Source organism: Podarcis raffonei, chromosome 7 (assembly GCF_027172205.1).
Source record: "Podarcis raffonei isolate rPodRaf1 chromosome 7, rPodRaf1.pri, whole genome shotgun sequence".
NCBI lineage: Eukaryota > Metazoa > Chordata > Lepidosauria > Squamata > Lacertidae > Podarcis > Podarcis raffonei.
This window is the reverse complement of record NC_070608.1, coordinates 11,280,746-11,424,924: the sequence shown is the minus strand read 5'-3', so window position 1 is coordinate 11,424,924 and position 144,179 is coordinate 11,280,746. Positions and strand designations below refer to the sequence as shown.

The 144,179-nt window shown below is 45.0% G+C and overlaps 1 protein-coding gene across 5 annotated transcripts; it reads left to right on the top strand.

Moving 5' to 3' along the window:
• The first annotated feature begins 56,038 nt into the window (after positions 1 to 56,038).
• EFR3A (EFR3 homolog A) lies at positions 56,039 to 143,778 on the top strand. 5 transcript variants are annotated; one of them, XM_053395295.1, is made up of 25 exons: positions 56,039 to 56,159; positions 72,213 to 72,302; positions 77,847 to 77,923; positions 81,187 to 81,314; positions 83,598 to 83,748; positions 85,820 to 85,941; positions 94,367 to 94,516; positions 97,137 to 97,274; positions 99,072 to 99,150; positions 101,670 to 101,805; positions 108,279 to 108,443; positions 109,329 to 109,443; positions 117,559 to 117,610; positions 118,328 to 118,500; positions 122,444 to 122,519; positions 124,417 to 124,578; positions 125,351 to 125,482; positions 130,370 to 130,437; positions 131,951 to 132,078; positions 135,237 to 135,325; positions 135,612 to 135,660; positions 135,970 to 136,073; positions 138,034 to 138,083; positions 139,230 to 139,324; positions 142,580 to 143,778. In XM_053395295.1, coding segments are annotated over exons 2-25 (2,454 nt in total). In that variant the 5' UTR covers positions 56,039 to 56,159; positions 72,213 to 72,289; the 3' UTR covers positions 142,582 to 143,778. The 5 variants fall into 5 exon arrangements, with proteins under 5 accessions (XP_053251270.1, XP_053251269.1, XP_053251266.1 ...); XM_053395294.1 differs by having other exon boundaries at positions 139,230 to 139,363; XM_053395291.1 differs by lacking the exon at positions 142,580 to 143,778 and adding an exon at positions 139,465 to 139,722.
• The last annotated feature ends 401 nt before the right edge of the window (positions 143,779 to 144,179 follow it).

Sequence of the window (144,179 nt, the reverse complement as noted above, 5' to 3'; positions counted from 1 at the left end):
TCTGAAGGGAGGCTTTGACCGTACGCTGAAAGGTCGTCATTTCTCTCCCCTGTGGCGGCGGCGTAACGGGGGCAGCTATCTCTGCTTGAACATATGTTCTCCAGAGCCGGCTCATCCCCCCCCACACACACACTGGATAACCCTGAAGCTCCCTAGGTCCCCGGCTGGGGACTGGGGAGGGAGAACGCCCAATGCCTGAGCCAAGGTCTACCCACATTTGAAATTTAATAAAGTTGTGGCCAATTTAATCCCATAGCACGTTGTCATGAGTTGTTATTCCACATGACGGGGGGCGCCCGGGATCTGGGGACTCCGCCTGTCCACACAATAGGTTTGGCACCTCTTCCATGCACTAGCAAATTGGTTCTAGGTTCTAGTCAGTTTATGGTCACTTTCGCCAAGTTGTTCTGGCTGTGCCTAGAAGACAATTAAAAACCTAGGTCAATCTTTGAACCACAGCACCTCTCATCAGTCTCAAAACAACATGGTCAATGGTCAGAGATGATAGCAGTTACAGTGGTACCTCGGGTTACATACGCTTCAGGTTACAGTCTCCGCTAACCCAGAAATACAGTGGTACCTCAGGTTAAGTACTTAATTCATTCCGAGGTCCGTTCTTAACCTGAAACTGTTCTTAACCTGAAGCACCACTTTAGCTAATGGGGCCTCCTGCTGCCGCCACGCTGCCGGAGCCCGATTTCTGTTCTTATCCTGAAGCAAAGTTCTTAACCTGAAGTACTATTTCTGGGTCAGCAGAGTGTGTAACCTGAAGTGCATGTAACCTGAAGTGTATGTAACCCAAGGTACCACTGTAGTACCTCGGGTTAAGAACTTTGCTTCAGAATGAGAACAGAAATCATGCAGCAGCTGCACATAAGTGGTGCTAAAGTGGTGCTTCAGGTTAAGAACAGTTTCAGGTTAAGAACAGACCTCCAGAATGAATTAAGTACTTAACCCGAGGTACCACTGTATACTTGAGCAACATCTGGAGGGCAAAGACAGGAAAGCTAGGTTATTGATCTTAAGCTGGTGAATCAGGACCAACAAGAGAGGCACACAGCACTAAATCCCAGAGAAACTCACACACCAGTGGCTCATTTTCTTTCTGGGAGTTGTAGTATACAATGTGTTTTATGGAAAGGAGCAAGATAGGGGGAGTGGAAGGAGAAGAAAAGAGAAAGAGGGACATCAAAATATATTGTAAAACTTCAAAACAATTTGGCAAGCTTTCTAGATCCATGGACTTATTTGGATTTTTGAGCAAGTTCTGTGGGTGCCCCCTGCCTCCGGTCACTTCTCTTCCCTTCGGAAAATGTGCAAGCACAGACATCATATTTCCAAGTGACCTGAGTAAAAGTCAGATCCGGTATAAGTAACTAGAGCCTTGAAAGTGGGAAAGCATGTCACTTTTCCAACTTCCAATATGGGATCTTAGGGGAGAGGTGTGGCTGCTGCTGTCACCTGCTGCCAGCTTCTAGAAGCCACAGCTGAGAACTGAGTGCAGGATGGGGACCAAACCAGCCCAAAAGAAGTGTGGCGTGTCTCCCACCAGAGGTCCTACCCAGAGGCCTAGCAAGGTCAGGTGGTACCTGGTGTAGAAAATTTCTTGTCAACCCCCCCCCCGACACACATCTGACCCCCTCCTTTTGAAGGAGTTCCTCACAGAACTCTAGCCCAACGGTTGCCATTAATTTGATTTGAATTGATTTTAGAATTAATTGATTTAAAATGCTGTGTTACTTTTATTGTTGTTAGCCGCTCTGAGCCTGGCCTCGGCTGGGGAGGGTGGGATATACATAATTTTTTTTATTATTATTATTAGAAAACATAATATACTTACAGTCGCAAGTGTTATTTTCTGGTTTATTTACTGAACATTGTAAGCATAAGTATCTTTGGCTTAGTGGTCCAGGAGGTCATCCGCAGTGCCCGTGCGCCACGGAGCCCAACTGCTGTTGGCAGCGGTCTCGGCCTCCGTAGGCCAGACGGCCTCTGCATGCCACCACAGCGGCCCAAAAAACCCAACTTCTACTAGCAGCAGGGCTAAGGAATTCAGCCTCGACAGCATCAGCCCTTGCCTTGCCTTCACCCCACCCCTAGCCCACAGCCGATTGGCTAGCTGGGTTGGGGGTGGGACGAAGGTCCCAAGGCAAGGAGGGTGGCATCCGGGACCCAGGAAGCCCTGCCCACCTCTCGGAGAGGAGTGTCAGGAGTGCGTGCAGGAGCCAGGCCCTGTGACCGGTAGGACTTTGCAGGACTGGGGCCTTCCGAAGTTTGTTCTGAAGAGGCAAGGCACGGCCGCACAGGTGAGGCCAGTTGGGAACTCACAGCACCTGGTGGCAAGAGTTGGGAAGGGATATAAGGTCAGCTTTTCCCTTCGGCTCTTGGCCACAGCAACACGTTTCCTGCCTTGCTGCGTTTGGCTCCTTGACTCCTTGCTCCTTGGGCCCTTTGTTGGGATACTGCCAGGGAGACAAAGTCCATCTGAGCCCCCAAGCTCCTGCCGGACGATCCATCGATCTCCCGTAGACACACAGTATCAGCAATTAGCGACACGAAGCCTCAAGAGTAGATTGCCACATTCTTAGGCTGGTGCACACTCTATCAGCAGAATTCACACAGCAAAAGAATGCACAGCAGGAGAGCATATTTACAGTTTATTCAGCGTTGGTCAGAACAAAGAAACCATGACCGCCTGCATCGGTATGTTCAGGCAAGAAGAAAGAAACGAAAGCAACTGAAAACATAAACATCCTGTGAACAGGAAATACGCAGACTCTGTGACTCACAAAGCCTGCTCCCTTTTAAGGTGGAACGGAAATATCCTAACACCCTTGACTTCATGACTCCTTGCTTCTTGATCCTCGGACCCTTGACTTCGTGGCTCCTTGCTTCCTGACCCTTGGACACTTGGCTTCTTGACTCCTGGCCCTCTGACCCTCAGACTCTTGGCTTCCTGACTCCTGGCTTCTGGACTCCCGTTCCTGCTCCCACCCCACCATCTTGCCCCCGGTCCCGACATCCCCAACAGGGACTTCGACTGCCTGTGAACCAGACTGTGACAAGGAGCTTCAATAAGTTAATTTTTTTAATACTTATTTTTTCCCCCAGTTTGTCACCCCCCCCAGTGGTGACTCCCGGGGCGAACCGCCCCCACTGCACCCCCCTTGCTACACCCCTGGTCCTAACCTCCCCTAACACCCCATAAACCTCAGCAATGCATTACTGAATAAAGTTTGACCAAGTGGGGACTTGGTGTGAGCCTCTGTACTTGAACCGCAAAGGGGACTTTCCCCCACGCATGCCCCAAGTCCCCTTCTGGAGATGAGAAAGACCATAATGTCATATGGAAAGCATGATTATTTTCTTCTAAAAACTGATGTAATTGACATGGGGGAGGCGGCAGAAATGAGCAGGTCCTCTGTGCCCAGGAAATTGTATCTGGCTTGCTCTTCTGTTGCAAAGGAACAATACAATGAATTACTTTCTTTGTGGACGAGGGATGATTAATTAAACTTGTCTGAGAGAGTTTAATTCCTCTTGAGCCTTGCTTCTATTTTTAGCACATGTAATTTTGGAACTGCCACTTACTCGGATTCAGCAAACAGCTTCTGGTGGGGCTTCTTAGCTCCAGAACAAGAAGACGGATTTGCAGCAGGCGAGGTACACAAGAGTCGGCAACCAATTTATTTATTTTATTTCCGAGCAAACTAAATTAATGGGCGTGCATAACTCTCCCACAGGTGGAAAGGTGGATTGGTAGATTTGTACTTCCCAGGCTGCAATCCTAAAACCTCAAATCTCGATTATTGAAATGTTTTTTATATGGCTCCAAGTGGTACAGAACACTGTGTTAGGCTATCGATGGGGACAGACTATCACCAGCCCTTAACTCCTGTGCCCCAAAGTCTGCACTGGCTGACCATGTGCTAAGGGACCACTGTGACCTTCAGAAACCAGCAAACGAAGCTTTCAATGGCATGCTGATAAGCCAACATAACCTGTCAATTTCTGCTGGCTAGGTAAAAAAAAAAAGGTAAAGGACCCCTGGATGTTGAAGTCCAGTCAAAGGTGACTATGGGGTTGCAGCGCTCATCTCGCTTCAGGCTGAGGGAGCCAGCGTTTCTCCACAGACAGCTTTCCAGGTCATGTGGCCACCATGACTAAACCGCTTCTGGCACAACGGAACACTGTGATGGAAGCCAGAACGCATGGAAACACTGTTTACCTTCCCGCCACAGTGGTAACTATTTATCTACTTGCTCTGGCGTGCTTTCAAACTGCTAGGTTGGCAGGAGCTGGGGCAGAGCAACAGGAGCTCACCCTGTCATGTGGATTTGAACCGCCGACCTTCTGATCGGCAAGCCCAAGAGGCTCAGTGGTTTAGACCACAGCGCCACCTGTGTCCCTTTCTGCTGGCTATGTTTCTGGGAGCCCTGTGTGAAAAGTATAAACACTGATGTTTACGGATTCGACTTTGTAGCACACCTTTCCCTAGAATAAATTGTATACATACCCCCTCACACACACACACCAAAGCCCACTCCTTCTCATCCTCTCTTCACATTAAATAGACCTGATCACTTTAAGAGATGAGTTATGATATTGTGTTCAGAGCAAAAAGCTAGCCTGTGGCGTCTGTGGTAAATTAAGTCAGTGTCATCCTCCTGATTTTCTAATTCACCCCTTAGGAAAAGCAACCAGGCATTTTAGTTACTGAATTGTAACAGCAGCTGCAGACTGAACCGAAACCTTCAGGGATTTGTCTGTAATGATTTGAAAACCTTTGTTCTAGCACATCTGCTCTATGGGAGGTTTCTCAACATTGGCAAATTTTCATCCCCTGCCCCCAATTTAATCCAGTGCTTCTTCAGCCCATTATTCTGTGTTCATCTGCACTGAAGTCTTTCTGACATCTATTAGCACTATTCCACAGCAGAGGTTTAAATCCTGCTGGGAGAGATACCATTGGTCGTAGTCATCATTTAGCACCTACTAAATCAGAAGTCCAGGAGCTGTTTGCAACATCTGAGCATTCAAGTCTGAGATCAACAGGAGCAGGGGATGTCTCAGATCCTCTTGTTGCCTTGGAGAAAGAGTTATTTATTTTTGCCCACATTGTCACCTTCTTTTTTAACAAAGACGGGAGGCACTAAAGTTTCCTCCAGGGTTTTCCTGATTGCACTTCCTGTTCCTCGATCCCATAAGAAATGAATGGTAAACAAAAGATGAACAGGTTAAATCTGCAATGATGCACTGGGTGAGGGATTTAGGGCACAATATTCAACTTTTAGATTGGGAAAGATTATGGAAAACTGATTTGAAAGTTTGGGATAGGGGCCCAGTCTCTCCCTGTATATATTCCCTCATCTAAGGCTGTCTGACTCCCAGCCAAGTTGGAGTTATGTAAAGAATGAAGTTCTGACTCAGCAGCTCATGCTTTTTGCCCAGAAGGTATGAGTCAGCAAAATTTCCCTCCTCTTTGTATGTGAATGAGAAGTTCCAAAGTTCTTCCAAGTAGCTTCAGCTCGACATCCTTAATCATTTCTCTCTAAGTGATGAACCATGACTATTTCTCTGACCCAGAGGAAAACTGGGAAGAAGATTGGCTTAAAATGCTTCTCAGTCTCCCTGCTGTGGTGTAATCGTTCGACAAATTTCGCTACAGCTCTAGCAACAGTGTAATAAACTGAAGAGATTTTTTTTTTAAAAAAAAGGTTTGTTTATTCCAAAGAAAAGATGAATTTGTGCTGAAATGAATGTTATGCAACTAAAACTGGGTGATGGGGTAAGAAGTCAATGCCTGGCGAGGTGGAAAATCCACAAGACCATTGCTCCTTGAAATAAATTAATGTGCTGCTGTCTGCAGCAAAATGGTCGATGGCATAAACCTGGTAATGCAAAGCTATTTGTGTGACTATCTGGATAAATCAGCACGAGATCTTGCTTCCCATGGATCAGCTGCGAAGTGCTGAACATTATTCCATATTATTAGAATTAGAAGTTGAAAGAAGACTCAAAACTTTGACCCCTCCATAGCCACAGTGGATCTACAGTTTCTCTCTTGGGATTATGGAATTCCCTGGGCCCAAAATAATTTCACTGGTCCTTCTCAGTGCTTTCCTCACCCCTTTCACATCCTGCCCTATTCTGACTCTGCATCAGTTCCACTGAGCACCTGATGCTCCACAGAGTTTTGGGTGCTTCCATAAGCATTCCTAATGTGAAAACCCTGGCAAATTCCAGGAGCTTCTGCACTAAAGATTGGACTCTGGTAAGTGGCCTAGTTTGGGACCCAGTGAATGTGATAAAGTTGTTTTTCTTTAAAATTCAAATGTAAAATGTTTAGGTAGAGTGTCAAATTTCAGATAACAGGCATCCCTCCTCTCATTATGAAGAATGCCTACTCAATTTTTCTTATATTGTTTAATCTTTTCTTATTGATCTTGGGATTCCTGATTATCATGTGCCCCCAAAACCAATTAATTGTGAACCAAACAGGTACATTCTGATTGGAGTTGAACAAGCAGTTGGTCTCTTAGGGTGATTGGGTAGTTCCTGACCAACCATATTCTACCCTCTGTCAACTCCCCACATACCTGCCTTCTGACTTACAAACAGTCCAAGGGGTGACACAGCCTGCCAGTTTTCTCTTCCTTAGTCTCAGTGTTGCCCCTGTAGAACTCAGCAGGGAAGAGAATAAAGAGAAAACTAGAATGAGCAGGCTGTTCCTGTTATTGGCTCTTGTTCCACCTACAGTTTGAGATCCTACGAGTCCCTATGAGCACCAGCCACCTCTGGCCACAAGTTCCCCAACTGTGTTCTACAACCATTCAAAGCTGCCTTGTACGGAGGCATGCTATTGGTCTATCCAGACCAGTGATGTCTACACTGGCTGGCACTAGGTCTCTGTGGTCTTTAGTAGAAGCCACCTAGGTGTTCCAAAATACTAGAGATATCACGGTTTCAACTTGCGGGCTTCTAAACACAACACATATGCCAGGGGTAGGAAGAAGAAGAAGAAGAAGAAGAAGAAGAAGAAGAAGAAGAAGAAGAAGAAGAAGAAGTGGAGGAGGAGGAGTTTGGATTTGAGGAGTCTCAATGCGCCTAACAATCTCCTTTCCCTTCCTCTCCCACAACAAACACTCTGTGAGGTGAGTGAGGCTGAGAGACTTCAGAGAAGTGTGCCTAGCCCAAGGTCACCCAGCAGCTGCATGTGGAGGAGCGGGGAAGCGAACCCGGTTCACCAGATTACGAGTCCACTGCTCTTAATGACTACACCACGCTGGTGCCCTACATATGTTGTTGGATTACATCTCCCATCTTCCTTGGCTGGAGCTGATGGGAGTTGCAGCCCGAACAAGCTCACTGTCCATGGTATGTGCAAAATACTGAGCTAAGATTCTGCCTTAAGGGAGTCCTTATCAGCATTCCTGAACATTGTTCATTCTGGCTGATGGGACCTGGAATTTGACAATATTTGGTGGCTGGGGAAGACTGCTTTATAACTTGAGTGAAAGGTTTGCAAGTGTCACATGCTCCTTTATATACTTCACAGATATCAGGAACACTAACTGCAAGAACCTCACAACAACCCAATTATCTCAGCCCCTGGGGATGGTTGCAACTTTTCTTCATAAAACAGGATTCTTGAGAACTTTTCAACTCTGGCAGTCCCTCACTTAAGGTTATAATGGCTACAAACCATGATGTGTTTTATGGCTGTGTAGCATTTTTAAAGTTTACAACACATCAGTTAGGTGTAATGAAATAACAGCAAGTCTTCCTGGCATCTTTTTGATGGGAACAAGAAGAGGAATATGGCGCTATCTTGATGGATAATAATAATAATTTATAATTTATACCCTGTCCATCTGGCTGGGTTTCCCTAGCCATTCTTTGATTATTCTCTTTGCTTCCAAATGGGCCTTAAAAACCATGGTGAAATTCTTCATGATGTTCAGATGGTCCTTCTCTTCCTCATCTCACACCCCCTTCCTTTACAGCAGCTTGCAGGGCAGCTAAATTTAGTTCTAAGGAATTATTCCACCATCAAGATGCTTAACAGCTGAGAAAGTCTATTTGTGCAAGAGAGAGAGAGAGAGAGATTTCTCTTTGATTAGGAGTGACGGGAAGGAAAAGGAAGAGATAAGTATAGAGGATGTCTCAGCTGAGCTTATTCAATCATTGTTAGTTAATGAATGAACATTGGTAGAAGAAAGGAGCAATCAGAAAGCCATAGGGAGAGGGTGCGGGGAGAGTAACTGGTGGTGTAGCTCAATGAAAGAGATAAACAGAGAAGTTGTGAGTAGAAAAAAGGAGATAAAAGTCTAGCAAATCAGTTTGATTGAAGCTGTAATCTGATACACCAACATTCCCCCCACCTGATGCCCTCCAGATGTTTTGGACTACAACTGTGGCTGATGGGAATTGTAGTCAAAAACCGCTTTATCACATACACAGCCCAACAAGACAACGACAAGAATCCACCAACAGCATATGAATCAATATGGCTGTGTTTTGTTGTTTAGTCATTTAGTCGTGTCCGACTCTTCGTGACCCCATGGACCAGAGCACGCCAGGCACTCCTGTCTTCCACTGCCTCCTGAAGTTTGGTCAGTAGCTTTGGTTAGTAGCTTTGAGAACACTGTCCAGCCATCTTTGAGAACACTGTCCAGCCATCTGGTCCTCTGTCATCCCCTTCTCCTTGTGCCAACATCAGGGTTTTTTCCAGGGAGTCTTCTCTTCTCATGAGGTGGCCAAAGTACTGAAGCCTCAGCTTCACGATCTGTCCTTCCAGTGAGCACTCAGGGCTGATTTCCTTAACAATGGATAGGTTTGATCTTCTTGCAGTCCATGGGACTCTCAAGAGTCTCCTCCAGCACCATAATTCAAAAGCATCAATTCTTCAGCAATCAGCCTTCTTCAATATGGCTAACCTGATTCAAAAACACCCACGCACACACAAAAACAAAGTTCAACACAGCCAATCGCAAACAAGCAACCGCACCCTAGGCCAACCACAATTTCTCTCACCACCAAAGGAACACAACCGAATAGCAAAGAGAACCTGCACAAACGACGCTGGCACAAAAACCCACACATACATTAAGCAAAATATAAATATCGCCTCCTGACCCCACCCACCATGGCCCCCTCCACCTCTTCTCCCCTTTTTTCTTCCTAATGTTAACCCTAATGTCTCAACAAATGAAACTGACCTATGGAAAATGTAACTTGAAAAAAGAGACATTGTGCATATCTTTGTAAGCCAAGAAAACTTTAATAAAATATTTTTTAAAAAACAGCTTGAGGGCATCAGATTGGGGAAGGCTGCTATACACACTTACCCAGGAGTAAACACCATAGAAAACTCATGCTTCTCAGTAAGCATAAGCAAGATTGCATTGCTAGTTGTTGAATCAAACCATACATTTAATGCAACGGCAGCAGAACTGAAACATATAATCAGGGACACATCATTGCCATCTTCAGCTCATTAGTGGAAAGGTGGGATGCAAATGCAATAATGGATAAAATTAAGGACCAAGAATGCAAGTTTGGATTAGAAGCATAAACACCAGGAAGAAGTGATTGAGGGGCCATTACATTGCATGCATTCATTGATTTATTTATTCATAAATGTATTTATAACCCAATGTTTATCTCCAAGACAGAGCCTTCCACTCACACCCCAATGTGTCTAACAGTTTAAGGTAAAGGTAAAGGTACCCCTGCCCGTACGGGCCAGTCTTGACAGACTCTAGGGTTGTGAGCCCATCTCACTCAAGAGGCCGGGGGCCAGCGCTGTCTGGAGACATTTCCGGGTCACGTGGCCAGCGTGACATCGCTGCTCTGGCGAGCCAGAGCCACACACGGAAACGCCGTTTACCTTCCCGCTAGTAAGCGGTCCCTATTTATCTACTTGCACCCGGGGGTGCTTTCGAACTGCTAGGTTGGCAGGCGCTGGGACCGAACAACGGGAGCGCACCCCGCCGCGGGGATTCGAACCGCCGACCTTTCGATCGGTGAGCCCTAGGCGCTGAGGCTTTTATCCGCAGCGCCACCCACGTCCCGTCTAACAGTTTACATTCAGTCTAAAGCCACAATTTAAAACAATAAACAAAAGGGGTGGAAAATGCAATCGTAATTTAGAAGGGAAGGGGGGTATTCATTTGTTCGTTTTTAATGCACCGTTAAAATAACTGTAGCTGCTAATTAGAAAAGAGCCTCTGCTCCCGAAACGGATGAATGCTGATTAGAATACGAATATGGCAAAAATGGTGAACATTGCTAATTATATTTGAGGAAGAGGTGTCAAATATAACAGAGCTGGGCCTTTTCTGCGCATTATTGGAATGGTGTTAGATGATGATACAATAGCTTGTTCCTCTAATATAATGTGATCTGACATTTTCTGGCATTTCTTTTTTCTTACATTTCCCCTCACCCCCCAGCTTGGAGAAGTGATGGCTGTTTTTGAACTTGATATGCTGGACAATTTTATATTCCAACTTTTGTGGCATTGCTCCACTTGTGATGACCTATTGCATATTCATTCATGGGTGGGTGGATAGATAGATGGATAGTGTCGCAGGAAACCCCCCTCCCCAATCATTCAGTTTGTACAAACTTCACACACACACACACACACACACACACACACACACACACACTACATATGCTACGCTTCTGTTATAAATCCATAGAAAATCAACCATACATCGGATCTGCACTGTTCCACTTTTATTTTACTCCATGAAGGAAGGACTACAAAATGGGGAAGGTTTGATACAGGCCAGCCATAATCCCTTGAGCATACCAGCACATACACAGGAGCCCTGCCCAGTTGCTATGCCAACCTAGACAGAAGACCATCAAGATCACAAAGAACTTGCATATGGGAGTGGATTCAGCACAACTGGAACAAAGGACAATGATCAGCTCTTCCCTCTGGGGGCAGGAAACTGCAATCACCCCTTTGTCACCTGGAAAGTACTCATGGGGAGGGGGAAAGGGGGAACCAGCCAGGTGACAGGACACTCAGGTTACCACCACAACTCCTCCCTCAACCCCTCCTTTATGTGATGTAGTTGTGATGTAGTCTTAGGGGTGTAGTTTGGGGGATTAATAACTAATTAAAGTTGGGGGTCTTCTTTTGTTCTGGGCTTCCATTTTGCTTCATCTTGTTGCGGGTGGGAGTCCTGTCACGACAGTATTCAATAAAGGCCAAGCCTATAGATGATCTTCTCCCTAACAGATGATCTTCGTAGACAGCTGGATCGAGGCGGGTCGGGGCTGCTGATTCTTCTAGATCTGTCAGCAGCTTTCGACATGGTCGATCATGAACTTCTGGACCACCGCCTTGCCGACGTGGGGATCCAGGGCACAGTCCTTCAATGGCTGCGCTCGTTTCTCTCTGGTCGGGGACAGAGGGTGGCGCTTGGGGGGGAATTGTCATCGCGCCACTCCTTGGTGTGTGGAGTACCTCAGGGTGCGATACTCTCCCCAATGCTTTTCAACATCTTTATGCGCCCCCTCGCCCAGCTTGTCCGGAGTTTTGGGCTGGGTTGCCATCAGTATGCCGATGACACCCAACTCTATCTGTTGATGGATGGCCATCCTGACTCGGCCCCAGACACACTGACCAGATGTCTGGAAGCTGTGGCTGGATGGTTACGTGGGAGCCGGTTGAAGCTAAATCCTTCGAAGACAGAGGTCCTGTGGCTGGGACGGGACGATATGGGATTGGGGGGGCAACTCCCATCTCTTGCGGGGGCGCAGTTAGTGCCAGCACCGTCCGTTAAGAGTTTGGGTGTAATCTTCGACACCTCCCTTTCCATGGAGGCGCAGATTGCAGCTATAACAAAGGCGGCATTTTTCCATCTCCGCCAAGCTAAGCAGTTGGCTCCTTACCTCTCTCGCCCTGACCTAGCCACTGTGATCCACGCGACGGTCACCTCCAGACTGGATTATTGTAACTCGCTCTACGTGGGGCTGCCCTTAAGACTGACCCAGAAACTCCAGCGGGTGCAGAATGCTGCAGCGAGACTCCTTACGGGGTCTTCGCTGCGAGATCACATTCATCCGGTGCTATATCAACTGCACTGGCTCCCGGTGGAGTACAGGATCAGGTTTAAGGTGCTGGTTTTAACCTTTAAAGCCCTATACGGCCTTGGACCCTCGTACCTACGGGACCGCCTCTCCTGGTATGCCCCACAGAGAAACTTACGGTCTTCAAATAAAAATATCTTGAAGGTCCCAGGCCACAGAGAAGTTAGGCTGGCCTCAACTAGAGCCAGGGCTTTTTCGGCTGTGGCTCCGACCTGGTGGAACACTCTGTCACAAGAGACTAGGGCCCTGCGGGACTTGACATCTTTCCGCAGGGCCTGCAAGACAGAGCTGTTCCGCCAGGCCTTTGGCCAGGGCACAGCCTGACTCCCTCCCTCGGCAATCTTCGCGGAGCTCTGGCCCAATAGTGGCCAGTGGCTTGAATTTAATTAATTTTATAATGAATGATTTTAGAGTGTTGTTTGTGTTGTACTTTTGTATTGTTTTATTGTTGTTAGCCGCCCTGAGCCCAGCTTCGGCTGGGGAGGGCGGGATATAAATAAAATTTATTATTATTATTATTATTATTATTTATTATAGACTGCTGTTTTGCTCCAGGTTATCCTGGTTGGTGTTTGTTTATGTCCAAGGGAGCCCTCGGATTTTTCCATTAACAGTAGACAGACGGATAGATAGATGGATGATAGATAGATAGATAGATAGATAGATAGATAGATAGATAGATAGATGATAGATATGTATGAAGGAATGTCAGGAAATGTGGACAAATATCACTGACATATAAATGGAGTGCCAAGCTACACATTGGGCGGTGAGTCAGCTTCAGAAGACTATATAAACTAAGAGGAATGAGGAACCAAAAATAGCTCCCTGACAGACAAAACAGCTGAAAACCTGAAATGTAGTCACCTTCCAAATGAGAGGGGACCTGTCAAACCTGAGAGTGCTCCTGGATCAAATTATGTCAGCTCTTGAGGCATAGAAACACCAGGAATGAAAAGTTTGCATATAAATATTATTTTCAGTTTTGACCATATTGCTTGTTTAATGTGTTCATCGAGCTGTACTCATGCTGTTAGAGGGATGTGACGAAGGTGACTACAGGGCCCTAGTATCAGTCGAGTGCCCAGGAAATCACACAGTGCACGTTGGGGTTTACTCTTTATTAGCCATAACATGATTGACACAGGAGTGTCAGGTCTAATGAGCATAGCAACCCATCTCCGGCAGAGAGCCAGTGTGGTGTAGTGGTTAAGAGCGGTAGTCTCGTAATCTGGGGAACCGGGTTCACGTCTCCGCTCCTCCACATGCAGCTGCTGGGTGACCTTGAGCTAGTCACACTTCTCTAAAGTCTCTCAGCCCCACTCACCTCACAGAGTGTTTGTTGTGGGAGAAGAAGGGAAAGGAGAATGTTAGCCGCTTTGAGACTCCTTAAAGGGAGTGAAAGGCGGGATATCAAATCCAAACTCTTCTTCTTCTTCTTGCCCCCAATGAATCAGTTGCTGAGACTGAAGGTTCCCCACCTCCTCACAGCTGCCAAAGTTCCCCCCTTTCCAGCATTTTTTCCAAACAATCAGAAACTGCATCTGTGTTGCCAAATTCTCCTCCACTCTTTTCAAGCCTCTTCTGGTTCTGGGAGACAGGAGCAGAAGGAGGAGGAGGAGGAGGCATTTGGATTTGATATCCCACTTTATCACTACCCTAAGGATTCTCAAAGCGGCTAACATTCTCCTTTCCCTTCCTCCCTCACAACAAACAGCCTGTGAGGTGAGTGAGGCTGAGAGACTTCAGAGAAGTATGACTAGCCCAAGGTCACCCAGCAGCTGCATGTGGAGAAGCGGAGACGCGAACCTGGTTCACCAGATTACGAGTCTACCGCTCTTAACCACTACACCACACTGGCTCTCCAGTGGGGAGGCGAGCATGTCACAGCAGGAGGGGGAGACGCCTGTACCTCTTCACCAGCCTGACTCATCTCTGCCTCTTGGCCTCCCTCTTCCCACTCCCCTGCTTTCGCTTCTGATTCTGATTCTGGTCTGCTCTCTGCCACAGGCTCTCTCAGCTCACTAAGCCCTGTGGCCTCCTTAGCTTCTGCCACCTCCTCCCAGGCTTCTCCTTCTTTGTTGTCCTACCACCAGTCCCAGGCCTTTGAGCTTCTTCCCTTAGAGCAGTGGTGGCCAAGCCCTCTAGATGTTTTGGGACTACAACTCCCATCATCCCTGGCCACTGGTTCTGTTAGCTAGGGATGATGGGAGTTACAGCCCCAAAACATCTGGAGGGCCGAGTTTGGACACCACTGCCTTAGGGGTTCCGCAGCTGGTTCCTTCCACCATTCCTTTGCATCCAAGCAGTTCATGATATTCAAGGGCTGCTGACACACAGGTCCATAGGGATGCAAGAAATTGTCTTATACTGTCTCAGAGTGTTGGTTCATCATTATTGTGTACGTGGATTGGCAGCAGCTCTTTGAGATTTCAAGCAAGGGACATTCTCAGTCTTACCTGGAGGTGCCAGGGATTGAATTTTATTATTTCAGTCACAGACCAGTTCCAGCCCACAGCCCAAGGAAGTCATAAAACACAATAGGGATGCATTTGAATTTGCAATTAGGTATAACAGAGACAATACAGATATTGTTGTTGTTTAGTCATTTAGTCATGTCCGACTCTTCATGACCCCATGGACCAGAGCACGCCAGGCACTCCTGTCTTCCACTGCCTCCCACAGTTTGGTCAAACTCATGCTGGTAGCTTCGGGAACACTGTCCAACCATCTCGTCCTCTGTCGTCCCCTCCTCCTTGTGCCCTCCATCTTTCCCAGCATCAGGGTCTTTTCCAGGGAGTCTTCTCTTCTCATGAGGTGGCCAAAGTATTGGAGCCTCAGCTTCAGTATCTGTCCTTCCAGTGAGTGCTCAGGGCTGATTTCCTTCAGAATGGATAGGTTGGATCTTCCTCAAGTCCATGGGACTCTCAAGAGTCTTCTCCAGCACCAACAACAGTTAAAATATATATAAATTAAAACATAGCCAGGGATTGAATCTGGGATCTTCTGTATGTAACACAGATGGGGGGAAAATGTCTTGGGTAAGATGCTCCATTTAAAAGTATGACTTCAACCTAGTGTAATATCCATAAATTGTGAAATAGGTTGCTTAGTTTTTATCAGACAATATAGATTAGTGGTTTTCAAACTTTGTTCCAGGAAGAGCTGGGGTTTGTCAGGAGTTGATCGGAGGTGTCTTGATGGAAATATGAACCATGTCAGGCAAGCTTCTCTCACATAGAGATGGCCCACCTGTACCAATCTTCCCTGCTTGAACAGATTTAGAGATTGGTCTGTGTGTTCTAGATAGGGATGTTGGGGAATATTCTCATTGCAGACTTGGATAGGAACTGAATTCAAACAAGCAGCTACCAGACTAACATGCAGCTCAGAAGACAGCTGTCCATCAAATCTCACTGCTCCAAATGTTGCTGGGCAGTTTTCAGCTAAAAATAGAAACAAGGGGGGGGGGAAGAATCAAACTGTTTCTTAAAATGTGTATTTTGAGATGAAATATATTTTAAAATGTGTCTTTCAAGGCAAAACAATGTTTAGAAATATGTATTTAAATGTGGTATTGAATACAAATTTTCCATAGTTATTTTTTAAAAAATAAAAAATTGAAGGTTAATGGAGAAATGGAATGAAAGGAATGCAAAAAAGTGGTTCCTTTGGTACTCAGTCCCTATGTTTATCCAAGGACCACATGCCACAGATACATGAGGTGCACTGCCTTGCCAGTGGTACCTTCCCAACCCTTCCCTTAATTCAGCCTGCTTGCTGTAGATTGAACTGTCTGCTATGCATCATAGACCAAAACACATCTATAAATAGGCACTGGGAGTATTTTGCTGGGGGAAATTGAGATGTGAGAATAACAACAAGGCAGGGCAGAACACAACAAGCCAGAGCCAGTATCAAGCAATCCAGCTGAGTCTTTAACTCTGGAAAACATACATCTCACCTGAGAACACCTGCAGAGGAGTATTTTTGCCAGTGCTTCCAAGACGGGCAGCGGATAGGGAGCAGAACATCACAGCAGGAACAGTAATACATGTGAGCAGTTATAGATTGGAGCAGTGCTGAGAAAAAGCAGAAAAAAGGAAAGACCACTTCTTAGTTGCAGGTATTGCCAGCTATCTGACACATATTGTCGTATCTCCTCATAGGGTTTTATTCTTAGTTTTCCTTAATCTTCCTCCAGTAGTTGTCTATATGATACCCAGTTTTTTCTCATATTAAGTTTATTCACGGCATGCGCCTCCAGCAGTGAAAGCCACCAGGGGGTCCAGTTGTAATTTATATTTGTTCCAGACTTTATATAATGCGTTCCTGAGTAAATGATTTGTAAAATCTTTACAGATTTTTGCCTTCTCGTAAACGAGATAGGCATGCCATCCGTATCTGTTGTTAAAACTTTCAAGATCTAAGATGTTAGCTTTCTCCAGTATAATCCAATCTTTTACCCATAGTAAACATTCTGCCTCGTAGTATAATTTTAAATTTGGCAGTGCTAGCCCTCCCCTCTCTATTTTATCTGTCAAAGGTTTATATTTTATCCGAGGTTTCTTGCCTTGCCAAATGAATCTCGTTATATCTAATTGGAGTTCTAATTGGAGCAGAATTGGATAAAACCAGCGGGCAGGGGATGAGACTGGTACTAGGTTTGAAAGAAAAGGTTAAGAGAAGGGGCTTAGAAAGATGAGCATTTGCTGGCTGCTGGCTCCTGCATTGAATGGGCTGTGACTAAGCTAATTTCAGTACAGTGGTACCTCGCAAGACGAATGCCTCAGAAGACGAAAAACTCGCAAGACGAAAGAGTTTTTCGTTTTTTGAGTTGCTTCGCAAGACGATTTTCCCTATGGGCTTGCTTCTCAAAATGAAAACGTCTTGCGAGTTTGTTTCCTTTTTTCTTAAAACCGCTTGAAGAGGTGCAGTTGCGACTGACCGAGCTTCGCAAGACGAAAAACTGCGCAAGACGAAAAGACTCGCGGAACGAATTAATTTCGTCTTGCGAGGCACCACTGTATCTTAATCACTGTCTCTCAGCTGGTATACTCAGTGTGTAGAGCATCTGCTTTGCATGCAAACTGTCCCAGCCTCAATCCTCAACATCTCCAGGTGAGGTTGGCTGTGTGCATGTCTGAAACTCAAAGCTGATGCCAGTCACTGTGGAGAACACAGAGGTAGCCTAACGTTGTATATGGCAGCACCTTATGTTCTTACACTTGAAAATCAACTGATTTTTTACAAAGATATATTTAGATCTGAATAGTCCCTGCTCCAAGGGAAAGGGCATCTTCAAAAGATGTCCTCCTGACCTGTCCATCACTCAGGCAACTGAGTAAAACAAACAAGCAAAAAATGCTCCTTCCAATATCTCAATCAATCCATGCTTTGGTTCTTGAAAGAAAAGTGCTCCAGATTTATTATTTGGCTATAGATATAACTACCATTTTCAGGTCCCTAAACTGTGCTTTTATACTAAATTTCCCTTCTTCTGTGTATATTGTAATGTTTTATTGTTGCTATGGCCATCGGCTAATGTGAATAAACTTTCTATCTATCATCTATCATCTATCTATCTATCTATCTATCATCTATCTATCTATCTATTTATCTATCTATCATCTATCTATCTATCATCTATCTATCTATCCATCTATCCATCTATCATCTATCATCTATCATCTATCATCTATCATCTATCTATCATCTATCTACCATTTTCATCACTAAGAAATTAATCCAAGGTAGATAGTAGCATTGTCTACGTTGGTGGAGACTGTCACAGAAGACTGTCACTGCTTTGATGAAGATGATGCACAGACCTGCAAAATTTATGTTGTGTTGTCAAGTCTCTTTCTACTTTCCCTCAAAGTCCTACAGATGTTTACCTGAAGAAAGACCTCCAATTTTGCTTTGAGTGAAATCCAGTAACAACTTTTTACTATCTTCCAGTGAAACATCTTATTTAAATGTTCTGGGTTTGCCTTGAAGTTCCTTAGAACTTTTGCCTGAGGTGGGCAATGTTTAGCTTCGGGCAATTTTTTTTAATGGAAACTCAGTAGATGGTGCTTCAAAACCAAGAGAGCCAGATCCCCTTCTAAAGCCTTTACAGCCTATTCAAAGAAATGCGTGCAGGTTAATGTGAAAGGGAGAAGCAAAAACAAGCCGGGAAGAAAGGAGAAAAAAGAAGCAAGTGAGAGGAGAGAGAGATGTATCTGTCACAAGTGTATCTGTTTGATTATACCCAGTGTAAGAGAAACTCAAACTTAGTTCCAGCAAATCAAAGTGATGTAGGAATGCAAATATCCCGAGTGTGGGGATCAGATGGGATTACTATGAGGAATTATAAAATATGCATCAAGCCGTTGTGTCCGCTGTGAAAGCATGGCGTTGACTGGGTTCGATTCATTGACAATAATTTCTGATCAAATCCCACAAGACTTTGCATTTCTGGCCATTTTCTCTACTGCCCACTTCTCTCTGTCTGGCAAGCACGTATAAGCATTCTAAATACACAGGCCAGTTGCTTCATCAGGCATCCTCAGTACATAAAGATACAGTGGTACCTCGGGTTACATATGCTTCAGGTTACAGACTCCGCTAACCCAGAAATAGTACCTCGGGTTAAGAACTTTGCTTCAGGATGAGAACAGAAATTGTGCTCCAGCGGCGCGGCGGCAGCGCAAGGCCCCATTAGCTAAAGTGGTGCTTCAGGTTAAGAACTGTTTCAGGTTAAGAACGGACCTCCGGAACGAATTAAGTACTTAACCCGATGTACCACTATAGTAGGTAGTTTCTTTGATGTAGCCTTCCTTGGTTTTGTTAATCTTAGGGCCTGGAAATAGTTTCACAGGAAGGTGATAAAGATACCTATCTCCTTGCCATCCTTCCATCCTCTCCTGTTTACTCCTGTTTATGACCTCCGGAGTTTCCTAAAAGCATTCCTCTTCGCTTCCTCTTTTATTTACTTTGAACTGCATATGCATGCTCAAGTAGGAAATTAGCTTTTATAGTGTAACTTTGTCCCCACGTGGGGTTTTTTTGAAATGCTCAGAGGAAATCTGATTGGTTCTTATGAACACTGTGTAAAAGGTTCTTTTGTGAATAAAGTGACCTGGACCGGAGGGTGGACAGGAATTATTATTATATGCACTCCTCCCAGAGTCTTGCTGGTCAAGCCTGTGTGTGCATTCTATTAATCAGAGTCTAATCCTTCCTGGCTCAGGGGAACGCCACAAAGCACCCTGTTCAATGCAGATGACTGAAAGATGCCCCTGTCTTCCATTGCAAGGTGCAGCCACAGAGAAGTATTTTGCAAAGGTGGCGCCAGGAAGAAAGGAAGGCCGGATGACCTTGAGTTCCCTTCCATCATCTATGATTCTATGCCCCTATGGTCATCTGCATCACACCAAATTTCCACAGCAGATGTCTAGGGGAGGAGTTGTTGTTGTTTAGTTGTTTAGTCATGTCCAACTCTTTGTGACCCCATGGACCAGAGCACGCCAGGCACTCCTGTCTTCCACTGCCTCCCGCAATTTGGTCAAACTCATGCTGGTAGCTTCGAGAACACTGTCCAACCATCTTGTCCTCTGTTGTCCCCTTCTCCTTGTGCCCTCCATCTGCTTCAGGATCTGTCCTTCCAGTGAGCACTCAGGGCTGATTTCCTTAAGAATGGATAGGTTTGATCTTCTTGCAGTCCATGGGACTCTCAAGAGTCTCCTCCAGCACCATAATTCAAAAGCATCCATTCTTTGGCGATCAGCCTTCTTTATGGTCCAGTTCTCACTTCCATACATCACTACTGGGAAACCCATAGCTTTAACTATACAGACCTTTGCTGGCAAGGTGATGTCTCTGTTTTTTAAGATCGTGTCTAGGTTTGTCATTGCTTGAGGACCACAGATCTGAGTACTGAATATGGCCCTCTGAGCTTCTCTGTCGGGCTCTCAGGGACACCCCAAGCCACACCCCTCACCAGACCTGCTTCACTCTCCTTGAGTGTCTTTGTCCTGGCTCGAATACATTCTTGAACTCTGATAATGCCTCTCGCTCACCTGGATGGAGGACTGAGAGGTATGTTTGAGTATGTGTAGAAACCTAAGAGCAAAATAGACAATAGTTGTTCCACCCCTTTTGCTTGTGGCCCTCCCCACCACTGGAACGTGGGCCATTCTCCAGAAGGGAATGCATCTCTCAGGCTGAAAAATGGTTCTGCACTCCTGGTTTAGGGGCTCTTTGGCAGATGAATCCATATGGAGCATGTTCTCTTAAGATAGATTCTTCAAAGGAAGAAACAGCGGATTATGCAGTTCGTGCCCACAACAAGATTTGCATTCAGGAACAACAGGACAGAAGCAATTATGTAGTCTGGAAGGTTTCCTGGTCCTTTAAGAAACCGGGAATTTAAATCAGTCTCATTTGCTACTGATCCCGGAAAGTAGGTTAGAGTCCTCATGGAAGTAAATTTCCTGGGTTTTGCTACAAAACAATGCATAGCCGGGCTCTCTGACAAATATGGAAGATCGGGGAAGAGAAGGGCTTCTTTGTGTTGATGAGGAGGAGAGAGATTGTTTGTATCAGATTGGACCTAATATAAATGAGATTAACCAGCAAAAGCAAGCTCACACATTGCGTTTGTATACATCCTTAAGGGACATATGTAAGATGCTCATTTATAATTATATTTTGGGGATGATTCCTGCTCCTATGTAGCTGTATTGTTCTATGTTTTCTGGATATCCCGTGATCATATTATAAAGCAGTTGTGTTCCATTTTATAAACCAAGCAGTTCTAGGAGTTGTTTTTTCTTGTTTTCCAAGGCATTGCTTATCAATACAAAATTCAATGTGGTGCGGGCAAATTTGTATTCTGAAAGTGCAGCCCAGAGAAAAAAGTTTGAGAACCACTGCACTAGAGGCAAGCTGTTTAGGGCTAACCATACTGTTATGTAGGATGATATGGCTAGCCCTCGTCAGTTTTTATTTACAGGAGAGAGTTCCCCCCTGTCTTCCAAAATATCCAGTTTGACACACACCCCTTCCTTGGTTACTAACTTACAGTGTTAAACAAAATGCTAAGCAATGTAAGCAATAATATTTGCATGATTTTCTCTTAACTTGCATAATAGGCCTCATTAGCATCACATATGATTTGAAGTTCCTTGGCAGAGCATTAAGGCTTTCATTTTTACAAAGCTACACAAAGCATCAGATGCAGCTCTTAAAAACCAGATGTGGTTGTTTTTACATATACTGGGCAGGAGGCCCAGACTTGTGTGCAATTTCCCATTGAAATTCGATACACCCCTTTTTTACAAAATGAACAAGAACTTTTTTTTTAATATATAAAAAATTGCTGGTTGCTTGACTTCAACAGGAGACAACAGGTAATAGGTTGCCAGAGCATTTTACAAAAGATGGCCGGGGAACAATCAGAGTGGACAATTTTACTTGCCAAGGCATACAGAGAGTATGTTTAACAGGTAAAAAAAGATTAGGCACAAAATAACTCTCAAAAGTGCAGTAATCTGAAGCTGGCATTGGCCACAGAGTTGTTCTGCCAGCACTCTTGTTCCATAAATGGAAGTTTCTGCCATAGCAACTTGCACATCAATTGTGCTTGTTCACACCAGGCTTAGGCCCTGAGCTCTAAGTTTCTAGCTTTGTGAAATCTCAGGCAACTTCCATCACACATAAAGGCTGTCTCACTCCCTCCCTCCCTCTCGTGAGAATAGAAAGGGGCTGCGTTACCAGAAGAGGGGATCCAGTTCAGCTCCAGATTTGGGGTGATGCAGACATTTCTCTCACACAGGGCACCAAGTCAAGGGGGCACAACATTGAGACGATCCATAACTAAGAAGATCACTTGGGGGGTGCCAAATTTGGGGCTCACACAGAGGTCCATATTATAAAAGGTTGCCCAAGTGAGGAGATGAAAGCTTTTCATGCCCCATTTCTTCCTTCAAGGGTTAATGTGCCAGGCACTGCATGCTGCGTGCGGGTGGCTCCCGAGACAGTGATTGGCAGGGTCAGCAGCAAATCATTCATTCATTCTGTGGGGGGGGGGGGAGGAGGGAGACTGCCCTCCTCCCAATTCAGAAAGTGTGTTGGACACTCCAGACTACTTTCCAAAGCAAACAAAGCATACATTTGCCATTGTTCTAGGTTGCTGCATGATTTCCGAATCTATTACAAAAGAGAGACAAAACAGCGGCTTATTGCACAAGATGCTTCGCAATTAAGTCAGAATGGAGTCCAATAGCTTGTTAATTTGAGCAATAATAGCCTTGCACATCAAAGTCTGGCAGACTTTTGATGAAGGAAAATGTAACTGACCATCAATTGTGCAACAGCACATTGAAAGGGGAGAGGTGTGCATTCAGCTTAGGATGCTACTTGTATGTAAACCAATCATTCAGAAAACCTTTTCATGTAGAGCACAACATATCCATCCTGCAAATGAATCACCTGTACATGAAGAATTGCTTTTTAGTGGAAGCCAATGTATCCACTGAAGTAATATGGAAGGCTTCGCTCATCCCTAATGTCATTTTTGTTCATAGAATCAAAGAAGTGTAGAGTTGGAAGGGACCCAAAGGTTACCCAACCTCTGGCCATCCAACCTTTGCTTAAAAGCCTCCAAGGAAGAAGAGCCCACTGCATCTCATGAGAGTCTGTTCCACTGTTAAACTGCTCTTACTGTCAGAAAGTTCTTCCTGGGACAACATTTGCCTGAGACCAGCCAGCAAGGACCTCACCTGTTCTCCAAGAATTATCCAAGATTATAGACAGAGGCTCTGAGATTACATCCACAAGCTCTCTCAATACCCTTGGGTGCAGCTCATCAGGACCTGGAGATCTGAATTCATTTAAAGTAGCTAGGTGTTCCCTTACCACCTCTTTTCCTATATTGGGCTGCAGCTCCCTCCTTGCATCAGTTATTGACACGGTCCGGTCTATGGGCGATCGAAGTCCCGGTTGAGGACTTAGGGACCGGGGGCAAGATGGCGTGGTGGGAGCAGGAACAAGAGTCCAGAAGCCAGGGGTCCAAGGGTCAGGAAGCAGGGAGACACGAAGTCAAGGGTCCGAGGGTCAAGAAGCAAGGAGTCAAGAAGCCGAGGTCTGAGGAGCAGGAAGCTAGAAGCCAAACACAACAAGGCAGGAAACATGTTGCTGTGGCAAAGAGCCAAAGGGAAATGCTGACTTTATATCCCTTCCGGCTCTAGCCACCAGGTGCAGTGAGTTACCAATCAGCCTCACCTGTGCGGCCATGCCTTGCCACTCCAGAACAAACTGAGGAAGGCCCCAGTCCTGCAAATCCTACTGGTCACAGGGCCTGGCTCCTGCACGCACTCCTGACAGCTATGCTGTTATCACCAGGTTGGGCACTGCTTTCTTCTTGGGTGAAAAGAGGCAAAGCAGGTGTTGAGCAGTTCTGCCTTCTCTCTGTCACCCAATAGCATTTCTCCATCTTCTCCGCACAGAGGACTTACCATGTACTTGTTCCTCCTCTAGCTTTGAACATAGCCAAAGAAACCTTTATTGTTATTTCTAATGTTTCTTGCAACCCTGAGATCATGTTGAACTTTGGCCTGCCTGACCTTCTCCCTGCAACTCTTGGCTACTCAAATATACCCTTCCTTCATGATTTCTCCTTTCTTCCATTTCTTATGCACCTCCTTCCTACATCTCAGCTCATCTGTGAGCTCCCTGGAGACGGACTCCTGTTTTGCATCTCACATGCATCTCAAAAGCAACATTTTCTTCCATTCACTTTGTTGAGGAATCAGAGCAAAGGAATAATGAATCATCCAATGTGTCCTGTTCTGGGTGGGGTGTCTGTGTGTGATAGCAACACTGTCACCATCATTCACATGTGTCAAGGCGCTAAGCAACATTTCTTGCACATCCCACTATTTATAGTCCTTCGTTCACACCCTCCAAGAGACCAAGGTGGTGGCAGCTACATTTTTTTAAAGCTGCTAATAAATGAACTTCATCTTCTTGTGACTTTTATTTATTAAGGACATAGACAAATGCCTTTTTACCCTACAGAAGGGCTATTTGAAATGCCAGAGATGGTCACCATCCTGTATAAATATAACAGCTTGAGTTGGGCCAGCCTGTTTTTTGTGAGCGGTCCTAGACAAAAGCAGAATGTTTTTAATAAGGTAAAATGTAGGGTAAAGGACCCCTGGATGGTTTGTTGTTGTTGTTTAGTTGTTTAGTCATGTCCAACTCTTCGTGACCCCATGGACCAGAGCATGCCAGGTACTCCTGTCTTCCACTGCCTCCCACAGTTTGGTCAAACTCATGCTGGTAGCTTCGAGAACACTGTCCAACCATCTCGTCCTCTGTCATCCCCTTCTCCTTGTGCCCTCAATCTTTCCCAGCATCAGGGTCTTTTCCAGGGAGTCTTCTCTTCTCATGAGGTGGCCAAAGTATTGGAGCCTCAGCTTCAGGATCTATCCTTCCAGTGAGCACTCAGGGCTGATTTCCTTCAGAATGGGTCGGTTTGATCTTCTTGCAGTCCATGGGACTCTCAAGAGTCTCCCCCAGCACCATAATTCAAAAGCATCAGTTCTTTGGCGATCAGCCTTCTTTATGGTCCAGCTCTCACTTCCATACATCACTACTGGGAAAACCATAGCTTTAACTATACAGACCTTTGGTGGCAAGATGATATCTCTGCTTTTTAAGAAGCTGTCTTGGTTTGTCATCACTTTTCTGCCAAGAAGCAGGCGTCTTTCAATTTCGTGACTGCTGCCACCATCTGCAGTGATCATAGAGCACAAGAAAGTAAAATCTCTCACTGCTTCCATTTCTTCCCCTTCTCTTTGCCATTCCGTAGCTACTCAGCATGTTCATTCTTTATTAGGCTGCTTCTTTGGGGCTGTTGCCCTCTGGAGTTCTCTGAGGTCATGGATCCTGAGCTGAAGAACAGATCTTGATGCAGGCATGGCCACAAACAGCTGGGCAGTAAGCCTGGCCTGGACCAAAGCTAGAATCGCATTTGCTGGAGCAGATGAGGGAGGAGCCAACAGCAGGAAGTGATGTTGGATTGGGATGAACATGAGAACATAACACAAGCCCTACTGGATCCGGCCAATGGCCCATCTAATGCAGCATCCAGCCAGGTACCTATGGGAAGGTCACATGCTGGACCTGAGAACAAGAGCACTTTCTCTTCCTGTGGTTTTCAGAAGCTGATATACAGAAGAATTACTGCCTCCAGCTGTGGAGTCAGTGAATGGCCATTGGAGATGCATGAGTTTAGGGCAATGGGGTTTAATGGCACAGGCATCATCTCAGGCTGAGGACCTTGAGCTAAGGTCCTTATATCAGCTAAGACTTGCCAGGACTTCCAAGCGAAGACTTCAGCACCACAAACAACTCCTCTGCTAAATTTTGCATTCTCTAGATGTTTTTGAGAAAAGGTAATTAGTAGTTAAGATGAACAACCAGCAGATGTTTTAATAAAAGTCTAATTACCTTTTATGAATGATTACAGAGTCCGGCATGCAAATGAGTTTTGCTAATCTCTTTTTATTATCACCGCCATGGATTTTCATCTATAACACCTGTGAGTAATTTACAGGGAACTATCTCTAACCTCAAGGTTTCATTTCAGAGGTATCTATGTATTCTTAACAAATCCTTTAGGAGGTGCACGTAAAACAAAAACAGCAGCAACAACTCTAAAGTGTGACTAATATTTGTTTGAAATCAAAGTAAGCTAGCAGAATAACTGGGGTGTTAGATTATCAGTATGGGGTAATCTACACCCCAGTTATAAAGGCCACCCCAGGTTTTGCTCCCTGGCGGCTCTCTGGAACAAACTATTGGAGTTCCTAGTTCATATGTAAATGTAATCAGAGACCCTTCTCTGTGAGCTTCATCCAAGGAAGGAGCAAAGACAAGAGCAGCTTTTTTCAGTGATGGCTCTCCACTTGTGAAATCCTTTCCTTGGGAGAACACACCTAGTGCCATCAATGCCAACTTTTAGGCAGCAGGCTAAGACATACTGCTTTCTCAACCTTCTGGTTGTTAATTTGGAACATAGTCTGGTATGATTCTGGCATCTTTGAGGTGCTCTTCCTTTTATGTGGGATAGGAATTGTCCTTTTTATTGTATTGTCGAATGGGGATTTTAGGAATTCTATTTATTGTATTCTGTTTTCTCTTTGCATTTGTTGGCTAACTGGTTCTTTTTACACTCTTTTGCATTTTACAGATTTCTAGGCTGTTCTGAGACATATTTCTGTAGAAAGTGGTGTGGTGATCACACAGGGTCCCCAGATGTTTCACCGTTTATTGATCCTGTCCAACCACTTGATTTCTTGCTGCCACCACCCAGGCCCTACCTGGTACAATACTGAGTCCAGTCAGGGTTAAATTGGAACATAAACTTCTGTTTATTTATTGCAGTTTAACAAACGTGTGGTTTCATTAACGGTATCGGTCAATTACAGTCATGGGGTGCCTATCCAGACCTATAACTTCCGCTACCTGCTCTCACTCACTAAACCACCTCTCAGATATTTACTTGTCTTCCTAGCTCCTAATTGTTCCTGACTCAGCTTATTTCACTACACTAACTCAACCTCCCCACAGACTCTATCCCAATTCACTCCAGCTCCAACCAACCACCCCACTCCCAACGAACTCCCCTTTCGCCCCTCCCAGAGCTGGTTTTTTAGTCCCTCTGACTCCACCCCCTGGTTCTGATTGGGTAACTTGTTTAACTATTTCACCTCCAGAACTCTCATATGTTAACGTCACAAGTGGTGAATAAATATTACCCTTAAATATATAATATGGCTACAGTATGTAGCATCTCTGAGCCCTCCAGCCCCTCCACTCTCAGGCAGCCTCAAGGGTTTAAACTGGGACCACTGGGAATCAGTCACTGTGCTCTTACTTGTGCCTGGAAAGAGAGGATTGCATAGCCCAGGGCTAGCACTGGCACTTGACACCCTTGGTTGCCAGTTACCGCAGGCATCTTGCAGATGTCCCCCAAAACCTGCAGATGGACCTGGCGCAGTCTCTACTGCCAGTAAGGGATAATCCTGCAGGACAACCTTCTCAAATAACAATGCAATAATCCTCCCATTCAAAGTGCAGCTTCTCACTTCAGCCCATTCCATTATTTCAACCTTCAGAAGTCTTGGTGTCTAGCAGAACGCGACTGCTACACTGGTAAGTGGGGCAGCCCAATGGGAATGTTCGCCATCAGTCCTAAAAGCACTGCACTGGCTGACAGTAAGTTACCAGGACCAATTCAAGCTGCTAGTACTACCATATGAAACCATAAGTAGCTTGGGATTCAAGTACCTAGAAGAGCACCTTCCCCAATAGCAACCAGCATTGTGTAGTGGTTAAGAGCAGTGGACTCGTAATCTGGTGAACCAGGTTCGATTCCCCGCTCCTCCACATGCAGCTGCTGGGTGACCTTGGGCCAGTCACACTTCTCTGAAGTCTCTCAGCCTCACTCACCTCACAGAGTGTTTGTTGTGGGGGAGGAAGGGAAAGGAGATTGTTAGTTGCTTTGAGACTCCTGAAGGGGAGTGAAAGGTGGGATATCAAGTCCAAACTCCTCCTCCTCTTCTTCTTCTTCTTCAACCACCTTGGACTCAACAATCAGCAGGTGAGGTCCCGTTGGTGGTGTCACCATTGGGGGGTTGCCCAATTGGTGTTGGTCCCAACAGGGCCTTTTCTGTGGCAGTTCTTTATTTGAAGAATGCTCACCTTGGTGAGGTGTGTTTGCATCCCCCAGTGTTGCCTTCCAGGAGAAATTTTTAAAAACAACCCCATTTACCTAGGTATGAAAGACCCTGTTCCTGAGAACCCCGAGATTACTGGTCTAGACAACGTTTTCAAACTGTTGTATCATTGCCATGTTTGCCACCCTGGGCTCCTTTGCGAGCAACAGTGGGATACAAAAAAACCAAATAATAAGGCGAGGAAATTTTTGGTTCCATGCTGACTGGCAAAAGCACACCAGCATGGTGCCTCCTTCTCTGTTGAATATGAATCCGCACAGATGCATCCCTGAGTAATGGAAATATTTGTAGATGCAATCATTAAAATTACTTTCAGCAGTGAAAATATAGATTTCTACACAGTGAAGATGAAAATGAGCTCCAGATTATCCTATTCAGTTAATTGTACTCAGATCAAAGCACTGGGGCTTATTCCATTATGAAAACGCATGAAGAAGCAACACTTAAAGAAATCAGCTAATTGCAGAAAGCAAATGTCAGGTACAGCAAGTGCCATGAAACAGGGCATTGATGGATGGAAAAGATGTCTGTTTTCTCTGCAGTATCTGTGTAAAATTAGTAACCTTCCTCCAAGGAGCTGGGGGAGGGGTGCCAACCATAAGGAACATGGACCCGTAGTAGCTGTCTTATTACAAAAGAATTTCAGAAATAGAGTGGAAAGAGAAGTTGCTGAATTGGTGATTGACTCAATGGGTGATTGACTCAATGGGTATGGGTATTACCAAACATAAAACCATAGAGAGACCTGGTCTGAATAGAGACATTGGATTCTTATCTCATTAAACATGATATAGCTATTTTTGGCCATCTCACCCCTTGCTTTTTCCAGTAAGACCAATTGCAGTCGTCAACAGTCATCAACAGGTTTACCACACCTATCAGCCAATCACTCATTCCCACCACCCTTCTGAGTAATACCCCTCCCCACCCTCTCACTATATATAAGGGCCTGGTGACTTCTGTTTCAGTGTATCTGAAGAAGGGTGTATGCACCAAGAACAAACTTAGTTGGTCTCTAAGGTGCTACTGGAAGGATATATATATATATATATATATATATATATATATATATATATATTGTATAGTGGTGCTGGAGGAGACTCTTGAGAGTCCCATGGATTGCAAGAAGAACAAACCTATCCATTCTGAAGGAAATCAGCCATGAGTGCTCACTGGAAGGACAGATCGTGAAGCTGAGGCTCCAATACTTTGGCCACCTCATGAGAAGAGAAGACTCCCTGGAAAAGACCCTGATGTTGGGAAAGATGGAGGGCACAAGGAGAAGGGGATGACAGAGGACAAGATGGTTCGACAGTGTTCTTGAAGCTACCAGCATGAGTTTGACCAAACTGCGGGAGCAGTGGAAGACAGGAGTGCCTGGTGTGCTCTGGTCCATGGGGTCATGAAGAGTCGGACACGACTAAACGACTAAACAACAACAACATTTTGTATAGACCCGTAGGTACATGAAAATGGCTTTGGCTTGCAGCATTCCAACCACGTACCACAGAATTGAGTGGGAGATTGGTCCACCGAAGCGTTTCAAGCTAGATTGCTCCTTCTGGAGGAAACTAGACGTCCACCCATATGGCACCGTATGAGCACTGTAAATCCTTTGTATTTCTCTCCTGGTGGCTGTACTGCTGCTGATTTTGTCAGCAGGAGGTCCTCTTGTGGATCAAAAGTCCACAGCGGGAATTCTCTATTCCCACCCACCCAGAAACAGCATGCTTTAAAGGCACACAAATCTGCTTCTTGGCCTCTGGACTAAGATCAAGTGTAGAGTCAAAATCCATTTGTGCAGGACAACCTTAGCTGGAAGGCAAAACGGGGTCCTTCTTCCCATCCATATGCAAAAACTGACCAGAGAGGTAACTGAATCTTGCTTCAACCCTGGCAATGGGACCTTGTCCTCTGCTGCATTGGAAGCTATCAGGAACATAGGAACATAGAAAGGTGCCTTATGCTGAACCAGACCGTTTTGGTCCAAGTAGCTCAAATGTCCCTCTGGATGACAATAGCTTGGAACTGCAAGGTAAGAGAGCACTGGTCCATTTAGGTCAGTATTATCCACACTGACTGGCAGCATCTCTCTGGGGTTTCAGGCAGGAGTCTCTTTCAGGATGACCTGGAGATGCTGGGGGCTGAAATTGGAACTTTCTCCATGCAAGCTTGATGCTCCACCACTGAGCTAAAGACCCTCCCCTAAAGCCTAGAGGGCACAAGGCTTCTGCTCTGTCCTCCAGCACCTTGCTGCTTCTCAATAGCTTGTGGTAGTGTTGAATCTGTTTCTTTGTTTGTTTCCAAGTTGTTTGAATGAGCTTCTCTGTCTCTCCAGCTACCATCTTGCCATGACCTTGTAGACCCAAGGATGGGATGCTGAAACAAGAAGCATTGCACTGAGAAAACATTGCCACAGTAGAAGGTTAAAGGCTCTCTCCCCCCACCATTCCAGGAACTGCAATTTGATGTCTCTATTTGAATTTCAGCTCATTTCTTTCCCTCTCTCTTTCCCAATGTATAAGCTTCTCAGCAAATATTTGATTTGGCTGTAATTTAGAAAGGAGCGCGAGCCGTTGGCTCCATTGGGAGAGGGGAAAGAAATATCAGCTGGTGAAGAGAGAAAGAAATCACTGAGAGTGCAAAACCAGAGCAATCCAGTTCTGAAGATCAGGTGCCCTTCAGGGCTTGCGGTACCTAGATCCAGAACAACACAGGAAGCTGAGCAGCAGTTCGAATCCCCACGACGGAGTGAGCTCTCATTGCTCTGTCCCAGCTCCTGCCAACCTAGCAGTTCGAAAGCACACCAGTGCAAGTAGATAAATAGGTACTGCTGCAGCAGGAAGGTAAACGACGTTTCCGTGCACTCTGGTTTCTGTCACGGTGTCCTGTTGCACCAGAAGTGGTTTAGACATGCTGGCCACATGACCCGGAAAGCTGTCTGTGGACAAACGCCGGCTCCCTCGGCCTGAAGTCGAGATGAGCACCGCAACCCCATAGTCACCTTTGACTGGACTTAATCATCCAGGGGTCCTTTATCTTTTAAACCTTTTACCTAGATCCAAAACAGCACAGTAAGCCGAGCAGGAAAATAGGAAGCTGAGTTCACAACTGATGGCAGGCAGCTCCATAAACATTTATTTGAATATCCAGGGTGTTCTTGGGGGGGGGGGTATTGGCCATTGATGATGATGATGATCTCATTATTTATCCAATTTATATCCCACACTTCATTACAAAGGAGCCCAGAACAGCTGGGAGCCAGAGCCTAGCCTAATAGCCATTTATAGCCTTACCTTACAGGAATTTGTCCAATCCTCAAATTCCCACTCTGCCCTCCAACATCTCAAGTGCTATAAATTACTTGGATGAAGAAACTTCATCAAATTTGCTGGTGACTTGAAACTGGGAGAGATAGCTAATTCTGCAGAAGACAGACTCTGGATTCAAGATGGCTTTAACAGATTGGAGAACTGGGCCCAAACTAACAAAATGAATTGGGGACAAATGTCAAGTTCTGCACATAGGCTGGATTAACCAACTGCAGAAATATAAGGTGTTGGACACCTGACTTGCCAGTAGTACATATGAAAAGGTTCTAGAGGGGCTTAAAAGACTGCAAGTGTAACATGAGTCAACAGTGTGATGCAGCAGCAGGAAAAAAATAGTGAATGCTGTTCTGTGCTGCATCAGTAATAGTGTCCAGATTAAGGAAAGTAATAGTCTCACTCTATTCTTCCTTGTTCAGACCACACCTGGAGTACAGTGTCCAGTTCTGAGTGCCACAATTTAAGAAGGAGATTGACAAGCTGGAACGTGTTCAGAGGAGGGTGGCCAAGATGATCAAGGGACTGGAAACCAAGCCTTATGAGGAATGGTTGAGGCAGCTAGGTATGTTCAGCCTGGAAAATAGGAAACCTAAAGGAGATATGACAGCCATCTTCAAATATCTAAAGGGCTGTCACATTGAAGATGGAGCAAGCTTGTTTTCTCCTGCTTCAGAGGCTGGGAACCAAAGCAGTGGATTCAATATACAAGAAAGGAGATTCTGACTAAACATCAGGAAGACATCCTAAGTGCTGCTCTTCCCCTCCCAGAATCTGCTGCCTGAGGCAACTACCTCCCTCTGTCTAATGGTAGGGGCAGTTTTGCTTGCATTCGTTTCACAATTCACCAAATTCAGCTGAGTTTTTAATTTCCTCCAAAATCAATGCACACTCCTGAACCCAAGGAACCTTCTCTCCCAACCCCAGCCACCCACCCAAGACTGGTCCTGATAAGAGACAGAGACTGGCAGCAGTTATCTCTTGGCACTGAAGCCTAGGGGCAGATAATAATACTACTAATAATCCTAACATTGCCCAGATCTCTTGCCCCTGACTTCCTGTTTCCCTTCATTATGCATGGAACACTAGTTCTGTCCTGGCTGCATCATAATGACCTTGAAAGAGCATTGCGTGGGAAGGCCTTAACTTTGCAATACCCAGTAAAGTAGTAAACCGTCGGAAGAGAGAACACCATTAGCCTGATAAAATATTTAGCCTCCAATAAAAGTGTTCCATTAGCAGATCCCAGCTTCCTTTGTGAGGCGTGTGTACGATTTATTTTGTGGGTCTGAGAGACAGAAAGAGACGGGGGCGGGGGGCTCTTTCTAGCACGCTGTCTAGAAAGGCCAGGTTTGTGCCAAATTAGGAACAGCTGAGAATCACCAGCTTGTTTGTGGACAGAGGAGAGTCTGGGAAGCCAACACAGTCACTCAATGATGTGTTACTCCACAGAGGGAAGCTTTGGCAGGAGCACCATGCAGGGCTCCCAGCCAAAGACCACTGTGGCTTATAGAACAGAAGAGTTGGAAGGGACCAGAAGGGTCATGTAGTCCAACCCGCTGCAATGCAGGAATCTTTTGTCCAAGGTGGGGCTTGAACCCATGACCTAGAGATTAAGAATCTCATGCTGTAGCTACAGAGCTATCCCAGCTCTGTAGTGCCACTGGTCTCTGTGGGACTTGCTGTAAAGTGCTGGTCAACTGATCCATAGTAACAGCAAGTCCACTCTGGGCAGGGACTGGCTCCACTACAGAGTCCCTAATTGAGAACTCTGTAGTACAGCTGATCCCTGCAGGGCTTGCTGTCAGCTGCTCAGTGCTGGCAGCAAACCTTGCTTCCTACGGAACAACTGGGAGCGCACTCTAGAATAGAATCATAGAATCATAGAATCATAGAATTATAGAATCATAGAATCATAGAGTTGGAAGAGACCACAAGGGCCATCGAATCCAACCCCCTGCCAAGCAGGAAACACCATCAGAGCACTCCTGACATATGGTTGTCAAGCCTCTGCTTAAAGACCTCCAAAGAAGGAGACTCCACCACACTCCTTGGCAGCAAATTCCACTGTCAAACAGCTCTTACTGTCAGGAAGTTCTTCCTAATGTTTAGGTGGAATCTTCTTTCTTGTAGTTTGGAACCATTGCTCCGTGTCCGCTTCTCTGGAGCAGCAGAAAACAACCTTTCTCCCTCCTCTATGTGACATCCTTTTATATATTTGAACATGGCTATCATATCACCCCTTAACCTCCTCTTCTCCAGGCTAAACATGCCCAGCTCCCTTAGCCGTTCCTCATAAGGCATCGTTTCCAGGCCTTTGACCATTTTGGTTGCCCTCCTCTGGACACGTTCCAGTTTCTCAGTGTCCTTCTTGAACTGTGGTGCCCAGAACTGGACACAGTACTCCAGGTGAGGTCTGACCAGAGCAGAATACAGTGGCACTATTACTTCCCTTGATCTAGATGCTATACTCCTATTGATGCAGCCCAGAATTGCATTGGCTTTTTCAGCTGCCGCGTCACACTGTTGGCTCATGTCAAGTTTGTGGTCAACCAAGACTCCTAGATCCTTTTCACATGTACTGCTCTCAAGCCAGGTGTCTCCCATCTTGTATTTGTGCCTCTCATTTTTTTTGCCCAAGTGCAATACTTTACATTTCTCCCTGTTAAAATTCATCTTGTTTGTTTTGGCCCAGTTCTCTAATCTGTCAAGGTCGTTTTGAAGTGTGAGCCTGTCCTCTGGGGTGTTAGCCACCCCTCCCAGTTTGGTGTCATCTGCAAATTTGATCAGGATGCCCTTGAGTCCATCATCCAAGTCGTTGATAAAGATGTTGAATAAGACCGGGCCCAAGACAGAACCCTGTGGCACCCCACTAGTCACTCTTCTCCAGGATGAAGAGGAACCATTGATGAGCACCCTTTGGGCTCTAGGGCTTTGGGCTCTAGGGCTCCTGATAGTTCCTTTGCACATGCATCTTTATCATAGTTGTCAACTTTTCCCTTTTCTTGTGAGGAATCCTATTCGGAATAAGCGAATTTCCCTTTAAAAAGGGGGAAAGTTGACAGCTATGATCTTTGTCTGCCTCAGACCCGTCATTACATATAATGAGCACTACTGTTCAAGTCCTCATGAGCTCTTGATATGTATATTTCAAATATTTCCTTTAAAATCAGTAAAATAATTACTGGCCAAGATCAAATGAAAGTTAGCAGGGAAACCAGTTCCATATTTCTTGGCTGCGGCAAAACATCAGTACCCTTAAGATCCCCAACACAGCTAACAAAAACATTTAAAACCATGGCACACATGACAAATGAAATCACTACAACTACTAATAAAGCACAGTTTTCATTTTTGATTTTTTAAAAACAGCAACACATGCTGCAGAATCAGTAAACACATTGGCAGTGGAAATTTGTTGAAGTCAACCAGCAGCATATCCCCAAAGCTGGCAAGGAGTGGCAGGATGCTGATGAGAGAGCACTGGGGGAAGCTGGGCTAGAATCTGACTCGGGAGAGAGGGGCAGTGATTTGCGGGTGACTGTTCTGGCCAGGCGGAAGGAATCAGAGGCAAGGGAAACGTTAGACCTAGAGGAAGAGGAGGAAGAGGCAGGCCAGGGAAATGAAAGGCCAGGTGCTTCCCCACCTTATTCTGCACCACTGTCTAGATCAGAACCAATAAGGGACTGAAAAGTGGTGGGCAGAGGAAGTTTTCATGCAGGCATAGTCTCCAGCTGCATGCGTGTAGCCTGTTGGTGGAAGGTACATACAGTGGAGGGAGAGGAAGGCCCTGTTGCTGCAACTGCTCCATAGGGCACAGACCATAGGGAATAGCTGCCTGGACATTGGATTGGTGTGCCTAGATATTCAGAGCTGTGGAAGAGACTGTAAGCGTTATGTTTGGCAATAATGAGTTAACTATATGCCGCATGCATTCCTTTGGCCTGGAAGTGCCCTTGACAAAAGCTGTCCAAAAGACAGTCGCCACTTCCAGTTTCCCCAAGGCCAATCCCAATGGAAGAAGGTGAGCTCCCTGGCAACATTGGCCCCACTTTTGAAAAGGCTTTGCTCCACGTGACGTCCGCCATTTTCCAGGAGCTGGGAGCACATGGTCTGGGGCCATTGAGGACACTTCTTTCTGACCCGTTATCTGATATTCTTCAGCAGAACGGTGTCCAGCTGACAGCTTCATTCATAAAAGGGTTCCTCCGCAGTGTGAAGATTTAATAAGGCTAAAGTGAAAATTGTCCAACAATGCTAACAGCTTCTAAGAACGTTAAAGAATAGGCATACTGATGAATAAAAGGGAGTAGAGGAGAAAGAGAAGGATCCAATTTGAAATGGAAACCTACAGAGCTCCCTCTGTGTACAAGGCAAGCAATCTCTGAGATTATATAATGGTTGTAAATTTAGCACGAACCCTATTCATGGCTGAGAGTCTATTGACGGGGGCAGCGCCTTTCACAATCCATCAGCTCTCGAGGCCAGAGTGGTGTTGTTTATCTTCCGACTGCAGACGCCAGGCCCCAGGCATGATTGCCGCTGTTAGCATTGTGATACAAACCATGGCAAAACGGAACTTGGCATTGTGCTAAGTTAAAGGTGCAACTTTAACCTTTATTCACTGTCGCTTTGCATGCTCCATTTAGTTTTCCAGGGGCTTCAATTGGCACAAACATGCCATGGAGGTAATACACGCAGCGCTTTCAGTTTGGATTTTGAGTGGGTTTCTCAGCTGTCAGGACTGGCTTTTACATTTTCCATAGCCCTCTGTCCTAGCCTTGGGTTTTGCTACAGGGGATCACCCTGAATTATCAGGCACTGGGGGGCTTTGACCTGCAACCCTGAGGTTCTCCGTTGCTCCCAGTGAGCAATACTCAGCGGAAGGCACTCTGGTTCAAACGACAATGCAAACTACAGCAGAAGGCTGGTGTGGGGGGCTCCCTGGTCCTGAATGGGGAAACTGTGCCCCTGAAGGACCAGGTGCGCAGCCTGGGGGTCATTTTGGACTCACAGCTGTCCATGGAGGCGCAGGGCAATTCTGTGTCCAGGGCAGCTGTTTACCAGCTCCACCTGGTACGCAGGCTAAGACCCTACCTGCCCACGGACTGTCTCGCCAGAGTGGTGCATGCTCTAGTTATCTCCTTCTTGGACTACTGCAATGCGCTCTACGTGGGGCTACCTTAGAAGGTGACCCGGAAACTACAACTAATCCAGAATGTGGCAGCTAGACTGGTGACTGGGAGAGGCTGCCGAGACCACATAACACCGGTCTTGAAAGACCTACATTGGCTCCCAGTACGTTTCCGAGCGCAATTCAAAGTGTTGGTGTTGACCTTTAAAGCCCTAAAGAGCCTTGGTCCAGTATACCTGAAGGAGCGTCTCCACCCCCATCATTCTGCCCAGACACTGAGGTCCAGCTCTGAGGGCCTTCTGGCGGTTCCCTCATTGCGAGAAGCAAAGCTACAGGGAACCAGGCAGAGGGCCTTCTTGGTGGTGGCGCCCGCCCTGTGGAACGCCCTCCCATCAGATGTCAAAGCGATAAACAACTACCTGACATTCAGAAGACATCTTAAGGCAGCCCTGTTCAGGAAGTTTTTAATCTGTGACATTTTAGTGTATTTTTGGTCTCTGCGGAAGCCGCCCAGAGTGGCTGGGGCAACCCAGCCAGATGGGCAGGGTACAAATAATAAATTATTATTATTATAAGGAAGAAGCAGCTACTGTTTCACAGCCGGGGCAGAGATCCAAGGGCCAAAAAGATGCATTGGGGCCCCCATTCAGGTCTCCTGCTGGTATAAACAAATACCTCCAAAATAAGAACCACACATCTGCGTGTAGTATGGGGAGAATGAACCCTGTGGTGTGGAACAGATTGTGTCTTAATGGCAGCTGAAGATGTACCTCTTATCCCAGGTCTTCGGGGAACAGGGATGAGTGTTGGGCAGTTGCATCTTTCAACCACTGCTGATGTGTTTTCCTTTTCCTTTTCATTTGAATCTTGTATTTTGATTGTTTCGTGCTGTTTTCTTTACCTTCAAGGTTAAGCTTGATTGTGAAGTTTCCCCCCCAGGACTTTCAGATGAAGGGCAGAGTACAAATAAAGTTATTGCCATTATTTGCCATTGTTCAAAAGACAGTATTTTCCCCCACAGTTGCTTACAGCGCTGGAAACAATGCAAAAGACAATATGCACAACACAATCACAGCCATGGCAACAGCAGTTCCATACATTTCAAGCCAATGTATCTCAGCAAGCTTTACCACTATAAGGGCTTACCACACCTCCTATTCGAAATAAATTCAAAAATTGTCCAGTAGCACCTTAGAGACCAACTAAGTTTGTTCTGGGTGCATTCGTGTGCATGCACGCTTCTTCTTCAGTGTGCATGCACACAAAAGCTTATACCCAGAACAAACTTCGTTGGTCTCTAAGCTGCTACTGGACAATTTTTTAATTTTTTAATTTATTTCGACTGTGTCAGACCAACATGGCTACCTACCTGAATCTAGAGTCACACCTTCTATTGTTCTTCTGTTTTCCCCCGGGGGAAACTGCTCTTTAGCCCTCAATTGGAGCAAACAGCAATCAGTGTTTTCTGTGGATTGTCATTTGTTCCGATTTAGATCTAAAGAGCAGGTTTTCCCAGGAAAGGAGTGGGGTGGGGGAGTACAACTGCTCAAACTCATGCCTAGAAAGTGTGGGTTAAGTGGAAAATGTCTCGGATCCATGCTTTCTGAGCATGGGACAAACGGATATATGGGCGAACTCTCTGAATAAAAACAGATGGTTCTGCCTACTACAATACAGACATACATTAAAAGCAATCCTTAAGAGTTAGAATAATAGAATTGTAAAGTTGGAAGGGACCCCAGGGGTCATCTAGTCCATCCCCCTGCAATGCAGGAATCTCAACTAAAGCATCCTGGACAGATGGCCATTCAACCTCTGCTTAAAGACCTCCAAGGAAGGAGAGTCCACAAGCTCCAGAGGGAGTCCATTCCACTGATGAACAGCTCTTACTGTCAGAAAGTTCTTCCTGATGTTTAGCCAGAATCTCCTTTCTTGTAACTTTAGGCCACTAGTTCGAGTCCTACCCTCCAGAGCAGGAAAAAACAAGCTTGTTGGCTATCATATTTCCTCTCAGTCTCCTCTTTTCCAGCCTAAACGTACCCAGCTCCTTCAACTGTTCCTCATCAGGCTTAGTTTCCAGACCCTTGATCGTCTTGGCTGCCCTCCTCTGCACACATTCTAGCTTGTCAACATCCTTCTTAAATTGTGATGCCCAGAACTGGACACATTATTCCAGGTGTGGTTTGACCAAGGCAGAACTTTTACTTCAATTGATTTGGACAGTAGACTTCTGTGGATGTAGCCTAGAAAAGCATTAGGTTTTCTCCCTGCTACAGCATACTGTGGACTCATGCTAAGCTCGTGGTTCACAAAACACTACTAAGGAGAGGACTGATCATTCATCTTAGGGGAGGGAGATTCAAAGCTGCGGAGCCAATGCAAGGAAGGTCTTGCACCTGCCAGCCTGACCACCCTTCTTGACAGGTCCAGGAAATTAATATGTTTGTTTGCTTGCTTGCTTGCTTGCTTGCTTGTGTGTTTATTGTCCAAAGTATACCCTGACCTTCCTCTCAAAGGAGCCCAGGATATTTTCACTGAAGACAAGTAGTGCTAATAGAGGATGAGTGAGAGGCCATATTCATGCCCTACCTCTAGAGCACTATGATACCACTTTAAACAATTATGGCTTACCCCTCAAAGAATGCTGGGAACTGTAGTTTGTTAAGCATGCTGTGAGTTGTTAGGAGGCCACTGTTCCCCTCACAGAGCTACAGTTCCCAGAGTTCACTGGGAAGAGGGGTCAGCTGTTAAACCACTCAGAAATGTAGCACTACGAGGGGAATGGAGGGTGTCCAAAGGACTCTCAGCAAACTACAGCTCCCAAGATTCTTTGGGGGTCGCCATGAGTATTTAAAGTGGTACCATAGTGGTTTAAATGTATGCTGTGAACTGTCAGCATCTCTGTTCGACCGAGCTGATAAGGCTCATCTTCGGAATCGCCTCCCGACGATTAATTGACAACCTGATCCTTTGATAAGGCCTCAGGCACGTCATCCCAGCAGAGCATCAAAACAGCACGTGGAAGTGATAAGATTTATGGCTACATTGCTATGCTTTATTTTCTAGCTATGCAGAGAGCAAAGTAAAATACATCCTCTCCCTGTGAGAGCAGAGAGCAACCAAACAAAGGAACAAAGGAAACAGGAAACCACACTAACGTCACATCCCGTCTCCTTTCCCGTGAGACTGCAAGGTATCTGGTGTGATGGCCTGGGAATCTGATTCAGAAGCTGAACCTGAGGAGTCCCAGCCTGCACAGGAGTCCCCGCCTCCAGGGCCGGCTGAGCCGGGGCAGGGGCTTGAATCTGAAGGGCCTGCACCTGTGCCGGATCCTCAGGAGCAGACACCAGATGAATCCACTCTGGCTCCGGAGGTGATGGAGGACCCATTGCCTGCAGGTGCGCCTCTCCCAGCCCTGTCTGGGGAAGGTGAAGCTGCCCCTGGGTCCAGTAACCCTCCAGCCTCTCCTGAGCTGCAGAAGCTCATGGCAGAGAGGTGGAGGGAACTATGTTCTATCAGGAGGAGTGCTCGCCTTAAGGCCAGGAGAGGTGGGTCACCTGTGGGCCAGGACCGCCCCTGGCCTCAGAGGAGATAAAGGCCAGTCAGCCCAGTCCCAGGTTGAGGGAGCAACGTCGTTGGAAACCTGTTTCTGCCAGCACCCAGACCTGTTCTTCCAGAGTTCCCGCCCATGCCCGGCTTCTTGCTTTGGACCCTGCTTTGCCCTTGGTGGACAGTCTCCAGACCCTCGACTCAGGACTGGACTCTGACCATACCTCTCGGTAACCACCACCCCCCGGGTCCAGGACATCTGGAATGTAAACAGAGTCCTGTGACTCCACACAGCTGCTCAGTGATAAGAACAGAAACTAACATGAACATGGCTTACGTGTGTGCAATGAGCACAAAGAGGTGAACATGTTCACAAGGAGCCCCAAGCACAGGTGTTCTTTTGGACACTGGTTAAAAAAAAATGTCGCCCAAATATTGTCCATGGTTTTGGCTCATACGTAGCTGATCTTCTGTCAACATGTCACTGCCAGATCCGAGTAGACACAGCTGGTTGTGTGCTTTGCGCACAGAGGAGTGGGTACAGATCAGACAATTGCCAGTTGGCACCTCTGTTCTGGATTCTTATGGAGATCCAATCCAATTGTGCATATTGAGGCTTCTTTTCAGCATCTTTTGACTGAGTCTATTTTTAGATTGTGGTGTGATCTCAGATCAGATGTTTCATGCTTAATTCATCACCAGTTATCCATGGAAAGAGCATATTCTGGATCATTTGGAAACTATAACAGAGTGACTTGGGACAAAGAAATGCCCTGTTTTTTGCCCTCACACTTTACTGAGACAAACATAATGCTTCCCCCCCCTCTGCAATGATTTCTGATCTCTGCTTCCTGTTTGACGATCAGTTACCAATCCATAAGAAGAACCATCTTCTTCTCATCTCATGGTGCCTTAAATTTTTATTCAGGGGCAAACAAAGCTCTCGCATCCATATCCATGTGCCTGTTTTGCTCTGAAAATTTACTCCCAAGAGAGGTTAGATTGGCTCCTATTCAGACAAGCATTTGAAAACTACGGTGCAGATGATGCCGTCACAGCAAACTGCAACTTAATTGCTGGTTATAAATTTGTTTTAATGTATTTCAGCTATTGTTTTTTTACCAAAAAAATAAAAATAAAATAATGAGTAGCACCTTAGAGACCAACTAAGTTTGTTCTATGTTATGTACTGAGTTGAATAGGATTCAAAATGGAGCAGTTTGGTTGGTCTGCAGGAGCCACCCAATCCAGCTCTAGATGGAAGTGAATCCACAACCTGATTGGCCTACAGGAGGAACCCGGAATTAGTCAATCACGTGCAGCCCATTGTGTAAATAATGTATATAAAGCAGATACTTTGGGGGAACATTCATTCCTCCTCACCACAATGAGCTGAATAAAGAGCATGAAATCCACTCTTGACTCCGCATATATTTCACTCTAGGTATAAGCTTTTGTGTGCATGCACACTAGTGCAAACTTAGTTGGTCTCTAAAGTGCTACTAGACTATTTTTTATTTTTTTATTTTGACTGCGTCAGACCAACATGGCTACCTACCTGTTTTTTACTAGTTTGTTTTTATTACTTTACAGTGGTACCTCGGGTTACTGACGCTTCAGGTTACAGACACTTCAGGTTACAGACTCCGCTAACCCAGAAATAGTACCTCGGGTTAAGAACTTTCCTTCAGGATGAGAACAGAAATTGTGCGGTGGCAGTGGGAGTCCCCATTAGCTAAAGTGGTACCTCAGGTTAAGAACAGTTTCATCTTAAGAACGGACCTCCAGAACAAATTAAGTTCTTCACTCAAGGTACCACTGTATATCTTTTGATGATGTTCCTAAATTTTGAAAGCCCCATTGAATACAGCTTGGGAGGAATTTGGGTATATAAACATTAAATAAACATAATCAGGCTAGGGAGCCTACTCTATAGACCCGGGATCTGTAACTTATGACTCTCCAGATGTTGTTGGAGTAGAACTCCCATAATCACAGGCCATTTGCCATGGTGGCTGGGGGTGATGGGAGTTCAACAAGTCAAACAACACTTGGAGGGCACAACATTGGCTGTCCCTGAATTATAGCCCCTTGACTGGCAGCAGCGTCCCAGCAGCTCTTAAATCACTTGCTTCCTGACTGTTTTTTTAACGGGAAACATTGGGAACATCTCCTGGGACCTTCTATGTACAATGCATGAGTTCTGCCACTGAGTTCTGGTCCTTCTCAGATCTCCACAGACTAGCATGACCAAATAATCCATGGGAAATGCAGTGGAGTGCCCTGAAAACATAGAGACCAGTGCACTCCTAACTGCGCCTATCCAGAAGTCCTACTGATTTCAGTGGAGCTTGCTCCCAGGGTAACGGGCTCAGGACTGCAGCCGGAGTTTAGAAGAGGAGAACGGGTTCAAAAACCTTTGAGGAATGGGACTTCCGGGTTAGCGCCAACGACGAATGGTGGAGTTCCTCCGACTGGAGGAATGGGCTCCGTGGAAATTGGGTCTTCCTGCCGCGGCGAAGGTGGGGGCCCGCTAGAAATCCCAGGCGGAGAAGCCTGGGAACGTGGGGTTCGGCGGAGCACCAAGAGCGCCTCCCCTACTCATGAGGAACCCCCTTTTTAGGGCTCCGGAGTGAAGTGGGGTGAGCAGCGCGGTGCTGCGAACCGATCACTATTTCCATGGAGGGAAGCCGTGCAGCCATCGCCGGAGAGCGCTGACTTTTTCCTGATGACATTTGGACTCTAAATCAAGTACCCGTGAGTAAAAATGGAGAATTGGATCAAGAAAATTGCAAAATTTATGAATTAGGCACGAAGCGGGAAGGTTTAAACAGGAAGTCCGCCTCCCGTTCGTTTGTATACAGATTGAAGCAAAGACCCTGCAACCTAATAGCCTGGGAAACTGCTTTAAAATTGGAAATTTCCTGCATTTATAACTAATAAAACCCTCTTGGAAGCAGGAGAAAAGGGGGGAAATATTAGACTGTTCAATCCTGCAGGAGGAGAGTAAAGGAATTTAAGTTTCCACTGTCCCTAACCTGGGAACGGGGTGTCGGGACAGAAATTGTTTGAGACGTCCATTGATTGAAAGCGGAGTATTTTTGACAGATAGCTAAAGAGAAACAAATTAACTTCAACGCTACTTTCTGCATTTTTGTTTTTTTAAAGAAACAAAGTATCTGAAAATTGAAAGGACTTGAAATCAAAAGTAATCTTCTTTGGTGGATACATTTTAAAATTGGATACAAATAGAAATTGTGTCCCCTAGAGGGAGCCTGTCAGTTTGTTGTCGCAGTTTATTTGTAGACAGCTGCGAGATTTGGATTGTGGGACCAGCCGCTTGACCTCCAGAAATGTGTGGGAAGGAAGATTTGGTGTCTCCCCTTGGCAGGACAAATGTTTTGCTGGAGCAGCTGTGTGATAAAATGAACTTGATGCATGAGAAATTGGATTTGATGAGTGCAGTGGCCAGTGAATATGATTTAACAGAGAATAAGGATAAAGAAGCTATACAGAGATCAATTCAGGAAACTGGCTTAACAAGGCAAGTCGAAGGGCAGATGAAGAAGGAAGAGGTAGTGATTACTCCTCAAACAACACAAATGGAGAGATCCAAAGTCCTGCAGGAACAAAAGCCACTGCGTTGGAAGATGGAACTTGGAGAGTGTTGGGAAGTGTTTGAAATCAAGGAAGCTTTTAACTCTAGTGGGACCATGAAACAGGTGAAGAACTATTTTTTGGATAAGGTTCCTTTGGATTACAAAGATGTCGACGGGGAGTGGGACTGGTTGGAAGGGGCCAGTCTGACCAAGGAAAATGGAAATTATTACCGGGTAGAACCCTCCGGAGACCCACTCCCCAAGAATCTAATAATAGACAAAGAAGTGCGTAAGCACAAACAAGAACAAGAAAATCTGCAGAAGGGGCCTAGAAGAGACTTAAGGGCCTCGGACATTAGAACACCAGATTGATGGACTGGATGTATTGGACAGAAAGGACTGACACAACCCGAAACCAGGAAGAAGGGACCGCTGGATAAAAATTAGAGATACAAAGGGAAATTCTTTTGTTAATTTTGGAATCAGTGTAATATAAATATTAGGGAATATGCTGGAAAGGAACTAAATTGGCTTTAGTAGAAATGATTTAAGGAATATGTATGAATATGATGTAAACTTTGAAATTTTAAGATTTTTAAGATACGATAAGGTTAAAGAGATTAAGGTAAATTGAATAACAGATAATATTAAAAGATAGCAAGTTTATGTTGAATCAACAAATAAGATAGATTGTTAAGATTAATTATCTAAATTAAAATTGGGAAACATGGGAAGAATTTGCTGGAATAACAATTTAAATTAGAATACAAAAAGGGAGGTGTGAGGAGGTTGAAGAAATAAGCAGATGAAAAGTTGTAATTTGAGATTTGTATTTTTCTTTTTCTTTTTTGGTTTTTTCTTTTTGATTTATTTTTTTGGCTGTATTTTTCTGGGGGTTTTTTGTTTTTGTATTGATGAAACTTTGAATAAATATCATTCAAAAAACAAAACAAAAACAAAAACCTTTGAGGAATGGCCATAACTCAGGGCTCAGCCGCACTTTCACTTGTGCCGTGCCTAGAAAGATTTCCCACTTGATCTGCGCTTTCTAGGCACAGAAAGCCTGAACTGTTTTCTCCTTGCTCTGCCCCTTTTCAAGGGAAAACCTGTTGGGAAACTGTGTACGTGCAGCTACTAACACAGAGTCAATTAAGGTTTGGCAGACAGCCAGAAGGCAATCTGAAGGAGTAAGTCTGCCTGGTGATAACAGAGACATGGAGACCACTCCCTGATTGGTCAAGCTCTCTCAAGGGAGTGATAATTAATGGCCTGCTAACTGGAATGTGTTAGTTCATAGGTTCGTGAGTTCAGAGTTCTGTGTCAGTGTAGGAGTTGTGAGTCGTGTCAGAGAGAGCTAGCAAAAGATCCATGTTCTGTTCCTGTAAATAGTACCCTGTATATAATAAACACCTAACTTCAAGTTCCTGGTTCCTGCTTCATCTATCCTGTCTGCAGCCAAGTTGCCAATTGCTTCCGTGGATTCTGTGTTTACTCTGCTAAGTCTGGCTAAGGTCCTGCAAATAGTCAGAAAGTTGCGAAACACCAAATAGGTTTTGCCAATAAAACCTGCTCTTTAGTGATAGTTTGCAACAAATGGCAATCTGGGGGGAACCTGAATGGCCTTTGGCTCTGATTGAGCACAAAAGAACAGCGGTTTCCGCAGCAGGACAAGAGGAAGTGCGGAGATGCCCAAAGTGTTAGAGCACCAGCTTTACATAAGAACATAACAAGAGACCTGCTGGATTAGGCCAATGAGTAAACAAACCAACCCCTATGTTGCAAAATATGAGCCAGCAATATCAAAAGCAAAATAATAATAATAATAATAATAATAATAATAATAATAATAATAATAATTTTTTATTTATATCCCGCCCTCCCCAGCCGAAGCTGGGCTCAGGGCGGCTAACAACAATAAAATAATGCAACATTCTAAAAACATTTCATTATAAAAATTAATTAAAATCAAATTGATGGCAACCATTAAGCAAAAATTCTGTGCAGATTGCCAAAGGAGGGAGTCAGGCTGCGCCCTGACCAAAGGCCTGGTGGAACAGCTCTGTCTTGCAGGCCCTGCGGAAAGATGTCATGTCCCGCAGAGCCCTAGTCTCTTGTGACAGAGCGTTCCACCAGATTGGAGCTACAGCCGAGAAAGCCCTGGCTCTAGTTGAGGCCAGCCTAACCTCTCTATGGCCTGGGACCTTCAGGATGTTTTTATTTGAAGACCGTAAGTTCCTCTGTAGGACATACCAGGAGAGGCGGTCCCGTAGGTACAAGGGTCCTAAGACGTATAGGGCTTTAAAGGTTAAAACCAGCACCTTAAACCTGATCCTGTACTCCACCGGGAGCCAGTGCAGCTGGTATAGTACTGGGTGAATGTGATCTCACAGCAAAGACCCCGTAAGGAGTCTCGCCGCGGCATTCTGCACCCGCTGGAGTTTCTGGGTCAGTCTCAAGGGCAGCCCCACGTAGAGCGAGTGATTGCCATGAAACAATTACAATATGAAAAACTTTATAGTTCAACACTTAACGAATTGGCTGATGAAGAATTCAACTGATGAATTAACGAATTGGCTGATGAAGAATTGGCTGATGAAGAATTCAACGAAACAGTAGTTGTTATCTGGAAACACTGTTCAGCAGAGTTCAGAGTTGGACATCAGAATTGGACATTTGCTGATTATACAAAGCTTCACAGCTTGCTCTCTGCCAGGTAAAGTCTGGCACCATGACTCATTTCAGAGACTTTCAGAGACTTCAGTTTGATAGTTTTGATGTTTTGAATTATTCCATAAAGTTTTTCACATTGTAATTGTTTCTGGCCATCATGTTGCTTTTGATATTGCTTTTGATATTGCTGGATTAGGCCAATGGCCTATCTAGTCCAGCATCCTATTCTTACAGTAGTCAACCAGATGCTTGCAGATGCATAGAGAAGGTCACAACTTCGTTCTCAAGGAACGTCTCCTCTCTGAAATCCTGGAAAGCTGATGCCAAACAGTGTGGACTAGGTGGAGGGAATGTTTGGGCCTTCATATGTTGTTGGACTCTCAGCACCCATCATCCCAGTCTATCGGCCATGCTTGCTGGGGCTGATGGGAGCTGTAGTTGCAGCTGGAGGCCCAAGACTTTCCCACACCTGGTGTAGACCATTCTGTGATGGCCTTGGCCTTGGACTCGGAGCCAGAGGAGTCTCAGTTCACACCGGATCCTTTGCCTCAGGCAGCAGCTGAACCTAGTCTGGGGCCTGATTCTGAAGAGCCCCAGTCTGCACAGGTTCCCCTGCAACAAGCACCAGCTGGGCTGAGTCAGGGGCCTGAGCCTGCTCTGGCTCCAGATGCGGGGATTATCTCATTGCCTTCAGCTGGGCAATCACTTACAGCTGCTCCACTACCGGTTGGGTCAGGAGATGCTGAGGTGGCCTCTGGGTCTAGTAACCCACCGCAATCTCCCGAGCTGCAGAGACTGAGGTCTGAGAGAAGGAGAGACCTGAGTACTCGCAGGAGGAGTGCTCGTCTTTGGGTGAGACAGGGAGGTGAGTCACTGGGGGGTCAGGACCGGTGTTACCCCAACAAAGATAAAAGGCTGCTGGACCCCACCCCAGGTTGCTGGAGCAATGTTGATGTTTGCCTAGAACCTGCCTGAGACCCTGTGCCTGACCTTGCCTGGTTTCCTGCCTTGGCCCTGTCAGACTGACTCCTCACGGAACCCCTGGATTCGGGACCGGACTTGGACCGCATTTCACGGGTTACCTCCGGGCCCAGCACACATTCTGAACTAGATTAACCAAGAGGCTGAGTCAGTATAAGGATTCTTCCTTTGCAAATACTGTTCTACATCCTGCAAAACACGTAGTTCATCAACCTAGGCTTTGCTGTTTCCTGCCAACCTTGGGTATATTTCAAACCTTTTATTTTTGCTTTTAAAACTACACCTGAAGAAGATGTTCCTAGTATTCCCCCTCCCCATTAAACACGTCAATAACTGTGCCTGATTATTTCCAGTTTGAAATTGTTCACTGGAATAATTCTGTGGGGATTATTTTTATTCTCTTTTTCTTCAGAGCTGAAGATCACACCTTGGAGACCATTTTGAGAGGTACTCTGTAAAAACTGGTGCTATTAAACTGACTTTTAAAAGTCATGTTAATATCAATGTTGCCAACCTATTAGTAGTCGTATGCCCACGTGGCATTTTATCTCTCGCTTTAGGGAATTTCAGAAATGATATAGGATAATGAGTCACCGTCATGACTCAAAATCCAGTCAAGCTCTGCAGGGCTAGGCTTAATTGGGGAAATATCAAGCAGACATTGTTTATTTCCCCATTTTGTAAAAGTCTCATTAATGAGAATTTTAAAAGAGCCCCTTCAAAGTGGCTGTGTGAATCGCACAGTTTCTCATACCACCTTATTTTCATCCATACTATGTGTTGCAAAATTATATTTCACTTTAGTTTTTCCTTGGGACCAAAAGAGACTGATGCTGAATTTGTGAATATATTTAATGTGTCTGTTTATCCATCTCCTCCTTGCACTGTGGTTCTGCCAAAAAACCACCCCCCTTTCCCAAACTGCCATTTTCCCATTTATTGATTGCATCAGTCCTCTACAGCAGGGTTGGGGAGTATTTTTTTAGTCCAGGGGCCACATTCACTTCTCGGCAACCTTTTGAGTGCCATATTCCAATGGAGGACAGGGCCAGAGACAAAAATGGGTGGGGTGACAAATGTAAATTTTACGCACATCTCTCTGTGCCCTCCACTTAAACATGCAATATGTACTATCAGAGGACTTCCTAACAACTCTTGGCACCCTTAACAAACTACAGTTCCCAGATTCCTCTGGGGGAAGCCATGACTGTTTAAAGTGGTGTCACAAGTGCTTTGAATGTATGGTGTGAATCAGGCCCAGGCTGCCCAGAAAGCAATGCCGAGTGAAAAATTTTCCCAACCCTTCTCCATTTGTTAATCAGCTCGAGGATCCTTTGGACTCTATCCGTCTTTCATTCTCCCATGCCTAATTTCAATTGCCTTGTCTGTTTCAAGCCTCTCATATGGGATGTAAAGAGGAAGCCGTTTCCATCCCTGTCCTGTATTCCTTGCAACGCTTCTGTTCCACTGCAGTCCGGCTTCCCCTAGGGTCTACCTTGCTTGCCTTGCTATCTGCTGAAACAAATGTAGCCGATTATGTAACCAGTTACATAATCAATGTCAATGCATTTCAATGAAGAAACAATTCAGGAAACAATGTAACTGCTTACATAAAGCTTGTGGACTAAAAAAATGAAAATGATAGTGTCAGGGAACTGCCATCGGAGCTAGAGGAGGAGGTGAGGCTCCACAGCGATGCTGGAGAGGGGCCAAGCAGGGAGAGAGGCAGTTCTCCGGCGGGGGAAGAAAATCAGCGCAACACCAGGGATAGAGGGGGGTTGATGGGGGAAGCAGAGGGGAGGCTCCAGGACTCTTCGCAGGAGACCAGCGAGGAGAGCACGGGTCCTCCGCTGCCCACACCCACCCTGCACAGAAGACTTCCGCACAGGGAGAGTAGGCGGCGACTTGGCATCAAAGAACTTCTTTGCTGGAAGAGGTTCAAGAAACGCCCACTGACGGATTCTGCCAGTGACTGAGCAGCCACAGAGTGGATGGCTGTCCAGACAGAAACGGTTTAACCAGGCAACCAAGCCCAGAGCGGCGGTAACTTACGCACGAGCAACCCCTAAAGCTATCACAGATAGTAAATACAACCTGTGTTTGCTTGCACAATTTCCCTTCTTGACCGTCGATGAGCATGTGAATTGCTGCAGTTTCTACTCTCCTTTCTGATGGAAACCTCCTCAGTTTCTAATGCCTCTAACCCTGAACTCCATTGCTTGCAGGCAGCCCCCCAACGATAATTTCCTTTCTCCTCATATTTTTTTATGTTGGATTCTCTCCCCCGCACCTGTGCTGCTGAGCCTTCGTTCCTCCCCTTCCCCCACCCAATGTCGCCTTTGTTATTTTCTCCTCACGTTGGAAAGAGCGAGATGAAATTTGCACCTTCCAACGTTACCCACTGTGTCAGACCATCTGTTTAGAAAATTAGAAGAGGAATGTTCTGTCTCTCTTAATGGGCTGAAATGGCTCTATTTTGCTTTGGGAGTTTTCTTCGCAGGCTGTGTTTTCCTCTCTGCCGATGACTCTCACAATTCCGCCCCCCCCCCGGCGCAGCAATTTAAATGTCCTTACGATCAGCGCATTGCTGAGCAGTGGTGGGTTCGTTTTGTTTATTGCTCTTCAGATCTGTTTGATACTTACTGCCATTTCCTGCTTTTGACAACTTTCCCAATTTAGGCAATATCCCGAGCTTGACAATTTTGGTGTTCGAGCTATCAATAAATTGCTAAGAAATAAAATAAAATGAGTATATTTGTATCTGAAGAAGTGTGCATGCCATGCACACGAAAGCTCATACCAATAACTAACTTAGCTGGTTTCTATGGTGCTACTGGAAGGAATATATATATATATATATATATATATATATATATATATATATATATATAAACTTTGCAAATTATATATATATATATATGTATAATTTGCAAAGATGACAACAACAACAAAATATAAGTAACATAGAGGGTAAATAACAAATGGGTGTAATATGCAATAAATTAAAATATAAACAAGGAACCATAGAAAGGGGGGGTATCAAAATATGAGAATGATTGTCTGTGAATTTAATTTATTTTTATTTTGTCTATTGTAAAAGCTTTTTTATTATTATTTTAAAAATGAAATGAAATAAAATGTTGCCACTTTTCTAGAGGGGGGTGGGATGGGATGAGCAGCGTCAGTTATTCCTGTGGTTTCTTCAATGTATATGGAGCTCTACTGAGTTTCATGAGACAAAGAGACAGGACCCTGCCCTCAAAGACACTACAGTCAAATTTTATGATTTGTGAGCCCCAAATGTGGCACCCCCAAGGGGTCCTCTTAGTTATGGATCTTCTCAATGTTGGGCCCCCTTGACTTGGTGCCCTATGTGTGAGAAACGCCTACATCACCCCAAATCTGGAGATGAACTGGATCCCCTCTTCTGGTAACGCAGCCCCTTTCTATTCTCACCCCCCACCTCATTGGGTCAACAGCCTCCACAACAGACTGCAGTGGGTGAGGTATTAAATATTTCCTCCCTCCAGGATGAATTATTCATGGCTGATATGAGCAAGTCGCGCACAAACGGGAGGTTATGCAAACCCCAATTTTTCACACCCGTCCTAGACCGTGTTCCTAGAACTGCTTCGTGCATATTAATCTACTGTCGCAACAGACCCCAAAATCTTAAAATCAAATTAAGCCCCGTGATCCTTAATAGCCTGCAGGCTCTTTCCTTAATAGAAAATGGTCCCCATTTAAATAAGGCATTCTTCTGGATTGACAATTAGCACTGCGTGCTCGCTCCAGACTACTGAAGTAATTTGGATTATAAATCAAGCTAAACTTCCACTTACTGTGGAGCCGAGCTGTGAGAGGGAAAATAAGTTGCTGTTTTGTGTTGCGTTTTATGAAAACAGAATCTTTCTGCTATTGTGTACGCATAAGGGAAATATTCCAGTGTGGTGGTGCTTGAGCAAAAAATATGTGTGGAATAGAGCTTATCTGTTAGGGTTGGTGGGCAAAGACATACCACATATGAAAAAAACCAACAACAGCTGCCAGGGTAGTGATTGCCACTGAATGGGAATCTCAGGACACACCAACCAAAGAAGAGTGGATTTGTAAATTAAGTGAGTATATAGAATTGGCAAAATGAACTTCAGTTATAAGATATCGATCAAATCAAAAGTTAAGAATGAAGTGGAAGTATTTCGAAGATTACCGTATTTTTCGCCCTATAGGACGTACTTTTTCCCCTCCAAAAATGAAGGGGAAATGTGTGTGCGTCCTATGGGGCGAATGCAGGCTTTCGCTGAAGCCTGGAGAGCGAGAGGGGTCGGAGCGCACCGACCCCTCTCACTCTCCAGGCTTCAGGAAGCTCTCCGCAAGCCTTGGGAGCTCCGCGGGAGTTCCTGTTGGGCTCCCAAGGCTTGCGGATAGCAGCCTGCATTCCGAAGCCTGGGGCATGCTGCACAGCGCGCCCTGGGCTTTGTGCAGATATTGGGCAGCCCCACAAGCTCGGGGGACAGCGGGGAGGCAAAGCGCCGCCATCCCGCTGTTCTCCAACCTGGTTTGGATTCCCTGACCTGGTTTTGGGGGGGAAATAAAGGAAACATTTTTTTCCTTTATTTCCCCCCAAAAAAAAAAACTAGGTGCGCCCTATGGGCCGAAAAATATGGTATATGTCAAAACATGGTTCTAATAATGACATGCTAATAGGCTTAGAATAAAAAATGTAAGCAATAACAAAACCAATGAAGAAAGAAGGAAAAATCAGAATTTAACAAAAATAATTTATCATAGAATGCAAGGAAAAAAGGTAGAAAGAAATATAAAGAAGTCAAATTGCTGTGGAGGGAAGTAGAGGGTGGGGGGTTTTATAATTAAGTGTATAATTATGCAGCTGTTGTAATTTAGATATTATATGTTATGTGAGGGAATCATTGGGAATTTTGGTTATTGTGTATATATGTTAAGTTTCAATAAAGATCTGGGTGGGGGAATGTGTGGAATTAAGCATTCGCAGGGCTACTGGAAAGCAGCGCCAGCGTCACCACCACTGAGGTACCCATGGCACCATCAGAGCATTTGCATCTTATAGGGATCTCAAACTGCAGGCACCCAGAGTCTGAGAAAAACATTACCACCTCACTGCCAGTCTGGGTAGACAGTGCTGAGCTGCATGGATGGATTGGCCCAATAGATAGAAGACAACCTCACATGCTCATGGATGGATGGATGCTACATGTATGTTACATGCGAGAAAAGTGGCTGCATTTTTAAGGTGGCATATGTAAACCGAGAGCATTATATTTCCAGCTGAGATGTCTCAGAAAGGAACCCCACTCAATGGACCAGAATGTGGTCTAAACCCCCCTTTAAATCCATATCAACGAAAAGAAAAGTACTCACTCTGAAACTCACCTGCAGGTGGTACCTAACACCAAGAAAACTAGCGCTAATATGCCCAGGAACCTCACCAAAATGCTGGAGAGGGTGCACCTCCACAGGCACATACCTCCACATGTGGTGGGAGTGCCCCAAAATCCAACTATTCTGGACAACAGTCATATGAGAACTATGTAAAATAACTAAGCAAGTATTGGAAGTCACCCCAGAATTGACCCTACTAAACATCTTCCAAGACAATAATGCCCATTTACACCACAAAGAACTCATAACCCACCTACTTTCAGCAGCCAGAAACACCATAACCAGACACTGTCAGAAGTAAGCATGGACCAATGGTACCAAATTTTATGGGAAACAGCCTTACTAGAAAAATTAACCAATACAGTGGTACCTCTAGATACGAATGGGATCCGTTCCGGAGCCCCGTTCGCATCTAGAAGTAAACATAAGTAGCGACGGAACATCTGCACACGCACGAGTCGCTTTCCGCTGCTTCTGTGCATGCGCGTGACGTCATTTTGAGCGTCTCTGTTTAACGCGCTCTGTTACTTCCGGGTTGCCAAGGAACGCAACTCGAATGCGCTCAACTCGAAGCGTATTCAACCTGAGGTATGACTGTAAACTGAAACTGACACAGGGACAAACAGAAGAAGACACCTTCACCCTGGTATGGCTCCCCTTTATCACATACACAGCCCAACAAGACAATGACAATAATCCACCAACAGCATACAAATCAATATGACTAACCTGATCCAAAACACCCACCCAGCCCACTCACACATGAAAACAAAGATATCCACAGCCAATCACAAACAAACAATCACACCCTAGGACAACCCCAACCTCTCTCACCACCAAAGGAACACAAGTGAATAGCAGAGAACCTGCACAAGCGATGCTGACACAAAACCCCACATATATTAAGTATAATAGAAAAATCGCCACCCGACCCCACCCATCTTCCCCACCCCTCCACCTCTTTCCCCCTCTTCTTCCTAATGTCTCAACAAATGAAACTGATCTGTAAAAAATGTTACTTGGAAAGAGAGAGAGAGAGAGAGAGAGAGAGAGAGAGAGAGAGAGAGAGATTGCACATACTTTTGTAAACCAAGAAAATCTTTAATAAAAATACATTAAAAAGGAAAGGGAGGAAGGAAAGAAGGCCCCCACAGCATATGTTCAAAAGCTCTCCGTTTTCAGGACTTTCCCCCCAACCAAAGACGAATTCTCTTCTATAGAAAAGACACTCTGAATTTGCTCGGAGGTTCCTGGCCTTCACTTAAAGCACTCTGTGTTATTTGGCCACCCTGTGTGCGATGGGAGTGTGCACAAGCACACAATGTTCAATTATGTTTCTTCAGAGGTTAAATGTGCCCTGCACAAAGAACTGGACACTTTTCTGACAATACAAGAATCAGGAGGTGCTGCACTCTCCTTCCTTGCAGGTTTCCAAGCAGAGGTCGGATGGCCATATGTCATCATCATCATCATCATCATCATCATAGTAATAATTTATTATTTATACCCCGCCCATCTGGCTGGGCATCCCCAGCCACTCTGGGCGGCTTCCAACCAAATATTAAAATACAGTAATATATCAAACATTAAAAGCTTCCCTGAACAGGGCTGCCTCCAGATGTCTTCTAAATGTTTGGTAGTTGTTGTTCTCTTTGACATCTGATGGGAGGGCATTCCACAGGATGGGTGCCACTACCGAGAAGGCCCTCTGCCTGGTTTCCTTTGCTTTTATAAATTTTTATTCATATTTGCACATATATCCAGGAAAAACATAAACAAAAAATCCACCACATACCTTATACAAATTATATCCACTTCACAAATCATAAATAAAATACATAACTGAGTTAGTCTCAACTGAGCCTTGGACTTCCCTCCACTCCTTTGGTAAGTATCGAATAAATTATATAGTCGCGTACTTTTTAACTCTTTTACATAGGCCTTTCCCGCTGTTAGAGTTATTTCAGGCCCTCTGCCTGGTTTCCTGTAACTTGGCTTCTCACAGTGAGGGAACCGTCAGAAGGCCCTCGGTGCTGGACCTCAGTGTACGGGCAGAACGATGGGGGTGGAGACGCTCCTTCAGATATACTGGACTGAGGCCATTTATACATGATTGAGGTCATGGATGCTTTAGCTGAGATTCCTGCATTGCAGGGGGTTGGACTAGATTACCCTCAGGTCCCTTCCAACTCTCCATTTCTATGATTCTACAAATCATCAAAGGCCTTAAAATGTTCTTGCTATGATGGAAAAAAGAAAATGAAATGAGATAGAACTTAGATTTCCCTCTACCTATTTAAGGACTTTATATTCTTTGGTGATCACTCCTAGCCGAGTAAGATTGGCTTCCATGAACACAGTCTTAACACTGAGTCCGTAAGTGACTGTGGAGGCCAATTCTGGATCCACACGTCCTTCCACAGTGGGGACATGGGTTTCTGGGCAGGAGCTGATCACGGCGAGGGTTTGCCAAACATGCCTTCCTCTTAGGACATTTCTCCTTTTCGTTAAAGCATCTTCAAAGCCCATGACACCTTTGGCAAAGGCTGTTCTCCAATTGGAGCACTCGCAGGCCAGTGTTTCCCAGTTGTCAGTGTTTATACTACATTTTTTTTAGATTTGCCTTGAGACAGTCTTTAAACCTCTTTTGTTGACCACCAGCATTACGCTTTCCATTTTTAAGTTCGGAATAGAGTAGTAGCTTTGGAAGACGATAATCAGGCATCTGCACAACATGACCAGTCCAACGAAGTTGATGTTGAAGAATCATTGCTTCGACACTGGTGAGCTTGCCTTCTTCCAGTACACTGGCATTAGTTCGCCTGTGAAATTTTTCAGAGACACCGTTGATGGAATCTTTCGAGGAGTTGGAGATGGCGTGTATAAGTGGTCCATGTTTCACAAGCATACAATAAGGTTGGTAGTACAACAGCTTTGCAAACAAGCATTTATGGTTTCCCTTCAGCAAGACCCTTTACATAAATGATATAACTGTGGTTAAGAAAATAATAACCTTTCTCTTTTCTCTTTATTTTTTTTCAGTAATTGCATTGAAACAGTAGAATAAAAAGACAGCATAAAATCACATAAAATAATAATAAATTTCTCTCCCACTTAGGTCTCTAACCAAATATTCTCATCCCTGGGGAAGGCGCTCTCTGTACATGCTCAGAGGCACCTCGAAGTAGTCGACAACATTTATTTATTGAACCGAAATATATGCCAAGCTGGCTAAGGCTGCCTAAACATTCAAGGATATAAGTGCTGAGCCCTGGCTTACAAATATGTGCCGCTCTTCGCGCCGCCTTGCCTCTGCTTTCGCCTCTCTGCGAGCGCACAGAGGATGCAGTTGCGGCGACGCTCCGCTGCGCCGCAGCAGCCCCCGGGCATCTTTCTCTGCCGCGCAACAGGGGCGGGAGGAGGAGGAAGAGGAGGAGGAGGGGAGAGAGAAGGACAGAAACTACAGCCCCCATCATGCAGAGCGCCTCGGCGAAGCCTTTAATAGGGTAGGGCCGGGAGCAAGATGGCAGCAACGGCGGCGGCTCCGGCTGCAAAGGGAAAGGGAGCGGCGCAGGTGAGTGCGTGCGCTGCCCGCCGCAGATGTGCGGGCATCGATCTCAGGCGCGGGTATCGCTTTGTAGAGGAGGATGCGCATAGGCTCCCATTTGCAGGCCAGGGAGACAGCAGCAGCAGCGACAGAGTCCGTCCTCCCTGCCTCATTTTTCCTCTCCCCTCCCTTGGCTTGGGCACAGTGGACTGAGGTGCATTGCAATTTTTTTTTCCTTTTTTGCATGTAGCATTCTTAACATTTTATATGCCGCCTTTCCTCCCAGGAGCTCAAGGCGGCTTACATGGTCCTCTTCCTCCCCGTTTTTATCCATCCAACAGCCCTGCGAGGTAGGTTAGGCTGAGAGCTGGTGGCTGGACCCAAGGTCACCCAATGAGCGTCATGGTTTTTATCTGAGCGTTTTCCCTTCCTCTTTTATCCCGTTTCCCCTCCATGCTTCCTCTCCCCTCCCGTTTCACCCCAAAAACAACCTTGCAAGGTAGGCTAGCCTGGAAACAGCTGGCCAAGGTGGTCACCCAAATCAGCTCCGTTGCCTGAGAGGAGATTTGAACCCTGGTCACAGCCTTATGCTCTAGCCCAGTATTTCCCAAACAGTCTCCAGCTGTTTTGGGACTACAACTCCCATCACTCCTAGCTAGCAAGACCAGCGATCAGGGGTGATGGGAATTGTAGTCCAAAAAAACAATCAGATAGCCAAGTTTGGGAGACAGTGCTCTAGCCACTTGAACACACTACCTAATTCACACAAAGCGTAGAGCTGTGTCGTTGGCTGCGTCGTTATAATTATATCTGGGGTTTTCTCTCCCCCGCCCCTTTTCTTAACTTTATGCCGTCTGGAGAGGAAAGTATATTTCATATTTAGCAGGACCAGGTGAAAAAATGAGTTAGGTCTCTTGCTTGCCCTTTTAACAGCTGGGTAGACTTTCAGCTTAGCTACACCTGCTGAAATCTAGCTGAAATTTGAAGTCTGCGCGGCTGTTAAAGGTGTAGAACCTTCTTCTCCTTTGCATCTGCCCCACCATATGCAAAGCATGCCTTCTTCAAATGCCCCCTTGCCAAACCCTCTTGCAGTTTGTTGAGCGTGCGCTCATAGCTGTCAGGAAGATTTGACAATCCCTGTCGCTCCTCCATTTGCAGTCAGAACCCGTGGCTGGGAAGGTGGGAAATCCTTGCTGATCAGCTTATAGCTGCTAATCTGTTTGTCATCCCCGCACACACCTGCTTTCCTACGTTCCCTGCCCCTACAGATAAGGCAACTGTATCATGCCAGTTCTGGTGCCGAGGAGGAAGAGATTCTTCTCTGTTATGAAAAGCAGCGCTCATCAAATCCCCAAGTCTGGATTTGGAGTGGGGTGGATGAGAATGCAGCACAAATGCCAAGATAACCCTTGTTTGTGCCCCTGTTTCCTCTCCTCTCCAGATTAGGAACCTGAGAAGCAGCCTTTTACAAAGCTTTGAGCCATTTAGCTTAGTATTGTCTACAATGACTGGCAGCAGCTCCCAGGGTTTCAGGAAAGGGACATTCCCAGCCCTACCTGGAACATTCTGCATGCTAAGCAGGTGCGCTAACACAGAGCCCTTAATTTGTCAGTATGCTCAAAGCAATCTCTTTTCCCCTTCCCCAAGGTGTTGGTATTTTGGGGTAGGAGTCAATCATATGCCAACAGGTTAAGCAATGGGCTGTAGCTCAGCAGGAGAGCACCTCTGTCCTACATGCAGAAGGTTCCCGATTTAAAATAAAAATATCCTTCCAGTAGCACCTTGTTGTTGTTGTTTAGTCGTTTAGTTGTGTCCGACTCTTCGTGACCCCATGGACCAGAGCACGCCAGGCACTCCTGTCTTCTACTGCCTCCCGCAGTTTGGTCAAACACATGTTGGTAGCTTTGAGAACACTGTCCAACCATCTTGTCTTCTGTTGCCCCCTTCTCCTTGCGCCCTCCATCTTTCCCAACATCAGGGTATAGAAGCTCCATTTGGCTATCATGCTTCTGCCGCTGTTAATTTGTTTAATCAACCTCCTGAAAAATCATCTAAAGCAGCCTTCCTCAAACTCGGCCCTCCAGCTGTTTTTGGGACTACAATTCCCATCATCCCTGACCACTGGTGCTGCTAGCTAGGGATCATGGGATTTGTAGTCCCAAAACATCTGGAGGGCCGAGGTTGAGGAAGCCCGCTCTAAAGTAAGGATGGGGAAGCTGTGGCCTTCCAAATATTGCTGGACTACAACTCCCATCATTCCTGGCCATTGGCTACGCTGGCTGGGACTGATGGGAACTGTATCCCACAGCATCTGGCTGCCTCTGATCTGTAGAGTCACAGATCAGGGTCACTGCTCTAAAGCCAATATCAGTAATTACATTGTGTGGCTGCACACTCTGTAATTGCCCTTCATGTGATGATGGCTTGGTTTTATTGTCCTGAATCTGCCGCCAATCAGTTTTATTGGATTTCCGGTTCTAGGAAACAGGAAGACAGGAAGTTAATAACCTCTATCTTCGCTCCTCGCTTTTCCTACAACAGGCATAGGCAAATTCGGCCCTCCAGATGTTTTGGGACTATAATTCCCATCACCCCTGACCACTGGTCCTGTTAGCTAGGGATGATGGGAGTTGTAGTCCCAAAACATCTGGAGGGCCGAGTTTGCCCATGCCTGCCCTACAGCGTTTAAGACTCTTACCCAATGACCCTGGTTATCTTTTTATTTCCGGTATACTCAAAAGTCCTGCTTCTGAATCTTTTGCATTCCCCCCCCTTGGTAAGTGTCCCCCCAAAAAACCATTCATCATTAGGTCTGTCCTATACTGCTTCTTTTCTAACTCTGTGCTCTTCACTTGAGAAAATGTTCACTGGCTTTCTTTGATTAGAAAACATAGATAAACACTTAAACAGATGTTCCCATTTTGGAAAATTAAGGGGTGGTATTCAGCTAAGTTTTACTCAGAGTAAACCAACTTAAATTAATGAACATGGCAAATTAATTTCAAGGGGTTTACTCTGAGTAAAACTTAAGTTGGCTACCACCCATGGTTGTTTAATGTTTAACTCTAAATACCTAGCAGTTGCAGAGTTTGTTTGACAGTAGAAGATGGCAATAAATAATAATGCAAATGTTGGGCTTACTGACTCATAGACTCATAGATGTGTAGATGACCCCCCCCCCAATCATCTAGTCCTATCTCCTGCAATGCAGAAATTACAACTAAAGTACAAGACTCATTTAGAAAATTCATTGTTCTGATATGCTGAAGGAACCAAATTCCCTGCTACTGGCAATGGAGTCTGGCTTGTTATAGTAGATTGTTGTTGTTGTTTAGTTGTTTAGTCGTTTAGTCGTGTCCGACTCTTCGTGACCCCATGGACCAGAGCATGCCAGGCACTCCTGTCTTCCACTGCCTCCCACAGCTTGGTCAAACTCATGCTGGTAGCTTCGAGAACACTGTCCAACCATCTCGTCCTCTGTTGTCCCCTTCCCCTTGTGCCCTCCATCTTTCCCAACATCAGGGTCTTTTCCAGGGAGTCTTTCCTTCTCATGAGGTGGCCAAAGTATTGGAGCCTCAGCTTCAGGATCTGTCCTTCCAGGAAGCACTCAGGGCTGATTTCCTTCAGAATGGATCGGTTTGATCTCCTTGCAGTCCATAGGACTCCCAAGAGTCTCCTCCAGCACCATAATTCAAAAGCATCAATTCTTCGGCGATAGTAGACTGTAGCGGGTGTCAAATGGAATTGTGTCCTGGTTATTTGTGTGTGTGTGTTTGTGTGTGTTTGTGTATGGTCGTAGTTTTTCCAATAGCTGATTCCAGGCTGCTGCTATTTTGGGGGTGGGGGTGGCATTCAATCAGGGCTATTCAGGTTGCATAATTATAGTTGATTGGGAGATCTTTGTGCAACAAACCTGTTTCCCTGGAAGATCAGACTTTTTTGCAGTAAGGAAAGTGACGAGAAAATGCAAGACAAAAAGTGTAAGCTAACACTTGCTTTGCTGCAGCTTCACCTAACCTCCCCACAAATGCTCATTAAATAGCCAGCACTGTCTAATCTCATTGCAAACAGATCAGGATGTATACTGAACAAAACAGGTCAACTGGAACTGCCCTCATTTCAGAGGAGGTGGACTCTACTTATGAGCTACAGTTTTCTGAAAGACACAACAGCAAAAAGGGATGCATGGTAACTGTAAGCTATGTGTAAATAAAATCCAGTATACCATTACAAAATATAATAGTGCTTAGCATTTGCATGGATCGACAGGGGATGCAATCTGCTTCTGAGTGCACCAGCTTTTGCTGTGAAAATGGCAAGCCAGGAATAAGGCTGCTGATTGCCAGGCAGTTCATGCTGTGATTAAAGTACAATCCTGAGCATATACCGAGATTTTATTTGTCTCTTTAGCTTCTTATTGGCTGTGGTTCTCTAAGGAAATCAGGCAGAGATCAAGGGAAGTAATAGTGCCACTGTATTCTGCTCTGGTCAGACCTCACCTGGAGTACTGTGTCCAGTTCTGGGCACCACAGTTCAAGAAGGACACTGACAAACTGGAACGTGTCCAGAGGAGGGCAACCAAAATGGTCAAAGGCCTGGAAACGATGCCTTATGAGGAACGGCTAAGGGAGCTGGGCATGTTTAGCCTGGAGAAGAGGAGGTTAAGGGGTGATATGATAGCCATGTTCAAATATATAAAAGGATGTCACATAGAGGAGGGAGAAAGGTTGTTTTCTGCTGCTCCAGAGAAGCGGACACGGAGCAATGGATCCAAACTACAAGAAAGAAGATTCCACCTAAACATTAGGAAGAACTTCCTGACAGTAAGAGCTGTTTGACAGTGGAATTTGCTGCCAAGGAGTGTGGTGGAGTCTCCTTCTTTGGAGGTCTTTAAGCAGAGGCTTGACAACCATATGTCAGGAGTGCTCTGATGGTGTTTCCTGCTTGGCAGGGGGTTGGACTCGATGGCCCTTGTGGTCTCTTCCAACTCTATGATTCTATGATTCTCACTCAGGCACCCTGTGATCCCTTTAACTGACATTCCAAGTGGATGAATTTGGGAGCACTTCCAGAAGGATGCACGCCAGAAATGGGAATCCATTGACTCCAGGAAGGCTGCAGGTCTCTTGCTTCTGTCAGCCCCAGGCAGTGCAGCCAGTGGTCAGAGGTGATGGGTAGTTGCTGTCTTAAAATGTATAGAGCCATAGAATTGCAGAGTTGGAAAAGACCATGAGGGTCATCTTGTCCAACCCCCTGCAATGGGGAATCTTTTGCCCAGGGTGGGGCCCGAATCCATGCAGTTAAGAGGACCACAGATTCCCCATCCAACATCTAGTCAAATATGAGTGGTTTCAGAGGTGGGTTTAAAAGCTAGTTGGTAGAGCACGAGACTCTTCATCTCAGGGTTGTGGGTTTGAGCCCCACATTGGGCAAAAGATTCCTACATTTCAGGTGGTTGACCCAGAGATGACCCTTTTGGTCCCATCCAGCTCTCCAATTCTATGCGTCTTCAGTACTATGAGGGAAGGATGAAGAAATTACCGGTATATACCCAGTATATCCCTTATACAGTGGTACCTCAGGTTAAGAACTTAATTCGTTCTGGAAGTCCGTTCTTAACCTGAAACTGTTCTTAACCTGAGGTACCACTTTAGCTACTGGGGCCTCCCGCTGCTGCCGTGCCATGTGATTTCTGTTCTCATCCTGAAGCAAAGTTCTTAACCCAAGGTACTATTTCTGGGTTAGTGGAGTCTTTAACATGAAGCATCTGTAACCTGAAGCAGGTGTAACCTGAGGTACCACTGTATACATAATAGATCTCTGTGGTCTGTGAGAAAATTCCATGGATCTCAGAAGCCCATTCCATAGTAAGGTGCCATCTCTACTATACATTTAAAGGACATGTTAGCTATTCTGGTTAACTCTGTGAGCTTTGTGTACATTGGAATATAGGAAGCTTCTTTAGAATCGTGGAGTTGGATGGAGCCAGTCATCTAGTCCAAACCCTTTCATTGCATGAATCTCACCTAAAGCATCCGTGGCAGATGAGCATCCAAACTCTTCCTAAAAACCTCCAAGGAAGGAGAGACCATCACCTCCAGAGGGTGACCGTTCCATGGCTGAACGGCTCTTAGCACTAGAAAGTTCTTCCTGAAGTTTAGTCAGAATCTCCTTTCTTAATAATAATAATAATTTATTATTTATACCCCGCCCATCTGGCTGGGTTTCCCCAGCCACTCTGGTCGGCTTCCAACAGAACACTAAAATGCAATAACCTATTAAACATTAAAAGCTTCCCTAAACAGGGCTGCCTTCAGATGTCTTCTGAATGTCAGGTAGTTGTTTTTGTCTTTGACATCTGGTGGGAGGGCGTTCCACAGGGCGGGCGCCACTACCGAGAAGACCCTCTGCCTGGTTCCCTGTAACTTGGCTTCTCACAGTGAGGGAACCACCAGAAGGCCCTCGGCACTGGACCTCAGCGTCCGGGCAGAACGATGGGGGTGGAGACGCTCCTTCCCCCATTGGTTCAAGTCCTACCCACCAGAGCAGGAGAAAACAAGCCCTTATACCGAGTCAGACCACTGGTCCATTTAGCTGCATTTAGCTGTCTACACTGGCTGGCAGCTGCTCTCCAGAGTTTTGAGCAGGGTTCCCTTCCAGTCCTTCTGGAGATGCTGGAGACTGAACCTGAGCTACAGCCTTTCCCCTTATCATTGCCATCGGTGGACTACATAGACACAATAAATTTGGATGAAAGCACGTGTTGAAGTCTGAGCCTGTGTTCTCCATTAAATGAGGCAACCCTGGAAAGCGATGCTGCTGTCCACAGCATTGGTGCAAAGAAGTTATTGCGATGAGGACGAGCACCGAGGCTCTTGAAATGTTAATGTTGTGCCCGTGTGCCGACACTCCTCTAATGACTCTCCTCAAACGAGGCAAAATAGTTGAGTGTTGTGGGCGGCTTTGCACTTGACATTTTCAGTGTGGGTATAAATACCCAGAGTGCGAAACAGGCAGGCTCCCCGTCAGTTGTCAAAGGCACGTGCAAGGAATGGTGACCGTTCCCTGCAAAACGCACAGAAGCAAACGTCTGATTCTTGGCTGCCCCTTCTGCGATAAAGCGTCTATTTATACATGCACCCTCTGTTCACACTGGATGAGGGATGTGTGCATATACGTGTATATATAAAACACCAGATTTTGTTTTAATCTTTAAAAATAGTGGGTTTGAGACACATGTGGGGAGCGGGTTGACACAAATCAAATTAATAGTTGTCGGTTGGGGGAGTGGGCGGGCAATCCTATGGCGAGATCTGTCTGGACGAGCATTTTAGGATGCGGCCCATCTCTGGCTCGGCCAGCTGATTCCCCTCTTGGCTGGAGTCAAATTCACAACCCTGGCTCAGCCCATTATAGGTAAAGGGACCCCTGACCATTAGATCCAGTCATGCCCAACTCTGGGGTTGCGGCTCTCATCTCGCTTTATTGGCCGAGGGAGCCGGTGTACAGCTTCCGGGTCATGTGGCCAGCATGACTAAGCCGCTTCTGGCGAACCAGAGCAGCGCACATAAATGCCGTTTACCTTCCCGCCGGAGCGGTACCTATTTATCTACTTACACTTTGTGCTTTCGAACTGCTAGGTTGGCAGGAGCAGGGAGCGAGCAACGGGAGCGAGCAACGGGAGCTCACCCCGTTGCAGGGATTCGAACCACCCACCTTCTGATAGGCAAGTCCTAGGTTCTGTGGTTTAACCCACAGAGCCACCTGCTTCCCCAGCCCATTATATGTTGGTGTAAATTGCTCATCCTGGCTCAGCTGCTGAGCCAAAGCTGTTGTAAGTTTGCCAAAGGGGGGGATCCTAAGCCTGTACACCTCGCAGAGGCTCCCAAGTCCTAGGGGCACAGTTCTTTTGCTCATGTTCTGAATGTTAAGGGGGAGGGGGAGGCCGAGTGTTGAACTGAGAGGGGAAGGAGGAAGAAGCTGTCAGGAGTTCAGCCTACACTTGAGTAGGATCCTGGCAGAGAAACATGCCCGACTGGCATGTTCCCTCCCTCCTGGTCGATCATTTGGGAGCTTCAAAAGCTTTCTGCTGCCAGAACATCACAGCGACCGATGCCTACCAACACCGGCACACTTAGGGATCCTCAGAGTTTGCGCATCATGCGCGTGACAGACCTCAGCAACTTAGCATTTTGGCTAATCTACTTTATTTACATATAAACACACACAGAGCACTGCAACATGGCTCCCTCTCTCTCTAGCATCAGACAGCAAAGAGAAAAAGACAAAGGACAATAGTCCCACTTCACGGAACACAGTAACATAAACATCCTGTCTCCGCCACTTCCCACTCTGTGGAGTCAAAATATACACCGTCATGTGAAAGACAACAATCCCATGACTGCAGTCATGGAGCAGGAATTCTAACAGAAGCAGCCCCCGGCTAGCGGTGGCAGCAGGAGGGGGAGGGGAGGCTGATTGTTGAGCCAGCGGCGGCTTCTCCGTCTCCTGCCATGTAAGGAAAAGTTGGGGAAGCAGTCCCAGACTGGTGGTGACTGCAGCACGAAGGAGTGGAGGCCATCAGGAGAGAGGAGGAGCCACCAGCCGTTGAAATCACACTGCCACCATGTTCAGCTCCATCCCCTGGCTCCTCCCGATGTCCTGACATCACAATATTGCACGCACGACACCCTGAGGTCATGCACACATCATCACTTCTCCAATCCTTGACGCAAGTTGGTGCCTTTGTCACCTGGTAATGTGGCTACCCAGCATAGAATTAAAGGCATGTTTTCCCTCTTCCAGGCTTAGGCAGAGCACCAGTCCTAGTCCCACTGATGAATAGGGCTTGGGTTTGGTGCAACTGTGCTCCAGCTTAACTTACACCAGGGGACAGCAAACTTTTTCAGCAGGGGGCCGGTCCACTGTCCCTCAGACCTTGTGGGGGGCCAGACTATATTTTGAAAAAATAAATAAATGAATGAATTCCTATGCCCCACAAATAACCCAGAAATGCATTTTAAATAAAAGCACATATTCTACTCATGTAAAAACACCAGGCAGGCCCCACAAATGACCCAGAGATGCATTTTAAATAAAAGGACACATTCTACTCATGTAAAAACACGCTGATTCCCACACCGTCTGTGGGCCGGATTGAGATGGTGATTGGGTCGCATCCGGCCCAAGGGCCTTAGTTTGCCTATACCTGACTTACACCTTCCTGCTATATGCCAGCTTCTTATGCATAGGATTGGTCTCCTGATGGAACTACCCGCCTTCGTTTATTTAACTGATAAGACTATCATAGCCATGCCCCTCGTTGGCCAGAGTTATGGCTCTGATTTCTCCAGCAGCTGTTTGTGTGTTCTGTGATTCTGCAAAACTAAAGGCAGAATTCTTCCTGACAACCTCGGTTTTCATTTAGGGGAGGGGGGGGGAACACACAAAACCCTCAAGTTTCTTGTCCCCATGGCTGCAATGCTATTATAGAATCATAGAATTGTAAAGTCGGAAAGGACCCCAAGGGTAATCTAGTCCAACCCCCTGCACTGGTAATTTATACAACTCGGGGGTTTTCAACACATTGTTTGGATTTCCTTGGTGCAGACTTTCATGCATTTGCTTAACCCTACTTGCCCCTTACTTCAACAGTTTTTGAATCATAGAATCATAGAGTTGGAAGAGACCACAAGGGCCATTGAGTCCAACCCTCTGCCAAGCAGGAAACACCATCAGAGCACTCCTGACATATGGTTGTCAAGCCTCTGCTTAAAGACCTCCAAAGAAGGAGACTCCACCACACTCCTTGGCAGCAAATTCCACTGTCAAACAGGTCTTACTGTCAGGAAGTTCTTCCTAATGTTTAGGTGGAATCTTCTTTCCTGCAGTTTGGATCCATTGCTCCGTGTCCGCTTCTCTGGAGCAGCAGAAAACAACCTTTCTCCCTCCTCTATGTGACATCCTTTTATATATTTGAACATGGCTATCATATCACCCCTTAACCTCCTCTTCTCCAGGCTAAACATGCCCAGCTCCCTTAGCCGTTCCTCATAAGGCATCGTTTCCAGGCCTTTGACCATTTGGGTTGCCCTCCTCTGGACACATTCCAGTTTGTCAGTGTCCTTCTTGAACTGTGGTGCCCAGAACTGGACACAGTATTCCAGATGAGGTCTGACCAGAGCAGAATACAGTGGCACTATTACTTCCCTTGAATAGTGACTCCGTTTTAAAGCTCCAGGTTCTAAAAGACCCGTCGGCCGGTATTTCCATATCTTGTCCTCAGCCGCTGTGTGCCTCAGCCCTGTGAAAACCCATATTTTTGAGGTAATTAAAATGTTTTGGCAGCTCATTGATTCCCCCCTCCTTTTAAACCATGAAACCTCAGTAAAAGAATTTTTTATTTAGTGTGGGATGACAAAACTGGTGGGCGACATCTGTTTGACACACTCCTTAGTGGGTCCAATGGTACATTTTGGGAGGGGGGAAGAAACTTTATTTTTCCCTCTTCCCAAAAACCATAGGACATTTTTTTTATGTAACTGGGAAAAGTCGCACGCAGCATATTGACAATCTGTCGGTGCTGCTTAACCATTGATTTTTGTTTTGATGCTTCTCTTCGCTGCTGCTTCTTTATTATAAAATCATGTTGATGGATGACAAGCTGCAGGTGGTAGGAGGATGAGAATGGGCCGAGGTGGGAATAGCCCATTCGAGTTGTCTGCTGGAAGCAGGAAACTGGTGGGAAGAAAGCAGAAAAGGGAAGGGTGGTGGTTGAGAAGACCAAATGCCAGTTTTGGCTGTAGCCAAGGTTCACTAGAGACAGAGGCCCTGAAGTTGACTGGAGAGGTTATGAGCTACTAATTCCATTCCCTTCCAGCCTTGCTGGCTCTCAATCCCAGGTCGGCCCCTTCCCATTGCATGCTATTGGGGAGAAAACAGCAAAGACCTGATGAAGAGAGCACAGCAGAGGTTATATTTTCAGAGAATCCTCCGGAAAAACAATCTTTCAAAGGACTTGTTGATGGCATTTTACCGTTGTACTGTGGAGAGTGTATTAACTTATGGTCTGTGTGTGTGGTTTGGGAGCTGTACGGTCAGGGGGAAAAGTGCTGTCCAGGGTATAAAGACTGCGGAGAGAATAATGATCCTATCTTGGATCAAATCTATGCTTCCAGGTGCCATAAGAAAGCTGCAGAGATAGCGCAGGATAGTGTGCACCCCAGAAATGATCTCTTTCCGCTTCTGCCTTCTGGAAGAAGGTACAGGGTTATAAAGACTAGGACTAAGACGCCTGAGAAACAGTTTCTACCCAAATGCGATTTTGGTTTTAAACGCAGTGTAAGGAGTCTCTATGGGAGTATATTGTATTTAATTATGGGGTATCAGAGTTTTTAGGGGGCTAAACAGGCTGGGATAGCTGGGATAGCAGGCTTGTTGGGTTTTGAATGTTTTATGTACATTTTTCAGTTTTGTTGTTCTGTATGGGACAATGACAATAAAGATTATTGTATCGTAAAGATTGTCATATTGCGTCCTACATTTTGGGTATCCTTTTATGCTCAATGCATCCGCCTATAAAATGTTCATTTTGCATGCAACCTCTGTGCACACCACAAAGCACTTTGATACCAGTTTAAACAGCCACGGATACCCACCCCCCAAAAAATAATAATTCTGGTTTGTGGTTTGTTAAGCGTGCTGATAGTTGTTAGGAGACCCCATTTCCTTTCGCAGAGTTACAGTTCCCAGAATTCCCTATGAAGAGGGATTGATGGTTGAGCCACTCTGGGAGTTGTAGCAAATCCCACCCCCCAGCAACACATACATCTGAAGAAGTATCTGAAGAAGTGTGCATGCACATGAAAGCTCATACCAATAACAAACTTAGTTGGTCTCTAAGGTGCTACTGGGACGTGGGTGGCGCTGTGGGTTAAACCACAGAGCCTAGGACTTGCCGATCGAAAGGTCAGCAGTTCGAATCCCCACGACGGGGTGAGCTCCCATTGTTCGGTCCCTGCTCCTGCTAACCTAGCAGTTTGAAAGCACGTCAAAGTGCAAGTAGATAAATAGGTACCGCTCTGGCGGGAAGGTAAACAGCGTTTCCGTGAGCTGCTCTGGTTCGCCAGAAGCAGCTTAGTCATGCTGGCCACATGACCCGGAAGCTGTATGCCGGCTCCCTTGGCCAATAAAGCAAGATGAGCGTCGCAACCCCAGAGTCGGCCACGACTGGACCTAATGGTGACGGGTCCCTTTACCTTTTAAGGTGCTACTGGAAGGGATTTTTTTATTTTGTTTCGACTACAGCAGACCAACACAGCTACCTACCTGTAACATACACATACACACAGACTGGAGATTTGCATACCCACCAAACCTTTGAACCTTTGAAGGAGAAAGTGCTGGGCAGATATTTAAAAGGGAAGCTGGTCTCTGTTGTTGGTAAACAATTATTTCCCCCCAGCTACTACCAGTTTTACTTGTCCACATCCACTACATTGTGCTACTGGAATATCGTTTTATAAAGAATGTCAAGCAAAGTGCCTGTTTTTCGGGTTTGATTCCACGGTGATATCCAAAAACTAAACTTGTGGTGGCTGTCATGGCAACAGTGTCATAATACTTGCTATTAATATTACACACTGAGAGCATGTTTTGAGGCTTGCCAATTATGTCTATATCTATATATCTGATGCTTTCACACACACCCCGTCATTGCGTTTGAGCTACAATATGCCTAAATATTTTTGAGGGGAAATGTTATGGAGAAAATGCAACGGGCCTCCTCCCCTCCCCACTCTACAAAATTTTCACAGCAGTATTTCTCATGACCTATTTGATGTTTATTACTGGTTTTCCAGCTAATGGATGTGTGAGTTTCTGCATGCCTTGCTGCACCTTTCGTCTCTGGTCAAATTCCCACGTTTATTGTGCAGTGGTTTCAAAGTGTCTTCTGGAGAGTAACAAGTGTGAAATGCTATTAGTGTAAGCCAGGGGCTGACAGCGCAGTATGTTCCCAACCAGGGTCTTCTATGGCAGCTGGAAAGGTTCTAACCAAATGTCTCCATCCGCTGCAGTTTTCACCGACTCACCGTCTTCTATATATGGTCCCTTTAAGCACACCTACATTTCATTGGATGCCAGGATTGGACTCCTCATACTTGGGTTCCAGCGTGGATCTGGGCCTGAACTTAAGGGCACAGTTATGTAGCCAACATAATCCATGGTTGGGCAGCAGGGAAGGGTTAATCTGGTTGTTGTTCTTGTTGTTATTTATTAAATTTGTATACAGTGGTATATTGGTTTACGAACTTAATCCGTTTGGAAGTCCATTCTTAAACCAAAACTGTTCTTAAACTGAGGCGCACTTTCCCTAATGAGGCCTCCCACTGTTGGTGCCCTTCCACCGTTGGGATTCTGTTCTTAGACCGAGGTAAAGTTCTCAAACCGGGACACTATTTCCGGTTTTGCGGAGTTCATAAACCAAATCGTTCTTAAACCGGACTGTCCTTAAACCGAGGTACCAATGTACTGCCCTATATCCACAGGTCTCATGGTGGTTGTCAACATAAAATCACAACATTAAAACACAAAATTCATAATAAACACAAGAACAACCCAATCTCTCTCTCTCTCTCTCTCTCTCTCTCTCTCTCTCACACACACACACACACACACACACACTTTATAAGGGCATTGGAAGTCTATCAGGTAGCAGCTTGTGGTCAGCACCTTGGAGAGTTCCCATCACTTGTAGGAATTGCTCCATCACCTGTTGAAGCCCACTGAGCAGTTTTTAAGTAGTGTCTGGAGACGGCCCTAACCCACTCTTGGCCATTATGGGCTGGCAGAAATTCTGGATTGTTCTGTAGCTTTCATGTGTATGTTTTGTCTTCTAAACCCAGAGATTACAGAGATGAGTGCTTTTTAAAGGTAAAGGTAAAGGTACCCCTGCCCGTACGGGCCAGTCTTGCCAGACTCTAGGGTTGTGTGCTCATCTCACCCTATAGGCCGGGAGCCAGCGCTGTCCGCAGACACTGATGGTCCTATATTGAAATGGTCTGGACCTACATTGGCTCCCAGTACATTTCCGAGTATAATTCAAAGTGTTGATACTGACCTTTAAAGCCCTAAATGGCCTTGGCCCAGTATACCTGAAGGAGCATCTCCACCCCCATCATTCTACCTGGACCGCCTTCTGGTGGTTCCTCACTGCAAGAAGTGAAGCTACAGGGGACCAGGCAGAGGGCCATCAGATGTCAAGGAGATAAACAACTATGTGACTTTTAGAAGACATCTGAAGGCAGCCCTATTTAGGGAAGTTTTAAATGTTTGATGTTTTATTGTATTTTTAATATTTTGTTGGAAGCCACCCAGAGTGGCTGGGGAAAACCAGCCAGATTGAGGGGGGGTATAAATGATAAATTATTATTATTATTATTATTATTATTATTATTATTATTACCACTTTAAAAATATGGCTTTGAAGATGGTTGTTTGAAAGACTTGAAGTGGACAGTTCCATTACAGGCCCATTACACAAATTTGCATACAATCTGCATGCAATTACTCTGAGCTACAGGATGGGCCTCATATATGGTATGCATGGATTGGGACCTCTGCAAATTAACATGGTGAGTGACTGACCTCTAAGCAAAGGGAATCAATGGTTTTTTGTTTAGAAGGAAATGGATAGGAGATCTAAGGATCAGCAGAAAAGGATTTCCCCCAGCTTGGGCTACCACTCTTAACACCAGCACTGGACAGATGACTGCCTAATTTTTCAGGACGTACCCTCGGTTTTCTCCCTTTGTTATTGGACTTTGGGCAGGGAATAAAAGTTCTCTAAGGCAAACCCCACCGTAGTTGCATCTGCAGAACCTTCTATGCCACAGAAGCACACTTTCAAGTTGACAGAGAACTGGTCTGTAGAAATAGGAAATGTCATGTCAATTTCTAAGGCAATAGGATTGCCTGATCAGTGTTGTTTTAGTTCGGTTTGTGTGTGTGTGTTTAAACATTCTGAAAAGGTTGCTCTTTTCAACTGTCTGGCCTTCTAATTTAGCTTTAGTTCTAAAAGTCAAACTGATACCTTCTTAACCTGTGCATAATTGGTATTAAGAGCTAAGAATACTTTCTGTCAGCCTCTTTCTTTGGCACCTCTTCCATCCTCACTAACGTTAGCTGCTGATTGTTAATGATAATGGTTGGAGAAGAAAGAACATGCCTTTCAACTCTGATTTGGAAGAACTTGCAGTGAGCAAAACATTAATTCTGTGTATAATTAAGCAAACTTGTGACCTGAGTGGCTCTCCTGCTATACTGAGAGCTGTGCCAGATGTAGCAATCAGTGCTGGTTTTCTGGGTTTATTTCCTGGAGGTTTTCTCCATGCATATTGGGGTCATTTGCATTGTAAACTTTTGGGTTTGCATCAGGAAATTTTCTGTTGCCCTAGAAAAGAGTGGTCTCATTTAGCATGTTCACTTCCCTTGTGTTTAGTATTCAAAGCTAAAACCTTTGAAACTCACAAGCTGTATTTGCAGTTGGCATCTATTCTTTGCTACTAATGGACTTATAAAAACGGGGGAGGGGAAAATCCATGGAGAAATAAAGCACTGGAAATTTGATCATGGGGAATTTTCTGCCCCACATATCTGGTGACAATAAGAGGGGAAGGGTAGACAAGGAGTTGAATTGACCTGTGCTTCCTTATCATGTCTAAATGCAAACTTTTGCACCTCCACTGTTATGGAATATACTCCCTCCTGAAATAAGAGCGGCTCCATCAGTATTGGCATCTCGACGGCTTTTGAAAATTCGCTTGTTTATATGAGGGATTTCCTGGATCTCTTGACTTGAGCCTCCTGTTTTAATAGCTGTGCTGTTTTAATGGGATTGCTTTATTGCATATTTCGGTTTCTGGATGTTTACATTTTGACGCTTGTGTCCTGCTTCTGGAGTGATGCTTCCAGTTATGGAAAACAAATGCTGTAGTTGTGGATTCCAGGGTACAAAATAGACTTTCTTGAACTACCTTTCTCTTGAAACCCTTCTCCTTTCTTTTATTCATTTTTCCCCAGATAAGGCTTTCCATCCAGGTTTCACGCTGGTTTTCAATTAAGCTTCATGTGTAGCATTTGCAGCTGGTCTACACGTCATGGTTCGGAAAGGTGAGTGCATTGGGCGATTTATTCTGCACACGTCTGGTTTATAGAACTGATATAGATAAGCTTGGTGCATATGAATATTTGCATTTTGTCAGGTTGTCAGTGTATGAAAGGCTTTTTAGTTGAGTAAGCACCAGCTTCTTACCAATTAACTGATTAATTGACTGCCTGTGAATAATTTTGCATATTAATCTCAGTACAGGCACCAGTTTTTAGGCCTTTGAAGGAAGCGAAAATGTAACATGGAACCAAGAAAAGCTATGTTGTCTCCTTTTCCTTTTTCATACTGGGAAAGCCCATGATTATTTCCTGTTACACTTTCCCAGTGCATTGGAATACCCTCAAGTTATAAATGTGCTGTTTATTTGCAGGCCAGACGATGAAAACTCAAGCTTGATTAAATTGCTTAAACCAGGGGTACTCAACAGGTTGCCCTCCAGATGTTTTTTTTGGAGTCCAACTTCCATGATCTCAGAACACAGGCTATACAAGCTGAGGGTGAACCAGAATTGTAGCCCAACAGCAACATTTGAAGGTCACTACATGGGCAAGCCCTGAATCAAAACACACAAGCCTGCCATTTTGTATATGCATTCTGCTGTGCAGAGGTGCCTATGTGGAGTTCAAAGGTTACGCTGTTTATTACAGCATAATAAACAGTTAACAGCACAATCCTATGCAAGGTCCCATTTTGTATAATAGGACATATTCCCAGATGAGTGCATGCAGTCTTCAAATGTTTATTAACTAAGCCTTTTGACTTGAAAGAAGGGGGGGAAGCACCTCACACAACAGCAAGCAGGGTCAGAAGGTATCCTGTAAAGATGTAAATGTTCTTTGGGCACCATGATAATCATTATTCAGTATACAAAGCAGCCACAGACAGCCATGTAGGAGAAGTCTATCAATAATCCTGATGGCTGTTAAGTCTAGCAACATTGCATAGGATGGGGACCTTGTGGCTCTCCAAATGTTGTTGGATGCTGACTCTAATCAGCCTGAGCCAATGTGACCAGTAGCCAGGGATGATCCCTGCATTGCAGGGGGTTGGACTAGATGACCCTCGGTGTCCCTTCCAACTCTATGATTCTGTGATGGGTCTTGTTGTTCAGCAGCATCTGGAGGAACACATGGGGTCCTTATCCCTAGTGTAGGGTTAGGTGTGATGGCAGGTGTTCAAACCTTTTAAGCAAGGGATTCACTGGCAATTATTCAGGATTAGCAGCACTGTGTTTATCTGAGGGGCAAAGAAAACTAATTCAGAATAAACTGAAGTCTGAGGTGATAATAATAATAATAATAATTTATTTTTTATACCCCGCCCATCTGGCTGGGTTTCCCCAGCCACTCTGGGTGGCTTCCAACAAAATATTAAAATACAGTAAAGCATCAAACATTAAAAGCTTCCCTAAACAGGGCTGCCTTCAAGTGTCTTCTAAAAGTCTGGTAGTTGTTTTTCTCTTTGACATCTGGTGGGAGGGCGTTCAACAGGGTGGGTGCCACTACCGAGAAGGCCCTCTGCCTGGTTCCCTGTAACTTGGCTTCTCACAGTGAGGGAACCGCCAAAAGGCCCTTGGAGCTGGACCTCAGTGTCCAGGTAGAATGATGCGGGTGGAGACGCTCCTTCAGGTATACTGGGCCGAGGCCGTTTAGGGCTTTAAAGGTCATCACCAACACTTTGAATTGTGCTCGGAAACGTACTGGGAACCAATGTAGGTCTTTCAGGACTGGTGTTATGTGGTCTCAGTGGCCGCTCCCAGTCACCAGTCTAGCTGCCGCATTCTGGATTAGTTGTAGTTTCTGGGTCACCTTCAAAGGGAGCCCCACATAGAGCGCATTGCAGTAGTCCATCTCATTCCTTCTGCCCTCGTGCCTCAGTGTCTTTCAAGTATCAACCAGAAGTGGTTCACTGGGTGGGGCAGAGGCATGTTCCCTGAAGGGGGGGCCGTTGTTGCATACCAGGAGGGAGGGGGCAATGCAGCGGGGCAGTCAGCGCAGTGCAAGCGCTTCTATCAAAGCCTTCTTTGCAGTGGTAAGGGACACGGGTGGCACTGTGAGTTAAACCACAGAGCCTAGGACTTGCCGATCAGAAGGTCGGTGGTTTGAATCCCCGTGATGGGGTGAGCTCCTGTTGCTCCACCCCTGCTCCTGCCAACCTAGCAGTTCGAAAGCACGTCAAAGTGCAAGTAGATAAATAGGTACCGCTCTGGCAGGAAGGTAAACGGTGTTTCCGTGCGCTGCTCTGGTTCGCCAGAAGCGGCTTAGTCATGCTGGCCACATGATCCGGATGCTGTATGCAGGCTCCCTTGGCCAATAAAGCGAGATGATCGCGGCAACCCCAGAGTCGTTCGTGACTTGACCTAATGGTCAGGGGTCCCTTTACCTTTGCAGTGGTAAATCAAAGTGTTTCTTGCTTTCGTCCCTTTTGGTGTCATATTCCACTGGCGGTTTATTAGGTTTATGGAATACTGTTCAAAGCTGTGAGACAGATAGAAGTGGGTGTAAACATGGGACTTCTGGAGCATTCCTCCTTTAGCCCCTGGCAAAGTTCAGCACAGAGATGCACAGCTTGCTTCTGTGGATGTTGCCTCCATTTGTACAAGTGGGAGAGAACATTTAAAGAAAAGGGAAGCAGAACGACTTTAGAGGTAATGGACGTATTACACCAAATTTGACATTTGTAGCTGTGACCTGCGCTCTCATTCCATTAACCTACAGAGGTGAGCTTGAATGCCTGTTAAATACATCTTTCTCGAGCAGAGCTGCCGTTCGGTTGGGTAAAACTCCCAACGATGTTTGACACGTTATAAGCAATGCCGCTGGAGTATAATTAATAATAATTATATAATGACTGAGTCAAAACAAAAAAAATTTTTTCCTTCCAGTAGCACCTTAAAGACCAACTAAGTTAGTTCTTGGTATGAGCTTTCGTGTGCATGCACACTTCTTCAGATACACTTGAAACAGAAGTTGCCAGATCCCTCTATATAGTGAGAAGGTGGGGAGGGGTATTACTCAGAAGGGTGGTGGGAATGGGTGATTGGCAGATAGCTGTGATGAGCCTGTTGACGACTCTTAACGACTGCAATGTCGTTAAGAGTCGTCAACAGGCTCATCACAGCTATCTGCCAATCACCCATTCCCACCACCCTTCTGAGTAATACCCCTCCCCACCTTCTCACTATATAGAGGGATCTGGCAACTTCTGTTTCAAGTGTATCTGAAGAAGTGTGCATGCACACGAAAGCTCATACCAAGAACTAACTTAGTTGGTCTTTAAGGTGCTACTGGAAGGAAAAATTTTGTTTTGTTTTGACTATGGCAGACCAACACGGCTACCTTTCTGTATATAATGACTGAAATGCTAGACCTGTGTTCCTGTTGTGTCATCTCCTTTTTCTTTCAGGAGAACAGAATTGAAATGTTTGTCAAAATATTCTTAGTCAAAATTTCTTGCTTGCTTGAAGGCAGTAAGATGACAGAGATTTCATTTCTGTGTCCTTTATTTGACCCCCTTCCATGTGTGTGCTGTGACTTTGGAGGGGGGGCAAGATACTGCTGCAGCATTCTTTAATTATTATTTAAGAATTGCTGCTTGAAACCTCTCCTACACTGACCTGTGCCAACTATGTGTGAAAGGGTGAAATGCAACCTTTTTTGCAAGTTAGGAAATTAGACTTCAGCCTCTCAGTTCGCTAACTACGATCTCATTTAAAACTGTTGTCTTACCTTCCTTGCTTTAGATTTCTCTCTCTTTTTTCTTTCGGAAAAAAAAAAAAACCAGGAGTCTTCACACTCCAAAGCAAAAGCTTGAATTTTCTTTCTAAATATACAAAACACTTCCACTTCAGTGAGTCATTTGGTCATAGGGAAATGAGGTGCTAATTACCAAAACGATAAAAATACGTGATTTTTTTTAAATAACGAAAACCAAAAAAACACTACAGTAGTTAAGAAGAAAGCATTCCATCTGCTAAATCTATGCATTTTTACAAGTTAATGAAGCAGAACGAATTTTCACATGGAAAGATTCAGACATATATGGTAGTGATTGCTATGCTTCAGCTCTGGGGCATGACGAGATATTTCTAGTGGATGAACATTGCAACGGCCCTGTAATATTCTACTGCTTGAGCCAGTAAACTTGATATAACCTTGCTCAGAGCTCTGGCACTCTTTAATAGTTCCCTCGTGTATAGCTTATGAAATTTTGTTGTTTCATTAACTGCCAGAGATGATCATTTCGTCTCTTAGTGTGAATTCTTTTCATTATCAGCATAATCTAAGTCTGGCTTCTACTTTAAAATGAAAAGCACAGATTGCAGGTTGGGGGAGGCATCAGCCAGATGTCCAGGATCAGGTGCTCTTCAGACATGTCAGTGGGATGCTTATCAGTGATTGGGGGAGCATTTAAGTGATCCAATCATGTGAGTGGGTGGAGATAAGGAATAAGGATGTGGATGGTATATACTGAATTCAGTTTTCACTGAAAGACACACCTAACTAATCTGCATTTTCTGAAACAACGCACCAGCTGAAATGCAGCCGTTGTTCATAATATACACTTCTCTGAATATTTCAACACATTTCACTTCCGGGTCACGTGGCCAGCATGACAAGCTGCATCTGGCGAGCCAGCGCAGCACACACAACGCCGTTTACCTTCCCGCTGGTAAGCGGTCCCTATTTATCTACTTGCACCCGGGGGTGCTTTCGAACTGCTAGGTTGGCAGGCGCTGGGACCGAATGACGGGAGCGCACCCCGCCGCGGGGATTCGAACCGCCGACCATGCGATTGGCAAGTCCTAGGCGCTGAGGTTTTACCCACAGCGCCACCGGCGTCCCATATTTCAACACATTTCAAGTAATTTGTACAAAAATTCATATGTTGCGGTAAAGTGGTGCATTAAAAATGCACACATTAGTGAAAATGACATAGAAGCATTATGCTAGGGAAAATTGCTTTGCAAAAGTGCGTGCAAACATGCATACATGTATAAATGCTACTGAATTTTCACGACGGCTTCTTCTTAAAAGTAAATACATTGCAAACTGATGTGGTCATGGGAAGAATTGAACTTAATAATGGAACAATGAGAAAAAACGACAGTCATCCATTCCTCCTCAGGAGTAAAAGGTAAAGGGACCCCTGACCGTTAGGACCAGTCGCGGCAACTCTGGGGTTGCGGCACTCATCTCGCTTTACTGGCAGAGGGAGCCAGTGTACGGCTTCCAGGTCATGTGGCCAGCATGACTAAGCTGCTTCTGGCGAACCAGAGCAGCGCACCGAAACGCCATTTACCTTCCTGCCGGAGTGGTACCTATTTATCTACTTGCACTTTGACGTGCTTTCGAACTGCTAGGTTCAGGAGTAGCACCAAGAAAAAAGGCAGCAGCCCTAAATAAATTACATTTATTGTATCACTGAGCAATTTTTCAAATGATTATTTTGGAGGAGGCAGTATTTCATAACTGTTCAAAATCCTTATTGCTACATTCTGGTTCTTGCAACTGCATTTCTCCTCATTGCTCACCATGTTTTTCCAGGTGTTTGCTGCTGCTGTGCTGCTTTGCGCCCTCGCTACAAACGCCTGGTGGATAACATCTTCCCTGAAGACCCAAAAGTAAGTAAAGGAAACGTCAAGCCACGTGGCTCGATTTGTTCCTGTGCTCAGGACCTGCTTGTCGGTTTCCAGACAAGTGTCTGGTTGGCTACCACGAGAACAGGATGCTGGACTAGATGGGCCTGATCCAGCAGACTCTTCTTATGCTCTTATGTGATCACACCTTGCATGTGAAAGGTTCCAAGTTCAGTTCTGGGGAACTTCAGGCTATTGGTTTCCATCTGTCTCAAGAAACCATGGAGTGCAACTCCGGGAATGAAGTCAAACCACTGGAGAGTCACAGCGCCTGCTGTGGCAGCAGAAACCGGTAACTTGTAACTGCTGCCTCCCACATTAATTTTGCTGTGTTAGGAGTACCAAAGTGACTTCTCCAGGGCTGTATGGAGGTCTTGTGTTGATCAGATGACAAGACCCCCGTAGGAAAAACGAGGGCGACAGGAGGTTGGATGCAAGTGAGCTGTGCAAGAGCCAGCTAGCAAGCAAGCTCCAAAACAAGCTGCCGGCTAGCTCTGCAGAGGCCCCTTTTATTAGCAGAAGTCAACACTTGGAAACAGTAGTGAAACCACTTTTATATGCCTGTTGTCTTTGTCCATGGAGTTTTCTTGGCAGGGATACTGGAGTGGCTTGCCGGTTCCTGCTCCAGGTAGATCACGTTTGGTCAAAATTCTCCACTATGACCTGTCCATCTTGGGTGGCCCTGCACAGCTTAGCTCATAGCTTCTCTGAATTATTCAAGCCCCTTCGCCACGGCAAGGCAGTGATCCATGAAGAGTCCATGGGACTCTTGAGAGTCCCATGGACTGCAAGAAGATCAAACCTCTCCATTCTGAAGGAAATCAGCCCTGAGTGCCCACTGGAAGGACAGATCCTGAAGCTGAGGCTCCAATACTTTGGCCACCTCATGAGAAGAGAAGAGAAGACTCCCTGGAAAAGACCCTGACGTTGGGAAAGATGGAGGGCACACAAGGAGAAGGGGATGACAGAGGATGAGATGGTTGGATAGTGTTCTCGAAGCTACCAGCTTGAGTTTGACCAAACTGCGGGAGGCAGTGGAAGACAGGAGTGCCTGGCATGCTCTGGTCCATGGGGTCACGAAGAGTTGGACACAACTAAACAACTATACAACAATAAGTGAAACCACTCTGAACATAACGTATTTCCATCTAAGCACATTTCCAACATCCAACATTTCCACTAACACGTGTTAGGAGGTGTTTCCCTAAAATGTTCCCCGATACTTGATTACATCTGCGTCCCCGGTCATGCTCCAGCCAAGTGTTAAGTCTAGTAACCAAATCTGTGAGAGGACCAACGATCAGGGGGAAAACCCTGTCTTCTAGCCAAGAAGGCAAAAGGTCAGGGAGTGTGGGTACAATGCTTCTTGACACACTGTTGCATGCCTGGTGCGAGGTTTGCCTCAGCACAAGCGGAGCATCACCTCCACAATCCCCCCCGCCTTGTTGATGTGCTGCAAAGGAAAGCAGAGCAACACCTTTGGCACCAGCTTGGCTGCAGGAGTTACCAGAGGGAGATATACCAGACTCCATCTAACCCTCTCAGGGACTCCACACCAGATCTGTGTAGGGGTTGCTCCTTAGTCTTTTCTTCTCCCAAAGATGCCCCACCAAACAGCAGAGGACCAGAGTTTTCTTTCTCCAGCCGCATCTGCCTTTCAGTTCCCTCTACACCACATGTAGAAACCACCTCCTTGTCCATATGACCCACCTTTGGTCTTCTCAGTCTACCGGAGCCTGTCTTCACATGCAGGGGAAATCCCTAACTCGCTGAGGGTTTGAAACCTATCGGCTACCCTCACCTGGGCACCCTCCAGGATTTCAAACGTGTCGCCTCTCCCAGTCCTACCTGGAGATATCGGGGACTGAACCAGGGACCTTCTGCATGCAAAAGGCAGGTGCTCTACCACTGAGCTGTGGGAACCAGTTCCAAATAAGATACAACCATTCAAGTGTCCAACGCTTCAAGCTATTACCCCTCTGAATTTAAATATTTCCTCCAGCTAATGCATCAGCAACATTCCAGTACATTTAGGTTTAGTCCTGTGGGATATTGTAATTCTAATTATTTTTTTCCTTGTCTTGCTAATAACTCATTCATTTTTTAAAATCAAGTGAAGTGTGCTGATAATTTGCATACCTTGCCTCTCCACAATTTAATTTTGCCCTGTGGGAATAATTTCAAGATTATTGTTGTTATTTTTTTAAATAAGTACTTTGACTTGAATTCTTAATTCTCTGTGAAAGAATTTGAAATGCTCTGCCAAACTTAATTTGCAAAAAGAAAAGAAGCACTATCCTTTCTGAAGTATCCAAGTAGCTGAAGATGGTGCTCTCTTGTCCTTCCCATCCCCAACTTTTCCTCACAACAACCCTGTGAGGTAGCATAAGTGGAAATGTGGTAACTGGCCCAAGGTCAGCCAGTGGGGGTGAGATGTGCAGTCTGAAACTCACTCTACTCAGTTCTGACACTCTGGCCATGTTGCCACAACTGGTCCTCTAGTAGATGTTTGGTGGAGGGGTGAGAGCCAGAATTTAGCACCCAGAATTCCTGCTTCTCTCCCCTTCCTATAATGTTCTAGAAAACAGGCATTCAGTGGCCAGTGTCTACACCAGTGCTTCCCAAACTTGGGTCTCCCGCCTTTTTTGGACTACAACTCCCATCATCCCTAGCTAGCAGAACCAGTGGTCAGGGTTGATGGGAATTGTAGTCTAAAACAGCCAGAGACCCAAGTTTTAGAAACACTGGTCTACATTATTGACTCATTTGTTTTATGATATTCATATCCTTCCTTCCATCATGCGACCTAAGATGGCATGTACAGTCATGCCTTGGATTCCAAATTCCTTGTGAGTCGAACATTTTGGCTCCCGAATGCCATAAACCCAGAAGTCAGTGTTCCTGTTTGCAAATGTTCTTTGGAAGCCGAATGTCCTGCAGCCAATCGGAAGCTGCGCCTTGGTTTTCGAACATTTTGGAAGTCGAATAGACTTCCGGAACGGATCCCGTTCGACTTCCGAGCTACCACTGTACATAGTTCCCAGATGGTCACCCATCCAAACACTCACCAGACTTGGACCTGCTTAGCTTCAACAAGGAGGTGGCCTTGTATGCCTTTGGTCCATTCCTCAGGACGCTATCTTCACCACGTCAATATCTGGCCATAGTATCCAAAGTGGAAATCATAAGTGATTTCTGTTACCGAGGAAAAAAGAAAAACATTGACTGGTGATTCTTCTTATGAATAGGATGGGCTTGTCAAAGCTGATATGGAGAAGCTGACTTTTTACGCCGTTTCTGCACCTGAGAAGCTCGATCGAATTGGTGCTTACTTAGCAGAGCGACTGAGCCGGGATGTTGTCAGACACCGTTACGGGTAAGCTTCTTACTCGTTAATGCTGATGTTATCTTCCCACCAGTGATTCTTTCAATTTCCCCCTATAATCTGGGCTAGAACCATGGATGTTAGATGGTGTAGAGGGTGTCTGTGACTCAGGTTGAGCAGCAGTTAAAACCAGTGGGAACTTTTTGCAGGAACTAACCTGATATCAAGGGACGCGGTTGGTGCTGTGGGTTAAACCACAGAGCCTAGGACTTGCTGATCAGAAGGTCGGCAGTTCGAATCCCCGTGATGGGGTGAGTGCCTGTTGCTCGGTCGCTGCTCCTGCCAACAGTTCAAAAGCACGTCCAAAAGCACATCAAAGTGCAAGTAGATAAATAGGTACCGCTCCGGCGGGAAGGTAAACGGCGTTTCCACTGTTCTGGTTCACCACAAGCGGCTTAGTCATGCTGGCCACATGACCCGGAAGCTGTACGCCGGCTCCCTCGGCCAATAAAGCGAGATGAGTGCCGCAACCCCAGAGTCGGTCACGACTGAACCTAATGGTCAGCGGCCCCTTTACCGTTACCTTTAACCTGATATCAGAAGACTGTCCTCGGAGGAACAGAAGCTTTGTAGGGCTAGAAGTTTTCATTTTCCTTTGTTTTACGCCAAACCTACACATTGGGTGTCCAGCTGTCGTTTCAGCATGGCAACACTCACTACGATCCACTTGACACAGTGATCACACATCTAAGAATCTGAACTGGGCAGCGTTCAAAACGTGGATGCGGTCAGGGAGAAAATGAGATGGTTTCATTTCACATTAGGCCAGGCTTGAAATTAGCCTGTGGTCCATTCACCATCTTTATAACTGTTCAGCAATGTGCTCCCGAGCTTGAATGATTGCATTCACACTTAGATGTAATTGCGAGCCATTATCAGTTGTTGCTGTGAAAAGAACAGTGTTTTCTGTAAGTGACATCGAGAACATATTACTCCTGAAGTGAGGTGAAGTAGAGTTAGGTGACATCCTACCTCTTTTGCAATAGGTCTGGACCCATCCCGCTTCTTATGGGCCTGATTCCGTCTTCTAACCTTGCCCAGGATAAAGCTATTTGTGGAGCTGGGAGTGGCAGGGGGTTCCTCTTTCTTCCAAGGCCGAAGTCCAACAGAGGCTTTGCCAGCCTCTCCTTGCTCCACAAACAGCTCTGGTCCAGGTCAAAGGATTTTTCAAAATGTGGGTGCAACCCTACACAGCGTAGTATCCTGCGTACATCCATTGAAAAGAATTGGGGTGGTTTTAAGTCCACCTAAAAAGAAGGCTGGCGTTGTGGGTTAAACCACAGAGCCTAGGACTTGCCAATCAGAAAGTTGGCAGTTCGAATCCCCGCAACCGGGTGAGCTCCCATTGCTCAGTCCCTGCTCCTGCCCACCTAGCAGTTCAGAAGCACCTCAAAGTGCAAGTAGATAAATAGGTACTGCTCCGGCGGGAAGGTAAACAGCGTTTCCATGTTCTGCTCTGGTTCGCCAGAAGCGGCTTAGTCATGCTAACCACATGACCGGAAGCTGTATGCCGGCTCCCTCGGCCAATAAAGGGAGATGAGCGCTGCAACCCCAGAGTCGTCCACGTCTGGACCTAATGGTCAGGGGTCCCTTTACCTTTAAAAAGAAGGCACACATCCTATCCAGAAGTGCTCATGCTTGCTGGACATGTAATGACCCCTGTTTAAAGCATTTTTACCAAACCCTTCTCTGCCCGCCTCCCCCCCCCCCAGGGCTCTCAGAGTGGCTTACTGTATGCCGGCTCCCTCGACCAATAAAGCGAGATGAGCACCGCAACCCCAGAGTCGTTCACGACTTGGCCTAATGGTCAGGGGTCCCCTTTACCCCCTATATACCTTAAAGTTACAAAGTTATTCCGATGAACAGGTTAAATAGAAACTGCTGCAGGAGAGTAAGAGCCAAAGGCAGCACGGCTCCCAGCAGAGTCAACGGATTGGGCCTGGTGGATTGGGCATACGACTGGACTGGAAGGCTGGCTTTGTTGAAAGACCCAGCCTCTCTTAGGAAGGGGGCAAAAGGTTTGAAATACTGCTTATTCCAAACCAGGTTGCCTCCTCCCTCCTCCCCTGGAGCTTAAAACACAGATACAGCAGCGCATCTAGAACGAGGGTGCTAGGAATGTAACTAAGCCTAGCGTGAAAGTAGGCCCCATGGAACGTAGCGGGTCTTCCTTTCAGATAAACATGCATAGGAACAGACAAATATAGCTTATTTGTTTTCCTGAGTGCATGCGCTGCCTGACACCCGTGGATCTTTCCTTGCCTGTTCTCTCAGATACGTTTTAATCGCCATGGAAGCCCTGGACCAGCTTCTGATGGCCTGCCGCTCACAGAGCATCAAACCGTTTGTCGAGAGCTTCCTTCATATGGTAGCTAAGCTGCTGGAGTCTGGAGAGCCAAAGCTGCAAGTTCTGGGGACCAATTCAGTGAGTAAACCAAAGTTCAGCTGAGCAGGGACCGCGGGAGCAGCGTAAACACTTTCAGTTCCTCTTCTGATGGCTGTAACAAAAGGGGGAAGCATCCTTACAGTTCTGATATCCCCTAGCAGGCAGGCAGAGATGACGAAGGACGATGGAGAACTCCAATGGAGTTCACATTTAAAGGTGAACTTACCTAATTTCAAAACAGTACACGAACTGAAACCCTGCCCTACTCTGAAATTTGCACTTCTCTGAATTTTGCAGCGCTTAAGTTATGTGTGCATATACACGGGTAAAGTACGTTTCCGAGCACAATTCAAAGTGTTGGTGCTGGCCTTTAAAGCCCTAAACGGCCTTGGCCCAGTATACCTGAAGGAGCGTATCCACCCCCATTGTTCTTCCTGGACACTGAGATCTAGTGTCGAGGGCCTTCTGTCGCTTCCCTTGCTGCGAGAAGCAAAGCTACAGGGAACCAGGCAGAGGGCCTTCTCGGTGGTGGCGCCCGCCCTGTGGAACGTCCTCCCATCTATCTGAATTTTAGAAGACATCTGAAGGCAGCCCTGTTCAGGGAAGTTTTTAATGTGTGACATTTTGATGTATTTTTAATCTTTGTTGGAAGCTGCCCAGAGTGGCTAGGGAAACCCAGCCAGATGGGTGGGGTACAAATAATAAATTATTATTATATTATTATAAAGTGTGCATATAAATGAATAAATTGCTGAAGATAACATACGTATTATATTAAAGGAAATTGCTTTGTATATCAGGCAAAATTTCACACAAATATGTGTACATTAGGAGAATATAAGACGAGCCAGTGGCCCATCTATTCCAGTATCCTGTTCTCACAGTGGCCACCCAGATCCCTGTGGGAAATCTACAGAAACAGAGCATAGCCATCATAACTCCATGAATTTGCCCAATCATCTTTTAAAGCCATCCGAGTTGGTGGCTTTCCCTAGGTCTTGTGGGAGGGAGTTCCACAGTTTAACTATGAACAAATAATTTCTTTTATCTGTCTTTAATCCTCCAACATTCATCTTTATTGGATGACTGCAAGATCTAGTGTTTTGAGAGAGGGAGAAGAACTTTTCTCTCTGTAATTATGCCATACATAATTTTATCATGTCATGTCACCTCTTACTTTTGTTTTCTTTAAACTTTAAAAAGTCCTTAGTGCTGCAGCCTTCTCTTACAGGGGAGTTGTTCTATCTCCTTAATAATTTTGGCTGCGTTCCCCCCCCCCCCCGAGAAATTAGCACTGAAAGACTGGTGAATTTCCATGAGAACTGAACTTAAGACTGAAAAAAATGAGTACCTGAGAGAAGCCAAATTTGCCAATCCCTATTTCAGGTGAACTTTTGTACAATGAATGAGCAAGAGGGAAGAAATGTCTGTCCCTCAAATATGTTGGATATAATACGTGCATTAAACACATCATAGTACCTCCCTAACTCTAGCAAATGTTGAAAATGGATGTATTTTGAGTTTCATTCTCCTCAGGTGATGTGATGCAGTTCTAAAATCTGTGCAAGCCTTCTCCATAGCAACACAAAAGATTCTGCAGTCATAAGGAGGAAAGAGCTATTCTGAGATATCATAAATTATTTTCAATTCCTAACTTTTCAGGTGAATCAGGTTTCAAATTGGCCTCGTGCCTTGGCTACAGCAGAAGGTACATTCACTGGAAATAAAGTAAACTTGATATTTCTAAGAATGTGTGCAGAGATAATTTGCTCCCTGAAAGTAGAACCTTGCCTGGATATTTATGGAAAGGCTGAATTTAACGTGGTGACTTTCAAAGCGAAGTTTTCACATCTTAACTTCAAAATTTTAGGGGGCTGGTAAAACAAAGTTCACACACATTTGGCTGTCTTGTGCCTGTAACAAAGTTAAGAAAAACAAGTTTGGTAGCCTCTGATTAAGTCCACATCCAAGTTGATCTTGGTCTTTCAGTGTAACACCACAAGGGACGTACTCTTTAAGGCAGGAAAGTAGGCAATAGACTGTTATCTCTTTCAAGTATTACCTCTAACCATAAACCAATCTTGTATTCTCTTCCTTCTGATTTCCCTAGTTTGTTAAATTCGCAAACATTGAGGAAGATACTCCTTCATATCACAGGCGCTATGACTTCTTTGTTTCCCAGTTCAGCGCCATGTGTCATTCTTACCACGAGGATCCAGAAGTACAAAATGAGTAAGTAACCAGATATGCATACAGGGACGGATTTAGGTTTGATGAGGCCCTAAGATCCTGAAGGTAATGGGGCCCTTTATATATCCAGCTGTCCTTTGTCAACAACAAATTGTCGCTGTTTTTGTGTGTGTGTGTTGAATATATTCTATATGGTAATTTATGGACCTAATAGGTATCTAAAGCCATTTGCCATGCAACCAGTCCATGCATAATGTAGGCACCCTATATATAGAAATGAGCAAACCAGTGATATTCTAGGGAGCAGGCTAGCAGGCGGGGCTCATTACTTACATCACAGGAACCTACACAACACAAAACACTGTTGCTGTATGTAACTTTTATTTTATTTGTTTTTTATCTTATATTTTGGAAGTGTACATCCATGTTTTCTTCCCTTTACATTTTGGGGGGGGGGATGAGAGTGGGCCCCTAAGCTATAGCTTGTTTAGCTTATACATAAATCTGGCACTGTGTGAGTATTTGCTTCAAGTCCTCTTCCTTGGGCCAGTTCTGGCATCCTGGCTTGTTCACTTCTGCCCACTGACAGGGAGGTCTAAAATGAGCGTCTGTTTGCAGGATTGTAAACAGCTTTGCAGCCCAAAGCTAATAAAATGCTGTGCAATGAGATACAACAGATTACTGACTCGGTAAACTAAAAGCAATAAATTTGTTGCTGCGATGGTACAATTAATACTCCGTAAGATGATTGGGCTACATACCAGGAAAAAAACCTTCTCAAAGAAGCTGCCTGAATATTAGGATGCTAAATTCCTGCCTAATTTCAGCTGGTAACTAATTCAAGAGGGCTGGAACTGCAACACAAAAAGGCCAATTTGCTGGTAATACTCAGCCGTCCTCTGGGATATGCGATGACTCTTGTCAATGCCCCCTCTGAGGAGCAGAGTTTCTGGGCAGGGAATTTAAGGCGGTCCCTTAAATTCTCAGATATTTTTCATGGAAGCTCTAGACTTGCCAGGAGTATGTTTCTTAATTGAGATTGTATCCTTGTCAAAACAGCTGGCTGACTGTTGTACTCGCTTCTCCTTAGAGGAGAGGAGTCAGAAGCTAAATTGCCTTGAAAATTTCCGTGAACTGCTTTCATTTGAAGCCTCTACTCGAGATCAACTGAGGGCTTGTCAGAGGAGAAGTGGGGAGAGCCCAGGTTTCTCTGCTCCTGCCCACAGGAAATGAGTCATCAGCCTGCCCTGCAATGTCCCTTGTTGTCAGTCTGATTCACATGACCTCAATTCATCCCTAAATGTTTTTCACGTTGCAGTCAAAGTTGGCATTGCCCTGACAGAACAGATGCTGTCCAAAATGGCCGCCTGACAGCCTGGTTCCCCCCACATTTGCCTCTCAAGTGCAATGTATGTCATGATTATTACTTTTTTGTAACACCAGAAAATATATATACTGTATTTTTTGCTCTATAAGACTCACTTTTTCCCTCCTAAAAAGTAAGGGGAAATTTGTATGAGTCTTATGGAGTGAATGCAGGCTGTGCAGCTATCCCAGAAGCCAGAACAGCAAGAGGGATTGCTGCTTTCACTGCGCAGCAATCCCTCTTGCTGTTCTGGCTTCTGAGATTCAGAATTATTTTTTCTTGTTTTCCTCCTCCAAAAACTAGGTGCGTCTTGTGGTCTGGTGCGTCTTATAGAGTGAAAAATACGGTATATTGTGAAGTTGTTGCTGTCTGTCCCTGTTCAAAATGGTTGCCCCATAGTCTGAAATGATACTATCCTCTCTTCCTTGGCCACCTCAGCATTCTCACCATTTAATTCTGCAGTGTGCATATTCCAGGCTGTCAAGATTATATAGGAGGAGGGGGAAATCTCAAACCTTTGTTTTGCTACCATTGCACCTGCCTTAAATGGGTGTTTATCACCAAGCCGAGAAACCTTTTTGCAGACCCTCGCCAGTGTCCCTATTTTCCAGGGACAGTCCTGGATTTACAGAAGCTGTCCCAGTTTCTGATTTGATCCCAGAATACCCCACTTTTCATTGGGACGTCCCTGTTTTCATCGGAGAAATGTTGGAGGGTATAGAGTTATGCGACCCCAGAGCCAAGGAGATAATTAACTATACAACCTTTAGAAGACATGTGAAGGCAGCCCTGTATAGGGAAGCTTTTTAATCATGGGTAGGCAAACAAAGGCCTGGGGGCCGGATCCAGCCGAATCACCTTCTCAATCCAGCCTGCGGACAGTCCGGGAATCAGTGTGTTTTTACATGAGTAGAATGTGCCCTTTTATTTAAAATGCATCTCTGGGTTATTTGTGGGGCATAGGAATTCGTTCATTTTTTTCTTCTTTCAAAATATAGTCTGGCCCCCCACAAGGTCTGAGGGACAGTAGACCGGCCCCCTGCTGAAAAAGTTTGCTAACCCCTGTTTTAAATGTTTATTGTTTTGTTATGTTTTTATATAATGGAGGTTGCCCAGAGTGGCTGGGGCAACCCAATCAGATGGACAGGGTATTATTATTATTATTATTATTATTATTATTATTATTATTATTATTGAATAGGATATACCTATTTTCATTGGAGAAATGTTAGAGGATGTGTTTTTATCACAAATAGTTTGTTTCTTGAAGGAAGCAATCTATGTAAGCATATTGCATTCGCCTCAGTCCTGTTTCCGATCTCACGTTCGAGATGGCTGGAGCTGCAGCCCAGATTATTCCAGAAAGTTCTGACAGATTTTCAGGTGCTCCCCACCCTCCTGTCAGCTGCAGGGGTCTAGGCGTCCTCACTCAATTCATTTCTGATTCAAATTGTCTCCAGTGTCAGCCTTCCATCTAAAACACTGTTTCTATTCATAAACATTCATCTTATGGCAATCTCTTTTCCTAAAATAAACTGCTGTGGGTCATGTGTCGGCGTTTTTAATCTCCGGAGCTAGAATTCTGAATGTAGCTTTGGAAAGCAGACGTTGTTAAGGGTACATGCAGTTATAAAATACCTCAAACAGCAGTGTACGGACTTACCGCTGAGGAAATTCACAAATGAATAAAATAAGATGGATTATGTATGTTTCACCCTGCAGTTTGCTCACGTCCTTCTAATGACTGGCGCGCAAATAATTTTTGCATCTCGATTTTAAGATAATGTATCATGTGAAACCTCAAACAACAAAAGAGTCTTCTGGCACCTTTAGAGATCAAGGCTTGCAGCCAACTAAGTCCTACACAGAGTAGAACCATCAATATTAAAGGAATTCTTCCTGTTCGCTAATTTCGGTCTATCTACCCTGAGGCTACGGTGTTAACAAATGAATGGGACTCTAGTCTTTAAAATGCCATAATACTCTTTGATGCTTTTGCTGCAGTGGGAAAGGAGCTCAGCTAGAAGGACTATTTTGGATTTATTTGAATGATTTACCATCCTATTTATTTTATATCTTAAATGTATATCTGTGAAATGGATCTTGCACAAAACAAAGGCAAAATTAAGTAGCTGTGCACAAATGTTAGAAGAGAAAACTGAAATATTGTTTGTGTGCCTGTACAATGAAGTTGTTACTCTGGTCTTTAGCTCCCTCTAGTGAAAATATGGGTGGTTTCTTGTTTTGTTTTTTGCACAAAAGAAAGGTAAGAATGATCTTTCTGAGGCCTTGTTTACGGTACTTAAGTTCAGTTGCTCACATGAATTGCACTGAGGCAGGCCTAAATGCCAATGTTTGTTTCTTATTAAATTTATATCTCGCCACCCTTACCTCAAATTCTGTCACACTGAAAAATGGTTTGGAGCAACATGACCCAAACAATCGCTTTCCCTTCATATGAATACCCAAACCTTATGATTCTCTTCAGAGGCCATACTTCAAATGTCCCTGATTAGAGAACCTTTTCAGTGGTAGCTCCCTCACTGTTGGGCTAATCTCATCCAGCAGTTTTTTTCTCACCTTCCTAGGGGACCTTTTTAAGCTTTCTAAATAAATTGTGCTCTTTTTGCTGATCAGAAGGTCGGCGGTTCGAATCCCCACGACGGAGTGAGCTCCCGCTGCTCGGTCCCTGCTCCTGCCAAACTAGCAGTTCGAAAGCACGTTCAAGTGCAAGTAGATAAATAGGTACCGCTCCGGCGGAAAGGTAAACGGCGTTTCCATGCACTGCTCTGGTTCGCCAGAAGCGACTTAGTCATGCTGGCCACATGACCTGGAAGCTGTATGCCGGCTCTCTCGGCCAGTAAAGCGAGATGAGCGCCACAACCCCAGAGTCGGCCACGACTGGACCTAATGGTCAGGGGTCCCTTTACCTTTAACCTCATCTTTTAATCTTAACCATCGCGACACTGCCCCTAATAACCGCCAGCACTCATCAAAACCACAACACAGAGAATCAAAACCCTCCACCAGTCAGAACATGCCAGCAGAGACTCAAATAATTAATACCAGTAGAATGCTTAAATTACATTAAAACGGTGTTAAAATGGCATTTTAAAGCCTGGGAGAATAAAGGCCTCACACGAATGTGGGCATCTTTTTGAGGCAAGCGTTCCACAGCTGGATGCTGGAGGTCATTTTCCTTGTTGCAAATTTTATCATGAGGAGGCACATAGAACAGGGCCTCTGTAAGTGATTGTGGGGCTCAGGTATGTATTTATGGGAAGAGACAATCCTTTAGCTGTTGAGGCCCCAATCTGTACAGGACTTTTTAGTTCAAAACCAATACAGTGGTACCTTAGTTTACGAACTTAATCCATACCAGAAGTCCGTTCTTAAACCAAAGTGTCCTTTCTCATAGCAGCGGGGGACCCAATTTATAAATGGAGCACACTCGACAGGAAGCGGAACATGTTCTGCTTCCAAGGCAAAGTTCACAAACCAAAACACCTACTTCCGGGTTTGCAGCATTCTTAATCCATGTTGTTCATTAACCAAGCTGTTCTTAAACCAAGGTACCACTGTAATTTGGATTGGGCCCAGAAATGTATCAGGAGCCAACGAAGGCTCCAAAGAGGCAGTGGAATATGTCTGTACCACATAATGTTCATATCACATAAGCCAAATGCTACCAAAAAAAGGAGAGGTGAGGTCTCTATAACTATCCTGGCAGATCTTCCAGAGAGAGCCTAACACACTTCTCAGCCTATATAAGTCTTCATTGGGCTCAAACTGATTGCTGAGGAAACATCTCAGGTGGCTTCCTCAGCAGGGCCAAGTGGAGTTGTCCATGGTCCTGAACGCTTTCTGTCTGACACGGACTTTGATTTCTTTTTGTTTCCTCAGCAAACCTTATACTCCCATAGAACTTCCCCCAATGGCTATGACAACATTGTCTCATACTGAATGTAAAAAAACTGTGGGGGGAAAAGACTCTTATGAATTGAAAGGGGAGACGTTGTATGTACTTTTCCTTGTTTATTTGTTTGTTCTGCTTCCAAGGCAAAGTTCACAAACCAATATGTTTTGTATTACGGAAAAAAAAGATCTTTTAATAAAAACTAATTTAAAAAAGAAATAAAGACCAGGACCTGGTATAAGGTCACTTCCTGTGTTCCTACTATACTAGTGTGAGGAAACTTGCAGAAGTTTATATTCAGGCTGCAGATAAAGTAAAAACGAATCCTAATGTAATGAATCCAGTAGACTGAAAAGCCACTAATAAAACACTTTTTAAAAGTGTGGGGAGTGTGCTCGTGGACTTGAATGAAGCTGTGGAAGAGCAAATCCTTATAATTATTTGCAGTCGGCCATAAAATTGTCAACGTGTAGCTTTCGTTGCTAACTCAGAATGATAGCTCTCGTTTGGGTCACGCAGCATGTATAAAATAAGGCTTGAACAAAGTCATTATAAATCCTCTTTTTCTTCCCCGAGCGGGATTGCAACTGACAAGAAAGTTGCTCTTGGAGAATTTCAAGTAGGCAGCTGAGCTCAACAAGCACCGTATGTTCGCTTGCCTTTTAAATTACAATTTAAACTGACATTAAAGGTCTTCACCGGCTGATAATTCCACCCCACCCCACATGCGAGGTCCAATTACACCAAACTTTCTCACCTGTGGTAGATTTATCTCCCTTTGCGGAATCTCTTGACTCCAAATTACCAAAGAACGGGCTTGTCACTTGCAAACAAGTTATCATATTTCTTCAGGGGGAAATATGATTTTTTTTTTGCACACATGACCTTTCCAGATCAGGTGGTATTTTGCAAAGTTTGTTCTCAGCATTGGGCATGGGACTGATGCCCCTGCAGAGGTTGTTGGGACTCCCATCACCTGTGACCATTGGCCCACGCTGCCTGGGGTGGATAGGAGTTGGAGTCCATCAGCACCCAGAGGGTTCTCCATCCCTGTCCCTAATAGCACCTTACTTTAGTAAGCACCTTACTTTAGTTTTGAGGGACGTGGGTGGCACTGTGGGCCACAGAGCCTAGGGCTTGCCGATCAGAAGGTTGGCGGTTCGAATCCCCGCGACAGGGTGAGCTCCCGTTGCTAGGTCCCTGCTCCTGCCAACCTAGCAGTTCGAAAGCACGTCAGAGTGCAAGTAGATAAATAGGTACCACTCTGGCGGGAAGGTAAACGGCGTTTCCGTGCGCTGCTCTGGTTCGCCAGAAGCGGCTTAGTCATGCTGGCCACCTGACCCGGAAGTTGTACGCCAGCTCCCTCAGCCAATAAAGCAAGATGAGCGTCACAACCCCAGAGTCGGCCACAACTGGACCTAATGGTCAGGGGTCCCTTTCCCTTTTGTGCTACTTCTGATACCCAAGCCTTCCTTGGAGATATGAGCAGATATCTAGCACCCTGTTCCTTCATCCCAGGCATCCCCAACTTGCGACCCTCCAGATGTTTTGGCCTACAACTCCCATGATCCCTAGCTAACAGGAGCAGTGGTCAGGGATGATGGGAAGTGTAGTTCGGAGGGCCGAAGGTTGGGGATGCCTGCTTTATCCTTTTGTGGTTCCTTTTCTGAATTCTAGTTTAACAAATGGAATTCCTAAAATCAATTCTGTGTAATTTGCCTTGGCCTTCTTGCTCCTCCAGGTCATCTTTGCCTTCCCTGTGAATTGCTAATGTGCATCTAAACCAAGGCAAGAAAGCAATCTGGATGTGCATTGTTTAACTCAGCGATTCTCAACCTGTGGGTCCTCAGGTGTTGTTGGACTACAACTCCCATCATCCCTGAGCTCTGGCCTTGCTAGCTAGGGGTGATGGGAGTTGTAGTTCAACAACAACTAGGGACCCACAGGTTGAGAAAGGCTGGTTTAACTGGTGTATACCTGCAGCCCTAGACATTGCTGAAATTACACACTATAATAGGTTTCATAGAACTGTTTGAATGATCCCATCAGTGGTACTGCTTTATCGTACACTGGCAGTGAAGCCTTGTTTGTTTGTTCGTATATTTTATTTTTGGCCTCATATCCTGCCCATCATCTCAATATTGTCCCCACTCCAGGGCAGGTAGCAGGGGATAGAATACAAATATTAAAAAAAACCAATTCCAATAACAATGTAATTAGCTAGTTCGCAGTATAACTGTCAAGGAATGCAGTCTTAAACAGCCTGTACTAAAAGACATGTCTTCAGCTGATTCCTAAAACAGCGTCATCTTGGCACCAGCTAACATGTTATGCAATAAATGTGCACAATGTGTTACTGTACTCTCTTGGCCACATTGTGCTGCAAGCTGTATGCATTTGTGCAGAGGATTACATCGAATCACAGAATTATCAAGTTGGAAGGAACCCCAAGGGTCATCTAGTCCAGGCATAGCCAACCTTCGCCCTCCAGATGTTTTGGACTACAATTCCCATCATCCCTGACCACTGGTCCTGTTAGCTAGGGGTGATGGGAGTTGTAGTCCCAAAACATCTGGAGGGCTGAGTTTGAGGCAGGCTGGTGTATACATATTATCAGGAGGTCCATTCTGCAAATTGTAGGAACCAGGCCTTCAATGTGGTGGCACCTACTCTTTTGACTTCCCAGCACCTGAGTGCAAGACAGGTATTCTCTGCTGACTTTTTGTGCTTACTGAGGACCTTCCTCTTCCAAGAAACCTTCTAAGTTATCTTTCTGTATTGGAATTTTAGAAAAGGTGTTTCTATTGTTTTATTACTTGTTTGCTGCCCTGGGCTCCTTTAGAAGGTAGGGAAGGAAGCGTCATAAATAGGCATGCCATACATCAGGAAATTTCCTGACATGTCCTGGTTTTTGGGTGTCGGGGTGAATTTTGATGGACTGGCAAAATGTCAGGGAGTGCAAACAGCTCAAAAAGCTTAAAATCACTACTTTTGGGTTTCCCCAAATTAGCTCTACAATTTTGGGGTCTTCCTAAAAAAAAAAAAGGCTGAATAATTTTTTGGGTGCCAGGAATTTTTACTTTTTGGAAGTATGGCAACCCTAGTAATAAATTCAATGCATAAGTGAATGAATGAGCGGATCATATTATTGTTCTCTTCAGCCTTGCTTTGCTGTCTTCCTCTAGGATCCGAATTGCTGGAATCCGGGGCATCCAGGGTGTGGTTCGCAAGACTGTTAATGACGAGCTGCAGGCAACCATATGGGAGCCTCAGAACATGGACAAGATAGTGCCCTCCCTGCTGTTCAATATGCACAAGATTGAAGATGTCGACAGGTGTGTACGTGCATGCTCATTAAATCCTATTTAATTTATTTGAAAAATAAAAATGTATATACCACCAAATATCATGGTGGCAGGGCCGGATTTAGGTTTGATGAGGCCCTAAGCTACTGAAGGTAATGGGGCCCTTTATATGTCCAGCCGTCAACAACAAATGGTTGCTGTTTTTTGTGTTGAATATATGCTATATGGTAATTTATGGACCTAATAGGTATCTAAAGCCATTTGCCCATGTTGCCATGCAACCAGTCCATGCAGAATGTAGGCACCCTATATGTAGAAATGAACAAACCAGTGATATTTTAGGGAGCAGGCTAGCAGGCGGGGCCCATTACTTACGTCATAGGAGCCTACACAACACAAAACACCGTTGCTGTATGTAGGTTTTATTTTATTTGTATCATATATTGGAAATGTACATCCAGGTTTTTTTTCCTTTAAATTTTTTGGGGGCCCCCAAGAGAGTGGGGCCCTAAGCTACAGCTTTTTTAGCTTATACGTAAATCTGGCACTGGTCAGAGCTGATGGGAACTGTAGTCGAAAAACAGCAGATACTCAAGTTTGGGAAACCCTGATCTAAGGTATAGCAGGTGGCAAAGTGTGAAATGACTTCTTTGGTGATGGTGCCAGGCATGTCAATGGGACCCACATTTTTATCTTTACTGTGCCATGTAAAACTCTTTTTCTTCTGTTTATTATTCTCCTGTACTCTTAAGATATTAATTGCTTTTAGCTCTGCAAGCGTTGTCAATATTTTTCTGGGCTTGCATTTTTATTCTGGCGAGTGTGGCTAATGTAAGCTGCCCTAGAAGCATGAACGAACTGCTGCTCATACACTTCTAAAATAAAATGATTAAAGTTAGATGGTTCTCAGTCTCCGCTTTTCAGTTCCAAAGACAATCGTGGGTCTCGCTAGAGTTGGAGCCAGACGATTTTTTGAACCCCGCTGCCCAAAGTGTGGTTGTCATAGTTCAGTACTGAAAAACAAGGGAGGAAATGTATTCAGTACAGAAGATTTAGTGGTGGGGATGAGTTGTGGCAGAGTATTGGTTAATGTTGAATTGGATGTTTGGTTGCTTTTACCCACAGGGTCGCGAAAGATAAATTCATCCTGTTTAAAAACCCCTTTCAGGTGATGGTTAATTGTGCCTGTGTTGACCTGGGTCAGTTCATTCCGACAAATGCAGTTATAACCCTTCCTGCAATTGGGAACCCCATTATAGCACATGCATGCATCCTCTAAAAACTGAGAGAAGCCATGCTTTCCTCACAAGTATTCCTATGCAAATGTGCAGAGGTTTAATTAGCTGATTGATTACAATTCAGGCAGTGGATCAACTAAGGCTTTCAAAATTGGTAATAAAAACAGAACAGAAATACGTGAGTTAAATTTTAACTCAGCCGCTTTGAAATCGTTGTTTGGCCATTGCAAATGCTCCACTCGAAAAGGCTAATTTCACACCATCGACCCTCTGGATGCACGTATAATAAAGAGCTTGAAAACAGTGTTTATGGATTGTTGAACTGTTGGCCTCATACAGTGCAAGCAATAAGTTTCTCGTCTCATTTTCCTTTTGGATATTATGACTCTTTGCATATGGAGGCATTGCAGAGAGAAGCATCTTGAAGAGTGGGAGGAATAAGCAGATGGTGGAGGCAGATGGCCGTGTGTAGGAGAAAATAGTATCTGCAGCCCCACAGAGGAGGGATGGAAACACTTTCTCCACTTCAGGAAGAAGAAAACTTTAGGGCTGTTGTTTTCTTTCTTTCTTTCTTTTGGCAGCGATGTGATGCTGTGTGTCTTCTTAAAAAAAACAGCCACTCACAACAGTGGATACCCTGGTTTGATGAATTGCATTAATCATAATTAAGCATTGTGGCGATCACACAGGGTCCCTGGACGTTTCACCGCCTATTGATCCCTGTGCCACCACTTTATTTCTCGCTGCCACCACCCAGGCCCTACCTGGTACAATACTGAGTCCAGTCAGGTTTAAATTGGAACATAAACTTCTGTTTATTTATTGCAGTTTAACAAGCGTGTGGTTTCATAGACGGTATCAGTCAATTGCAATCATGGGGTGCCTATCCAGACCTATAACTTCCGCTACCTGCTCTCACTCACTAAACCACCTCTCAGATATTTACTTGTCTTCCTAGCCCCTAACTGTTCCTGACTCAGCTTATTTCACTACACTAACTCAACCTCCCACAAACTCTATCCCAATTTTCTCCCACTCCAACCAACCACCCAACAAACTCCCCCTTCACCCCTCCCAGAGCTGGTTTTATAGTCCCTCTGACTCCACCCCCCTGGGTTCTGATTGGGTAACCTGTTTAACTATTTCACCTCCAGCACTCTCATATGTTAACGTCACAAGTATATCATGGAATCACAGAATTGTAAAGTTGGCAGGGACTCCTTCTGCTAGGCCATGCCGGTCCAGCCTGCACAGCAGTGTTGGAAGCTGTGTGTGACATGTACCTCTCGAGTTGTTTGTGCTTGTGTGTCCATTCTTGGTTGATGACTTGGAAAGATGACTTGGTTGGACACAACCATGCATGCATACGTGTGAATTTAAAATAACTTAGAGAGCATATGGTTTTGTTTCAGTCGGATCTGCCCCTCTTCGTCAGCCTCGGGAGGGGAAAAAGAGGAAAACCCCTCGGCGCTGTCTGAGAATTGTTTCAGGGAACTGCTCGGCCGAGCAACATACGGCAACATGAACCATGCTGTCAGGCCGGTTTTCGCGTGAGTAGATCTGTTTGTGTGTGTGTGTGTGTGTGTGTGTGTGTGTGTGTAAAAAAGAAAGAAAAAGAAATGCATCTGCAGTGTCACATTTGGGACTGCACAAAAAGAAGCTGATGTGCAGAAACCTATGGGTCACAGCTGTTCTCTTGGGGGACACTGAGGGTGGACCACCCCCCCCCAAAAAAACCACAATAAAGAAGTTCAGTTGTCCTCTTGAATCGGAGCCAGAAGCTTACACCCAGTCATGTGAGTAGCTGCCCCAGTTTGGGATGCGGGAGAAATTCCAACTACCGTATTTTTCACTCTATAGGACGCACTTTTTCCCCTCCAAAAATTAAGGGGAAATGTGTGTTCGCCTATGGAGCGAATGCAGGCTCCTTGGCTTCAGCGATAGCAACGCGAAGCCTCTGAAGTGCAGAGGGAGCGCTCCCTCTGCGCTCCGGAGGCATCGCGTTGCTTTCGCTGAAGCCTGGAGAGCGAGAGGGGTCGGTGCGCAACGACCCCTCTTGCTCTCCAGGCTTCAGGGATAGCTGCCTGAAGCCTTCAGAGCGCAGCGTGAGTTCCCGCTGTGCTCCGCAGGCTTCGGGTTCCTTTTGCTGAAGCCGGGAGAGCAAGACTCCCCTGGCTTCAGCAAAAGGAACCTGAAGCCTGCAGAGTGCAGCGGGAACTCACGCTGCGCTCCGAAGGCTTCAGGGATCTTTGAGGCTGGTAGAGGGGGAAAGCAGCGCTCCCCCCCCGCCCACCCCAAAGAGCAGGTTGAAAGGAACCCAAAGCCCCCGGAGTGCAGCGGGAACTCCCGCCGCCCTCCTGAGGCTTTGGGTTGCCTTCACTGAAGCCTGGAGAGCGAGAGGGGTCAGTGCGTGCCGACCCCTCTCACTCTCCAGGCTTCCAAGGTAGCCGCCTAAAGCCTCCAGAGCGCAGCAGGAACTCCTGCTGCACTCTGGAGGCTTCGGGTTGCCTTCACTGAAGGCGACTGAGCGCACCTTGAGCGCACTGAACGCACCTTGTTTTAGATGGGGAAAACAAGGAAAAAAATTCTCCCCCTCTGTGCGCAGCGCCCTTCAGCGAAGCGGCAGAAGAAATGGAAGGGGCTCCATTTCTCCTGCCGCTTCGCTGAAGGGGTGCTGAGCAGAGAGGGGGAGAATTTTTTTTTCTTGTTCTCCCCCTCTAAAACAAGGTGCGTCCTATGGTTGGGTGCGTCCTATAGAGCGAAAAATACGGTACTTTGTATTTCAATGTTTGTCTTTTCAAATTGCGCTTCTTGAAAATAATATGTGAACTCAACCACATCAGCCTTTCTAAACGTGCTCTCCTGCAAATTCTGCAATTCCGTTCTCCAACCAAATTATGTGACTATAAAAATACATAACGATGGAGAACGACTTGCCAAAAAGTGCAACATATTAATGAAATTATTTCGAAAATGGGTACGTTAGGCAGAATTGCAAACAAATTCTCCTGCGTATTAGGAGAAGTGTGCACGGCGATGCTCTCGATTTTTTTATGAGGCCTTAAAAAAATAAAGCAAACTGATGCAAAAATGTAGAGAAATGAATTAAAGATCAGAAAAACGAGAAATTGACTGAAATTGACATATGCATTGACCCACAGTCGCAGCACAGTGGTTTGTAGGACTGGGTCATAAGATGTGTTCACTGCTGTCATATAATTGCTCACATTTAGGAATAACTTGATAATGTTTAAATCCCATTTGCTCTGAGCACAATGTAAAACAACGTTTGGGCTAGGGGTAGTTTGGTTTAATTTATTTTAATATATTATATTTTATCTTCTTAGACATTTAGACCACCACAGACTGTGGGATCCCAACGAATTTGCTGTCGCCATTTTCAAAATCATCATGTACTCAATTCAGGTAAGGTTTACTTCTCTAACTCTGTCATTTGAAGCAAAACCCAAGGAGGCAGATGTTCTTTGATGACAATCACTCATTGTTTAAATAACAGAAGGCCCCAAAACGCTACCAAATCCCTTCTCCTTCTGAGAAAATGTCAGACACTTACACATTAACTTGGTACTCCAGAGATAGTTGTTACGTCCCACCCACCCCGATCTGAAACATTTGGCTCCCAAGAAAGGCAGCTGTGTTCATCTTCCTAAGCAGCAAATTGTCTTTTAAACAGATACTTGACATCTGTGTTGAAATCTCTTTTAGACACTTGACTTTCTTCTCCAACCCGAATCCCCAGTCGTTTTAAGTAAAATTTTTGCATAGCTGTACAATGCAAGAGCAACTGGAATAATAGAACTATTGAGTTGGAAAGGACCCCCAAAGGCCATCTATAATAATAATAATGATGTATTATTTATACCCCACCCATCTGGCTGAGTTTCCCCAGCCACTCTGGGCGGCTTCCAACAAAGATTAAAAATACATTAAAATGTCACACATTAAAAACTTCCCTGAAAAGGGCTGCCTTCAGATGTCTTCTAAAAGTCTGGTAGTTGTTCTTCTCTTTGACATCTGGTGGGAGGGCGTTCCACAGGGAGGGCACCACTATCGAGAAGGCCCTCTGCCTGGTTTCCTGTAGCTTTGCTTCTCACAGTGGGGGAACCGCCAGAAGGCCCTCAGCACTGGACCTCAGCGTCCGGGCAGAACAAAGGGGGTAGAGACGCTCCTTCAGGTATACTGGGCCGAGGCCGTTTAGTCCAGCCCCCTGCAATGCAGGAATCTCAACATACAACCAGTCCTTGAGAACTCTCTGTGTCGCAGTGAGTCAGTGCATCTGGCTTTTAACCAGAAGGTTGGAGCTTTGAGCCCATTCAGGGATGGCTGTGGGCCAGATTGCTGCATTGGATTGGACTAGATTGCCCCCAGGATCCTTTCCAGCTCTACAGTCCCATGATTCTAAGTGTATGGAGCCTGTGGTAGCTTCAAAATGTAAACGGATTATCTCCTAACTGGGATGGAATGCTGCAAGCGCATAGACTTGTTCCTGAAGGATTCGTACTCAAAGGCTTACCTATGGGTTGGTGAAACTGGCTGCTGCAGGCCCCGGACACACACACGCACACACACACACACCTATGGTGGTGCACCACTGCTGTCACAGTGAGATCTAATGTGGGTGACTCTTCTGCTCCTTCATGCACCGCAACACAAAGGTGTGTGCTAAAGTCTTTTTCTGTCCCCCACCCCCCGGGAGGTGGGATTGTGATACAGTTATTTGACAAGGACACAAGGGGCCCTAGACACGATGGATACTGTTCAGTTTCATGGCACAAATAAATGGGTTTGGTTTCAATATTTAAAGCCCTAAATGTCCAGCTCCAAGGGTCTTCTGGCAGTTCCCTCACTGCGAGAAGTGAGTTTGCAGGGAACCAGGCAGAGGGCCTTCTCGGTGGTGGCGCCTGCCCTGTGGAACACCCTCCCATGTATCTGAATTTTAGAAGACATCTGAAGGCAGACCTGTTTAGGGAAGTTTTTAATGTCTGATGTTTTATCGTGCTTTTAATATTCTGTTGGGACGTGCCCAGTGTGGCTGGGGAAACCCAGCCAGATGGGCGGGGTATATTATTATTATTATTATTATTATTATTATTATTATTATTAGGCCAGAATCCATAATTCTTTATTGACTGCATCATTCAACATGATCCCATCCCCTTTGGTGGGTTAACATCACATTTGGAGGAATATCAGGGACTTTCTTATACTCAGTGAAACCATTGGACCATTAGATCAATATTGTCCACACTGGCTCTGCAGGGTTTTCCCTCAGCCCTACCTGAAGATGCCAAGAATTGAACCTGGAACCTTCTGCATGCAAAGCAGATTCTCCACCGCTGAGCTATGGTCCTCCCCCAAGATCTTGCTCTGGATAGCAACTCCTCTTGAACCCAGTTTTGCTGAAGCCCATCATATAATTATGTTGCACCAATGGCAGACTTTGGTAATCTGGTTCCTTGTGTGAGGATAAATTTTGGTGCCCTCCACTGGATCTCCTCAGTTATGGATCTTCTGAATTTTGCACCTCTTCAGATCAACACCTTTTGTGGGGGAACAGCCTGCACCACCCTAAATCTGACGCTGGTTGCACATTTTCACCTGCTTGCTGCACCCTTTATATTTAATTAATATGTGGGGGCCCAAACTATCTATCATCTATCATCTATCTATCTATCTATCTATATCTATCTATCTATCTATCTATCTATCTATCTATCTATCTATCTATCATCTATCATCTATCTAGGAGTGGGGCAAGGGAGTATAGATCTTTGTGTGCAGCAGGTAAAAATGTTGTCAACACCAGTTAAGTGTTTCCTCGGGCAGTTTGCATGAGAAAGGGAGAAAGAGCAGTTGGAATTAAATATCACAGGAAGCAGCTTTTAATTTACAATTGAAACCGACAAGTATTTTTTGATTTCTAGGCACAGTACTCTCATCATGTTATACAAGAAATTCTGGCGCACCTGGATTCTCGCAGGAGAGATTTCCCCCGAGTCCGAGCGGGTATCATCCAGGCCCTTTTGCAAGCAGTGGCCATTGCTGCAAAAGGTTCCATAGGTAAGTGCCGTGCTATGAGCATATCTGGGCGGGACTGGACACTAGTTCTCCATCATGTTAAGAGGAGCAAGTCTGCACCTGCTCAAGGGCACCGTTCATATTCATGTGGAAATAGGATATGTGTTGTGATTGTGATGAAGCAGAGCGGGGATGTCCAGCGGGCCTATCGCGATCTATTGGTAGATCTCCGGGAGGTTTTGATAGATTGCAGTCGATCGCTGGTTAACAACAACAACAACTATTTATTATTTATACCCTGCCCATCTGGCTGGGTTTCCCCAGCCACTCTGGGTGGCTCCCAACAAAATATAAAAATACAGTGGTCTGTTAAACATTAAAAGCTTCCCTAAACAGGGCTGCCTTCAGATGTCTTCTAAAAGTCTGGTACTTGTTTTACTCTTTGACATCTGGTGGGAGGGCGTTCCACAGGGCGGGTGCCACTACCGAGAAGGCCCTCTGCCTGGTTCCCTGTAACGTGGTTTCTCGCAGTTAAGGAACCACCAGAAGGCCCTTGGAGCTGGACCTCAGTGTCCAGGCAGAACAATGGGGGTGGAGATGCGCCTTCAGGTATTCCCTTTCCTCAGTGGTGGTAAAATAGAATCAGGCCCCGCCCCCTCGGCCTGCCCTCCATTGTTGCAGGATCTCAGCAACTTTTCCCTGAACACGCCCCCTGTCTGAGGAGTTGGCCATCCTTGAAATAGAGATACTCTCTCCCCTATACTGGAGAAATCAGCTACCCGATTTTGTTCTGTGTCTGCTGACTTTTATGTACATAGGTTTTATTTGTACGTTCCATCGCCAAATGGACATGCAAGGACATTGGAGGTGGGTTAGGATACCAGACTAATAAAAAGAACAATTACGTATTTCTTCCCTGCAATGTGATGAGCTGGATCGGGAAAGAAATATTGTCTTCCTTCCTCACTGAAATGTCTGGTTTTATATGTGTGTTAGATTTCTGTCCTGCCTCTGCTCTCAAAGAAGTCCAGGGCTCCTTGAAACAGATGCAAATGGTTGCAAATGATTTAATAATCTAATAAGTTAAAGCAGCCCCAGGATTTTCAGTCTAGACTTGAATTACTTTATTTTATTATAATTGTTTTGATACTATTCATATTTTTTTTCTGCCCATCCACTGCTAATGACAAACCCCCCTTTAATTCTTGATTTACGTTATGGTGTGTTTGTTTTATTATTTTTTAATATGTAAAAGGATGCCATATTTTTTTTAGTCCCAAAGAGAACATTTTTATATTTGCCGTTGCAGATCAAACAACAGGTTGTGAAAGCGTTGTCAGATGTGTGGAGGGGAAAAAAATAAAAGAACAAACCAGTGACTCATTTCAAAGTCACACTAATTATGGTGCAATCGAGCCAATTGCCTCATCTGTGTATTTTCATTTGGGAACATGCACAAATTGCTCCCAGTTGGAAGCCTTGACCGCCTAACAATGAACAGTAGTCTGGCACGATGTGTGTGTACTAGCTCATCAGCGCTTTGGGGAACAGCGAACAATAGTATAAATTGCAAATCCCAAAAATGATGGTGAGCTCGTGGTGGCGGTTTTCAGAAAGGCGTAAGGGGAGGAGTATGTTTGGAACACCCCCCAATTTAAAGTTGCAGCAGAACGATGATTTGGCCAACATTTCCAGAGCTCTTAAGGATGATTTGGTTTAACTCCAGGAATTCTGGAGGTGGCTATGGGAGGGTCGGGTGATAAACGTGTCTGGTTATAAGGCCAGGAGAGAGTTGGCGGCAAAAAGCCAATTCTTAGGGCGGCAGTGGCGCACTGAAATTTGGTTTCGACTTAATTTGATTTATTCTATTTCAGTGCCTCTTTCCATTTAAACAAATCCCAAAGCGGTTTACAAACAGTAAATAACAGCAACATTATTGAGCACCGCAAGTACAGTGGTAAAGGTAAAGGTAAAGGGACCCCTGACCATTAGGTCCAGTCGTGGCCGACTCTGGGGTTGCGGCGCTCATCTCGCTTTACTGGCCGAGGGAGCCGGCATACAGCTTCCGGGTCATGTGGCCAGCATGACTAAGCCGCTTCTGGCGAACCAGAGCAGCACACAGAAATGCCATTTACCTTCCCGCTGGAGCGGTACCTATTGATCTACTTGCACTTTGACGTGCTTTCGAACTGCTAGGTTGGCAGGAGCAGGGACCAAGCAATGGGAGCTCACTCCGTCGCAGGGATTCGAACTGCCGACCTCCTGATTGGCAAGTCCTAGGCTCTGTGGTTTAACCCACAGCACCAGGTTAAGTACTTAATTCGTTCCGGAGGTCCGTTCTTAACCTGAAACTGTTCTTAACCTGAAGCCCCACTTTAGCTAGGCCTCCTGCTGCTGCCGCGCTGCTGGAGCATGATTTCTTAACCCGAGGTACTATTTCTGGGTTAGCGGAGTCTGTAACCTGTAACCTGAAGCCTATGTAACCTGAAGCGTATGTAACCTGAGGTACCACTGTAAAGCATAAATCATGTAATATAATTAACAGTAAAAACAATTGCAATCTAGGACCCTCGTACCTATGGGACCGCCTCTCCTGGTATGTCCCACAGAGGACTTTACGGTCTTCAAATAAAAACATCTTAGAGATCCCGGGCCACAGGGAGGTTAGGCTGGCCTCAGCCAGAGCCAGGGCTTTTTCGGCCGTGGCCCCGATCTAGTGGAATGCTCTGTCACAAGAGACTAGGGTCCTGCGGGACTTGACATCTTTCTGCAGGACCTGCAAGATGGAGCTGTTCCACCAGGCCTTTGGCCAAGGCGCAGTCTGACCCCCTCCTTTGGTAATCCTCATAGAACTCTAGCCCAATGGTTGCCATTAATTTGATTTGAATTGATTTTAGAATGTATTTCAATTAATTGATTGTGATTTTATGTATATTGTGTTATTTTTACTGTTGTTAGCCGCTCTGAGCCCGGCTTTGGCTGGGGAGGGCGGGATATAAATAAATTATTGTTATTATTATTGTTGTTGTTATTATTAATCTATAAAGCAATATTAACAAAATAGCAATTAAAAAAGAAGCTAAACGCTGTTCTCACACACTCTTTCCCCCCACCAATGACTCAGAATCTTTCAGTCTGTTCAGTTCATTAAAATAAACACACACACACACACATTGATTATACAGGTGTTGTAGAAATTTAAAAGAGAATGGAGAATGGAGCTCTCCCTTCCAGGAACCCAAAAGGAGAGGATGCAGGCTCCAAATGAAAAGTTAGGCCTTTATTGGAATACAAATGCACATAGGGACAGCGTCAAAAGTAAGGCGGAGGCATACACACACACACACACACACAAAAATCTCACTACAGCCAACCAAAGGCAACCAACCACATCCTAGGCCACCCCCAACCTCTCTCACCACCAAGGAAATACAACAAGCAAGTAGTAAGAGAACCCACACAAGTGGCGCTGGCACAAAACCCCACATATACACTAAGTGGAGGAATAGAAGCATTGACACCCCATCCCACTCGCCGTTCCCCCCTCCCCGTCTTTTCTTCCTAACCTAACACTGTATGTAGCACTAATGTCTCACAACAAATGAAACTGACCTGTAGAAAATGCAACTTGGAAAAAAAGAGACAATGCATTTATTTTTGTAAACTAAGAAATTTTTAAATAAAAATATATTTTTAAAATGTAAGGAGGAGGCTGCAAAGAACCACATCCAAAACAATGTTTCTGAAACGCTTCCAGATTGCACACGTGATTTCTATTCGCTAATCAAAGGGTCACAGCAATCTTATCAATTGCAACCCAGTGCCATCAGCCTGAACCAATCGAAATCATTTGGCTCTTCAAATCAGCCCTCATCATAATATCCTGTGATTACATATAATCATTTTTCAATGTCTTTCTTTATTAAGAATCAGACTAATTTTCCTATTCATTAAATGTCTCCCAAAATCCTCTTTCATCTGTCTACAGAACAATTCAAGATTAATCACAATTGCCATGCCTAGCTGATTCTCTGTTCGTGCATACAATGGCCGCCATAGATTCTAACAGGTTATTCTTTCCAGTATTCTGGAATGGGCATTTGCTACACACACAACCCAAAAGCAGCTAGTTCTATACTGTAAAAGGCAGGCACAGCCCTCTTCAGTTTACCTAGACATAGGCTCAAAAGAAAATGGAATCATCAGAATGGTACAGTTTTATGAAATTATCATTTTCTCCATCAAGGAGGACCCTTCTCTAATAGAAATACGGTGGTGCCTCGGGTTACATACGCTTCAGGTTACATACGCTTCAGGTTACAGACTCCACTAACCCAGAAATATTACCTCGCGTTAAGAACTTTGCTTCAGGATGAGAACAGAAATCGTGCTCTGGCGGTGCGGCAGCAGGAGAAGGCCCCGTTAGCTAAAGTGGTGCTTCAGGTTAAAAACACTACTTAAGCCAAGGTACAACTGTACCTATAACAGAGCCATATTTTAACTTACAAGTTATTAAGCTAAACCTGTGACCTGTCCAGGGCTGTATTTAGGTTTGATGAGGCCCTTAGCTACTGAAGGTAATGGGGCCCTTTATATGTCCAGCTGTCCTTTGTCAACAACAAATGGTTGCTGTTTTTTGTGTTGAATATATGGTAATTAATGGGCTTAATAGGTATCTAAAGCCATTTGCCACTGTTGCTGTATGTAGGTTCTATTTTCTTTGTTTTTATCTTATATTTTGGAAATGTACATCCAGTGTTTTTTCCCTTTACATTTTTGGGGGGCGCCCAAGAGAGTGGGGCCCTAAGCTATAGCTTGTTTAGCTTATACGTAAATCCGGCACTGGACCCAACCCTCCGAAAAGTGGCATTCAAGGCAGCGACCACCAGCAGTACAATTACAACAAAATGCAACCATCTCAATGCCCTTGGGTTTATTCAGCTGCTTCCCTCTGGGCCTCTGCTCCTATAGCCAATGTTGCGCCATATTGGGTGGTGCACATGACAGATTGGACTTGATGGTCTGGGTCTGCACTGAGCGACTTGCTGCCGGCAGAACAAGCAAGGAGACTCCAGGACTCTTGAGTCAACTCCGAATTGCAGATGCCCCATAGGGAATAGGCCCAAACTTGAGCCCTGGTTACCACCGTTATTGACAAGAAGATGGCAACTTTGGCTTTGTTAAGGCTTTAGCCCTTGTTCCAGAACCCCATGCCCTTTCTCCAGGCAATACAGGTCCACACACAGAGTCACAATAACAACAAGGCCTTCTGCCTGTCCTGGGACTTTATTGAGATCCCCTCTTGAGGCAGCCATAGATGCCCATAGCTCAGCCTGGTCCCAGTGTGCTTGGTGGGTTCAGGCTAAGGGGTCACTCTCTTCTGAGCCCTTTGACTCCCCAGCTGTTGCTTGCTGTAGGCTGTGGGGTTTGGGGAGGGACAGATCTAGCTTTGAAGGTTTAAGGTTTAAGCCAGTTTGGGTTTGTTCAAATTGCTACATATCTGGGGCTCCCAGTGGGAAATTTGTTTATCCTAAAAGAGGCAGAAATAAAGGATGGCAGGCTTTGCATACAGGCTTGGATCCTGAATACTGTGTGCAGATGGAAGCATATAGAGAAGGGGCTTTTCCTATCTGTACTTCCCCCTTGCAGTTTCTTGCTTCCCCCGGCCAAAGAAATTCTCTGGAGAATCAGGAACACACACACACACACAATGAGCTCATTCTCCAGTTATACCTTTGGTGGTAGAAAGCAAATAAAAAGTGGAGAATGGCTTCTCCATTAATGGTCCATGACTCTCAGCGCATTTAGCTGAAGACAACATCTGTGGAGAATTTTTTCACTTTTTTGTGTTTAAGAAAGCTGAAGTAAGATGCCTCCATTCTTGACACTGTCCACTTGAAACAGAGAACCCAACATTTAAGAACATGAGAAGAGCTAGATCGCTGGATCAGGCCAAAGGACCACCTAGTCTAGCATCTGTTGCTCACAATGGCCAACCAGATGATTGCAACATCACACTCGCTGCCACTGATTCAAAGCCACTGGTATTCAAAGACATGTTGTTGTTGTTGTTGTTTAGTCGTTTAGTCGTGTCCAACTCTTCATGACCCCATGGACCAGAGCACGCCAGGCACTCCTGTCTTCCACTGCCTCCCGCAGTTTGGTCAAACTCATGCTGGTAGCTTCGAGAACACTATCCAACCATCTCGTCCTCTGTCATCCCCTTCTCCTTGTGCCCTCCATCTTTCCCAACATCAGGGTCTTTTCCAGGGAGTCTTCTCTTCTCATGAGGTGGCCAAAGTCTTGGAGCCTCAGCTTCCGGATCTGTCCTTCCAGTGAGCACTCAGGGCTGATTTCCTTCAGAATGGAGAGGTTTGATATTCTTGCAGTCCATGGGACTCTCAAGAGTCTCCTCCAGCGCCATATTCAAAGACATACTTCTCCAAAATTTGGGTCCCAGGGACCCACCCTTTTGTTCCCAAAGGTTGAAGCCATTGGTTTTCGTCTCTCCACAGGCCCTACTGTCTTAGAAGTGTTTAACACCTTACTGAAGCATCTGCGTTTCAGCGTCGATTTCGAATTAAGTGACAGGCGTAGCTCAGTGAGCAGTGCCAGCTTCAATGCAAGTGCCAAGGAGAATGACGAGAGAATTGTCCAGAATGCTATCATTCAAACAATTGGTGAGTCATTTTAAACAGTTTTAAGGTTTTATTTGTGGGGTGGCGGCAAAAGCAGTCCTCTGAACCACCCTGAGATCTGCGGGTACAGGTGTAAAATAAATAAAAGCAGCCATGATAATGATTAAAAAAAAATCATGCAATATTATTATTAGTAGTAAGAGCATGCAATATTATTAGTAGTAGTATTACTATTATTTTGTTGTCTCCAATGCTAGTCCTACTTGGAGACACATTTGACTAACTTAGGTCCATTAATTTCCATGAGTCTACTCTTGAGTAAAACTTAGCTGGATGTTTTTATTTATTACATTTGCTAGCAACTTTGGGGGGGGGGGAGTCTCAAAGCAACTTAAGCTGAAATACAACGTACTAAAAACTAGGAAAACCAGAAAATACCAAAAATGCTCATCCAGTGACATAACAATGGCAAATTAAAATAAAATAAAACAAAATAAAGTAAAAAAGACTTTTCTAAATTGCACAGTCTCTAGTCCTGAGTAATCCACATACAGTAACCCCTTCGGATGCTGTTTGACTAAAACTCCCATCAGCCCCAGTCAGTAAGGCTGATGGTTGGGAATGATAGGAGTTGTAGTCCATTTGGAGAGCACCACATTGGCCACATCTGTCCTAATGCATGTTAACTGGAATATTTTGAGTTCCTTTTTCTTCTTAAAATCTAAAAAAATCATAACAGGAGAGGGAATTTTTTTACATGGAAAATAGCAAAAAAAGAGAACTAAAATCATAAGCATGATAAAATCCAGCCTGGGGTGACAAAACAATTACCGATTGCTGGTTTTTCATTTGGGGCAGAAGAAAATCAATTGTTTCTGTTAATATTTCTTTCTGGAATTAAAGAAATAATAATATTTTTACACCTAGGTTTCTTTGGAAGTAACCTGCCAGACTACCATCGGTCTGAGATTATGTTGTTCATTATGGGGAAAGTTCCTGTTCTGGGAGCAACTTCACACACCCTGGACACAAGCCAGTTTGGGTTTGTTCAAATTGCTACATATCTGGGGCTCCCAGTGGGAAATTTGTTTATCCTAAAAGAGGCAGAAATAAAGGATGGCAGGCTTTGCATACAGGCTTGGATCCTGAGTACTGTGTGCAGATGGAAGCATATAGAGAAGGGGCTTTTCCTATCTGTACTTCCCCCTTGCAGTTTCTTGCTTCCCCCGGCCAAAGAAATTCTCTGGAGAATCAGGAACACACACACACACACACACACACACACAAACCAGGTTGGCACAGGTCAAGGTGGAATCACTCAAAATGGTGTGGGGAGACTTAGCATGAACACAACCCAACTCTTTAAAATAGCCCTATTCTTTTTAATCTGATTTCCATAGAGAAAAGTGTGTAGCCATAGGCGGTTTCCAATTTTGTCTGCGAAGCGAATAGCAACTGGAGAGAAATAGAACTGCATTATATATGCTGAAATAAGGGTGGCGCTGTGGGTTAAACCACAGAGCCTAGGGCTTGCCGATCAGAAGGTCGGCGGTTCAAATCCCTGCAACGGGGTGAGCTCCCGTTATTCAGTCCCTGCTCCTGCCAACCTAGCATAGAATCATAGAATCATAGAATCATAGAATCATAGAGTTGGAAGAGACCACAAGGGCCATCGAGTCCAACCCCCTGCCAAGCAGGAAACACCATCAGAGCACTCCTGACATATGGTTGTCAAGCCTCTGCTTAAAGACCTCCAAAGAAGGAGACTCCACCACACTCCTTGGCAGCAAATTCCACTGTCGAACAGCTCTTACTGTCAGGAAGTTCTTCCTAATGTTTAGGTGGAATCTTCTTTCTTGTAGTTTGGATCCATTGCTCCGTGTCCGCTTCTCTGGAGCAGCAGAAAACAACCTTTCTCCCTCCTCTATGTGACATCCTTTTATATATTTGAACATGGCTATCATATCACCCCTTAACCTCCTCTTCTCCAGGCTAAACATGCCCAGCTCCCTTAGCCGTTCCTCATAAGGCATCGTTTCCAGGCCTTTGACCATTTTGGTTGCCCTCCTCTGGACACGTTCCAGTTTGTCAATGTCCTTCTTGAACTGTGGTGCCCAGAACTGGACACAGTACTCCAGGTGAGGTCTGACCAGAGCAGAATACAGTGGCACTATTACTTCCCTTGATCTAGATGCTATACTCCTATTGATGCAGCCCAGAATTGCATTGGCTTTTTTAGCTGCCGCATCACACTGTTGGCTCATGTCAAGTTTGTGGTCAACCAAGACTCCTAGATCCTTTTCACATGTAGTGCTCTCAAGCCAGGTGTCACCCATCTTGTATTTGTGCCTCTCATTTTTTTTGCCCAAGTGCAATACTTTACATTTCTCCCTGTTAAAATTCATCTTGTTTGTTTTGGCCCAGTTCTCTAATCTGTCAAGGTCGTTTTGAAGTGTGATCCTGTCCTCTGGGGTGTTAGCCACCCCTCCCAGTTTGGTGTCATCTGCAAATTTGATCAGGATGCCCTTGAGTCCATCATCCAAGTCGTTGATAAAGATGTTGAATAAGACCGGGCCCAAGACAGAACCCTGTGGCACCCCACTAGTCACTCTTCTCCAGGATGAAGAGGAACCATTGATGAGCACCCTTTGGGTTCGGTCAGTCAGCCAGTTACAAATCCACTGAGTGGTAGCATAGTCAAGACCGCATTTTACCAGCTTCTTTACAAGAATATCATGGGGCACCTTGTCAAATGCCTTGCTGAAATCAAGGTAGGCTACATCCACTGCGTTCCCTTCATCTACCAGGCTTGTAATTCTGTCAAAAAACGAGATCAGGTTAGTCTGACATGACTTATTTTTCAGAAATCCATGCTGACTATTGGTGATCACAGCATTCCTTTCTAGGTGCTCACAGACTGTTTGCTTAATGATCTGCTCCAGAATCTTCCCTGGTATTGATGTCAGACTGACTGGGCGGTAATTATTTGGGTCCTCTCTTTTCCCCTTTTTGAAAATAGGGACAACATTTGCCCTCCTCCAGTCTGCCGGGACTTCGCCTGTTCTCCAGGAATTCTCAAAGATGACTGCCAGTGGTTCTGAAATCACATCTGCCAGTTCTTTTAATACTCTTGGATGCAGTTCATCTGGCCCTGGAGACTTGAATACATCTAGACTAGCCAAGTATTCTTGTACTATCTCCTTAGTTATTCTGGGCTGTGTTTCCTCTGCTGAATCATTTGCTCCAAATTCTTCAGGTCGGGCATTGTTTTCTTTATCGGAGAAGACTGAGGCAAAGAAGGCATTGAGGAGTTCAGCCCTTTCTGTGTCCCCTGTTTGCATTTCACCATCTTCTCCTCTGAGTGACCCCACTGTTTCTTTGTTCTTCCTTTTGCTACGAACGTACCCATAAAAGCCTTTTTTGTTGCTTTTAACCTCTCTAGCAAGCCTGAGTTCATTCTGTGCTTTAGCTTTTCTGACTTTGTGTCTACACGTGCTGGCTATTTGTTTGAATTCCTCTTTGGTGGTTTCCCCCCTTTTCCATTTTTTGTACACATCCTTTTTTAATCTTAACTCAGTTAAAAGTTCTTTAGATAGCCACCCTGGCTTCTTTAGGCACCTTCCATGTTTCCGTCTCATTGGTATTGCCTGAAGTTGTGCTTTTACTATCTCCCTCTTAACAAACTCCCAGCCATCATGAACTCCCTTTCCTTTTAGTATTACTGTCCATGGGATCTCACCAAGCACTTCCCTAAGTTTTATGAAGTCGGCTTTCTTAAAGTCGAGAAATTGAGTCCTAGTATGCTTGGCTGCTCCTTTCCGCTGTATAGTAAACTTCAGAAGAGCATGATCACTCGCGCCTAATGATCCTTCCACTTCTACCCCACTAACCAGGTCATCAACATTGGTTAGGACCAGATCTAAAATGGCTGTTCCTCTTGTTGCTTCTCCCACTTTCTGGACAATGAAGTTGTCTGCAAGGCCAGTGAGGAATCTGTTTGACCTTATGCTCTTGGCTGAGTTTGACATCCAACAAATATCCGGGTAATTGAAGTCCCCCATTACTACTATCTCCCTTCCTTTTGCATGCTTGGCCATCTGTTCCAGGAAGGCATCATCTATGTCCTCCGTTTGGCTTGGGGATCTATAGTAAACTCCCACAGTGAGGTCACTGTTATTCTTCTCTCCCTTAATTTTGACCCAAATGCTCTCACTTTGGCTTTGAGGTTCTAAATCTTGGATCTCTTCACAGGTATACACATCCCTGACATATAACGCCACTCCTCCTCCTTTCTTGTCTGGTCTGTTTCTCTGAAATAGATTGTATCCCTCCATTATTACATTCCAATCGTGGGACTTATCCCACCAGGTTTCAGTGATTCCTATTATGTCATATTTAGTTTGCTGTACCAAGAGCTCAAGCTCATCTTGTTTATTTCCCATGCTTTGCGCATTAGTGTACAGACATTGAAGTCCATTAATCATTCCCCCGTGTCTCTTATTTAAGGATTTTTTCCTCCCACCACTAGGTCTGCGTGCTGTTTGCTCCATTCGGTCTATGACATTTGGATGATCATCTTCATCAATTGATAGACTCCTACCTTCAGGAGCACTGTCTCCCTCCCCCACATTAGTCAGTTTAAAGCCCTCCTGATGAGGTTTCTGAGATTTTTTGCAAAAACATTCCTCCCAACCGTTGTGAGGTGCAGCCCATCGCTTGCCAGAAGTCCATCTTCAAGAAACTGCATTCCGTGATCTAAGAATCCAAACCGTTCCTGTTTACACCATTTGCGAAGCCAGTTGTTCACTTCCACTATTTTTCCCTCTCTCCCTGGGCCACGTCGTTCAACTGGGAGGACAGATGAGATGACAATTTGTGCAGTTCGAAAGCACGTCAAAGTGCAAGGAGATAAATAGGTACTGCTCTGGCGGGAAGGGAAACAGCATTTCTGTGCGCTGCTCTCGTTCGCCAGAAGCGGCTTAGTCATGCTGGCCACATGACCCGGAAGCTGTACCCCGGCTCCCTCGGCCAGTAAAACGAGATGAGCGCCGCAACCCCAAAGTTGTCCGCGACTAGACCTAATAGTCAGGGGTCCCTTTACCTTTACCTTAAGCTGCACCAATGCAAAAGTATGTAAGAACATAAGCCCTGCTGAATCAGAACAAGGGCCCATGTAGCCCAACATCCTGTTCTGGCCAACCAGATCCCTGTGGGAAGCCCGCAAACAGAAGCAGAGCACAAGAGCCCCCTCCCCACCTGCAGTTCCCAGGTACTGGTATTGAGAGGCATACTGCCTCTATCTGTATAGGTAGAACTTAGCCAACATGGTTAGTGTAGCCTTATCTTCCACAAATTTGTCTAATCCTCTTTTGAAGCCAGCCAAGTTGGTGGTCATCACTACCTCCTGTGAGATTGAATTCCACAGTTCAGCTGTGCATCATGTGAAGAAGTACTTCCTTTTATCGGTCCTGAATCTTCCAACATTCAACTTCATTGGATTTTTCTGAGTTCTGGTATAATGAGAGAAGGAACAAAACATTTCTCTATCTAGTTTATCCTCTTGCACGCTCTTACAGGTTGTAAACCTTATCTAGTCAGCTACAGCTGGTGAGAATCTCTTTCTTGGTTGTTTTATTTTTTTTTCCTTTTATGCCACAACTAACTGACATAGTTGCAGGCTACTAAGACTTTGTTGTTGTTGTTGTTTAGTCATTTAGTCATGCCTGACTCTTCGTGACCCGATGGACCAGAGCATGCCAGGCACTCCTGTCCTCCACTGTCTCCCGCAGTTTGGTCAAACTCATGCTAGTAGCTTCGAGAACACTGTCCAACCATCTCGTCCTCTGTCGTCCCCTTCTCCTTGTGCCCTCCATCTTTCCCAACATCAGAGTCTTTTCCAGGGAGTCTTCTCTTCTCATGAGGTGGCCAAAGTATTGGAGTCTCAGCTTCAGGATCTGTCCTTCCAGTGAGTACTCAGGGCTGATTTCCTTCAGAATGGATCGGTTTGATCTTCTTGTAGTCCATGGGACGCTCAAGAGTCTCCTCCAGCACCAAGACTAAGACTATTCAAGACCTAATAGCTTCTGTAGATTTCTTTGCAAGATTCTAATAAAAGAGCCATTATTTCCAACATCTACCTTTTGCATCTTGCCAGTCTCATTGGTGTTTGCCATCAGCTGTTTAAGATAAGTTTGCAAGTGTGTTTTGAGAGATGTTTTTTATTATTGATCAAGAATACTTTGTTTTGTTTTACAGCATGATTAGGGGGAAATCGTTTTTTCTTGTTTTGCACTTGAATTTATTGGCTCACTGGGTCCTTTCCAGTCCTGTGTTGCTATGTTGAGCTTTCCGATCACCTAACAAATTAATTTCCCTCTCCAATAATTGCTGAGGGAGCCGTCCAGCCATATAGAATGTGGTTAACTGGAAACACCTTCGGCTTTCTATAAAACTAAAAGTTCTGACCAGTGTGGCAGAAGGCTGCCTATTTTGGCCTCGATTGATTCTGTAGGCTTCTGAGAAATGCTTTCTAGAGGAGAATGGTGCTGATAAATGGGCTTCTGGTGGAAATGAATAATTCAGAATCATTCGGCTTCATTCTCTGCTCATCGATTTTCAGACGGGGAGTCACAAAGCAGTGAACTTATGCCACTCGGGATGGTTCTTGTTGTGATGGGGATTTTATTCCTCCGTAAATTCAAATCATCAATATATAGTTATATTTTATTCATTGCTTTTCTAAAGAAACCACCAGACTCCAATGGCTTTTTATTTTTCAGTTTTAATTAGGCATATCAGCCTCTAGAACTCTTTATCGGTCTGGTTATTTTCTGTGCTGCATACAAAGGAGCAGACCTCTCTTAGTCCTCTTGGCAATTTTTTTATTTGAATGAGGCTAGCCAATGATGCATAATATACTAGTGTGCAGCATCTTAAAAAGCAGAGACATCACCTTGCCAACAAAGGTCCGTATAGTTAAGGTCATGGTTTTCCCAGTAGTGATGTATGGAAGTGAGAGCTGGACCATAAAGAAGGCTGGTCGACGAAGAATTGATGCTTTTGAATTATGGTGCTGGAGGAGACTCTTGAGAGTCCCATGGACTGCAAGAAGATCAAACCGATCCATTCTGAAGGAAATCAGCCCTGAGTGCTCACTGGAAGGACAGATCCTGAAGCTGAGGCTCCAGTACTTTGGCCACCTCATGAGAAGAGAAGACTCCCTGGAAAAGACCCTGATGTTGGGAAAGATGGAGGGCACAAGGAGAAGGGGACGACAGAGAACGAGATGGTAGGACAGTGTTCTCGAAGCTACCACCATGAGTTTGACCAAACTGCGGGAGGTGGTGGAAGACAGAAGTGCCTGGCGTGCTCTGGTCCATGGGGTCACGAAGAGTCGGACACGACTAAACAACTCAACAACAACAACAACATACTAGTGTGCAACTGAGGACTGTCCAGATAGCAGTTGTTCTCCCCAACCCTCTACCCCATAGTTTCATGCTGCAGAGAGAAGCAATAAGTGGTCCGAAGCAAATTGTGCTCCGCTGTTCACTACTTCTGATTCTGCAGTGCCATTCTGGTTTTGCTAATCCATCTCAGGTCTGAGAGTTCATCATCAGAATCATTAGTGTTGTCCTCTTGCTTCAGGGTGTCACCCACCTTGAACTTACGTGATGCCCCCTCTGAACCCCCCAAAATAATACCGTTCTTTTGGATGGGACCTAAATAGAGCATCAACAGTTTCAAAGGACATGGGGATATTTTGAGCATTCAAAGGGTCTCTTGTCTTCTACTTCAACCTTTAAGGAAGGAGGTCAGCAGCAGCAGGTCTCTTCAAAGCCAGAAAAGTCTGACAGGTGTCTCTTCCTTCCTGGTAGCCAAAATTAATGGGCCCTGCCAACATAGTGACACTACAGTGGTACCTTGGGTTACATACACTTTAGGTTACAGACTCCGCTAACCCAGAAATAGTGCTTCAGGTTAAAAACTTTGCTTCAGGATGAGAACAGAAATCGTGCCCCGGCAGCACGGCGGCAGCAGGAGGCCCCATTAGCTAAAGTGGTGCTTCAGGTTAAGAACAGTTTCAGGTTACGAACGGACCTTCGGAACGAATTAAGTACTTAACCTGAGGTACCACTGTACTGGTCTTTTTTTCCACTTGGGAACACGAGATGTATATAAGATGAATCTCAACTTGGGAGTTAGGCGGGATATAAATACATCAAATGTTGGATCAATCCATCAACCTCCGATGGATGTTTAAGAAGGATTGGGTCCTGCATCACTTTCGCTGCGTGTGTCGGCCTAGCATATTGGTAGCAGATATATATACAGTGGTACCTCGGCTTACAAACACCTCAGGTTACAAACACTTTGGGTTACAGACTCCGCTAACCCAGAAGTAGTACCTCGGGTTAAGAACTTTACCTCAGGATGAGAACAGAAATTGTGCACCAGTGGCGCAGCAGCAGCAGGAGGCCCCATTAGTTAAAGTGGTATCTCAGGTTAAGAATGGTGTCAGGTTAAGAACGGACCTCTGGAACGAATTAAGTTCGTAACCAGAGATACGACTGTACAGACATTCACCACTGCCATGGTCAAGGCATGCTTAGAGTCCAGCAAGAGTCCAAGACTCTGCTTCTCTCACCGCAACCATTCCACAGCTATTCCTGGCTGTTGCTTTAGAATTGCTAGATACCGCCACCGAGGCAAGTGTGGAAACACAGAACACTGTCTTTCCATCTCTTTACACCGAGGCTGTTCCACTGCTGGCTGCTCAGCTCGCAAATCACTGGTTGTGCGTTGGCTGGGAAACAAACCCAGGTCAACTGCTTGGAAGGCAGTTATGCTCACCCCTTCAGCCTTCAGAGTTTTCGTTTGAATATGAATGACCTAGGCATCACTTCTGCTGGTCAGTGTGGATTTTAACTAAATTCCAACAATTTACAGCATTTTGCTCCTTGGGCCACATGGATTCTTCCAGCTTTTGCTTCTCTTCTGAAGCTTACTATTCCAGCTTGCCATTTTATCTTAACATTTTATCATGTTCTGCATCCCACCACCAACACCTATGAAAGTTCTTACTGTTTATCTTTTTAAGAGAGAGAGAGAAGTGTTGATTCAAATTAACTTTGGTTTTCCCCTCCATTTCCTTTAGGGATTTGGGAACCAGGCGAATTCAAATTATGTTGCTAAGATCGTTGCTGATGGTAAGTAATGAAGGAAATTCACATGATGGCTTTTATATCCTTATTTCAAAAGTTCCATTTTACAGCATGGCTAAGCAGGCAGAATAGCCACTTCTTTAAACTCAAAGCAAAAGTAAAGGAGAGTGGTGTTTTCCATAGGGCTAGTCTACATTTGCAAATACCTTTGCAAATTACTTGTCTGGTTATCTATGAGACTGAGAAATGCTGAGAGTTGAGTAGGCAGGAAAGTTGTTGTAAATTGGTTCTTCCTTTCTTTTTTGGTTTCCACTGATGTTCTACTAGAGATTACATCAATGTTTACTGCTTGTAAACAGTTCTGCCAACCACTCTCTAAAGGAGTCATTGCAGGGGCAGCCAACATGGCCGCTTCGACAGGAAGCTCACTTTGGGTCTAGTCTACCTCACAAAAAACACTGTGAGAATAAAATGAACTGAGAGAGAATCATGTGTACAGCCCTGAGCCCCTTGAAGGAAAAGCATGATAAAAACCTACTTAAAACAAAAGAACTACATGGATTTTTGGTGGGTTTCTTTTTTTGCTGTTGAATGGGCTCAGCTTTCCCTTGTGCTGTTTGTGCAGCTGAATGGACACAGCTCCAGCCTGCTCAATTTGTTCAGTTAAATGGGCACAGCTTTTGTACCCAGCTTTTGGCTGTGTGATTTGGCTGAATCATTTCTTTGGTGACTTCTCTTTACCTTTTCTTTGATGCTCACCAGGTCACAACAGGATACAGTGCCAAGACCATTTCTGCTGCCCTGCCCGCTCCTTTTCTGGATCCTTTGCTCTCTCCTTCACTCATGGATGACTCTGAACTCAGACAGCTGGTCCTGGAAATACTGCACAACGTTATTGATCGGCACGACAACCGAGTGAAGCTCAGAGGGATAAGGTTAATGCTCGAGTCTGACAGGGTCTCAGTTGAGTCCCTGTGCAACAGTAGCTCATGCCAGTGTACCATGGGAATCTCAGATGTAGATGCTGAAATTAGTGGCATACACAAAGAGATTAATCCATCTCTGCCAAAACTCCCATTAACTATGTTCCTTCTGCAGTTTGTGCACTCTTATAAAAGCAGCGGGGAAGAAGTTTGTTTGGTCTGTATTTTGATGCAAACCTATCTAATTTGCAGTTGCGTGGCAAGTCCCCTCCCCCCCTAGTGAAATGAAGACACTGGACACATTATTTAATGTTAATGGGCGAAAAAGGCCACAACTTTATTGATTACAGGAATTGAAAGGTATTGGCCTTAGGCATTGGCTCCTATCGACTACCCGGCATGGGGACCGGGAAGGGTTAACCACCAGCCGGGGGAGTCCTGCTGAAGTACGCCAACTAGGATCCCCCGGGTGTTACCGCTCGGGGGCGTGCCTTAGGCCCACACCTTCATAGGCTTCGGACAGGGCAACGCCCCCCGGAGTCCTCTACCGGACTACCATTTTCCTTGGGGAAGGTGATGGCACTTCCTTCCCCCCTTCATTTGCAATTACCCCTGCCAATGCCTAACCGCCAATACCGCGAAAGTTGTGATGTTTGCTACGAAGTAGGCGAAAAAACCAAAGGCAGGAAATTTGCCAAGTGGAAAAATTCCTACCAGGCCCCTTGCGGCAACCAACCCAAAGTCCATAGCAAGGTCAAGGCTAGCTAACCTGAGGGTGGGAGGGATGGGAAACCGCAACAGCTGGGACAGGGAAAAGAGGGCGGTCCCCGGGCGCACCGGCCTTAAATGCGCTAGGCCACGCCTCCCCGGCCCTCCGATTGGCTGGCCGGGTTGGAGACGCGCCCGGGGATTCCCCTGCTCTCACGGGGGCTAAGAGCCAGCCCCCGCGAGCTTGGGAAGGGGTGGGCCCACAACCCCTCCTCCTCTCCAGCTTGGAAGTGGCTTTCTCAGGTCAGGAAGTGAACCAAAACACAACTGTCCTTCGAAATCTCCATTTCTCCAAACAATTGTGGTGCAACTCCCCAACCAAGATGTGTGCACACACTAGTGTAAATTACATACAAAACTACTATATTATATTGGGCAAAATTCCTGGGTAACTACCTGAATTTTTGTGTGGAATATTTAAAGGGAGGGAAATCACAAATGAATGCAGAAATGGGGCGAAGTCACTTAAGATTTGAGAAAATAAGAAACAGAGATTGGCAGATGCACCCATCCCTACCCAGAGATAGGCAGGGCTTTAGAGCACAGTAGTGTGGATCAGGGGACGCAGGTGGCGCTGTGGGTTAAACCACAGAGCCTAGGACTTGCTAATCAGAAGGTCGGCGGTTCAAATCCCCGCAACGGGGTGAGCTCCTGTTGCTCAGTCCCAGCTCCTGCCAACCTAGCAGTTCAAAAGCACATCAAAGTTCAAGTAGATAAATAGGTACTGCTCCGGCGGGAAGGTAAACGGCGTTTCCGTGTGCTGCTCTGGTTCGCCAGAAGTGGCTTAGTCATGCTGGCCACATGACCCGGAAGCTGTACGCTGGCTCCCTCGGCCAATAAAGCGAGATGAGCGCCGCAACCCCAGAGTCGGTCACGACTGGACCTAATGGTCTGGGGTCCCTTTACCTTTAGTGTGGATCAAAGTCCATCCATCCTGCTATAAATCTGCCCCTCATCCTGCTTCACTTTTGCTCCTCTTGTTGTTGTCTTCTAAGGAAAGGAGTAAAAGGTGGAGAGGGACCAAACATTGTCCATGTCAGATTGTCAGGTGGGTGGTCCGGCCCAAAACAGATAAACATTAATGTTGATCAGGTCCTTGGAGGCCTTCAGGCCTGGTGCATGGCATTTATGACATTTCTATGGTCTTGGGACCCAGTCCAGCCCAGATTAATTTTCTAGGTGTCCAGAAGACAATCACTATGGATTGTTTCCAAAGTATGTTGAGAGAGTGGTGGCTGTTTCCAGGAATGCCAGGAGAGCTGCACCTAGCTGAGCCCTAGGAATATAGCCCATCACACTTGCCACCATTTGCCTTGTCCTGAAAGACCTACATTGGCTCCCAGTACATTTCCGAGCACAATTCAAAGTGTTGGTGGTGACCTTTAAAGCCCTAAATGGCCTCAGCTCAGTATACCTCAAGGAGCATCTCCACCCCCATCGTTAAGACACTGAGGTCCAGCTCCGAGGGCCTTCTGGCAGTTCCCTCCCTGCGAGAAGTGAGGTTACAGGGAACCAGGCAGAGGGCCTTCTCAGTAGTTGTACCCGCCCTGTGGAATGCCCTCCCATCAGATGTCAAGGAAATAAACAACTATCTGACTTTTAGAAGGCATCTGAAGGCAGTCCTGTTTAGGGAAGTTTTTAATGTTTAATGTTTTATTGCAATAATAATAATAATAATAATAATAATAATAATAATAATAATATTCTGTTGGGAGCCGCCCAGAGTGGCTGGGGAAACCCAGCCAGATGGGCAGGGTATAAATTATTATTATTATTATTAGTAGTAGTAGTAGTAGTAGTAGTAGTAGTAATAGTAGTATCTCGTGGGGAAATGCTAAGCTGGATCCAAGGGTGCACTTCCATATGTGGGGCGCCAAAGCTAAAAGTGAGTGCAGCCCCATGCCCTTCTCTTTCTCCTTGGAGACAGACCCATTCAAATGAATGGACTTAAATGTGTCATGCCCAGTGATGTTGGTGGGTCCTCTCTGTGCTTGACTTATTTGGATCCAGCCCCCTTTCCACTCTCTCCTTTGTTTTTTCCTTGTGGTCATCCACATGAAATCGAGCCCAGGGCCCCAGTTTGGCCTGTCCATGCATTAAAGACTGTACAGATTAAATGAGACTAAATCCATAGATATTCTTCCACTCGTGTCGCCTCTTCTGCAAGCAGAAGCCCAAGAACTTCTCTAGAACCCTGCAGGAATTCTAGTGCAAATGTTCGTGTTACAGTTTTTTTCCTGCTTATGGTGGTTCTTTGGATTCATTCCTCTAGCAATAGATGTGGTAGCCCAGGCTATTTGTACTTTTGTTCAGAGCTCTGGTTTCCACATCTAACCTCCTGAAGGCAGACAATTAATAATGTACTACCAGCCTCAAACCTAGAATTGTTTGGGTACTTTAAGAAACCAAGGAAATCAGTGCAGTTTTGAAGGGTTCGGTCCACCATCTTGATTGAAAATGGTGTCTGGTTGTATCCAGTCATCGATGAAAACCTGCTCCTTGATCTCAGGAACCGTCATGCAAAATTTGGTCTCAATATCATAGCTGTCAACTTTTCCATTTTCTTGCGAGGAATCCTATTCGGAATAAGGGAATTTCCCTTAAAAAGAGGGAAACGTTGACAGCTATGCTCAATATCTTAAGAGGTGTCCAGCTTTGTAAGTGAACAAGTTTTGAAAATATATCGCAAATAAGAAAAAACTACAGTAACAAATTATGTTTTCCAACTGTGATCAATAGATGCCATTTTTCTTCTGTTTTCCATGTTCCATTTTGTCAGTGAAGAGAGGAAAAGTGCAGGAATGTAACAGCTGAATGTTTTTGATGCAACAATTGATGATTTTGTTATCCAGGTGCCCTGCCTTGAATGTTAAGTAGCTCTTCCAAATTACTCCTGGTTTAATTAAGCTTGTAATTATATTTTTGTTTTATACAAAACATAAAATGGACTATTCCTGTACTGACTCATAATCACTTATGATTCCCCCCTTCTTTGAATAGGAAATCTATTGTCATTGCAAAATGTGGGTGTAATTAAAATGGAGATGACTTCGAAAATGCCTGGATAAATTAAATACTTTTCACAGCATGATTCCGAGTGTCCCCATCGCTGAGAAGTAATTTGCTTGCAAATTATAATTATTAATGCTGTTTTGAGAAAGTAACATACTGGTTTGTGTCTGCGCAGAATAATACCTGATGTTTCGGATCTAAAGATAAAACGGGACAAAATTTCAAGGCAAGATGCGAATTTCATCAAAAAGGTAATAATATCATTAAAGATCAAACCAATTGTTAGAAGAAAGAGATGTTGCATACTGTTAGGTAAGGGATATAGGCACTCACTGCTCTGTGGGTAGAACTGTGATTTCAGTGTAGAAGGACCCAGAATTTGTTTTTGGCATCTCCTCTAAATGCAAAGTCTGGTAACAGAGCTGTGCTTCTTCCAGGCAGAGTTGACAATTATGGGCTAGATCAGGGGTCAGTAAACATTTTCAGCAGGGGGCTGGTCCACTGTCCCTCAGACCTTGTGGGGGGCTGGACTATATGGGGGGGCAATGAATGAATTCCTATGCCCCAGAAATAACCCAGAGATGCATTTTAAATAAAACCACACATTCTACTCATGTAAAAACACCAGGCAGGCCCCAGAAATAACTCAGAGATGCATTTTATATAAAAGCACACATTCTACTCATGTAAAAACACGCTGATTCCTGGACCGTCTGTGGGCCAGATTTAGAAGGCGACTGGGCTGGATACGGCCCCCAGGCCTTAGTTTGCCTACCCATGGGCTAGATGAAGATAAGATGAGCCCTGCTGGGTCAGACCAAAGGCTCAGCTGGTTAGCATCCTGTTCTCTTGGTGGTCTACCATGAGAAGCTGCCTTGAGTCCCAGTCTGGGGAAAAGGCAAGCTAGAAATAAATATAACAATATTATTATCATCACCTACAACTCCCATCAACCTTGACATTTGGCTCCGCTGGCTGGGACTGATGGGAGTCGCGTTCCAAAATATCTGGAGGGCCACTTGATTGAAGAGGCAGCTCTGGCTTTGGTAGAAGCCAATACCTGTATTGTGAATGTGCACCAAGTATTACCTAGTTCAGTGGCTCCAAAAAACCTGACATACGAACATAAGGAGAGCCTGCAGTATCAGGTCAATGGCCCATCTAGTCCAGCATGCTGTTCTTACAGTGGCCAGCCAGATACCTGTGGGAAACCAACAAGCAGAACATAAGCACAAGAGCCCTCTCCCCTCTCATGGTTTTCAGCAATTAGTATTTGGAAGCATTGCTGGCTAGAACTGTCAAGGCAGAGGATAGCCGTCATGACTAGCAGCCATTGATGGCCACCTCCTCCATGAATTTGCCAATTCTCTGTCAAAGCCACCCAACTTGATGGCCATCACAGCCTCCTGGAGGAGCAAGTTCCATAGTTTGACTATGCATAAAGAAGTCATTTCTTTTATCCTAAATCTTGCGGACTGTCTCGCCAGAGTGGTGCATGCTCTGGTTATCTCCCGCTTGGACTACTGCAATGCACTCTACGTGGGGCTACCTTTGAAGGTGACTCGGAAACTACAACTAATCCAGAATGCGGCAGCTAGACTGGTGACTGGGGGCGGCCGCCGAGACCATATAACACCGGTCTTGAAAGACCTACATTGGCTCCCAGTACGTTTCCGAGCACAATTCAAAGTGTTGGTGCTGACCTTTAAAGCCCTAAACAGCCTCGGTCCAGTATACCTGAAGGAGCGTCTCCACCCCCATCATTCTGCCCAGACGCTGAGGTCCAGCGCTGAGGGCCTTCTGGTGGTTCCCTCATTGCGAGAAGCAAAGCTACAGGGAACCAGGCAGAGGGCCTTCTCGGTAGTGGCGCCCGCCCTGTGGAACGCCCTTCCAGCAGATGTCAAAGCGATAAACAACTACCTGACATTCAGAAGACATCTTAAGGCAGCCCTGTTCAGGGAAGTTTTTAACGTGTGATATTTTACTGTATTTTTGGTTTTTATGGAAGCCGCCCAGAGTGGCTGGGGAGGTCCAGCCAGATGGGCGGGGTATAAATAATAAATTATTATTATTATTATTATTATTATTATTATTATTATTATTATTGCAATGAAAACCTTAATCAAGACTCCTCTCTGCTCTCTCTAGCATGGGCAGCAGCTGTATAGGCATGTCTACTTAGGATGTAAGGAAGAGGACAATGTCCAGAAGAACTTTGAGCTTCTCTACACAACGCTGGCTCTCATGACAATTGAACTAGCCAACGAAGAAGTGGTCATTGACCTCATCAGAGTCGCTATCGCCTTGCAGGTAGGGCTTTCAAAGTGCATCTGGGCGGCTTTGTTGATATCATGTCTAAAGATTGGAATCTGTATTTCTGATCGAGAACGGTGCGCTTATTTTGTACGCTTCGAATCTACCTGCTGCATCATTTTCCACCTTGAGAATCTCACCTTCTTTTTGTACATGCTGTGGTTTCAAAATAAAACTTAGTTAAAGTGTAGAGCAGCCTCAGAAATGGGAAGGGGGCAGTAGAGTGTTCCCAGTGTTCATGGGATGGATGGGCAGTGGGCTTTTCTGATACCTGTCCATCCCAGTTGTTGCATTCTAGGATCCTACCTGCCTATTGTTCTAGGATCCAAGCTTAGTACATAACATTTTCATTGCTTCTTTTCTTTCTAAGGTTGGATTCTATTGCTATTCTATTCTATTGTTTTTCACTGACTACCCCACCCCTACCCCCAGCTACCTGAACAAAGCTCCTGAATGAATGACGGTCCATGGGCTGCAGTTTGGGAACCCTTGCTCCAACACACTGTCAGATCATAACTACCCATGTCCTGAAAAACTGTTTTAAGGTGTGTTGTGCACTGCACAAGCTATTAAGACTAGTTTGTCCTGCAAAATAAATAAATAAATAAAACTTGAACTGACTTCTCCACTCAAAAGACTTAACACTGACCTGGGACAGGGGTAAAAACTGTTTTAACCTTCCTGGCTCTTAGTCTTTTCACCCATATGAAAAAAATATGACCAATGCCAGTCTTGAATGAGGTTCCCTCTTCCCTTCCTTTCATTGTAGGACATTGCAATCCTTAACGAAGACAACTTGCCCATGTTCCATCGCTGTAGTGTGATGGCAGTGGTAGCTGCATACCTCAACTTCCTAAGCCAGATGATCGCTGTTCCTGCTTTTTGCCAACATGTTACTAAGGTGCTGTATCGCTTCTGATTTTCGCGGGTGTGCCTTGCATTGATACACTAGCAGAACTGCCCTCCCGGCTTGGCTAAATCAAGAGCCCAAAGCAAATTTGGGTTGGGGGTTACTTGTGGTAATATGTATGGACTGCAGAGACAGACCGCTGTGAGTGACAGCAGGCATGGGCTGGGGCTTAAAGGAAGCAGGCTTATCCTTTAAACATGTCGTCTACACTTGCAATGCATATTTATTTATTTGCAAACATATACATTTTATTATTATTTTTTTATAATAATATTTTATTAAGTTTAACAATAGAAAAAAAAACAGCCAAACAAAGAACAGTGGAAACACAGGGGAAATATGAAACACAACAATACAAAATTTCACAATACAAAAATACAAACATTTAACCTAACATGGGGGGGGGGAATCAATAGACACACAAAAATGAGAAAAACACAAATCACTCTTTTCTAGTTGCTCATCTTTGATTAACTTATTTTCCTGACTTCCTCACGCCTCCCTTTTTTGTATCCCTTTTTGACAGTTAGTTCAGCAAATTCATATCCTACTACTTTATCCTTAATTATTTTACCTCCCAAATTTATAATTTATAATTTTTATCTATCTTGTTGCTAGAACCCCTTCATTTTATTTCAATGTCATCAGCATTCATACATTTTACAATGCTTCTGTAAATAAATTTTAAATTTCCTCCAATCTTCTTCCACCGACTCTTCTCCCTGGTCTCGGATTCTGCCAGTCATCTCAGCCATTTCCATATAGTCAATTACTTGCATCTGCCATTCTTCCAAGGTGGGTAAATCTTGTGTCTTCCAATGCTTTGTGATGAGTATTCTTGCTGCTGCTGTAGCGTACATAAAGAAAGTTCTATCCTTCTTTGACACCAATTGGCCAACTATGCCCAGGAGAAAGGCCTCTGGTTTCTTCACGAAAGTATACTTAAATACCTTTTTTCATTTCATTATAAATCATCCCCCAGAAAGCCTTAATCCTCGGGCACGTCCACCAAAGGTGAAAGAATGTACCTTCAATTTCTTTACATTTCCAACATTTATTATCGGGCAAATGGTAAATTTTTGCAAGCTTGACTGGGGTCATGTACCACCTGTACATCATTTTCATAATATTCTTTCTTAGGGCATTACATGCCGTAAATTTAATCCCAGTGGTCCACAACTGCTCCCAGTCCGCAAACATAATGTTATATCCTATATCTTGTGCCCATTTAATCATAGCAGATTTTACCGTTTCTTCCTCAGTACTCCATTTCAACAGCAAATTATACATTCTTGATAATATCTTAGCATTGGGTTCTAACAATTCTGTTTCTAATTTTGATTTTTCCACCTGGAAACCAATTTTTTTGTCTTGATTATAAACCTCTCTTATTTGAAAATAATGTAACCAGTCTCGCACCTTCCCTTTAAGCTTCTCATAACTCTGCAATTTCAGCTTGTCACCTTCCTGTTCCAAAATTTCACAATACTTTGGCCATTTGGCCTCCATATTAAGTTTTTTCATAGCTTTCGCTTCCATAGGTGATAACCACCTTGGGGTTTTATTCTCCAGAAAATCTTTGTATCTTATCCAAACATTGAATAGTGCTTTCCTGACAATATGGTTTTTAAATGCTTTATGCGCTTTAACCTTGCCATACCACAAATATGCATACCACCCAAATACATTATCATAACCTTCAAGATCTAAAATGTCAGGGTTCTCAAGAAGTAGTCATTCCTTCAACCAGCAAAAAGCTGCTGATTCATAATAAAGTTTAAGGTCCGGCAGGGCAAACCCCCCTCTGTCTTTAGCATCAGTAAGTATCTTAAATTTTATTCTGGGCTTTTTGCCCTGCCAGACAAATCTAGAAATGTCTCTTTGCCACCTCTTGAAACAGTCCATCTTGTCAATAATTTGCAATGATTGAAACAAAAACAGCATTCTCAGCAGTACATTCATCTTAATAACAGCAATTCGACCAAGCAAGGAAAGCTTCAGATTCGACCAAATTTCTAAGTCTTTCTTCACTTCTGACCAACATTTCTCATAATTATCTTTAAATAAATTCGCGTTCTTAGCAGTCATATTCACCCCCAGGTATTTTACCTTCTTTACTAATGTTAAATCTGTCTCTTTCTGAAACCTCTCTCTCTCAATCGGCGTCAAATTTTTCTCCAAAACCTTAGTTTTTAACTTTTTTAGCTTAAAGCCTGCCACTTGACCAAACTCCTGGATTAATTCTAGAACCCTCTTGGTACTAGATACTGGCTCCTGTAGTGTCAATACAAGATCATCTGCAAAGGCTTTAAGTTTATATTGTTTAGCTCCGACCTGAATACCTTGAATCAGCTGGTCCCTTCTGATCATATTTAGCAAAACCTCCAGGACCGAAATAAAAAGCAGTGGGGAAATTGGGCAGCCGTGTCGTGTCCCTTTCTCAATTTTAAATTCTTCTGTCACTATGTTGTTAACTATCAGTTTGGCCTTTTGTTCAGAATAAATCGCACCTATACCATTTTCAAAGTTTTGTCCAACCCCCATCCCCTGAAGATTTTTCTTCATAAAACTCCAAGAAGTGTTGTCAAAGGCTTTCTCCGCATCTACAAATATCAAAACTGCTTTTGTATTGATATTCACTTGTTGCTTTTCCAAGATATTAATTACATTCCTCATATTATCAGATAAATGTCTACCAGGGAGAAAGCCAGCCTGGTCTTTATGTATCATCTCTGCTAATACTTTTTTAAGTCTTTTGGCCAAAATGTCTGCAAAAATTTTGTAATCCACATTAAGCAAGGATATGGGGCGGTAATTCTTAAGTTGTGTCTTCTCAGACTCAGTTTTAGGTATAAGTGTGATGTAAGCTTCTTTCCACGACTCCGGCGCCTTTTTCCCCTCCATAATTTTGTTGCAAACCTCCTTTAGTGGTTGAATCAAATAGTCTTTCAAAGTTCTATAGTATTTGGAGGTTAATCCATCAGGCCCTGGAGATTTTCCCAGTTGCATACTCTGTATGGCACCTTCAACCTCTTGTTCCGATATTTTGTAGTTCAACAATAATTTATTTTCTTGGGAGATTTTTTGTAATCCATTGGTTTTCAAAAATTGATCAATTTTAGTCTCTGTCTGTGGCCCTTGTGTATAAAGTTGTTTAAAATATCTCTGGAAGCAGTTTCTGATCTCCTGTGGGTTTTGTATATTCTTTCCATTCACTTCAAGATTAGTCACAGTATTTAACTTATGTCTTTTCTTCAACTGCCATGCTAGCAGTTTCCCACATTTATTAGCAGATTCAAAGGTCTTCTGTCTCATCTGTTTAATTTTCCATTCTATCTCCTGATTTGTCATTTTCATATATTGTACTTGGTAAAACTTAATCTCTCTCAAGATTTCCTGTGACTTTGGTTTAGCTCTAAGCTTCTTCTCTCCTTCTTTTATTTTTTCCAGGATCTTTCCCTTTTTCTCATCTTGCGTTCTGCTGAATCAAGAATCCTCTCATTACGGCTTTACTTGCGTCCCAGATTACCCTTTTTTCCACTGATGTCTTCAAATTTATCTCAAAATAGTCTTTCATAATTTTTTGGGCCTTCCTAATGATTTCTGGATCTCTGAACAAGGTGTCATTCATCCTCCATCTGAAGGAACCAGTCAGTGTTAGTTTCATTTCCAGTTTCACAGGGTTATGGTCAGAGCAGATTTTTGGGCAAATTTCTGCCTTTCGGATCTTTGGAGCCATTCCTCTAGTTATCCAGATTTGGTCAATTCTTGTCCAGGTCTTTTTGGCTTCAGAAAAGAAGGTCCCTTCTTTACCTAGGGGGTTCTTTGTTCTCCAAGTATCAATTAAGTCCATATTGTCTGTCATTTCAAAGAAAGATTTCGGTAGTCTTCCATCTTTTGTTATTACTTGTCTTTCTGACTTGTCCATGTTTGTCGATACTACTCCATTCATATCTCCAAGCATAATGATGTTATAGTCCATAAAGTTCAACAACGTCTCATGCAGTTTCTTAAAAAATTCTGATTTCCCCTCATTTGGTGTATAAACACCTACTATCAAGAGTCTCTCTCCTTGGGATTGTATTTCAATTGCCACAAATCTTCCTTGTTCACCTTTGAAGATAAATTTTGGTGATAAACTTTCTTTCGCATAGATCACAACTCCTCTCTTCTTAACTTTGTCTGATGAAATAAATTCTTGACCCAATCTTTTATTAATCAATACTTTCCTGTGTATTCTAGTCACATGGGTTTCTTGCAGGCAAATCAAGTCCAAATTTTCTTTTTTCAACAAATGAAAGATTCTTTTCCTCTTGTCAGGGGAATTCAGGCCCCAGATGTTCCAACTTAGTACTTGCAGAGACATTGTGTGGTTATTCTGTTGTCCCTCCAACTGCTCCCGACAGTTGTTCTTGATCAGTGGGTGGTATTACTTTCTCTGTTTTCTCCAATCCTGATGGTGGCTTCCCTATGTCCAGGACTCCTGGTCTTGATGTCTTCGGCTCTTTTTCTGCCTCTTTTTGTAGATCTTCCTCGTGGTAATTCAGAAATCTCACTTTGTCTTCCTCTGATCTTATCTTCACTTTTTTCCCTTTGTAATTAAAGGACAGGCCCTGGGGGAACTCCCACCTGAAAATAATGCTGTTTCTTCTTAACAGATGGACTAGGTCTCCGTAGCTAGCTCTCAGGTCCAATAGGTGTTTTGGTATATCTTTAAAAATTTCAATTCTCGAATCCTCTATCTCCAGTGGATTCTTGTAATGGAGGCTCAGTATTTTGTCTCTCTCTTCTTCTCTCTTTTAAACATATACATTTTAACATAGAATGCAAAGTGAGAAAATCGTCAAACACTGTCTTGTTTTTCTGCTCGTGTTGCAGGTCATTGAAACCAGACATGTAGAAGCACCCTATTTTTTACCAGAAACAATTTTCAGAGAGAAGTGCAAGTATGTGAAATTTTAAACAACTCGTAAAACATGAGAACCAGTAATGTTTTTGACTTAAGGACTGTGAAAGACCATCTCTGTTGCTGGCATGTCTAGTTAAAGGGCAGTGAGGACAGATCTTCTGCCCAAGACCCTGGAGAGCCTCTGAAACTCAGAGTAGACAGTACTGGGCTGGGTGGACAAAACAGAATCATAGAACTGTAGAGTTGGAAAGGACTGTGAGGGTCATCTAGTCCAACCTCCTGCAGTGCATGAATCTTTTGCCCAATGTGGGGCTTGAACTCATGGCCCGGAGATTAAGTGCCTCATGCTCTACCAACTGAGCCATCCTCAAAACCTATTTGGTGTTTTGCAACTCTCTGACTAGTTGCAGGACCTTAGCCAGACCTAGCAGAGTAAACGCAGAATCCATGGAAGCAATTGGCGACTTGGCTGCAGGCAGGATGGACGAAGCAGAAACCAGGTGTTTATTATATAAAGTGGACTATTTACAGGAACAGAACAGAACACAGATCTTTAGCTAACTCTCTCATACCCAACTCACAACTCTCAACCTCCAACTCCTACACTCAACCTCGTACTAACACACATTCCAGTTAGTAGGCCATTAATCATTATTCCCGTGAGAGAGCTTGACCAATCATAGAGCTGTCTCCATGCCTCTGTATCACCAGGCAGACTTACTCCTTCACATTGCCTTTTGGCTGTCTGCCAAACCCTAATTGACTCTGTGTGAGTAGCTGCACGTATTCAGATTCCCAACACTGTGTTCCCCAGGCTTTAATGCAAGAGTGGGGGAGCTTTCTCAATCCCTTCTGAGCAATCTCTTGGAACCAGATTCCAGTGTCAGGCAGAACCAGAGGCAAAAGTGTGCAGAGTAATCAATGCAAATCTTACCTTTGTGCAATAGTTTAGTTGACGCACACATGCACCCTGCTCTGCTCTGTATCCTCCATTCAGACAAGCAAGAGACATTATCAGAATTCAAAGACACATTCTAGCCAGGTACAAACACTCCAGGTGTGAAGCAGGGCCAGTGAGGGTTGTGGCCTGTGGAGAAGGGGTGTGGCTTGGTAGAAAGGCCTGGAAGGCACATCCCTGGTCTTGTTGGTACTAAATACTACAGTGGTACCTCAGGTTACAGACGCTTCAGGTTACAGATGCTTCAGGTTACAGACTCCACTAACCCAGAAATAGTACCTCAGGTTAAGAATTTTGCTTCAGGATGACAACAGAAATCGCCCACCGATGGCGCAGTGGTGGCGGGAGGCCCCATTAGCTAAAGTGGTACCTCAGGTTAAGAATAGTTTCAGGTTAAGAACAGATCTCCGGAATGAATTAAGTTCTTAACCTGAGGTACCACTGTATTTAAGAATCAGATCTAGGGTGCAATATGCTCCATTGGGTAATTCGCTCTAACCTACGTTCTGAACCATGCCTCTCTTTTTTTTCTCATTCTTTGCTTCTTTTACCTAATGGTTTTAAATCCACAATTGCAAATTGTGTTTTGAAGCCTGCCCAAGTCCCTGGAGAAGGACGAAACGAGCTTGTTCTTCTTGACCAACCAAATGGCAGAATCGCTGGGTGGCAGTGGCTACTGCGTGGAGAGACTGTCTGTGCCATATGTACCACTTGTGACAGGTAAGCCCCTGGTGGCTCACGCATCCTCTTCACCTGTAGTCATTGACCACTGTTTATCATAGCTGCTTTTTTAAGGGAGGGGGTTGCATATAGCATCCTTTGGTGCTTTCCAGCAGTCCAGCAACATTGGAAGTGCAACCAGGCTCCCCATCCTTGTTGTAGGAGAATCCCAAATACTCATAATATTATCTGAGTGAAATGCATATGCATACATTTTTAGAAGCATATCCTATTGGCTTTCTTGATTGCAGCTATTTATATCCATCGTGGAGGCCCTTTAGAGATGAATAAATGCTGTGATACATTTCACTGCTAGTGAACAACAAAGTCTTCTTGGATCTACTTTTAGGCATGCTCAATAGTCTTATTGATTCTGTGTCTCTATAATAATAATAATAATAATAATAATAATAATAATAATAATAATAGAATTTATTATTTATACCCTGCCCATCTGGCTGGGTTTCCCCAGCCACTCTGGGCAGCTTCCAACAGAATATTAAAATACAATAACCTATTAAACATTAAAAGCTTCCCTAAACAGGACTGCCTTCAGATGTCTTCTAAAAGTCTGGTGGTTGTTTTCTCTTTGACATCTGGTGGGAAGGCGTTCCACAGGACAGGTGCCACTACCAAGAAGGCCCTCTGCCTGGTTCCCTGTAACTTGGCTTCTTGCAGTGAAGGAACCATCAGAAGGCCCTTGGCGCTGGACCTCAGTGTCCGGGCAGAACGATGGGGTTGGTGGAGACTCTCCATCAGGTATACTGAGCCGAGGCCATTTAGGGCTTTAAAGGTCAGCACCAACACTTTGATTTGTGCTTGGAAACGTTCAGGACCAGTGTTATGTGGTCTCGGCGGCCGCTCCCAGTCACCAGTCTAGCTGCCGCATTCTGGATTAGTTGTAGTTTCCGAGTCACCTTCAAAGGTAGCCCCACATAGAACACATTGCAGTAGTCCAAGCGAGAGATAACTATATGCAGAGTGAGACATGCACACATACGTGTTTAGCTCTTGTGGGTGGGGAACAGGCTCCTTCTCCATCACTAACATATTAAATGCAGTTCAAAGCATTGCAAAGGAACTGAGACCCAGAGCCTTTCTTGGGTTGCCTAGTTATTTAGATTCTGGCCCAAACATTGGTGGCTTTTCTGCTGCCCCATTCCTTTTTTCTAATTTCCTGTATGGTATGTCATCCTAAAGCTTCTATTTCCATTCTTATGCATCTTCGGAAATGTAGCTCTATTCCCATCTGGCAAAAAGCCTCATAAAAGCAGGCGCAAGTCAAAAGGTAAATTGGAGCTCCCACTGCTTGTTCCCGCTATAGCTTCATGGTGGTAGCACCCAGAGACAGCCAAATAAGCTCCTTATGCTCATAGGTAGAAAATCCCAGTGTTGTGCGATTTCCCCTTATTTCCCCTGCTCCTAGTAGCTGTGACCCACACAACTGTAGACATTAGGACTGCCATACAGGGTGTCCTGGTTTTTACTTTTTGAAATAGGGCAACCAGGGCCGGATTTAGGTTTGATGAGGACCTAAGCTACTGAAGTAATGGGGCCCTTTATATGTCCAGCTGTCTTTTGTCAACAACAAATTGTCACTGTTTTTTGTGTTGAATATATGCTGTATGGTAATTTATGGACCTAATAGGTATCTAAAGCCGTTTGCCCATGTTGCCATGCAACCAGTCCATGCAGAATGTAGGCACCTTATATATAGAAATGAGCAAACCAGTGATATTTTAGGGAGCAGGCGGGGCCCATTACTTACATCACAGGAGCCTACACAACACAAAACACTGTTGCTGTATGTAGGTTTTATTTTATTTGTTTTTTATCTTATATTTTGGAAATGTACATCTAGGTTTTTTACCTTTACATTTTTGGGGGCCCCCAAGAGAGTGGGGCTCTAAGCTATAGCTTTAGCTTATATGTAAATCTGGCACTGATAGCAACCCTAGTAGATGTAGCATATTTGTACGCATCTCATAGGTATTTTTTCCCAAATGTTTTTTTATCTATCTTCGCATTTATATCCCACCTTTCCTCCAAGGGCTCTCCTATCCTCCATGTGTCCTCACAGCACCCCTGCGGAATAGGCCAGACTGAGAGATAGTAATTGCCCAAAGTCACCCAGTAATCTTCATGGCCGAGTGGGGATTTGAACTCCCGTCTCCCAGATTGCAGCCTAGCACTCTAACCGCTACCCCACGCTGCCTCTTTGCTGCCAGTGTGCTTCTGCGCACAGTTCAAGTGGCTGGTATTCTCTTGCAAAGCCCTTGATGGCTCAAGGCCATGGAATTGGAAGCACCATCTATGAACCTGTCTGCTTTCTGACACCTTTATGCCTTCCTGTAATAATAAATAATAATAATAATTTATTATTTATACCCTGCCCATCTGGCTGGGCTTTCCCAGCCACTCTGGGTGGCTTCCAACAAAATATTAAACCACAGTAATCCATCAAACATTAAAAACTTCCCTAAACAGGGCTGCCTTCAGAAGCCTGGTAGCTGTTGTTCTCTTTGACCTCTGATGGGAGGGCATTCCACAGGGCGGGTGCCACTACCGAGAAGGCCCTCTGCCTGGTTCCCTGTAATGTGGCTTCTTGCAGCAAGGGAACTGCCCTTGGCACTGGACCTTAGTGTCCAGGTAGAATGATGGTAGAGACAGGTAGAGACTCTCTTTCAGGTATACTGGACCGAGGCCGTTTAGGACTTTAAAGGTCAGCACCAACACTTTGAATTGTGCTCAGAAATGTACTGTAAGTGTCCTATCTTCTGAAATTAAGTAGAAGACCAGTGGAGAGAGGACCTTTTCATTGATGGTGACCCAGTCACAGGGCATTTCTCCCAGGGACACTTAGCTGATGCCGACTGTTATTTGGGGTTAGTTTTGCCTCCACCCATGCAAGCCAGAGGACTTATTGGAGTTTCAGGATGAATTCCAGCCAGGCAAAAGCACTCAAAGAGAGTGTGAAGCAGGCAGGTGAAGGGTGTGGACTAGAGACAAGAGGTGTGGCTGGACAGAGTCCTAAGGGCCAGACATAGGGGCCGGGGAGGGGCCACTGAAATTTGAATTGACTCGCTTCAGTTTGGGGCAAAGAAAACAGGAAAGCACAATGATGTCTTGACGAGACAGGCATTTCTCTTTTTGTTCAGATGAAGACAGGTTGTCCAGGAGGAAGAGTATCGTGGACACCTTGTCAATTCAGGTAGACATTCTGCCTGGCTGCAGCCTGGATGAAAAGGTATGTAACAGTTCCATTAAAGAAAAGATCATGCATCTCTCTCCCCCCCCCCCCATAAACATTCTTCAGTGCTTTCAGTCTATCTATATACCACAGTATTGTGATTTGCATTTGCAGATCTACTGTACTGCATTTAAAGTAAAAATGTCACCAGGAAAAAACACACACACACATGATTCAAAGGGCTGTTTTTCGGGTGGAAAAAATATTTGAGACACTTAAGATGAATTGTAGCTGACCTTTTACTGCGGTTGACACAGTAGCCTAAACACTATTGTTTCTTTAGGCAAATAGCACTGAAGAAATCACCTTTGAGACGCTGAAGCAGGCAATAGGTAAGAAGGTTTTGCATTTCTGTATTCACTAGTAAAAATAATATGCTCCTTCAAGGGTGAATTATTTCACTTCACTCTTTGTTTAATACAAATTTTTTTTTTCCTTCCAGTAGCACCTTAAAGACCAACTAAGTACCAACTAAGACCAACTTTGTTTAATACATTGGCCCTAAATTGGGATGAGGATGAATAATATTCCTGATGTTTCCCTTTGCTTTGCTTTCTGGTTACTCTGTTGATGCTGTTAGCAGCTTAAAGTCATTGGCTTAAAGTTGGTTGGTTTTCCCCCCACCCCCATCTCTCCAAAAGACAACAATGGGCTTGAGGAACAAGAGAAAGAAAGAAGGCGCCTTGTGATTGAAAAATTCCAGAAGGCTCCTTTTGAGGAAATTGCTGCACAGTGTGAAACCAAGGTAAATACTCGGGCCATGATCCGCCTACTCGATCCTACTAAGGGCTTAAACAGATGCACCAGGTATGCTGGACCTCATTAGCGACGAATGTCAGAGACGAAGTGCTAAGGCTCTCCTGTCCCTGGACTAGGGATAGCCAACATAAGACCCTCCAGATGCTAGGGAATGCAACTCCCATAATCCTCAACCATTCACCATGCTGGCTAGGGCTGATGGGAGTTGGAGTCCCAAACAACACCCCTCTACACTTAGATGCCGCCTCCTCCCCCATGCATACAGGTACCCTTTGGCAGGCATCTTACAAAGAAATCTTCTAGGGCAGGCTTCTTCAACCTCAGCCCTCCAGATCAAATCAAATTTTATTAAACGGTCACAGACCAGATTAACTCGTACAGCTAGTCAGCAAAGCATAACACCGGAAAAAACAAAGGACAATTTCAATACAGATTAGGCCATAACAGCAATTTACAATTAGACAGCATAAATAAAATTAAGTATTTGCCTTCGCCTGCATATTGGCATTGGAAAGCTCTTGTTTCCTGCGCCTAATAGCGGCTACCGGCCCTCCAGATGTTTTGAGACTAAAATTCCTCTCCCCGCCCAACCACTCCTGAGCCAGTGTGGTGTAGTGGTTAAGAGGGGTAGTCTCATAATCTGGGGAACCGGGTTCGCTTCCCCGCTCCTCCGCATGCAGCTGCTGGGTGACCTTGGGCTAGTTACACTTCTCTGAAGTCTCTCAGCCCCACTCACCTCACAGAGTGTTTGTTGTGGGGGAGGAAGGGAAAGGAGAATGTTAGCCACACTGAGACTCCTTAAAGGTAAAGGTACCCCTGACCGTTAGGTCAAGACAGGGACAACTCTGGGGTTGCGCGCTCATCTTGCTTTATTGGCCGAGGGAGCCGGCGTACAGCTTCCGGGTCATGTGGCCAGCATGACTAAGCCACTTCTGGCGAACCAGAGCAGCGCACAGAAGCGCTGTTTATCTTCCCGCCCCGCTGGTGCGGTACCTAATTATCTACTTGCACTTTGACGTGCTTTCGAACTGCTAGGTGGGCAGGAGCAGGGACCAAGCAACGGGAGCTCACCCCGTCGTGGGGATTCGAACCGCCGACCTGTGGATCAGCAAGCCCTAGGCTCTCTGGTTTAGACCACAGTACCACCCACGTCCCCTTGAGACTCCTTCGGGTAGTGATAAAGCGGGATATCAAATCCAAACTCCTCTTCTTCTTCCTGTGGGTCTCTCTGTGATGCTAAAAGGTTTGTGTGGAACCCCTCCCCTTTGAGAGACCCTAAAATTTGTCTTGTTAAAAAAAAATGCCTATCCCCATTTCGGCAAGTTGACCATTCCTGCTTTTGTGCGTCAGCAGCTTTGACCTGCGGCCCTTTGAAGGGATGACAATGGTTCAACATGGCCCTTGACCCCCAAAATGGTTAGCCACCCCTGCCCTAAGAGTTTGCCTTAACAATTTGTGGCTTACAGACACGTGTTTTGGTGTGGGCAAGTTTCCTTGAAATGGTTATGCACCTAACTTTTTGCAAGGATATAATCCTGGATGTGTACCCCTCCCCTGGCACATCAGTTGTGTGAATCACTGGCAGTCACTGGGAAAGGGACTGCACATCTGGGTGTGTCCCCAGTGTCAGGCATGCTGCTGCCCCCCGCCTCAATACAGCCATGTGTTCCCACAGGCTTTCTGGTCATGGACACCAAATGCATAAGGAGCTGTCCGTGCCCAAGCTTCCATGTGATTGGGCAATCCCAGCTGTGTGGGTGCCCATAAGCACCATGTCCAATCCCAGTAACTTCATGGTGCCCTAGATGCCCACAATGCCAGTGGATTCTGATACAAGATCAGTGCTGCTATTGCTGGCTCTGTTTTTTCCAGACCAATTTGTCAGAAGGTTGCGGTGGTTCCCCAGCACCCCTCTCCCTAAAATATTCAATCTTTTCTCCCTGCAGGCAAACTTGCTCCACGACAGGCTGACACAGATATTGGAACGGACCATTCGGTAAGAGTTCATGGAAGTGGTTTTGCGTTTGTGAAGAATAGGCAAGGCTACCAGGTTGTTCCTGGTTTCCAAAAAATAACTTGTGTTTCTGCTTTATTTTGGGTGGGGGCGGGGGGAGATGTTGGCTGCACCCCCATCCATACTTCCTAGGGTCCCATTAATATCTGTAGCACTTCCTTCTAAGGCAGGGTTCGGCAACATTTTTTGAGGCTGGTCCGGTCCACTCCCCGGCAGACCTCTTGGTGGGCCAGAGTGTGTGTGCCCACACATGCGTGCAAGCTATTTCTGGCGCGGTTCTGGGTTGGAAGAACGCCAGAAATAGCGTATGCGCATGGGCGCTTCTCTGTCCCGGAAGTGCGCCGGAAATGGCTTATACGCACGCGTACAGGCACTCCTCCAGGTGAGGAGCGCCCATGCACGTGCACACACGCTATTTCCGGCACACTTCTGACCCGGAAGTTGGTCCCCACGGCAAGAAAAAAATTGGCACCGCAGGGGGGGAAAGCATGGAATCCCCAATATGGGAGAAAAGGTGGGATATGAATAAATAAAATAGTTGCATAAGTGGGGCGATTGGACAATTAAAAGAACCCCAGACGACTGAAGCTTCCAAAGTATAATGTTATGGAAAGAACCAAAATATGTTGAAGGGGGTTAATGAGTAAGTCAGACACATGCTGCAAAGTTGAGTAGTCGTGTATACTTGAGCAGAGAGCCATTGAATATTGTAGTTGCGTGAACAGCAAAATGAAGGAGATAAGGATGAAGGCAATTGCTATACCAGAAAGCTGTAACTATGACGCATAACTTAGCTGGACAGAATACCTGTTGTTTAGGAATGCTTAAACCATAAATATTGCTGTATCTTTCAATCTCCTCGGCACTTTCTTCCCTTCCCAGGTGGGGTTAAAGTGGTGTCCATTTCAATGCTGAATAAATGCCTGTTAATTGATCTGATAGGGTTGTCCAGGCAAACCCACAGGGGGTATTGGGTATCACCCCAATATTTCTCCCAACAGTACCCCAGGCAGGAGAAAACCTGAAATGAGTGCCTCATCACAAACACTGAAAAGCAAGACAAATAAAATTGTGAGCATGCAGTAAAGCCTAAAAACAATGCCTCTATTTGTTCTCCATCTTCCCCAGGCCTCCTCCAAGCCCTTCTGGAACGGTGGCGATTAACACTGGACACAACCATTACCAGTCCATCCCAGTCTACGAGATGAAGTTTCCTGATCTTTGTGTGTATTGAGTGTCCTCTGAATTCATCAAAAAGACAGGTTTTTGGCTTCTCAGAAAATTATTTCATTGATTTTAATGGGGTGTCTGCCCCGAGCAGATTACATTATATTTTGAATATGTTTTTGTTTTGTTTTTATAGGTGAATTCTCCAACTCTTCTGCTGTGTCCCAGTAACAGTGCATTAGTGATAGATCTATACTGGACTTTCCACACAATTAGTTACTTTATTAGTAGTTCTGTGATGTTTTCCCCAGTGTTAACTGCACTGTTGCCAGCTGGAGGGGCACTCATGCGCTATTGTGCAACATGAACAGGACAAGAGAAAGGAAGAGAACATTTGTGGCATGAAATGTTGCAGGATTTCAGCAGGGAAGCCGTGGGATATGCACCAATTGGAGTATTTCCACCCATAACAGGCACAAACAATATTGAAAGCCAGATTGCTTATGAGCACAAATCTTCACAATGAAAAAGACTTCTGGAGGGGTCCTTATTCATCTCCACTGAATTCAAGACATTATATATATATAATTACTATTTGAAAGGCAAACCTTTCTTTTGTCCCGCCCCCTCCGATTTGTTTATTATATCTTAGCATTTTGTAATTTTAGACTACAGTTTGCAAGTGTAGTTTGGATGGGCTCTTTTCTTTTTTTTCAACCATGTGTTTTTGTAACCTGTTTTGACATATGTGTTTTTGGCAACACTGATATATTTACAGCCCTGGGTAGCTCTTTATTTGCATAGAATTTACATCTCCCAGGGAGGAACTATGAGAGTTATAAACAGGCTTGAAATATGTTTAAATTTCTGCGAGTTGTTGGGATGAGGAAGATAATCCATGCATGGAAAGGAAGTTGTGAACACACAGTGGTCTGGTTTCCACGCTAAGCCCAAACCATTGCTTTGCACAAACATGTTAGATTCCCAGAGACAATATTGCAGCTGTATCACATCTCCCTAGTCATTTTACTTCTGCACTGCATGGGGCTAAGCTATGGTTTGGCTTAACACATGGTCAAAACCCAGGCTGCAGAGAAGCCACAAACTGGAATGAAGGTTTGTCCTATGGCTTACAACCTGCAGCTTGCTTGGAGAAAGCTAAGCCTGGGTTCAGACAAAATGTGTAGCCAAACCGTGCTGTAGCTCAGGCATAGGCAAACTCGGCCCTCCAGATGTTTCGGGACTACAACTCCCATCATCCCTAACTAAAAGGACCAGTGGTCAGGGATGATGGGAGTTGTGGTCGCAAAACATCTGGAGGGCTGAGTTTGCCTATGTCTGCCTTAGCTGGCAGCAGCAAAACAACCAGTCAGTGTGAAGCGATTGCAATATCCTTTCTGGAAGCCTGGCCACTAAAATCCCAGCCCAGGAACTGGAGCTGCATACGAGTAGCATTTATTGCTACCAGTTATCTGTTGGTGGAGTCTGGGATTCACCCCACCCCGAGCGATTGGCAGCAACTTGACTTGCACAAGATTGGACTTTCAGCCTGGGAAAACTCACACATGGTTCCCTCTGTCACATGTGTGCTTTGTCCTGTTGGATCAGCACCCTGATGCAGGCCATAAAAGTGTGTATTCCGTTCAGTGGCAGTCCTCCATATGGGACGCGGGTGGCGCCGTGGTCTAAACCACTGAGCCTCTTGGACTTGCTGATCAGAAGGTCGGCGGTTCGTATCCCCAAGACGGAGTGAGCTCCCGTTGCTCTGTCCCAGCTCCTGCCAACCTAGCAGTTTGAAAGCACACCAGTGCAAGTAGATAAATAGGTACCGCTGCGGCGGGAAGATAAATGGTGTTTCTGTGTGCTCTAGTTTCCGTCAAGGGGTTCCATTGCGCCAGAAGCGGTATAGTCATGCTGGCCACATGAACCGGAAAGCTCCATATAATGTTTTGGAGCCTTGAATACTTGTTATTATAGAGTATTGGAATGTGCTGTGCATCCTGCCAAAGGCTATAATGTGGAGACCTGTGCATGCATGAGGCTCCCAATGCTGACTGCCCCATATGGAGTATTCCCTTCCACCCACTGCTGGCAGTTGGAGGATTTGCCCTATGTTTGTGGGGCTGCATCACCAGCCCACGGTCAGGGTGTCTTGCTTGAAAGGCAAGAAGCTTTCTGTTGGAATTTCTGGAATTGCACTATCCCCCCCTCCCCTTCTAAAGGAATATAATTTCTTACAGATTGTGGTTTTGAAATGCAGAGTATTTTGTTAATGAGAACTTAGGAGCAATTAAAGGGAAAGCGAGTTATATATTTGATATGGCAAGGGATATGGTAAAGGCATTTTAAAGAGGATAAGTATTTCATAATGTGCCGAACTGTGAAATGGGTGTGAAGTATTTCTGTGTGTGTGTGTGTTTAGCAAAACTTTGTCGTTGACGAAACTTGTATATCTTTAGAATGTTGTTGTCCAGCAATAGCATACAGTGGTACCTCTAGTTTCGGTCACGATCCGTTTCGGGGTGCCGTTTGCACCCCAAAAAGTCCACAACTAGAGTGGCGCTTCTGCGCATGCGTGATGCGCACAGAACTCTTCACGCATACGTGCAGCGAAACCCGGAAGTAAACTTTACTTTAAAGTTTACTTCCGGGTTTGCCGTGTTCACAAGCCGAAAAGACGCAACATGAACCTAACACAACATGAGGTATGACTGTATTCTACAGCCCTCTTAATTTGTATGTGCTTTACTGGATTTAATGGTTATGTTAAATTTCGTCGGCCCATGTATTTGGTGTCAACACATTGCCTGTGCAAGGTTAGAGTGTAATATTCTGTTAAAGCTGAACTGCAAAATGTTGTGTAAAGAATGTGATAATAATCAGCAGGGCTGTTGCCCTTCCCTGTTGTTCTGTAGATAACATGGAGTATTGAGTGTTGTGCCAAAGATTTCTCCTGCTTCCCCCCTCTCCCCAACCATTCTCTATCAATTTATGAGAAAAGAAACAGCATTCAGAAAACAGAAGGGATAAAATTTCTGTGAAATTCTCGTGGGCCAGGAACACTTGTTACACTTCCCTGACTTGCGAGGTGGCCAAGGAGTGTGTATGAATGTTCTGCCTTTCATTCTACACAGCGTCTCTCCAATGGTCTGCACTATGCAGTCTTCTTGGGTGCCTGTGTTTCAGAAAAAAGCTCCATGACACCTCAGGCAGACCCTTCTGTAAGCACAAGGGAGCTGTCTACTGTCTGCACCTAGCAGCTGGTCATTGCCATTGTCTTTTAAGTGAAGCCTTCCCTTTTATACTTACAGGACTTCCCAGACTGCACTAGAATTTTAAAATAAGCCAGCACGGAAAGACAGGAAAGAGGAAGAACTTCCCTTAAGAACGAAATCGGCAAGCGCAGCAATCTCAAGGGTTTGGTGGTCACATGTACCCAAACACATACTCTGGCTTTTTCCACTCTTCAGATAAAGTCCAGGGGAAGATGCCACAGGACTTTTTCAAATTAAGAAACTAGGGAGGCTACAGAGTGCTGCAGAAATGTTTAATGGAGATAAAAACACACAGCCGTGGTCTCCTCACCGCAAGAAAGTTAAGCTCAGTCCTGCACCCACCAAAGTCTGAAAAATGGTTCTAAAACACCCTGGGAATAAGGGTGAGCTCCCGTTGCTCGGTCCCTGCTCCTGCCAACCTAGCAGTTTGAAAGCACGTCAAAGTGCAAGTAGATAAATAGGTACTGCTCTGGCGGGAAGGTAAACGGCGTTTCCGTGCGCTGCTCTGGTTCGCCAGAAGCGGCTTAGTCATGCTGGCCACATGACCCGGAGGCTGTACGCCAGCTCCCTCGGCCAGTAAAGTGAGATGAGCGCCACAACCCCAGAGTCGGCCACGACTGGACCTAATGGTCAGGGGTCCCTTTACCATTTACCTTTAAGGAAAAGTGGGGTGTTCCGGGATCAAACCAGAAACCAAGACAGCATCTCTGAATCAGGGACGTCCCTCTGAAAATTGGGACACTTGGAGGGTCTGATGTTGTTGAGTGAAAGAAAAGACTGCAGATGTGGCTTCTGCAGAACAATTATTCCATGGCTGTTCTCTATACAGTGGTACCTCGGGTTACAGACGCTTCAGGTTACAGACTCCGCTAACCCAGAAATAGTACCTCAGGTTAAGAACTTTGCTTCAGGATGAGAACAGAAATCGTGCAGTGGCGGTGTGGCAGCAGCAGGAGGCCCCATTAGCTAAAGTGGTGCTTCAGGTTAAGAACAGTTTCAGATTAAGAACGGATCTCCAGAACGAATTAAGTACTTAACCCGAGGTACCACTGTATGTGCAACCCACCAGAACCATTTCCCCATGCTGTGCCCCTTTGAAGCTGGTGGGATTTGTACAAGAGACCCCTCGCACATCTTCCACGTGCTTCATTGGGGCTGGAGCAGGAGAATGCCCAGGTTGCTTGTGCCCGTAGCTTTCTCCCCACAAAACTTAAAATCGAAGTGAAACAGCAATTCCCCCCCCCCCCCGAACCACACTTTGAGCCCTACAGATGTGATTTCCCTTTTGCTTCAGTGGTGCGTGTGAACAAAGCACTTCCAAAGTGTCTAAAAAACTTCCCTTTGCTTGCACACTTCCAGTATTGCATTGTATGTAATAAATATTTTCTATTTTTTTTTAAAAAAAGACTTGTAGCAGCCAATGGTTTTTGTGCACCAGGACCTAGCATTCATAGTTGTGTTACTACTGTCTTATTCTTCTTGGTATCCATCTGAAGTATGTCACTTTATCCAACAAACACAAACCCCTGTGTGGGAAATGTCACCTGGTACAGATCTCTACAAACCAGTTGGGATTCATGTGTGGATGCTAAAGCCCCTTTCCTGGGATCCACATAGTCCAGCTCTTTATTTTCAC

Excerpts from the sequence above, each read along its gene's own strand:
- EFR3A (XM_053395291.1), top strand. Across the intron at positions 97,275-99,071 it reads GCTGTCAGGCCGGTTTTCGC|ACATTTAGACCACCACAGAC; the intron begins GTGAGTAGATCT and ends TTATCTTCTTAG. Across the intron at positions 124,579-125,350 it reads GAGTCGCTATCGCCTTGCAG|GACATTGCAATCCTTAACGA; the intron begins GTAGGGCTTTCA and ends CTTTCATTGTAG.